Below are 132,469 nucleotides of genomic sequence, written 5' to 3'. Positions count from 1 at the left end.
ATTGATATTTTTGAATGTTTTAGACAAGTCCTGAGAGGCCAGCTACTTGAAGAAGTCCATGATCTAGAAGAATAACCTGCTAGAATTGCTAGTATAAAGATGCAAGTGATTTCTCTAGAGTTGATGTTGTAAATTCTGTAGTTTTCACTGCTGATAAGTAATGAATGTTTTCAGATAAATATAATTTTCCTCTTCCAGTCTCACAGTGCAACATCATACAGCTTACCAAGATACAAAGCAATTTCTGAAGAGAAGCTCTTTAAAATTTAATCACATCTACTAGTATGGATAGTGGACATAGGCTCATTTTCAGGAAATTCATAGCATTGTTTCCAGAATCATTTGCACACAAGAACGCTCTATGCACACAGAGCAAATTAAGGCGGTATGCTGCCAGGCGACAAAAATAGAAAGAAAACACTCAAGCTTCTGCTCCATTTGCTGTTTTTTTTATTTCTCATGATCTTTATCACAATGGGCAGTGAGGCAGCAAGGCAATAGCTAGTAATTCTTGTTGTGACTTCTCAGTCTGGGTTACTCACTGTATATGTAAATATATATATATAGAGAGAGAGAGACATTCCTTCTTTCTTTAGATTGCCTGTCAGGATGTTCTGGGTGTCAACAGAGTAAGCAAGAGAGTGAGAGAACACTTCTCGTCTCTATGATCTTGACTTTTAATTGAGCTGCTTCAAGTACTTACATTTTTGTATCTCCAGGGCTGTCTGATTCTTCAGACACTTCCACTGGGAGTGGTGCGGGCAAACAGTCTTTGGTGCATTACAGAAGATCATATTTATGACTTATTAAGCTGTGCAGAAGCTATTGTTGTAACTATATAGTTAGATCATATGCAAAGCTCATATTTGGAAAAAATACAGGGGGCCTTCCTTGTGAGTTACCAAACAGAAAGGAGAAGTATGTAAGGCATGTTTTACAGACGTCTTTATTTCCATGAAATAAAACCACATGTTCATCTTTTGTACATCTATATTCTCCATTTAGCTTACAGCATCAAGTGTTTCTCTACAAGCGCAAGACAGTTAGGGAAATAACATGACAAAACAAACGTAAGTGAGAATTTCCATGCAGAATATAAAAGCCACTTAAACATTTCTATCCAAGTCAGTTTTGGTCAGATGAAAATGGAACTTCGTTCCTACACCTAGCCAAAATAGAATTTGTATCTCCCTTCCCAGGTGCATGTTATAAGTATTCTAATATGCTGTAGGATGAACTTAGATGAGCAATAATTAACTGATTTTAGTTTTAAAAAGAAGTAGTACAGTTTCTTTTTACAGTAAGGCAAGAACTCATTTAGTCCAAGTGCATTGGCAGCAGTTTTATATGTGTTCATTTTATTTAGTCAGCTTGTCTGCCAAGAAAATTATACCACCTTAAGTAATTGAAACAGCATTTGTTGGATAGATCAAGGATGTTGTAGAGCAATATACTTCTGTGCGATCTGGTCTACACACTGTGTTGGGTGGATACTATTAGGTATGGTATCCTAATGTTATTAGATACAGTTCCACTGGTGTCCCTGATAAATGGGTACCTAACACAGCACACTGCAGCATCACCTTTTCATTCTATTTCATGCCCAGAGCAACATTAAGCTAACTTCACAACATTTGTGAGAGAAAACCAAAAGTTATCCTATTTTTACAGCCACAATGAGGTAAAGATGAAGTCATGCTAAGAGGATAGGATACTAAACACACCTTAAAGAATGAGATTTTAAGCGAGGACTACTGAAGCTTTCTGCTTCAAAGGTCAGATTTAAAAATCAATTTTCTTATTGTTTATCACATGTTGGTAACATGGAAGGGCCTCTTACACAAATCAGCCAATAAAAAATGGATGTCTTTTAAGACAACAGTGTTTCCATTTTTGTTTCAAAGCACTAGTGATCAAAACAGCTGAATAAGATAGAATCATCTTGGAGCAGCCAATATATGAGGATATTAAGGGGGTAGGAAGTTCAGTCTAAGCTGTTCATCCTACTTATTTATTAATTGCAGTTGTTTTTTTCCACAGAAAGAGCTACATTTCCTTTGAAGCCAGAGACCTGCACACACATATGACAGGTTCTGCCACTTTTATTTGGAAATGCATTCCACTAACACCACTAACATGCATTTTCCTTTTTTTTTTTTTTCCTTTTTGAGACTTTCCCTCTCTTTTCTGTCAACTACATCATCTGATCTAGTAGGCTCTGCACATATGTGTAAGCTACCATGAGACACTAGGGGTTTGTTTTATACCTGCTCTTCTGTGGTAACTGGCACTGGGTTATCATGAAGTAACTGCTGTTACAACCTAGCAAACGAAAGGCTGACTTGTGTGCCGACACAAAAAGATAGTTTTCTCACATAATTATTTACAGGCAAGGGCTTTGCTCCATTTACTTTGGGGTCTAGTTAGCTCTTTTAGGGCAGTTATTCTGCTGTGAGTGTTGCAAATCTGCAGCAGTAAGAAAAACTTATCTACACAAAGTTATTAACTTATTATTATTATCGTCCTTTACTAATGATGCGCACCGTGCGCGCCGGGGACATGGGATCCTTCCCAAAGATGTCCGCCTGCACATTGCAATCAACAAATATTTATATATTAAATCCATACGTATTCAGTCTATACAATGCATATTCATTTTCATCCTCTCAATGATTGGTTCTTCTTTTCTCACTTCTGATGCAAATTAGCGCGCAGCCTCTGTCGCAGTCTTCTATTGTTCTCTTTTGAGTAGGTGGTATAATTTGGGTAGGTGGTCCATGAGTCGGAGGTCTCGACCACTCCTCGAATTGACCATGTTTGGTCAAGGAACATGTCCTTGGCTCGTAGGCTCTTGGCTCGTACCTGCTTTGGTCATGATTCAAAGATTATACACAATGGGTATCATCATAAATCCTGTCTTGCAGACATCTTGGACTATAACACATTGTTCTTGTTTCTGACCACTAACAAATTATTGGTTAATGAATACCTTAGGTCTGGAATTTTACAGGAGTATGCTAGCAGCATTGGCAATACAGATTTTATTTTATATTTAATCATTTATTCCATTTGAGACTTATTTTTCTAATATAATCATTAGTCTCTCCTACTAATATTCACTAATTAGAATTCTTGATATTTAAATCAAGATGGAAAAAGTAAGGAGATTTCTAAGCAGTATCCTAAAATCCTAAATCTGGTGCTTTCTGCAACATGAGTGTTGTGGAAAATATTTTGCTTTGTCCATTCACAGTGGTTGCCTGAAGATGGCATTTTTCTAGCTTATTATCTTAGGCTAGCTGCTTCTTGTGAGGCTCAAGTCCTCAGGTCCATTAGTCCGACCTGTTTCCTTGTCTATGCAACTTGCAATCCCCTTCTCCCTCTGCCACTGACAGCATTTGTCGGTGGCAGATGGAGGGTTGACTGGGTGAAGCTCTTCCATTTCTGTTTTTGGGATAAATCTGTGTCCTGGTATTTCCTCAGCAGACACCAGGGCACATAACCTTTCTGGCAAAAAAGAGGATTTCTCTCTGCCCTCCAGGGTAGAGCCTTCTGTTAGCCATGATCTCAGAGCGAGTTTCACTAACAGCTTTTAGCAAGATCAGTTCTCACACCATCTCCCACATGGCCTTTCCTCTTGGAAGCAGTACAGTTCCGCTGGATGAAAGATCATTTTAGGTGTTGTCCTGGGTGTGCCAAACTTCTAATTCCAATTAGTCCAGATACATCTGGGTAATGTATGAATACTTCCCAACACTGTGTGTCAACATCCTGCCATACTGAAGAGGATGCATTTCAAGCCAACGTGTTGGGCTTTCACAAAAAACTTCGGTGTATGCTGCTACTCTTACAACTTGAGGCAGAGCCAATGTTTGAGTTTTTGTAGGTCCTTTTGACTGGGAGTAGAGATTAACTGGTAATGGGTGACACTCAGCACAACCCTTGTCACAAGGCTGTGCAAGCCTTGTTTACACAAGGAGAATAAGTCAACCTGAGTGTCCTTTTGCGGTCACAGCCTTAGCACACTAACACTACGAGATAAAATTGTCTCCTCTGTAGGCTGTTCCTTACACAACTTTATTTACTCAGTTAATCTCTGGGTCTTTGGTGTTTTTCTTCATATCAGTCTTCCCTCTGCTCATGCTAAATCAAGTGCATATCCTTTCCAAGAAACTCTCTGCTTCAGTCATTCAGATTCTTAAGGAGCTGTAGTTTTGAACGAAGTATGTGCTTAACTCTCTTACAGCAATTGCAAGTGAAGGACTGTGGTTGAACCTGCCAGTTTCAAGAAAAAGCAACCCTACCTGTCACATTCGTAGTAGACTCTAAGTAATTGTAAATTACTGCAGGACACCCTCTGCAGTTCCTCTTCACTGACATTAGATTGCTTGGCTCTCCCAGTTTCTTCATGAAAGTATCTCAAGTATTAATACATATTAAGACTCCCTCTCTCTCTCTCCTTAGCGCTCATATTTATGCTCGTATTTTTTCCCACATCTGCTGTATTGCCTGTGCGTAACAACTCACAAGGACTTCCTAGTTAATCTATAAACACCACTAAGGGAAATGGCACATTCCTTCTGCTGAAGGGGAAAAAGCGTCTCAGTGCTCAGAGGAAACAGCTGTCAGGAGTTACCTAAGATCAGAGGAGGGCAATCTTCGTGTCTTGAGTTTGCAGGCTGTGTGGAAAGCTACACAGGTATCCTGAAGCTCAGCCATTTCTTTCTTAGCACTACAATCCAGCTGGCTGCAAGAACCTTCCCTTTCAGACCCCTTTAGAGCAGGCCCAAACACTACATGGTATGCAGTATATATAACAGCAGCTCAAAGATCAATTTGAGTGCTTATCTAAAGCACGGTAATGTCCTAATTAGGACAGATATGGAAGAGAATGTACAAGAGTAGGAGGCTGCTTTGCAGGAAATTAGTTTTTCTTTCCCTGTGGAGGAAATGCCAAGATGCATATAGAGAAAAGACACAGGCATGAAATTAAGTAAAAGGTTTCATTGTCCCCATTTCAATTTTGCTGTGATAATGTAAAGCTAGTCTGCAGGGGATCAACACTGGAGAAAAAATACGCAGAGGGGAGAAAACCTAATTCTAAAGCACAGGCAGGAAAAACACAAGGACTGAAAGCTATGCTGACTTGAAGACCTGATTTGGAGTACATTTGAGTCAACAAAAAAGCTCCTTTTGGTTTCAAACATTTTGATCAAGGACTGGCTGCACTGAGAATCAGTGACTTACCAACCATTTCTTACTGAGCTAAGGGGTCTACAGCTGCAAGGAAATGCTGTGGGTGGAAAAGGCACTGGCAAATTAATTTTTTTTTTAACTAGGAGATGTCTGAATGCAACTTTTAAAAAAAATCCTCCAAGGTACACACCTTTCCAGTTCTGTTATGTTAAGTTTACTTTATGCCACAGCACTGTGCAGATACAGACTTTGACCAAGCTGGTCAATTTCTTCAGTCCAGCTGCTCTCATACTTCTTCACAAAGCTGCAGCAGCTCACTGGCTGGCCAAGCTCGTTCTGGCAGCTGCAGCAGAAAAAAAAGGGGAAGCTTTGTTTTTCCTTCAAGAACTCAGATGTTCATTCAGCCTGAAGTCTTGTAGTGTCTCCAAAAATGGCAAGAAGGATAACCCAGGAATCTATAGGCCAGTCAGCCTCACCTCCATCCCTGGAAATATGTTGGAGCAGCTTATTCTGGGGGTTATCTCAAAACATGTGGAGGAAAAGAAGGTTATCAGAAGTAGTCAACATGGATTCACCATGGGGAAATCATGCCTGACTAGTCTGATAACCTACAAGCGTGTGATTGGATTGGTAGATGAAGGGAGAGCAGTGGACGTTGTCTACCTTGACTTCAGCAAGGCTTTCGACACAGTCTCCCACAGCATCCTCACAGGCAAGCTTAGGAAGTGTGGGTTAGATGAATGGACAGTGGAGTGGATTAAAAATAGGCTGAAAGATAGAGCTGAGAGGGTTGTGATCAGTGGCACTGTGTCTAGTTGGAGGTCTATAACAAGTGGTGCTTCCCAGGGGTCAGTACTAGGTCCAGTCCTGTTCAATATGTTCACCAATGGTGTGGATGAAGGGACAGAGTGGACTCTCAGAAGAGAGGCTGAGAGAATTGGGGCTTTTTAGCCTAGAAAAGAGAAGACTTAGGGGAGATCTTATCAATGCTTACAAATACTTAAAGGGTGGATGTCGAGAGGACGGGGCCAGACTTTTCTCAGTGGTGCCCAGTGACAGGACAAGTGGTAATGGTCACAAGCTTGAATATCTAAACATGAGGAGATACTTCTTTACTTTGAGAGTGGCATAGCACTGGAACAGACTGCCCAGGGGGGTTGTGGAATCTCCTTCCCTGGATATATTCAAAACTCGCCTGGATGCAGTCCTGGGCAACCTGCTGTAGGTGATTCTGCTTTAGCAGGGGGGTTGGACTAGACGATCTCTGGAGTTCCCTTCTGACCCCTACCATTCTGTGATTGTGTATTACTAGGTTAGTCTATTGCTCTTGGACATAGCAGCCCATTAGATTGTGATTTGCAATGTGGGTGTTGTCTCACAAGTGGGGTCTGATAGCAGGTGCGCAAAACGCCAAGACACACACAAAGTCGAGGTATTTTATTTCATTGATGTGCATCAATGAGTGTCCGTCCCAAGACAGCACATTGGGCCTCAGAGTTTTCCGTAATTATACACTTAACTAATACATATTCATCATTATTCCCTTCTGTGATTGGTTCTTTTTCCTCACTTCTAATGCAAATCAGTCCGCAGTCTCTGTCTTCTGCTTCTGTTGTCCTTTTTGAGCAGGCGGTATTATTTGGGTAGGTGGCCAATGAGTCGGTGGTTGCAACCTCCCCTTGCTGGAATTACCTGTTACCTCCTCCTCCTCTAATCTTGGCAGTCCCAAGCAGTTCTTCATGGTTTGCTGGCCAAATCACCATCCGTCACCCTTTCTGACAAAGCCACATTGGCTAGTAGCTGGTTCCTAAATCTAGTCTTAAACCATGTCTAGTTACCGTTTCACCAGAATTGGATCAGAACAATACAAAGGACTCTTAGCAGCTTCCCAGTTGCTTCAATCACAGTTTACATTTCATTAATACCAATGATAACATGGGGACAATACCTTTTTTGCATTTCCCAGTGGCAACAGATGCTGTGGAGCTGGGGGGAAGAGGATCTCAGAACCTGCACAAAAAGCTTGCAGCTGCTGAAGAGATACAAATCTACTTTAAACTGATAGATAAAGCGAGAACCCTGTCAGTCTGATGATGTTTGTAGGTGACCTCATTAATGTTTATAAATACATAAAGGGCGAGTGTCAGGAGGATGAAGCCGGGCTCTTCTCGGTGGTGCCCAATGACAGGACAAGGGGCAGCAGGTGCAAGCTGGAGCACAGGAGGTTCCACATTAACATAAGGAAAATCTTTTTCCCTATGAGGGTGACAGAGCCCTGGAACAGGCTGCCCAGAGGGGTTGTGGAGTCTCCTTCTCTGGAGACATTCAAAACCCACCTGGACGCGTTCCTGTGTGATCTACTGTAGGTGGTCCTGCTCTGGGAGTGGGGTTGGACTAGATGATCTTTTGAGGTCCCTTCCAGCCCCTAACATTCTGTGATTCTGTGAGTCTGTGTTTTCATGGTTTTCTACAAAGATGATGGCAGAGATGAAGATACTAAACCTAAAATACTAAAATTTTACTTTAAGCTTGCATTACCTATTACTTCAATGTTAGCTGCAGCTAGGCCTGCGCAGTATTTGTATTTTGTATATTTTCCCTATGCAAATGCCACCCGCACTGCAAAAACTGACAAACGCTTTACGTACACCCGCGGAGCACCACCCGGGAACACAGGCAGGCGGGTGTCGGCAGAAGACACCCCCTCCGGGCGACGGGACTGCCGCCGCAGCCCTCAGAGGACGCCTGGCCCGCTCGCCGCCCCCGCCAGCAGGCCCAGCCCACGGCCTCCTCCCGGGGGCCGGAGGCGCGCGTAGCGACCCGGCACCCGTACCCGCCGCTCCCTGGGTAAGGGCGCTGGCGTCAGGCGCCTCCGCGGAACCATGGCAACGGCGGCCATGTCGAGCGAGGGCAAGCGGCAGGGCGAGGAGCGTCCATGCCGGGTGAGGGCGAAATGGCCGCCGGAAGGGGCGGCCACCGATCAGCGCCGGCCGAGGGGCGGTGCTGCGTGACGTCTGCTTAGCCACACACGGGATTGGACCGCCGGGGGTGGCAGCGACTTCCGGTGGGTTGGAGGAAAGTGGTGGTGGAAGTGGCGGCCGGTTTTGGGGCGGCTGTGGGGGTCTGTGGGGTGGCTGGGCCGGGCCGGGCCGGGCCGGGCCGGGTCGGGTCGGGTCGGGTCGGGTCGGGTCGGGTGTCTGCGGAGGAGCGGGCCGGGTCGGGACGGGAGGTGGGGTGCGGGGGAAGGGGGAGCCCGGGCGCGGAGGCACTGTACACCCGTGAAGGAAGGGGTGGTCCTAAGGGACAGTACGTGTGGGGGTGTCGTGGGGAGCAGAGGTCGGTGTGGGGCTGCCCAGCGGGTGGGGGGCTCTCGGTGCCCGGGGAGCGGTGCCGGAGTGCCCGGAGACGGGCAGCGGGAGTCTCCAGCTGCGGGCACGGGCAGTGCTTGGTGGTGTGGAAGGCTTCCGGGTGTGCGCGGGGCCGGTGGCAGGAACGTGGAGGGTCCTCGCTGGGCCTGGAAGACAGGAACGAGTGTTAGGGCGCGTCCCTGAGTGTTCGTGGCCATCAGCCAAGTGGCTCCCTGCGTATGCTGGGGGAGTCAGTGGCGGGCTGGAGTGGGTTTCTTGGCCTGAGTGGAGAGGAGTCCATTGCTGGTGGGTGATGTGGAGCTTTATGTACCCTATGTGGGGCGGTGTCTTTGTGGGACACTTCTGGGATTTGAATGTGTGGTCAAGACAGGTTTTTGGGAGGCTTCAAAGGGCTGTGGATTATATGAACAAAAAATGAAAGTGTAAAGTGGCTGGTGTGTGTAGGAAGCTGAATGGTGAGCTTTGAAAGTTTTCTTGAATAGAGGTGCCACCGGTGTGTGAAAGGGCTGAAAAGCAGCTGGGGGGGCATGGGTTGTAGGTGAGTGGCTGGCTAAGTGTTGGGGCTGGGGAAGTTCACTCTCTGCAGGTGGTTGAGGGTGGTCAGAGTTGATGACTGTTGGCTTGTGATGGGTGTGGGGAGTGCCAGGTGGAAGTGTATTTGGGTATGGTATTTTTGTATGGTTAAAAGCCTCTTACTCTCCATGTAAGAGGGTTTTAACCATAAGAGGGGGATTAAGAGGAAGCTGAGTCCCTGGCAGGGGAAGACCGACAATCTTTGATAATTCAGTGTGATCTGTTTGGGGAGAGAAGAATGTGAGTAGCCTGGGACTAGGGGTGAGGTTGGGTTCCTAAAGGAAAGAGAGGGTCTGTGATCCTGAAAACTTAGTGGGTCAGGTCCTAGCCACACCATGTGAGGAAGTGAATAGTGGGGAGAGGAGGAGCTGTAGGGGGTGGTGTCAGGAGGCAATGGAAGAAATATTTTGTCCATGGACAAAAAAATGTGAAGGGCAATAGTCACTGGTGGCTTGCTGGACAGATAGATGTTTTTGAGTGACAGCTGTTCCCCCTCTCCCACAATGGCCTAATCATTCTAGCTAAAATCAGTGCTCACTGAATTCCTTTGCTAAAAGGAGGAAGATGGTTAAATGGAAGTTGTCTTTGTTTATTTTTTAATTTTGATAGGTATTTAATACTTATGTTAAAAGGGAGGTTACAAGAACACTGTATGTGCTCTTTCAGTAACTCATTTAGAAATAATCTGTATATTTGCGTATGGTGAAAGGCAGTGCCAAGCTAAAATGCTTGTTAAATGATAAGATTTGGCAAAGCAGTGTACCACCTTAATCTAAAAATACAGTAGCCTTACTACTTTCAGTAAAACTACTCAAGTAAAGCAGACACATAAGAACTGGCAGGTTTGGTTTGTAACCCCTAGTTTAACTGTAAATGCTATTATAGATTTAAGTGGAACAATACAAATCTTAATTGTATGGTCAGCATTTTATTTACTTCTGTGTTTCATTCAGTTTAGAGCAGAGATCTGTGGATTGAGTTGGCCCAGCGTCAGTGAATACGGGAGAAGGAAGTTGCTTCTGTCTAATGAAGATCTAATTCATTTCATTTTCCATCACTAGCTGCTATGTTTGTTTTGTAAACCCTTTAAGGAGGTATTTGTTGTTTTGCTAAAAAATATTTTAGGGAACTGGAAGAACTACAAACATAAGAAAAATGGTTTTAATGTTGAGGGTCAGCAGGTGCTGGGATAGGTTCCCCAGAGACATTGCTGAGTTTCTGTCTCTGGAGATACTCAAAAGATGACTGGACAAGGCCCCCAGCAACTTGCGCTGGCTGATCCTGCTTTATTCAGGAGCGCTGAGCAGATCATCTGCAGAGATCCCTTCCAGCCTCAACTATTGTGTGATTCTGTAACTAGTAGCCCAGAGCTTTTCAGATTGCATTAACTTGGGGTAAATACTCTTCAAACTTGTCTGTGTCTCTCCTGATACATGGGAAAACTACTCAAATGGGTCTTTACAAACTGTGGCTCGGAATCGCTGTTCAGTTCCGTAGGATTTGTAAGATCCCTATGTAGGCTCTTACAGGGCTCATCTTAAAGGTGTTACTGCCTTTGGCTTTAACTGACTTTGAACGTTGATATAAGAATAATTTGGTTGGTATGAAGTGAACTGGTGCCACATATGCACAGTCTCAGTTGCTTGTTAGTCTAACCCAAGTAATCTTTGTTTATACAGAGAGAGATTAAAAAAGCAGAGACTGAACCTGCATGAAGATTTTTTGTTTCCAAAGAGCGTGATAAGGTATAGTGCTTCCATTTTAACACTACGGAACTGTTTGCTATCAACTTGATGTTTGCAGTGCTAATCCTTTTAGTCTTTTAAGACTTAATGTTTGACCAGTATTTTCCAAGACCTTTTGAGTTACATGGTCTGTACTGTCTTGAGCATCTTGTTACCATGACGGATCAGTATGTTAAAAACCCTAAACTGAGCTGATTGTGGGGGTGTCTTTGCTATTTTTTTAATAGTGTTCTTTGATGTTCAGGAAGAACTTGGAGAAGGCAGTAGTCTATATGCTTGAGCCACCATGTCTGGAATTGGCAATAAACGGACAGCTGGAGATCCTGGCCCTTCTGCACCTCCAGAGAAGAAGGCGGGGGTTGAAGATTCAGGGACCACAGTGGAGACCATTAAGCTTGGTGGTGTTTCTTCAACGGTATGTCTTCCTTGCACATCCTCACTGAACCGCTTTTTTTCATCTGGAGACAAAAATGTCTCTCTGCCTTCTCTATGAGCCAGTGATCTGGCTTGTGTGCAAAGTGCCCTGACTTGTGCCTCTGCACAGGAGGAGATGGACATCCGGACCCTACAGACCAAGAACCGGAAACTAGCAGAGATGCTGGACCAGCGGCAAGCCATTGAAGATGAGCTAAGGGAGCACATTGAGAAGCTGGAGCGTCGGCAGGCCACTGATGATGCCTCTCTGCTGATTATCAATCGATACTGGAATCAGGTTAGTAGCACGCTTTGTTATTTTATATACAGTGTTCTCTTGTCTATTCTTCTGTTCCACTGCACTCCTAATATTCACATCTGTTCTGTGTCTTGTCTTGCCTGTCCCATCATTCAGTTTGATGAAAATATCCGCATAATCCTTAAACGCTTTGACCTGGACCAAGGCCTCGGAGACCTTTTGTCTGAAAGAAAAGCACTGGTGGTGCCAGAACCTGAACCAGACTCGGACAGTAATCAGGAGCGTAAAGATGAGAGAGAACGAGGTAAGACATCTGTCTGGGGACAGTAGAAAAGATGGATTTCAGCTGTGGAAAATGTTGATGTCCCTTTCTAAAGGGTGACAGAGGCACTCTGATTGTGAAGACTAGCAATATGTTGCCTGCCAGAGCACACTTACTTTTCTGCACCTCTTTCTCTTTCCAGGTGAAGGACTGGAGCCAGCATTCTCCTTCCTAGCCACTCTAGCCAGCAGCACAAGTGAAGAGATAGAATCTCAGCTGCAGGAGCGTGTAGAGTCCTCCCGACGTGCTGTTGCCCAGATTGTGACAATGTATGACAAGCTGCAGGAGAAAGTGGATGTGCTCTCCCACAAGCTGAACAGTGGAGGTATGACCAAGGTGGCTGATCCCTGCCTGATACTCAAGAATGCTCATTACCTCCAGCTTAGATATGATTCTGCATTCTAAGCATTAAGGCCAAGTCCTTCTCGTGCTCATTTATTTTCCAAAATAAATTGGCTTAGCTTTCCAAACTTTTGATAACAAAACCCTCTAACAAAGACTAGTACTACATGCCAGAAGTGTGTTATAACAGTTTCTAAATTTGAATGCTGAGAATTGTGCCTGGTGTGTTGGGCTAAGGAAAGGCTTGTTTCTGCCAGCAGTGCACTCATGCACCTGAGAAGTTACATGTTACAGCTGAACCTTGTCACCCAGCTGTCCTCAGCCACTGTGTAAAAGGCTTTGTGCTTACAAGTGAAGAAGTGAAATTGGTAGTGCAAACTATGTTGGACTCCTTCTCGCTTACAGTTTAGTAAAAGGTGTAGAAATAACCAGCTCCTCAGTTTCCACTGAGTTTTGAGCAAAATAGTAGCCGTCTAATGTCTTGGTATGCCTAGTGTAGCTGTCAGTTTTGAACACAAAGCAGAAGAAAGCCAAATTACTAGCTTCTGTAAATTAATGTAGCAGATTGAATTTACACTCAGGTGACTCTCTGAAAAACTTCATTAGCTTAAGGCTAGAATTTTAATCTTTTGAATGAAAATTTAGGTGGACTATCAACTCATCCTTGGTTTGCCTTCTGTCCAGAGTGTTCTATATACTCTGATCAAGGAGCTCTGGCAAGTCTAGCATTGGTACAGTGAAGCATTACTGTCTTTAGTTGGCAGTCTTAAACTCCGTAGTAGCATTGGCATTGCAGCAATTGCTGTAATCATCATCTGGTATGTTAGCTCAGGCCACCTGTTGAAAGTTTACGCATGAATTTGACCTGCATTAGGGTGTCACTGGGCATATTCTGTGTTGCTGGTTACTGTCACAACTGGAATGATCGCTGACACTGGGGGATGGTAACTGACAATCAGAACTGTGTAGTATGTTAAACTGCAGAGCTTTTTGCTTAGTGAATGGAAGTCGAAGCTCTGTATGGCTGGAGATCAGAACCTTGGGAACCATCTGCTGGAGAGAGACAGTAAGCAGAAGTTAAACCAAGAAATTTCCCTTTCTCTTTTCTTCTTTTCTCTCTTTGCTGTTCAAGAATTAAAACCAACCTTCCTTGATTTCTATTTGTTTCTTTATGTATCTTTCAGATATTTCATTGATGGAAGAAGCAGTCCTGGAGCTTAATACCTACCTCTCACATGAAAATGGACGGCTGCAGGAGCTGGCTGATGTTCTTCAGGAGAAGCACCGAATCATGTCTCAGGAGGTAGAAAAAGGAGAAAGAAAGAAATCTTTGGGGTTCTGATTAGAATAATTTATGGTTACTGTAGTTTGGAAAGCAGGTTATTGCTTTGGAGAGGGACAGGAGCAACACAGTTTGAAAGTTGGCTTCTGAACAAAGGTTGTGGACAGGGTTGTTATTGTGGAGATCTGTACACAGATTTTCTGTGCCATTCAGATTGATTTGCTTGTTACATCACTGAATGAAAGAGTATAACCAAACCAGTGAGTTAAATGGATTTAATTTTAAAGGAAACAGAGCAGATTATGTGGTACAGATGATGCTAATAAGATCATTGTGTAAACATCTGAGACACTTAACATAACACCCCTGTTATTTCAAATTCCTTGGTTTCTCTACATCATCTGTGAAAGTGTAATGACATTAATAACAAGACGATCCCAGTCAGTAAGGAATTAATGTTATTGGCAGTATTTGTTTCATAGGCTTCAGTTCCTTGAAAAACTATGTTAACACTGGCCTTGGACCACCAAGCACTTCAGTGGTCTATGGAATAGATGAACATATGGATTGAAAAGACTTGGAAAAAAAAAAAGCCTTTGCTTAAGCTGAGGTGGCTGCCTCTGTACTCTGCCAGATATTACCACCTTCTTGCTCTTTCTCCATTTTCAGTTTTGTCTTACTTCCTTTACTCTTTTGGGATTCAGCCAGGGTAAAATTCAGGACAGTTCATTGAGTAGTCTTTCACCACAGCAAAAGATGGTGGAAGGCACATGAATCCAGGGTATGATGAATGAGAGAAAAATTAATAACTGAGCAGAAATTGGAAAATGTTGATTCTATTCAATACGCTGGCTGAAACTCTTGATTGCAGTTCTCCAAGTTGCAAGAGAGAGTGGAGACAGCAGAATCTCGGGTGTCTGTTCTGGAGACTATGATTGATGACCTTCAGTGGGATATTGACAAGATACGCAAGAGGGAGCAGAGGCTCAACCGGCACTTAGCAGATGTTCTGGAACGAGTAAGCACCATCCTTTTTGCCAGGAAACCAAAGAAATAGGTGTAGTTTTGAGATGTGTGACATCTTACGGTACTTTGCTGTGAGAAGTGAGAATCTGGTGTGTTATCTTTGGTCTTGAATATGCTATAGCAGCAGTTTTTGCATTTAATTTGGTATTGATGAAATCTCTTTTCTTTTTTTGCAGGTAAATTCCAAAGGCTACAAGGTGTATGGAGCTGGCAGCAGCCTCTATGGGGGCACAATTACCATTAATGCCCGCAAGGTAATGTCAGGGGCTTGGGTGGGGGCAAAGGGAAGAATAAAGTCAAGGAGAGCTTGTGTTCCATAGATTGGAACAGAATTTAGATAACTTCTTTGCCACAAATCTGGGTGACTCTGGGCAAGCCATGTTGTCTGTATACAAGTTTCCTACTTATGAAACAGACCTGATGGAAGCAGATTCTGTCTCGCTTGGTAATACTGCCTGACTGTTAAGCCTGTAACCTCTGATACTGTATAAACAGTTAACTTGATTAGTACCCTCCGTAGATATGTAAACAGTAGGGTTTACAAGCAGTTTATCCCCAACAGTTTGAGGAGATGAATGCAGAGCTGGAAGAAAATAAAGAGCTTGCTGGGAATCGCCTCAGTGAGTTGGAGGAACTACGCCAGGATCTTGAGGAAGTAACAACACAGAATGAAAAACTCAAGGTGAGACATCTGTTTGATGGATGAAGGTGTTCTGTGTGGTTGGTTGGCCTCTATCTTGCTGTGCTGTTACTCCAGAAAACCTCATTAATACTATTCTGTTCTGTGCTTACTCTTTTAGCTGGGTTCTATTTTGTACAAGGTACAATTTAGCAAGTTTGTGTGACTTAGGCTTGCCGTTCAGTGCATTGGTGACACCGTGTGGTCATAATTGGAAGTTGTAATGGTTTCTTATTTCCTGTTTTCCATTCTGATCTATTCAATACATTTTAATGATGTGTAGTTAAAACTAATTTCAACTCTTTACAAGTGTTGGCCTCTCTTTCACCTTCCCCCTGGCCCTTTGCAAGTGGAACCAGAGGACAGAAAAAATTGGGGAACTTGTGTAGGACAGCTACCCATAAATCTTTCCGAGTGTGGTAGACTGGATAGATAGGAAACAGCATGTAAGTTTCTTATGTCTTAAAGGTGGTAACACAAAAAGCTGTGACTCTGTAGTAGATAAATATATGATATAGAGAATATTGTAAATTTTATCTTGGCAATCAATGGATCTGTTAGCCTAAGAAATGTCTGAGCTGATAACCTGAGTTTCAGATTCGAGATTCCAGAAATTGTCTTGAGGCACGACTAAATTCTGTTTACCCACATGAGTTTAAGAGAAATACTATTTGTCTTAACAACTTTGTTTCTCTCTTAATTATCTGTATGTGTGTGTGTAAGTCTGTTTCACTACTGGTAGTCACAATCATTTGCTAACTTTTTTTTTAATAGAAAATTCAGACTCTGTACTCCTGCTTTCTCTCATTTTCTCTTCAGTCATTATGTCTATTACTGTAGAAAGCTAACATAATGCCTACTTGCACATGTATTTTCTCTGGATTTCTATTACACTTTTCTGTGATAGAAATAAAATAAATCTTTATTGATGTAGGTGATTATGGTTTTACAGTAAATCCTTTGAAAAAGTGTATCTTGTTTTCCAAGCTCATATCTTTGAGAGAAACTGTTGCAGAACCTGAGAATCAAACATGCTTGTCCTGTGACTATGCAAGAGAAACTGCTTAGTGCATAGAGAGAAAGCATAGACTTTTAACGTTGATACTGAAGCATATCACTTGCATCTACTTCACAGCAATGCTATTCAAGTTCTACTTTTGCCTGTGCTTGTGGCAGCTGATTCACTGTTCTCTTATCTTGCAAAATAGATACTGAAGACAAGGAGATGATTTTTTATTTCTGTGGCATTTTCTTGTGTCCTGACTAGGTTGAGCTGCGACGAGCAGTGGAAGAGGCTGTGAAGGAGACCCCAGAATATCGCTGCATGCAGTCCCAATTTTCTGTATTGTATAATGAGAGCCTTCAGCTGAAGGCACATCTTGATGAGGCCCGCACTCTGCTTCACGGCACTCGTGCCACACACCAGCGCCAGGTGGAACTAATTGAGGTAGCATCTCTGCTCCATCAGACTAGGGAATGCTGTCATCCTGTCGACCATCTCTGCTGGGTTTGGGTGGCTCTGGGAATTCTCAGGAAATCTATCTTCCTGGCAATAATTCATCTGTTCTGGTACCTCATGTTGGTGACGTGAAATACTCCAGGGTCACAGGACCAAGTTCTTTCCTCTTCTTACCCCTCAGAGGGATGAGGTCAGCCTTCACAAGAAGCTACGCACAGAGGTGATTCAGCTAGAGGACACCCTGGCACAAGTTCGCAAAGAATATGAGATGTTGAGGATAGAGTTTGAACAGACGCTTGCTGCCAATGAACAAGCAGGTATGGAGGTTTTTTGCTGTGCTTAAAAATAAACACACCACACCACACCACCCCCCCCCCCAATGCCTGTTAGAGGCTGCATTGCACTGAAACACCTGGTTTGATTCTTTGTTATTGTTAAATACTTGTTCTGGCAGGTCTCGATTTCAAAAGACAAAGGTATTCACATGTTTTTTGGGAGGCTAGTTCCATGTTATCTGACTTCCTTTCAGATGTTGCAAAATACAGACATTTTGCTAATAATGTGGTTTATGGTGGATATTTTGCATTATTAAAAATTACTTTTGGGGGGATTAATTTACAAGTCTGGAACAACAACCTAGATAGGAAACCAGTAATTTTCAAATTTAATCAGAGGAAATAAAGAAGTTACTTCTAAAGTATCATTTAAATCATAGAGATCTTTTTTGTAGTGTGACACATTTCCTGGAGGAATGTGGGGAAAAAGTAATGTTATGGGGAAATTAGGAATTTGCAAGGACTTACGGTTCCACCTAAAACTGGCATGACTCTTTTTCTGCAAATGTGTTGCATTGCTCTGTTGTGCGGCAGAATAATAATAGTCTTACTTTGGTTCTTTGTCATTGTCACTATGCTTGTTCTCCACCTCCATGAAAGTCCTTGCAGATGTGTGGTTTGTTATAGTTATGTTTCTGTTTTTGTAGGCCCAATTAATCGGGAGATGCGTCATCTCATCAGCAGCCTCCAAAATCACAACCACCAGCTGAAGGGAGAGGTGTTAAGATATAAGCGCAAACTGAGAGAGGCCCAGTCTGACTTGAGCAAGGTATCAGAGCACAAAATGCCAGAAAAGAGCTCAAAGTACTTGGGAAAAGGGGGATTGCTGTCACCATATTCTGTAATATCAGCCTTTCTGATTGGCATGCAGGTTGTGATGTAATTTTTGATGGAGCTCTAAACTGTACTGCTTTCATTTACCGAATTGCAGAATGTTAGGGGTTGTAAGGGACCTTGAAAGATCTTGTCCAATGAATGGTATTCCTTTGTAGCTGTATAGTGCTTCATGAAAAGTAGTAGCAATTATGGAGGAGGCATGCAAGCCTGGATCTGGGAAGGCGAGGGAAGGGGTTAAGGGAAATTTCTGACTAAGAACATAATGGTTTGTTTTCCTTTGCCTTCTATCTTGCTATTCCACAACAGATCCGCTCTCGCAGTGGTAGTGCTCTCTTACAGTCCCAGTCCAGCACTGAAGACACAAAGGAGGAACCTCCAGAGATCAAGCAAGAACTCGATGATCCTTCTGCCCAAGTGTCTGTCCCCAAGGCTGCTTCTGAAGATGTTAATGAAATGAAGGCCAGGCGAGATGAAGAGGAACGGGAGCGAGAGAGACGGGAGAGGGAGAGGGAACGAGAGAAGGAAAAAGAGAAAGAGAGAGAGCGAGAGAAAGAGAAAGAAAAGGAGAAGGAACGAGAGCGGGAAAAGCAGAAGCAGAAGGAATCTGAGAAGGAGAGAGAGTCCAAGGAGAAGGAGAAAGGGAAGCATGAAGATGGAAGAAAGAAGGAGGCTGAAGTGATTAAGCAACTGAAGGCTGAGCTCAAGTAAGAGTTGTTGTCCTTCCCTTTTCTGCTTGAGTAGTGCCTGAACTGGAGTGTTTGTGTGAGATGACTTGTAGCTCGCTTTTATGAGATTAGCTTTGCTGAAGTGAAGTGAGAGGTTTCTGGCACCCTCTATATCTGATTGTGATTTGGACAATGTAGTAACGTTTCTGGTATGACAGCCCAAGCGTGAATTACCAAACCAGATACTTCATAGTGTGGGTCAAGTAATCGTTATTTGTTGCTGTCTTAACAATTGAGTAAAGCTTTACAGCAGGAGGTTATTAATAAAGGGCACAGTGTTCTTCCCTGTCTTGGTTCAGTACCAAACCAGAGATGGATAGTTTGTTGCTCGCTATTAGGGCACATGTTTCCTCCCCACCCTGCTTCTCGTGGCTTTTCACCCATGTGCCTGGACATATTTCTCTTCAGCCTCCAGCCTATACTCCTTGGCTATTTTGTTACCATGGTAAGATGAGCCAAGGATGACTCCATATGCGTACAGTGTGGGAGATGGAGAGAATATTGCTCTTTTATGCTGGATTTGTAACAGCGTTGCTTTCCTCCCGTGTTCTCACAGTTGTCTATCTCCCTGTCTCCAGGAAGGCCCAGGAAAGCCAGAAGGAGATGAAGCTATTGCTAGATATGTACCGCTCTGCCCCCAAAGAGCAGAGAGACAAAGTGCAGCTGATGGCAGCTGAGAAGAAGGCAAAAGCTGAGGTAAATCTCATTTCTCTTCCATTTTTCTCTTTAGTGTGTTACTTAAAACTTCCTTTCGGGTACTCTTTACCTGAACTGTGTTGTTTTTATCTTCAAAACTGGAGATTGTTGCTGCTCTTACCTTTCACTTAGAAGAGAGATTGGAATGGTCTGGAGATGAGTGGGGAGATTTTGGGATGCCCTCCTCTGGGAAGGGATGATCCCTTTGGCCAGGCTGAGGAACGTGACTCCTGCCTGCTTTCTCAGTTGCAGATTCAACCAGTAGCGAAGCTGAGCACATGTCCCAGAGACATACACACACAGAGGACACAGTCAGACTGCCACGGACAAGGTGCTACCAACAACAGCATGTACATCTAAGACTCATAAAACATAAGCATAGAAGGATAAGTCCCCTTCCTCCTCTTCAGTTGGTAGAGACAGAACTAGTGCATGCACACACACAGCAGTCTCTAGGTTCACAAGCACATGTACATTCACAGGTACCTCAAGTACCAGCACGGCCCCTCTGTCTGTCTGGCACTTAGCGATCCCATGCCCTCTTACCTTCTTCACATACAGGTCTCACCTGTAGCTAGCACTTAACCCATGCAGCACACATACACATGGGGTAGAGTTAGATCACACAGAGGTAGCTAAAGGAATATTTAATAAAAAGGTACAAGAAGATAGGACAGGCTGTGGTGATCATGTGCAGGGCTGAGCCAAACAAGTGTGTACTCACCGCATTTTACTTGTGACTGGCTTGTTTTATACCTTTTCTGTCTAACCCAAATTTGTTGATCCTTGCTCTCCCTTCTGCTGCATGTTGTTCCTGGGTTTCTACAGCTCTATTGATTTCCACAGCCCTCCTAGTCCAGGATCCACCCCTGGTTAACAGTCTTATTGGTTGCAAAGTCCAGGTTGATCTTCCTAGAAGTGGTGCCTGTAGTTTCTCAGTAGTCTATCAGCTATTGGGGAGGTCTGTTTCTTGTCTTTGTTTCCATGTTTGTTTTGTCAGGTCTGTGTCTCTGTATATTTTATTTCTGGTTTCCTCGTTCCCTCCCCTCCTTAGTTTTACAATTGACACGGTCCCCAGTCAGATAGCCTTGCTGGAATAACTCTCACACTCTCACATGCTCTTATCAATTAGTGTGACTGACCAGGTTTAGCTCTAATCACTGTCTCCCTTATCATTTGTCTGTCAGGTTTGTATCTCTCTTTTGTTTACGGCTTCCTCCTTACTATCCCTTTTTGTATTGAAAAAGGTCCTTGACCAGATGCCCTTGAAGGAGCAGATGCTTTCTGTCCACATACCCTTACATATACAACTGCAAGAGACTAATATTCCTACACTGATAAAAGATGCTATAGAATTTTCAAAGGTTTTGAAATCAAGATCTTGGGCTTACAGCCCATCTTGATGGTCCATCTGCCCGTAATACACTGTCCTGTCAAGATGAGATGGGTTTTCTTTTCCCATGTTTTGAAGGCAGTCTCTCCAATGTTTGAAGGAATTGTGGGGAAAACAGGCTCTTAACAATGTTCAGGCCACATTCTTCTGTTTAGTGTCATTTCTGTTTTGTCCTTGCTGTAGCTGGAAGAGCTAAGGCAGAGGGTGAAAGAATTGGAAGACAAGGAGAAAAAGGAGAGTAAAAAGATGGCTGATGAGGATGCCCTCCGCAAGATCCGAGCAGTGGAAGAACAAATTGAGTATTTACAGAAGAAACTAGCTATGGCTAAACAGGTGAGAGGTTTCTGATGAGTTCAGTCTTGGCTGGAGCACCTGAGAAGGAACTGCCTTCAGGTTACAGCCAGGAAGATTACCTGAGAGAAGGAATTTCTGTCTCTCTGTGTACCAGAGATGGGAGTTTTGTCCCTGTTGATCAAAGAGGGAAAAAACCCAACCAGACAGAAAACAAACAACAATCCAAAAAACCCCACAATACCAAGGTGTCACAAAGCTCATGGCGGGTCATGGTGGGCAATGTTTAATTGTTTGTGGCCTAGGTGAAGAGCACAGAGGAGAGATGGCTGGATCAGCTTTTAGGGGAGGAGGTTATGATTTCTTTTTAAAAGTACTGTCTGCACAGTTCATATAATTCATGCATGTGATGGTACCATGACATACCTTCTTCCACAAAAAAAGGGATTTATCTAATGATAGGAGAGCAGGACCACATCAGTAGGGGAGAGGCAAGCCAATGACTTGACATGTACTTTTTTACAATTCAGATTATTTTTCCTGTAGTAAAGAACTGTTCTATCTTGTCTCTTATTCCCTTAATGTTGAAGAGGCCTAAGTAGTGTATATGACAGCTACTTAGCTAGCTGCCTGAAGTTGGGAGTTGGTTTGTGCCAAGCACTGGCAATGACTCTGTCACAGCTGATTTTTCCAGCAGGCAAGCCACAGTCTGTGAATGACCACCTCTTTTCTGCACCTTCTAATTCAGGGCATCTCTGCTGTGGTGCAGACTTCCAGTCAGCACTTTTTTTCTGGTTGTTGGACTGTCCTCTGATACTGAGACATCTTCCTTCATCTGTGCTAGCTTTGTCTCTTGAGTAAAATGTTCAGTCATTATAGGGGGTACAGGAGACAGTTGTGCCAGAGCCTGTGATTCTTTTGCAGGAGGAGGAGGCCCTGCTGTCAGAAATGGATGTTACAGGCCAAGCCTTTGAAGACATGCAGGAGCAGAACATCCGCCTGATGCAGCAGCTGCGGGAGAAGGATGATGCCAACTTCAAGCTGATGTCAGAACGCATCAAGTCCAACCAGATCCACAAGCTGCTGAAAGAGGAGAAGGAGGAGCTGGCAGACCAAGTTTTGACACTGAAGACACAGGTAACCTGGGAGAAGGAGAGAGAACAGAACTGATGGGGATGTGGAGGTGGGGGAGTGGGTTAATTCTGGTAGGCAGCTAAGCTCCACGCAGCCACTTGCTCGCTCCCCCACAGTGGGATGGGGTAGAGAATCAAAAGGGCAAAAGTGAGAAAACTGGTGGGCAGGCAGGTGTTCAGTATCTCCAGGAAAGCAGGGCTTTATCACATGTAATTTTTACTTGGGAAAACAAACATTATAACTTTTAGCATTCCCCACTTCCTCCTTTCCACCAACTTTTATTGCTGAGCACAATGTCATATGGTATGGAATATCTCTTTGGCCAGTTTGGATCAGCAGTCCCATCTGTGTCCCATCCCAGCTTCTTGTGCACCCTCAGACTACTCGCTGATGGGCAGCATGAGACACAAGGTCTTGATGCTGTGGAAGTACTGTTCAGCAATACCTAAAACAGTAGTGTGTTATTGATGCTGTTTTGGTCCCAAATCCAAAATATAGCGCTGTATGAGCTGCTATGAAGAGAATTAACTGTATCCCTGCTAAAATCAGTACAGGAGGGAATATTCCCCTAATCAACCTAGGTATGCTGCATCAGACTTCAAAGGGACCTGTCTTAGTAAGAAACAGACTGCTGTATGAATCCTACAGGTTCTTTGCTATGGAGAACAGGAGGGAGGAGTAACGTGGGAAGTCATTTTCCTGTCTTGATGGTACTTCTGTGTACATACTCTGCCAACCTTGGAACCAAGGTAGAACTGTTCAGTGTCTTTCAGCAATTCTCTAAGCCACCTTCCAAAAAATAAGACCTCTTTCTTGTGAGTATTTGACTGCAGAGTTTTAAAGTATTCACCAGAGAGGTCTAGATGCAGCTCTTAGACTGCTAGTGTGTCTGTTCAGAGGAAAAAAAAAAGGCAAGCTGAAGAGGTACTCCTTGGTGATCAGGAGACAGTGAGAGTTTTAGCATGCAGCTTTAATGACAACTCTGAGGACCTGCAGAGCACGCATTTCAGTCCTTCTGTACCTCCTCTCTCCCTTTCCAAGGTGGATGCCCAGCTGCAGGTTGTACGTAAGCTGGAGGAGAAGGAACACTTACTGCAAAGCAGTATAGGAACAGGTGAGAAGGAACTAGGTCTCCGAACACAGGCCCTGGAAATGAACAAACGCAAGGTGAGCGATTGCTTGATTTTTCTCCTGGTTGTTAAGATGGAGTTGTTGTCTTGTGGGAAGCATAGAAGGCTTCTAGCTCTTATTGGTATTATGGAACCTGATATTCCCCGATTTTGGACTAATATACCAGAAGGATGAGGAATCCCGAAGAGAGTTCTTATTAAAGTCTTTTAGAGTGATGTCTCATAAGGAGGAACAGGTCATAGGTGTTTCTCTGAAAGTCTGATTAGGGAGCTGAAATAAGGTGCCTTTAAAAGGAAACCAATTGTGAAAGGAGAGGCAGCAGCCAGATGAAGTTAACTGCCATTAAATCTTTTATAGAAAAGATGGGGCAAGTAAAAGGAAAATATGGCTGGGGAATGTTAAGACCTTTAACAAATGTCAAAGATCAATAATATAGATCTGTAACGAGTAAAATAAGACTTAAGTCTCATGGTTGATGCTGCCTTTGTTGTTAAATCTTTAGTAGAAATGCAGGAATTATGTCAAAACAGACAGAAACGAAAGCAGAAAGGTCACTGTTAAGAGGAGACGGGAATTCAGCACAATCACTTGTGCTTAATATTACAATCTCTGGTATTGAGGGAACTTGGCTAATGGATTCATTGGTGCAGGGACAGTTAGAAAGTGATAGGAGAACTGATGAAAAGAGAACATGATTAAAAACCCCACTTATCTTGCAGTTCTGTCTAGTTCAGCTATAGAACTGCCTCTAAATTTAATAGAGAAAATGTAGAAGGTGGAAGGCTTGAACAAGAAGAGAATTGTGTGGCCATTATTATTTTTCTAAGTGACATGCATTGCAGTGTGACATGGGTTGGCTCTCCTGAAGAGGAATGTTGAAGCTAAATGGTTAGAACTTGTTAATAAGATAATTTGATGTTGAAGTAATATTTAGGGGGCAATTCCAGTTATTTCATTTGGAAGTACCAAAATTAGCTTGAAAAAATATCTCTCCAGCAGCCCAAGGAATATTCTGTGAGCAGTCTTGGATTGCCAGGCAGAGGGTCTAGAAATCACTAGAGCTCTTTTTCCATGTTTGATACTTTGATAGTGGTTTTCTTTTTCCAGGCCATGGATGCAGCCCAGCTTGCAGATGATCTGAAAGCCCAGCTAGAGCTGGCTCAGAAGAAGTTACATGACTTCCAAGATGAGATCGTGGAAAACAGAGTAACTAGAGAGAAAGAGATGTTCAACTTCAAAAGGGCTGAGGTATATACCTCATGCACAGTCCTTCAGCATTTGTCTGCTTTGTTGTCTGTTTCCTTGTGCATTTTGCTTGGAGTGGGTTCCAACTACACTACTTCTTTTGGGATCCAGTTTCACTTTGATTTCAGCTTCATCAGGTCTTGGCTCTTTGAGGTTTTGTCCACTGGTAAGTGACAATATGTGTGGCACCAGATGATAATGCAATCTGTCATAATTCTGTTGGACTATTGGGCATGAAAGTATGGGTGGCATGACTTAGCCAGGTGCGCTGTTGGCCAGGTGCTAGTTCTTTTTGGTCCCTGAAGAAGCTGTGACAGAGAATATGCTGCTCATTTATTTGGTCTCTTGTTTTTATGCAGGAAGATATTTCTAGGTTACGCAGGAAGCTGGAGACCACTAAGAAGCCTGACATGGTTCCCAACTGTGATGAGATATTGATGGAAGAAATCAAGGATTACAAGGTGAGTAGCTGCCTCTGTCAGCTTTGCTCTTTAACTCTACTTTCCTCAAAAGGCTGTGTAGTCATGTTTTCAGTATTTGACATCTCTTGTCTGTACTCTGGCGTTGTAGACCATTTTGCATTGAAGAAACCACCTTCTCCTTATGAGGAATGGAAGGACCTTCCTCTTCTGTCATCTTACACACCTAGTGCAATGCAGTGGGCCCTCACTAGAATGTTTCTGTCTTGCAGGCCCGCCTGACCTGCCCATGCTGCAACATGCGCAAAAAGGATGCTGTGCTCACAAAGTGCTTTCATGTCTTCTGTTTCGAGTGTGTGAAAACACGCTATGACACCCGTCAGCGTAAGTGCCCCAAGTGCAATGCTGCCTTTGGTGCCAATGACTTCCATAGGATCTACATCGGTTGATTCTTTCCACCGCTGTGACAGAAAGTTGCCGCTTACGCTGACCACTCAGCCTCCCTCACTTTCTGTGATTGTCACCTTTGGGGTAGTCAGTGCTTCTGTCAGCTGATCAGTCTCTTCTGGGAAGTGTGGTTAGGGTATAGAAAGAAACAGGTTCTGGGTCTTGGTTCCTTTCTTGTCCCTCTTCTTTTATTCTTGCCCTCAGTTTTTGTGGATTCTTTGTGCCTGTGAGGCCATTTCCTGTCTATCACTTTCACACTGCCAAGTTGGGAACATCTAATTGAAGTCCTGCCTTGATGGGATGGAAGCTGTCTGTGGTGCAGCCAGAGACAAACGAGGCCTTTGAGGAGTTTGCTTTGGATGTTAATTGTTAAATCACATCAAGGTATGGTAGTGTTTCTGAGAGTGAATAGTTTCCCAGTTAAAGGGCCAAATAACGAATGGACAGGTACCTTGGTAGACTTCAGTGGAATGACTCCTTAGATGTGTGTCTTCCTGAGTCAGGGCAAAAATCTGAAGGCTGGTGCATTAGTAAACATCCTCCCTACCTGCAGACCAAATGCAACCTTAGCATCCAGAAGAGGAGAAAGGTAAGATATTGGGCAATCTTTGAAAATAGCATTCCCACTGATGAACCCTACTTGATGTGGACATCTTACCCCTAGGTTGAGGCATTGCTGTCATTGTCCTTAGTTTCCAGAGAATATAATTTGTAGGGGTTACTTTGTTGCAACTTTGCCACAAAGATTAATCATGTAATGCACAAAATCTAATAAAAGCTATTGTCCGCGTTACTTTTCTGTTTTTCTTGCCTCTGGTAGTATCTATCTGTGCTCCTGTCCTTTGTCCAATTACTGGAAACATTTTTCACAAGCTTTAAGCTTCTAAAGTAGATTAATTTCTTCCCTCCTCTGTTTTCAAAAAACGGTTAACTAAAATAACCTTTGTCCTTCTGGCTTTATCTTCACTATCTTATTCCTGGCACAATAGAAGGGCCAAGATGCTGGACTATTTATGCAGTCATTTTGTCATGGCCACTAGGAATTTTGTGGAAGAACATGGCATAGATCATAGTCTGTATGCTACCTGTAGTGCAAGGCTGTATTTGAAGTCTGCTCCTAAAATCAAAACGCAAAGTCATTTATTTACAGTATTCCTTCATAAGGGCATTGTGTTTTCTTGTATACTTCATTTTTTTTGGAAGATGAAGATGCAACTGTCAGAAATTTGTCTCATCTATATCCCTTCCCTGAATCATAAAATCTGTATTACCTTCCTGTATTCACTGTAGGAAGTAACAGAAACAATAGTAAAGTGAAAGCAATTAGTTGCAGATTGTCTTATAGTATGCATTATTATTTTTCATCCAGAAAATATGAATTAAAACGTGTAAATTGTTATGAATCCTGAAAAGTGAGAAGGAACACATGACCTGATCTTTGCAAGGGGAAGCTGGAATGCTGAGAGTTTGTGGTATGGCTCAAGTTCTGTTACAGCATGTGTAGAAGAAATGAAAGCAGAACCCTCTCTGCTTTCACTGGAAGTTGGTCCCTGGATTACAGCTTGTGATGTCAAACTGGAGAAAGAACGATATGTTAGGAATACTAATGCTGGTAGATCTTGAGTTCATCAAAACCAGGACCTGGGTCACTGACAAACATTGTCTGCATCTTTAAACAGCTTTGCTATAACAGCAGACTTCCTTTTACAGCTCTGAACAACAATCTGAATTAAACAGCTCTTTGAGAGATGCAAAGCCCTTTGCCCTTCCCAGTCATGAAGTCACATCACCTTTCTACTGAAAATCAAGCTTGAAATTTTCGTGTGTATACTGGCAGCATTGGGTTCACTCTGGTCATGGTAGGAAACAAATACTTGAAACAGTCTGGATTTGTTTCACAGATGAGATTTGTAAACTCCTATTTTCTCTTTCTTCACCAAGAACAATGTATTTACTTATTTTAAAATAATATTTTATTTCATGTTCAGGAAGTCCTTGAAGCTCATTTTGAAAGTGGCTTTATTTCTCTCTGTGCTTATAATTTAAACATGGAGAAACAGTGAAAATTTCAGGTGGTCTGTTTTGACTTGCCAAAATGAGTGGAAATAATTAAAACTTTATCAAGACTAGAACTATTTTGGTGTAAAAGAAGGGGAGGGGTGACAAGTATTCTTTCTGAAAAATCTGTCTTAATTCAGTGTCTGAGCCAGAGTAATTAAATGTAAACAAAGGAAAAGCCTCATTTACAGTCTCCAGTGCCTCCTGTCATAGCCAAATGTCCCCCTACTTATGTAGTCTGCAGGCATTGACAGGTGTGCGTACTCCCGATGCCATAGCAAGCGATGGCAGTCTTGTTTTCTGTCTCCTACGGGATCAGGCTGGAGCAATAAAGAAAATAACATTGCCAAAACATGTCTCTGTTGGGCAACTATAACTTGGACCTTCTCCCAAAAGGCTTCTAGTTGGTGCTGGAGTAATTTGGAGCAATCCCTCTTCTGCATTTGGCATGGGGGTAGCCCCTAAGGCACCCACGAGAAATACAGATTTTTTTGCTTAAGATTAATTATTAGGTGGTTTTAAATTAAGAGTGATTTGCTGAAAAAGATTGGGTGTCTGGACTGGAACTTTAAAACATACATTTTTGTTTAAGACATCATTAGCGTTCTCAATTACTTTAAAAATAATCTTTTTCGGGGCTCATGCATGTAGAGGTAGGGACATCACAAACTATTGATAAACATGCTGATAAAATTGGGCTGAAATACTTTCCTAGTGTTTGTCTCATAATAATGAAAAGAGCAGTGTTCATGTGTTCTAACCAAATGATGTTGGAGGTTGTAAGGTACTGGATCCTACACAAACAAAAAGCTTTTCTTAAAAAGCTAATGATCTAAAGGAGGGAGGGCAACAAAAGCAACCCAAGTGACTTGCCCACAGTCATCTAGCTTGGCAGGAGCAAGGAAAGAAGGGACATCCTAGGTCTGAAGCATCTATCTGATGTGTAGGGCTCGGAATCCCACTTGCCTGGTTTATGTCCTAATTACCCTTTCCTGTGTTACTGACTGTAGTGGATGAAGCAGACACAATTGCTGCCCAAAAGCAGAGGCCAAGGACTCAAGCAGCTAATAGAATATGAACTCGATGAAGCCAGTTAGTGTCGGTATCACAGCTATCAGCTTTTAGTGGTCCATGCAGATCTTTTAATTTGCAAGTGTTTTTCAAAGGCTGAAAGTGCAAAAAGGTAGAATGCCTTTTTGAAACACCAAAATACAATTTTGGATCTGCCTATAGCTTTTAAACCATGCCTGGTGAGAACATAACCCCTGGCAAGACTCACACAGGTGTCTGGAGATACAGAGAGGGTAAAAATGACTTTGATGGATGTGGGAGACCAGAGTTAATTCTGACTGTTAAAATGTTTTTTTCCCTGTGATACAGGATGTGTTGGGAAGTGTTGTTTAAAAATTGAAAGAAATCCTGTTCAAATAACACAGTCACTTGGGTTGATGCAGTATTTATTCAGATGCTGAACAGCTTACCCTTCCTTCCCCTCTACTCATCATCCAGGTGGGAGGGAACTCCACTCAGTACATTGCCTTTGAAACTCATTCTCCTTCACAGTGAGCCCTGGTCCACAGGGAGGCTTTGGTGACTCTCTTTGACTTTGGTGGGAGCTTGGTGTCAGAATAAATCATGGATCAGAACCCCTTTATGTCACTTTGGCTGTGAGAAAGAATCTTACTGTCAACTGAAGACAGAAAATATTAAAGGAGCGAGTAGTTTCGCAGTGATAAATACCTCACCTTCAGCGTAAGTACTGGTTTACAGTACTGCCACCCCTCCTTTCTCATCATCCTGGCTCTGTGCCACAGTGAACCCATACCCTCGCATCTCCTGGTACAGCTGTTTGCATGGCTTCTCTCTGGGTGGGAGTGGAAGCCAAGCCGAGGCTCAGAAGCAGACAGAGGTGGTGGTTTGGTTTTTGTCAAGTTATTTTGAAGGTGGGTGAGTTCCTTTATCACAGTCACAGAGCAGCCACATCTGCTTTTGTGCTGACTGAGCTGAGGGAATGCTGTGTACTGGGATTGCCACCAAGAATTTGTTTTGTGAAACCACACTCTGTGCCAGGAGGGAAGGGATTGCCAACACAGAACGAGCACCTAGTGTAATGAGGCAACCATAAGGAGCCTTAGCATGAATGGAGACTAGACCCATAGATATCACAACAAAAACATACCAACAAGGGACATGCTTCCAATGAGCAGTTTAAATTTCCTTCTATTTTTTTTTTCCTTTTTTTTTTTTTGAATTAATGCACAGAAAGGGCTAAAAAAGTGGGAACCCCACTGTACTGTCAAGTAGAGGAACCAGGAACTCTTACTGTTTGGATGCTCCTTGTTTCTCTAGTCCTTTGGGAATGGCTGATGTTTGCCAGGAGAATGAGAAACTTTTCAAGAAAGGAGGAGGACTCAGGAGGGTGGCAGTGGCTGTGGGCTGCTGCAGTTCTCCTCTCATGAAAAGCATATTGCCTGCTTTATTTTTGCACCTCTTTCTGGCATTACAAAAGTGTTTTACAAATTTTACAGAGGAAGGGGAGAAAGGAAGAAAAGGGGAGGGGGCCCAGGTATGCTGTGGCCTAGGGCTCTGCAGTCCTGTTTGTCCTCTGATACTCTTCCAGCTCTGATTTCCTCTCCATAGCGAGTTGCAGCTCCTGCTTGATGATTTCAATCTGCTTCTCCAGCTCCTTAAGCTCTTGCATCACTGAGGTCCTAGCAATATTGAGGGACTCTGCTTTCCCGTTGGTTGTTAAAGAAGCCGGAGTCTCTCTCCTCACCTGTGGCAGGGGGATGTCTTGGTGCTGTCCCACTGTCACCTCATTTTTCCCTTCATCAGTGCAGATGTATTTTTTCCCGTGACAGTTGCCCGGATTGGCTGTATTCCACACAGCATGCTGGCTGTTCCCTACATGGGACCTGAACAGAGATGTGAGAGTTAATACAAAATCAGAACCTGCTCTTGGGTGTATGCAGCCCTCCCCTCTGAGCCATTCTACTGGAAAAATATGATGCTGCTGTTACAAATTACATAGAAATATTATTCCTTTATCCTTGGAATTACTGTTTTTGAGAAGCACAAATCATTGATGTAAATGGCTGAATTTTTGTGATTAAACCATAGCACAGACTAGAACAGAATCCTAGAAGTCATCTTCCCCAAAACTTCATTTTTGTTAGTTATGAAATTACAGTCCTCTCAACTCCAGCTCAGGAAAATTTGAGTCCTCCTCCAAAGCTTCCTGAAAGCTTTTGTGGTTGCATTGTCTGAAGTAGATTATGGTGTTACTCCTTTGTGTTAATAATCTGTGCTATCTTGGGCATTTACTTCCATGGCAGAGGAAAGAGACTGCCTAGAGTTGGTGTGGGGAGACATAGGGGAAAGCATGCCCTTTGGACTTGGAAGTCTTGTTGAGCAGCTGCTTGCGCTTTGGGGGATAGACACAACAAGGTGGTGTATCCAAACCTGAAAAAAATTGGTTTTAGGAGGTTTGTTTTAGGAGGAGTCTGGACCTGACAGTCCACAGACAGTGTGGACAAAAAAGTCTGCCTAGCAAAGAGCGTAACTACTTAGAAGGGGCTGTGGTGCCCAAAGCTGTCTCCCTGCTGTGTAGCTCTGCCAAACCTGTGGTCACCAGGGTTCTGGGCAGCCAGTATGACCAACTTACCTCGAAGCAGAAGTACATGTTTCAAAGAAGCTGCAGCCCTTTGTTTTGTAGGTATTTCTCAGAGTCACATCACTAATCCATAATTTCTGATACACTTTTCTTTCCTCTCATAAAAACATAACTTTTTAATAAAGTGTTAGTACTGATACAGCTGCTGCTGCTGCTGGCGGTGCTTTTGTCTGGTCAGGTGGTTTTAATAAAGGCCAGAGTCCACAGTTAATACTCAAGTTTCATAAAGTAAATAAAACCCTTTACAATTTGGCTACTGATGCTGAGCAGCTCTCCTAGTTCTTGGAAAGTTATGACCTGAAAAAAACAGTAGATTTTCTTCCCCGAGAAGAACAGCAGTAGCATAATACAAATTCTTTCACCTCTTTGCTGTATCTTAGTACTTTTAATAATTCCACAGTTCCCAGCAGGAATAAAATAATAACATAATTGATTTGAGAGCCCGGGGTCATACCTTGCCACATCAGTGTTCATCGCAAGCTGGGCACCATTACTACTAGGTGTCTGTAGTTAAATTCACCATAATTCTGTGCAAACAGCAGCTCAGACCATAAGAAAAGCAAGGATGGTGGGTGGGTGTGTATGCACACACATGTGGGCTTGACGCTGTGTGGGCAGAAGTTTTTGGGCAGCAGCACATCTTCACCCTCAATGTTGAGAGAATACTCGTGTGGTTCTTTTTCTAAGCCACTCTCTGTGGGGCTTATGGCCATCTTCTGTTAAGAAATTTTTGCACTGCTCAATATCTGGCAAATGATATCATGAAAGACACAGAGAGCACTCTCCTCTGGAAGACTTCCTCCAGCTGAGTTAGTGTCTCAGGTTGTGGGACTGTGAACGCTATCATCCAGTGAGGAGGGTGTAAGAGGAGGAAATGCTTTGCACCAGTCAGCTCCCGGTACAGTGTTCAAAGATCAAAAGTGAGGAGTTGCTGTGTACAAGGAGATGCCACACTATGGGGTTTTGTGGGGTAGTAAGATGAAGGAATGAATGCAGGAAATTAATTGTATGTGCTTTTATGTACTTGGTATAGGCAGTCTGCAAGCTTATAATGCTTACTTAAATTTGCTGCCATTAGTGCAGGAATGACAAACTAAACACAACATACATTTACATATTGGGTTTCAGTCATGCCAAATATCTAGCAACAGCCTGGGAAACATTTTTTTTTCTATAGTTTGAGGCAGAACTTATCTGTAGAAAAGCAATACTGCTGCCTGTGTCCTTAGAAAATGCACTAATAGTTTCGAGTTACTGAGCAAAGTATAGTTGTAATAAAATGCCTTGTGTTTCTGGTAGCTATAGATAAGATTGTCCCCTCTGCAGAAGATATAGGCTATGAAAACAAGAGTTATTTGAGACAAAGGTTTCTGAAAGGACTGCATTTTCCTCTTCTCAGCTTTCTTATTTCTCATTGTAAAAAACAGGAAAGCTGAAAGTTTCTAACATATATACTGCCTGACCTCCCATTCTCTGAAGCTACGTCACAGGGCCCTTGCTTTCTGCTAGTGCTTTAGTATGTGAGTAATTACCTAAAACCAAGGGCAACAGCCTTAAAAAAATGGCAAAGCCTGTCTTTAGAATGGAGGTGCTTTTATTAGCTTGTATGCAAAATTATTAAAGAACAGAACTTCAGGATTTTGTTTCTGTTGGAAACAATTAATTTATGCCTCTCTCTTGTCGCTTCTATCTTGTTTCTTTTCTTTTTTTTTTTTTTTAATTATCTCTGGAGTGTATTACATCCATCAGTAGATATCCAAACACAACGTATGTAACGTCAAAGTATTTTTTGAAGTTTGTGTTTTAAGGCATGAAAAACTTCCTACCTTGTTTCTACATGTTTTGTCTTAGGCTGGCGTTTGTCATCAATAAATGAACTGTTCAGAGCACGATGTAATCTCTAGAGTGAAAAGAAGAAAATAAATTAGAAAAAGCAAGATTAAGAATAGCCCCATAAATAGGTAAACCATTTGAGCTTTGTGTGATGGACTTGAGCATAAATTATTTTGCACGTTCAAGGATACAAGCGATGCCTGTGCTTTGTCATTACAACAGATTTATTTTCCCATACTTTCCCAAGGAAGGGCAATCTGAAAGGTTGATAGTTTGCACACAATCCTTGGTGTCAGAATTCCTCAGAAAAAAAGTGGATCTTGGCAAACTTTGTTACTTTCTAAATATCTCTTTCACTGTGCTTCTTTAAAGGAATAGGAGCTCTTCCTTTTTTTGCCTTTGCTGCAAAGTAACCTCTTCCTTTAGAGCAAACTCCTAGAGCAATTTTCTTCCATTATTTTCCCTAGAAATTTTTCCCTAGAATGTATCTCCTGCATGCATCAAAATTTTGGGAACCTGTAACAGTGAGAGAAAATGTTCTGCTTAGCCAGTTCAGGACAATAACACTTGTTTCTTGTGTCCAAGAGTTGTAAGGTTAAGAGAGCAAATGGGGAGGTCCCTTCTGTAGGCTTCGCAATTGTAAATATTTGAACTCTGTGCTTCTCATTCCATCACAGAGTAAGCCTCTTCAAATTCCAGAAGCTGCTGTCACACTTCAAATGCCAATCATCAGTGCTCTTACAACTTTTTACACCTTGTTCTTGTCCAGGCCTTTTAAATCAGCCACATGACTTTCACAGGGTTCCTTTTGAATACGTACCTGACTTGTATGGAGCCAGTACTTCATCTTGGATTTCTTCTTGATTCGTGGTAGGACCAGTCTGTACACGATGTGTTCCCCAATGGTAGTGAGAATGGACAAGCCAAACCCAATGCACAACATCACAAAGAGCCCAGAAAAATGCTTGATTCCCATTTGCAGTGTCTGTGAATAAAACCAAAAGGGGAAGTAAATGAAGTAGGCTGTTAGTGTATTTTAACAGGTGCTTCTGTTTTCTCATCTGGAAATGTGGTCTGACTGAATACAGAGTGGTGAAATACTGCAGAATAGTCTGGACACTGTTCACAACAAAGCCTTTCTGTGCTGCAGGAAGCTTGGTGTTCAATCAGAGGAAAGGACTCATCATGGGAATGAGAATCAAAGACCAGGCAATTGTTTTCCTCATGCTGTTCCCCTAATAAGGTTAACTGTTGACCATGTACAAGAAAACAGTATTTGTGGTGTCTTTGCACTTGTAAAAGCAAATACTGCTTGACAGAATGCAGTCAATGAACTGTAGACCAAGTCCTTCATCAGCAGTGAGCCAAGACCGACTGTTCCTATTTTCTGGGAAGTGATCATTAACTTCCACTTTTTGTGCTTCATCCTTGACAGAAGGTCATGGAGAAAATGTTTTGAAGTAGTAGCACAAACACGACACTTCTCTACTCTCTACATTAACAGGACTGCAATTGTGTTTGTTAGTAACCCCGACTGCAATTATGAACACTCTCACCTTGTTCTGCCAACCCACCTTTTTCATGTAGGGTAGGAAGCCTTTAATTAAAGTCTCTCATTGGCATTAATCTTATCTGAAGACCAAGAAACCATGTACAACAGCAATCTGTACTACTAACTCCTGCACCCCAATGCGTGGGTGAGGTTTGCATGTTATGTATAATCTTAGTACCTTTATTCTCATGCCTCCATAACTCAGTTATGAGTTTATCAGCAACTAAAAACTCTTGCTAATAATTACTACCCACAGACTACTTTGGAAATACTTCCAAGAATACAAGTTCTACTTGTGCCTTTCTGTTAAAGAATGTTATTCCCCGCGTTGGAAAAAAAAAGGAGCAGAAAATTGCTTCGGTAGGGTTGTGTGCCAGGAGATAGTATCTGGGATTCTATCACCCTGGATAATGGACCTGTGTGTTCCTTCAGTTTGTTGTTAGTTTGGTGGGTGGTGGTGGGGATTGTTCTTTGTTATGACTAGAACAGTGTAATTCAGAAAAGAAAGTGGAGTTAGTCAAAAGATGTATCACAGAATGTCTGAAAAATCTTATGAGGTCATTTTAAGCCAAAGTTGATTAGTGATGAGTCCATTGAAGTTGAAGGCCTGGAAGCCCCTTTCTGTACTTTTGTTGGGTGACTGTAAGCAGTATTTCTGCCTTCTGGTTTTCATATTTGATTTCTGTTCTTTAAAACACGATGATACAAGATAGCATATCACAGATTTTTAGCAAGAACAGAACTTCAGCAATCTAGCAGAGTGAGAAATTTTGCGTGTGGCACTGGCAATGAGCTCTGTTTCGGAGGTTCTCTGCCAAAATCAACCTGCTTGCCCCGAAGCACACTGAGCAGAATTTTTGTACCAGTGAATAAACACTTCAAGGGTGTTGAAAGGTATAATGGAGGTATAAAAGCAATTTCTAAAGAAACTTGCTGTGGCCAGGAAAGGGAAGTGGAAAACCACAACAGAGTGATTCTGAAGTAGAAGGGTGTCAAGAGTCTTGGCACGAGGGTCTTCTGATGCTAAGAGTGCATCAGTTCAACCTAAAAGCAAAACGTCCCTTTGAGCATTGGAATTTTGTGTTGGCAAGAGCCTGTTGTCCCATACGTTGTCCTTCTAGTTAGGGGAACAAGAAGGCGACACATAAATCATAGGTGGTAACACCTTCAACCTCTCAAAACCCAAAGTGTTTGAGAGGAGGCCTGTGTTACCTGGCCTGCTTATTTTAATCAGCAGTGAAGCCCAACTTTTAGCCCATGTAGTGTAAAAGCAGAATGAGGCCCCACATCTGACCTTTTTCTCAGAGGTCTTTAAAGCCAAGACCTCAGTATGGACTATCTCAGAATAAGTACCTGTAAGAAGCAAAAAGACTGCGCTCTGTACTAGCTGAACATGCCAGTTAAATGTGCTTTTGCTACTTCTCCAAGAGCCACTAATGCAAATCATTTGCTTCTCAAAAAGTATGGTAAGAGGCAAGTATGAAACAGCTTCCTTAGAGATGTAGAGTTTACAGTAGATACAAAAATAAATTGAATGAGAAAAAGAATAATTGAAAAGGAATAATTTGCTCAGTCATCTGAAGAACACACCTGTGTGTGTGTATATGTATATATACACGCTCCCAAGCTACTCCTGTTTAGTGTCATGCAAAGTAGCAGTCTACGAGTGGACACTGCCACAACTGCCTCAGTGGCAGGAACCAGTCAATCAGCTATATGAAGGTCCTTTTGAGGATCTTGAGAAGTAATGCAGAAGTTCCCAAAGGCAGCAGAAATCACTAAGGAGGCCTGATCTGCTAGTGTTAGGTTGCTGTATGGTAGGGAGTATTTATATTGCTAAGAATAGGAACTAGGCTTAATGGAATATGATAAAACTCTAGCCATTCAAAGCAATAATAAGAGACACAGTGGCAATTGCAGTGAGGATTCCTGCATGTGTGAGATGTCTCCACCAGCCTGAGGACAGTGTTTGATGTCACTCCAGTAGTGCTGCAGAGAGAACACTTGGCCAGCTCCTTACATGAAAAATAACTCCCTTGTCTTCAGAAAAGCTGCTCTGATCTATGCTGATGAGGGGGTCTGGCTCGCTGTTCCGTCAGCTCTGCAAAATAGTTTTCTACCTTCCCTGGAAACAGGTGGAAGAAATTCCAGCACTGGCTTCTCGGATGCTTTTTTCACTTGTAATGGATAGCTTTTGAAATTGTCCCAAACGAGACATCTTTTCCTCGGAAAGGAAATGCCAAAACAAAGCATCAATAGTATTTCAACTAGCAATACAGAAGATAATGCATTGGAAGAGCTGCCTGATAAAGGCTGCACAGTAGAGGGAAATTTTTGAGACTAAATTAAATGGGGAAGCAAGGTAGGGGAGAAATAATTAGCACAGTGTGTCTTACAGTGTACGGAGTGATTATGTATAGCAATTTCAGCACATTTACATACCATTGGAAAAAGACAATTTATCAGCTGTTCATAATTACTGTAGACACACACATGTTAAATAATAAAGGAAACCATCTAATAGAGGCACCTCTCATCTTCATAGCTTCATACTGATTGGTATTAGAGCAACAAGCTCTACTACTGTATTTTATAGTTTGTGTATGTATTTGTAGGTGCATTTATAGAATATATTTGGAAAGAGCAGTAATAAACTGGATTCTCTGTATGACTGCTTTCCTCTCTGCTGAAGTGGTAGGGGTGAGGTGTGTGTGAGGTCTTTGCTGGCCAGCTGATAACTTTCCCTACTCCAGTATCTTTCTTTTTCTTTTTCTTTGAATAAAAGCCCTTAAGGTGGTGTATTCTCTATTAACTCAGCATAAAAATACCCTCCTTGCTCCAACTTTGTAATTATACATTTTAGGGGGTAGCTTCCTGAATTTTAGGAGAAGGAACTCAATTATACCCATGTGGTGGTTCTGAAGCAATAAGCAACTACAGTCAATCCTGTGATGATTACAGCTGATGGATGCTAAGCACTACACTGGCAATCGCCTCAAAGTTATTTGCCACTTGCAAACTGCAAAATTGGGAGCTTCTGAAAACCAACAAATACCAGAACAGAAGTGGAGGTATCTGCTTTTTTATATATGCTTGGAGAGACTTTACTGATTTATCATTCCATATCTGCAATTGCTACCTAAACATTTCCCACTGTCTCTGTAGTTACAGGCTTTTTCCTTTGGGCCCTGAATAGAAGGAAGGGCATGCACAAAAGAGAGTTTAGTATTTGCATTCTTTTTGAATTGGGGTGCAGAGACAAAAAACAGCATTCAGTGATTTCATTATTGGATTTCATGGGCAAAACTCCTGCTTTACTCCCTGCTACAGGAGATTGTAAATGCTTTACTTGCCCTATTTGTACTGACAGCAGTGAGTAAGCCATCAAATACACCTTAGTCCAGCTTTGACTAATTAGAAGCCTCTAAAGATTTTTGTGGGTTCTTTGCAGTTTGGCAGCACAGCACAGATACTGATGCTACACACTGCTGAATCCAAACACTAAATAGGGGCATCATGTGTTTATTAGCTATAATAATAAGCTATCCTTTTTGACAGCATTTTCCCTGGGAGGATTTTAAACAGCTTTGCTGATATTGGAAAGTTAAATTCTGCAGGACCTCTGTGAAGAAGGAATTATTTCCGGCTTTACTAGGGATAAACGGATATGAAGGGCAGATTCCTAAACTCATTTGGGCATCTCAGTAAGTTTGCAAAATCCTACTGATGCTGACGCTTGTATTTAAGTAACTGAACGGTATTAAAACCTGTCTCTGGATTGTGGCATTTCTTGTAGCTGCAGAGACTGATATTTATTTATTTATTATTTGTTCTTATGGCTTTTTGTGCTCTCAAAGAAGTGGCAGCATTGAAGTAGTATACATTTAATCTCTTTAGGGAGATTATCCTTAGCAAAGACAGTGACTGTGGCTTTAGGGTTTCAGTTGCCAAATTTTAAGATACTGTAAATCACTGTCTCACATTAGCAAGGTAAGTTCCCATCCCCTCTTGTTGTGAGGAGTTTTGCACAGATCTGGAAAAATACTCCCTTTTGTAATAAATCTTTTTCTTTCAACTCATCCATTATCCAAGTCCTGTCTGTAGTAGGAAGAACAACAATACACATATCATCCGAATTAAGTACTGAGAAGATGTGTGCCTCTGTGATATTAAAGGCTGGTCAATTAGGAATAACAGCTTTGTCTCCTCAGACAGTGAACAACTTTTTTTTTTTTTCTTCTCAGTTTCAACAGGTGAATCTAAATCTGTTACTCATTTCCAGGAGATTCAAAACATGCTTCTCCTGACTCTATTGTCAGACTCAATACTCACACAGTCCTTTCTTCAGGACCATTGTGGAAAGTATTTTTTTCCCCCGGGCAAGTCCAGATGCCACTGGCTCTTCCCACATTGAGACAACCCCTTTACAATGTGACATCTGTCATTTTGTGATACCCTGCCTTATAACATTCCCACTCCTCCAGCAGGCAAGGGCCAGCTCTCCTCCCCAGACAGCATACGTGCAGACTGAGCAAATTGTCCTGTCAACGAAATCTTTTTTCCGTGTTCTTTGTGTTTGTTTTTCACGCACTGGTAACAAGACACTATGAAGGTGACTGATGGGCAGCTTTTATTTATGAGCACAGGGCAGTCCATTCCCTTTGTGGAGGGATCAACATAGCCTTCCCTTGACACGTGCAGTGCACCAGAGACAAATACAAAACCACAGCTCCAAGGTAATGGCTAGAAAAATGACAAGTTGTCAGGTGACTGGTGTAACAAAAAAGGAAACTAACTTTTGACCTTTAAGGATACTAGGCAAAACTCGGAGCAGAAAGGCACAATTTGCTGGATGATAACTGGATAAAATTGTGGCAAGACGAACGAGGCACTGTCTGATGGTGCATCCCAGGTGATGCCAAGGCCAAAGATCACCAATTCAGGCACAAGACATGGCAGGTCAAGTTTCAGCAAGTTCCTTCTAAGACTCCAGAGAAGAGCTGTCAGTGGATCCCACCACTGATGAGAGAAGAGAGGATGAAAGGACTTTGTCTTCGCTTTGTGCTAATGGTGTGGATCAGATGGGAGCTCATGGTCAACGACCAATCCCCACCATTAGCAGTGTGGACCTCTGCCTCAGGCACCAGCGGGAGGTGCATGGCACTGTGTCTTCCCCAGTGTCACCACCGTGGAAAGTAGTGGGTCTACAGTAACACGGTCAGTTTGTGCTGCCATTGTTTGTGTGTTCGCACATATTGTTATTGTAAATGTCAGGTTAGGTACTATTCATGTGAAGCATCTGTAAGTTGCTATTAGTAGCTGGGATACTGTTACATAAGAATATATAATGTTTTATTCCATGTGTTGGTCGTTATCTGACTGAACTGCCAGTCTATGTGCCAATCAGCCTTTAAGAAGTCAGAAGAAAAGAAGACTACCCCTTGGTTGAGGAGGATTGGGTTAGGGATCTTTTAGGTAAACCAGGCACCCACAAATCCATGGGCCCTTATGGGATGCTCCCATGAGTGTTGAGGGAGCTGGCGGATGCCATTGCAAAGGTGCTCTCCATCATCTTTGAAAGGCCATGGAGGACAGGAGAGGTGCCCAAGGGCTAGAGGATAGCCAACGTCACTCCAATCTTCAAGAACAGCAAGAAGGAGGACATGGGAAACTACTGGCCAGTCAGCCTCACCTCCGTTCCTGGGAAGGTGGTGGAACAGCTTATTCTGGCTGTTATCTCCAAGCACATGGAGGAAAAGAAGATTATTAGGAGTAGTCAGCATGGATTCACTAAGGGGAAATCATGGCTGACCAACCTGATAGCCCTCTGTGATAAAATGACTGTCTGGGTGGACGAGGGGAGGGCAGTGGAAGTGGTCTACCTTGACCTTAGTAAGGCCTTTGACACTGTGTCCCAGCACATCCTCTTAGGTAGGCTTAGGAAGTGTGGGTTAGATGATTGGACAGTGAGGTGGGTTGAGAACTGGCTGAAGGACAGAGCTTAGAGGGTTGTGATCAGTGGTGCTGAGTCCAGCTGGAGGCCTGTGACTAGTGGTGTTCCCCAGGGGTCAGTATTAGGGCCTGTCTTATTCAATATATTCATCAGTGACCTGGATGAAGGGACAGTGTATCCTCAGCAAATTTGCTGATGATACAAAGCTGGGAGGAGTGGCAGATACAGCAGAAGGCTGCGCTGACATTCAGTGAGATCTGGACAGGCTGGAGAACTGGGTGGAGAGGAACCTAATGAAGTTTAACAGGGGCAAGTGTGGGTCCTGCACTTGGGGAGGAATAACCCATACACTAGTAAAGGTTGGGGATCGACCTGCTTGAGAGTAGCTCTGCAGAGAGGTACCTGGGAGTCCTGGTGGAAAACGGGATGACCATGAGCCAGCCACGTGCCCTTGTGGCCAAGAAGGCCAATGGTATCCTGGGCTGCATTAAGAAGAGTGTGGCCAGCAGGTCAAGGGAGGTTCTCCTCCCCCTCTAATCTGCCCTGGTGAGGCCGCATCTGGAGTGCTGTGTCCAGTTCTGGGCCCCCCAGTTCAAGAGAGACAGGGAGCTACTGGAGAGAGTCCAGCAAAGGGCTATGAAGATGATGAGGGGGCTGAAGCATCTCTCCTACGAGGAAAGGCTGAGAGACCTGGGGCTCTTTAGCCTGGAGAAGACTGAGAGGGGATCTTATCAGTGCTTATAAATATCTAAAGGGTGGGTGTCAGGAGGATGGGGCCAGGCTCTTCTCAGTGGTGCCCAGTGACAGGACAAGGGGCAATGGGCACAAACTGGAGCACAGGAAGTTCCGCTTGAACATGAGGAAAAACTTCTTTACTTGAGGGTGGCAGAGCACTGGAACAGGCTGCCCAGGGAGGTTGTGGAGTCTCCCTCTCTGGAGATATTCAAAACCCACCTGGATGCAGTCCTGTGTGACCTGCTCTAGGCTAACCTGCTTTGGCGGGGGAGTTGGACCAGATGATCTCCAGAGGTCCCTTCCAACTCCAACCACTCTGTGATTCCACGTGATTCTGTGAAATTCTAGACCTTCAGTTGTCCTGCGACAATTGCAAATAGAAAATATATAAACCTTCCAAGTGAAATAGAAGATGTAGTTTCAACAATAGCATCTTTTAAAATGTAACTTAAAAGCTATGAAACGATCTGTATGCACAGTATCCAGACTACTGCCTGGACCAGGAGGGGCCCTTCTTTTTCACACTGTTTTGAGAAACCGTGATGTGCCAGCTCATCTCCTCCACACCCTTCCCTGATCATTACTGCCTGGTCCGAACAGCCAAAACTGCTGCTAATTGACAGGCACTTGCCTGTTCAGGCCATCCACCCTGCCTGCTGTCATAGTGGCTTAGTGCCATAGCTGTTTCGCTATCATGAGCAGAAAGTTGCAAACCTGCCAACTCACTGTATTTTGGTTCCCAAAAATGCTGCAGGAAGAAAGAATCTGCAGTCTCTCCTAAACTTGGGTGGAGCTAATGTGCTGGAGTGGAAAGTCCTAGGAGCCTGGCTCCTGCTGAATTTGCATTAATGAGAGTAACAGTAGGCTAGAGGAAAGGGGAAGTGTATTGCATGCAAATTGAAACAAATGACATTGATTATGTCCAGATATAATATGTGCAAATGTAACCCTGCTAATGCACTTCTCTCCTGCACCATGCTTTGCCCTAAGTAGGGACTTAGCAAATTTACAACAGACATTCCTTTGAGACGCTTTTAAATTAAGAGCACTCAAGCGATATTGTTAGCGACTAGCAATCAGCGTGAACAGCCACTGATACCAACAACTGCTTGTGGTGGAGAGGGTAAGATGCACTGCAGCAATTCATTCCAAGTTTGAGTTAGCTGCCTTCCCCATGAATGATCCAACAGCTGCTGGCCACAGTCAGATGCCTTGGGCAAGTGCTTTTGCTGAAGAGGTTCATACAAAACAGTGGAGTCAAGCCCTATTGACTTCTGCACTTTCAAACTCATCTGTATTTGGTTTCTCAGCTTGAGGAGTCACTGCAAATTCTTCAGCCCCAGTATGGATCATGCCTTTCTGAGACAACTTTGTTTTCAGATGCAATTTAGAATGAGCAAAGTGCTGCTAAGAGAAGTGGAAAAAGCTAGCAATGAGGTCTGCCACAAGAAATATAATTTTCTCGTGTAAAATTAAAAAAAAAAAGATGAGTAGGAAGACGAATCTCAAAACAAATCTAAAGAAAAAATAACCTTGGTGGGCAGGAGTGGCAAGTGTGTAAGAATTTGGTACAGCCTAAAGAATAAAAGACACCCATTTAAAGACTATACTGATCAATATTTCACCTACGTATACTCCCATTTTGGGGGCATTACTCTTGGACAACAGGTGCAGTGTGTCACAGACCAAATTTATCAAAAAGATGCACAAAAATACAAAGCCTTACTCTAGCTATCAGAAGGCAATTGCTGGGTCTTAGTTTCGTATATAATCCATGTGAATCCATCTATCCACTTACAAGCTGAGACTTTTTTGAAAATGAATTAATCTGCTTCTGTGTTGAACATTGTCCACAATTCAGCAAATCTGTTGAATTTTACTGTGACTGACTGCATGGAGTTCAACAATGTAGATGCTTGGCTGTACAGGAGTAAAGAATACAAACTGACATAAAGATAAGACTAGGAATAATTTCCATGCTTCTTGATGTAATGATGGGGAAGCTATGCTTTAGAGAGTGTCTGCTGCTTGGGCCTGTTTAGTTTAGTAAATTTGTCTCAGCTTTGAAATTGCAAGTTCTAAATCTGCAAGTTCTTGGCCAAGAGGAATGGATGAGGAGGAGGGGATGCTCATGGGAAATGCAGTAGAAGTAGGAAAGTTCAGGAAAAGGAAGATCTGGACTTAGCACACTTACAAGAGGTCTGTTGTTTCTGCTGGCTTTTTCTGATTGCCTAACTTCCTGTTTCTAGAGACAGTCTTGAGATCCTAAGGCTTAGACCAGTGGTCTCCAAACATTTTTTGGTCATGCAACTCTATCAATATCTTTTTGAGTATGTACCCCTATATATGTATATTTATTTATAATTTTTTAATATATATACATATTACTTAAGTTCTTCCTGCAACCCAGTGGATCATCTCACAGACCCCCAAGGGCTGTACGCTCCCCACTCTAGAAACCACTGGCTTAAAGGAGCAAATACATATTCTGGGAGAAAAACAGTACTAAATAAAACCATATTTTTTTAACTGGAAAGTGTTTAGAATTGATTTTCTGGCTTAGCTATTTCTCTAAGAATACAGAGAACACAGCCCTGGATACAGCTACTGGAGTAACATTCTTATGATCACAGGAAGCTCCTTATGTCTCATCACTTGGGAATTACTAAGAGGGTGTTTGTCTCTGCTTATAAGAGCTTTCAGTTTTAAGACAGTTGTCATAATCAATACCATTACCGTCTGGTAATTTTCATGAGATTTAATTCAAAAGATTATGTTAAAATGCAGAGTAACAAGAGGGCATTGAGTAAGTGCTTGTAAGGAACAGGCATGTCAGCTGCATTAAAAAGAAAATGCCCCATATACATGTCTTGTTAGATGATAATATAATCTTCAGATAAGCTAGATCAGAAATAGCAGTGAATACACACGGTTGTTTAAATGTGCTTTCTGGTGTTGACTTAATCACAAAAAAAAGGAAAATGGAATTGAGTTCCATTTATAAAAATAAATTGAATTTTCTTCTACAAATGCCTGATGTTAAAATATCATTTATTTCATATTGACACAATCTTAATGAAAAAGTAAAAAATGTAGTAAGACATGCAGAAATACTCCAGCAATTTATGCATTAAAATAAAGATTTTCATTTTAGCTCCAAAAAATGCTAGTGATTTAGTCAGCAGTCAGAGGTTAGCAGACAAGATGCCCAGGTGACCATTGAACAGTGTGAGTCAGAGCCCTAGGAAACTGGACCTCTCTGTTAAGGGAGAATGGCCATGCTACCACTTTCTCAGGGAATATGTAGGGTTGGTTGAATTTTGGCTGAATTCTCTGAGAAGGAGATATCGTACTTCTGGCTGTGTGTTTTGTACCAGTGAGAATACGTAACCTATGTCTTTTGGAAGACCTTGAGCTAAAAGTATATACTCTAAGCTTCAGGCATGCTGGATCTTTTGATTCCAGTACTTTATCTTGTTCTACTTGACAGTCTAGGGAACCTGATGAAAAACTGCTATTCTGATAAGAGTCGTCTTTTATTATAAATAATGGCCTACATCTTCTGCTGCCACAAGCTGGCATAACTCTGATTTAATACCAGGATGTAAATCCATCGAGATTTACTTCTATTTCCTATACATCTACTTGTATGCAAGACCTGCTTCTCTTCTGAACATGGTATCTTAGTGGACTGTTTCTAGGCTGAAGTCCTATCTTTGGTACAAGTAGCTGCCACCCATGTTAGGAAGCAGTCAGGGTTATATTAGAAATTTGGGATGTACTAAATTCCCACTCTCTCTGTTTCTTTTGCTCTTGTTGGTTTCTGTATTAGCTATCTTAGCTATCGCCCCCATGTGAGATGGTCCAAAATCACTGGTGGATCTTGTAGCTGGTGATACACATAATGGAGTGGAATCAGACAGATTTGTTGTGCAGTGTGCCAGATCGCTTTTTTTAATGCTACATTACACTCCCCGTTTGCCTCCAGAAGTGCTCTCTGATGCATGCACTGCATGCCTAACTTAGCAGCACAGTCTTGCTGATGTTTTTCTTGTGCTCTGATCTGAATGCTGCTGGGCTTAGCATCTCTTGCTTTTGAACCCTAATGTTTCCCTTCAGCTGCAGCCCATTCTCTGTCATGTGTGTTGTCTACTGCACATCGTGAATAAGGGAAGATAACTGGCAACTTGAGCAAATCCTCACTTATGTGACCCAAATTCATCACTTACCTCTGTAACAGCAAAACTTCTTTTCCCACATGGAACAACCTTGTACCACTTGTCGTGCAGAACATCCATGAAACCGTGGGACTTGTACTGGCTTATCAGTTCAGAGATGTTTGAGGTGAGCGGAGAGTTGGGGGGAAGACCAATACCATATCCTAGAAGGAAAAACAGTACAATCACCTCTCTCTTACTTGTTTGCTTTTTGCTAAAGTATTTTTACTTCAGCTATCAACTACCAGCATGGCAGATCAAGCTGGCATTCTGTTTCAGCAAGCCAGTTCAAACCTGGATGCTGGCTTACTATGGACTGAGAATGCTGTGATAAGACTTTTTGCTGTGCAAAATAAAGTAGCCCAATACAAACAAGATATGCAAATTCAAAATTATTAACGCCACAAAAGTAGTATGTAAGATTGGAGGCTCAAAAACTTGAGGTACAGATAGACGAACACATCTGTCCTGTCTCTAGAAACACAGCTGTTTGCATGCCCTTGCCATGGGTTCTTCTTTTTCCTTGTTTTAGCAATGCAAAAGGGCCTTAATGTCAAGTAAACCATTCTGTAATCCTCTTACACATTTAGATCAGTGGATGTGACTGTAGTGTCAGATGTGACATTTTCTTCCTATGTATTTTCTGATGAGGAGCTGTGTGCATGTAAACGTATACGGAAGCAGTCTGAATTGTTGTCACACAATAATTTAAAGCCCCGGGGCTATGCCTTCTGTTTGTGCAGTTCTGCTCTGGCAGTGACATGGTCCTTCAGATAGTATTAAACACAGCTTTTAGCTGCTGTGTCATCTTTTAGCACGTTAAAATGCTGGTAAAGGACAGTGTAAGTGAAAATAGATTCAGTAACTCTAAATATGGTTTTTCAATTTGCAGAATCTGTTTTTTGACTTTAGAAAAACAAATATGATTAATCCCTGGAAGACATGCAGTTGCATGCAAAGATATCCTGCCAGTTTTCTGCAGAGATTCCTTTCCAGTCCACTGTGGATTTTTGTTTTTCAGTTCCCAATTCAGAATTTTAGACTGTTTCCTTTAAAAAGAAAACAGCACAGGAAGAAAGAAAAAACCCATGTATGTACATGAGTGGTAAATTTCATCACAGTAGCTTGCTTTTCAATGACGCAGAGTGATATGGTGATATGTGTACCTACAACACAATAATCTCCTGTCCTGCTGATTTTTGTACATTGTCCTTGTATTTCCACCTGAATATATTTTCTAACATTGAAGGAATGGTTTCAGAGAAGGCATAGCTAGGGTTCATGAATACCACATTTTCAGCATATTGAAGTGTTTTGTAATTAGGTGATATGAAGTCCAGTTACGCAAAAACATTTAGTTTGGGGTTTGTTTTTTCTGTATTAAAATTTGCTTTACTTGATTCAAAGTTGTGGAAGCTGCTGGTTTACTTCAGTAGAGATGACCTTTCTGAAACGGAATATTTATCAGATTGCACATGCATGGTGAAACATGCAGCTGCACACACACAAATCCTGCTACAGCCTGAGCAGCTCTCTGCGTATCCATCCTTCCTGATAACGGAAAAAAAAGAAGAAAATGGATTGCTTTCAGGTCTCTCGTGTGAATTCAAATGGGAGACACTGTTGAAGTATAGCAAAAAGGGGCGTTCTGCAAAATGCCTAGTGCTGGTGACCTGTAGCTGAAATAATTAAAACGCTCACCTTCCTCTGGCCTTCATTTAGGATACTGCCTTCCTCAATCAGATTTGAACATTTCTGAAGGAGGTTGTTTTAATGCGTGATGGGAGCGGCCAGAGTGATTGCCCTTGGAGGCGAGGAAAGAAGGAGATTCAATCATATTCACTGGCCATCTATCACAAAAGTGATACCTGAAGTCCAATAGCTGCTAATGTGCTCACCTGTGCTGGAGGCAGCTTCAGACCAGCCTTGCTTTCAGGCTGCCTTCCGATCTGTTCTTGCTAATAATAAATACATCAGGGCTGCAGGAGGCTACATACCAGGGTACGCTCCCTTCTTTAGCTTCAATTAGCTACAGAGTCAGAGGGAATCTTAAGCTGACCTTTAAAACGGAAACAGTATTTATCTGCTTCAGATGAGAGTGAAACTGTAGAACGGAATTTTGAACACTTTTCACTGGATTTTGAACATGTATAATGAAAGTGAGCCTACAAAAAGCAAGCCTCATTTCAGGAGCTACTTTACCTCATTGTGAGCAGTGAAATGCACTGTGAAACCTACTTGTTTGGAGATGGACTGTCTGACCACTTTGAATAATTCCTATATAGAGCATGGCAACAGATGGTACAAGTGACCTGAAAGCTCAAAAACCAGAAAAAAGGGTGAAACTTTTGTTCTGCTTAATCACTGAGAATTTGACCATAATCTTCAAGGGGTCCACAGTTTCATCTGCATGCCTTCACCGAGAATACCAAATCACAATAAAGCAAATGCAACACATGAGAAATAGAGCAGTATGTTATAAAACAGATTATTACCTTCAATGGCAAAGGGTTTTCCCACAGTTAGAAGCTTGCAGTCTGCATCTATTGATACTTCATAATCTAAGAGAGCTTTATCCATGATGAAGGCATCGAGTTTCTCCGGATCATGCCTGTATTCAGCATCAAAGTCAGAAACAGAATCACTTCACAGTCTAAGACTCAGTGATGCTCACTGAATATTTATCTGTGCAGTTCTCTGGAAGACTGCTGAATGAAAACAGAGACCAGAGACTGCTATTTTAAATGCAAACCTGATTTACATTTTGAAGAAGGGAATTGTGCATGAAATGTAAGCTTTGTGCATCTAGAGCAGGAAAACAGGCATAGGACTTATTTTGCTCCCGTGAAATACTGGTGATCTGAAAGATGGAAAATACTACAATATGTGAGACTTTGACTCAACTGAAAGGTAGCACAAATCTTTGTTGGAAAAGAACAAAAACTACTAAAATACTAGGGCTATCTTGGTTTCTTTGTGATGTTAAAGTTACGGTCATTAGAGCAAAAATGCAGGTGGGTAACTCATACAAAGGTGTTTCTCCTTCTTTCTCCTTGAATATGAGGTAAATTGATTTCCTTCACCCAATCAAGCTTTTCTCTATGTTCAGTCTTCATGAACACAGAGGACTGAATTTTACTAACATAATCACTTATGAATAGCATGCTTACATAAAATGCTGATATAAAAGAACAGTTCCAGTGCCTGTTCTCATCTGATCTAGGGACTGCACCCTCCACTCTTGTCACCCTAAAGCTCCAGGTGTTCTCCTGATGTGAAGTTACATTACGTCATTGATTTCGATGGATTGATTCCAGTTTAACTCAAAGTAATTGCCATGTATCTTAATTATCATTAGGATTGGTCTGGGAAAAATATGTAAACAGGAAACAACTTCTGGTGAAAAATTCTCAGGCCATCTGTTATGCAACTTCTATGTGTAAAATGGATGAATTATTTCAGGCTTATTATCACCTCTCCTGTTTCCTGGCAGAGCATGACCCCGGACTGTTAGGCATAAATGTCTCTGAAACACAGTGATATACCATGATTCCCTAAAGCAAAAAGACTTGGTGTTTATTACATTTTACCAGTCAAATGCTTCTTTTATTAATTTTAATGATAAATGCTTTAAGGTTTCCCTCTGAGAACCTTCTCTCTTCCCAGCATGCTGAAGAGGCTGATGAACCTCATTCACAGCTTTTGCTTGGACTGCCATTTTTTTTTTCTGAATGTTTCTCACTGCATGATGAAGGGCTCCCAAGCCCAGAAACCTGTCAGGATTTATACGCTGCCCATGCTTGATGGCAGCCTAGTAGTTAAGGTGAAGCGCTGCCTCTCCTGGGAACACTCCAGCTGGTGCTATGCCAGTTTGCTCTCCAAGTATTGCTCCCTCCAGGTGATTATGTGTTTTCTCCTCTATCTGCCACAGACCCTTCAATGACTGTTTTGTGGGATAAATGACACCGAAAGTGGGAAACCCATCACCATCTCACTGCCACGCATTCCGGTCAAGGGACCAGATCTGCTGTTGCATCCAGAGTCTCACTTTAGATATGCCACTCCATCTGGGGTTGCAGGAACATTGTACCGTCGCATGTACTCATGCATCTCTGGGAAGCTTTGCCTCACATAGTCTTCTGCGCTGCTTTCTCTCACGGTTCCAAACCGAAACCCTTGGGATGGGTGGTGGAGCTGAGGAGATGAAATTACAGATTAGCAGAGTCACTTGCCTCCTTCACATCTGGTATCTTGGCCTTATGTGTGAACAGCTTTTCAGAAATTCTGAGCATTCAGAGACCTGCCTCTGATGTTTTCCTGCAGTCAGCTTTCCACATCACAGAAAAAGTTTGAAAAGACTTATCAGGTGACTCATTAGCCTGTTTGTGTACTCAGGATTTTCTTCAAATGTCAAAAACTCTTCCCTTGAGACACCCTGAACCCCCAAATCCAGGTGTTTAATTGGATGTTAGTCAATATTTCAGGAAGTGTCATGAGTAGCTCTAGGCTTGCTAGGATCCACTTCAGGGACCCAGGCAGCCAGCGAAGGACCCACAGTCTGGATTTGTTTCAGCAGAATGTCTTTTATTGACTCCTGAAGGATGAGATTTAGTCTTCTGCAGCAGGGTAGCACCACCGTTTCATTTACAGAAGCCTAGACACTATACCACAGACCACTGCTCTCTTTGCTGCCACTCTCCACAGAGAAACTAGGGACTGAAGTGTTGTGGACACCAAAAAGTCTCCCTTGGCAGTGAGACGGAGGAAGAATACCCCTCAGCATAGCCCAGGCTGTAAGCTTGATTACCAGGCTATACACATACAGACGATTTTTGTAGCTCTGTGTCCTTTCCTTTCGACAACTGACTCCACCTTTGGTATTAAAGCCCTGAGTAGCCTGGATGTTCACAAGCTTCACAGACCTCTGTTTCTCAAGTACCCTGTTTGTCTTTGGAGTTTAGTGACTCGTGGGGAAATTCTCAAATTACAGTGGAGGTGTCAGGCAGTGTTCTCTACTATGCAAAACACTTCCTTGAGATGGCTGAGTGTTGCCAAGCCCACACTAATTGTAAAGCCTTCAGCAATGTACCAGCCTCTAAACGGTCAAACTTTCAGAACACAGGAAGCCAAATAAAGCTAAGGCTCAAGTAGTTATGTTCTGTCTGCTTCCCATGAAGCTCATCGTCTTCACAAAGATGATCTCACCATAGCCATGCTCTGCTTTGCAAAGACCAAGCAAAGAGGTGTTCTGCCGGTCCATCTGTCTCTCTGCATTACCATCTACGCCAAACAGAGTGTAGGGCAACACAAAGCCATACAAAAGACCTTTCCCACTCCTCTTCAGTGACCTCATGGATAAGAGTATTCCCAGCTTTTTTAAGAGTAACAGAGGTAGGATGTAAATGCACAGTCATCTAGATCAGTCTGAAAAGGAACAGAAAAAGGTCTTTTGGATGGTATTTTGATGTCCTGGAAGCTACAAATATACTTTATTTCTGGTAATTTTTATTTGGAAAGTGGGCAGGTTCTTTCCACATTGTGCTCTGCTGATCTGGTCCCTGTGTTGCAAACCAGACCTGCAGGTAAGCGCAAAGCTGTGGGCACAGAGGGTGTCTTGGCATGTTTTTCAAGGTGTTCTGGTCTGGATGACCATGGGACACGCAATGTAGGGTGTGCTTCCATCTGGAGCTGGCCATAGTGCATGCTGTGCCACAACTGTGGGCACAGAGGGAAACGTTCCTGCCTGGGAGAGTGGAAGAAGCATTCAAGTGCCAGAGACATAAATAACAGAGTTGTGCTGTGACAATACATCATGGAGACTTCCAGCACAATGCTGCCAACCTAAATCTAGGTCTAGTATCAAGACAGTGAAGATGATCTGCTTAAAGAGTGAGCTTGGAGTGGGCTCCATGCACTCTCTGTCCCAAGAAGCTCCTCACCACGGTCAGTACTATTTTTTTAGGTTTTATTTCTTGGCAATTTCAGTGAAGAGACCAAAAAACCCACTGAGTCTCAACACTGAACCATACTGCCACCTTCCAAGTCAACTCAGGTGTTTGTTGTGGTATTTGCAGCCCACCTAGTGATACCAATTGCAGTGCAACATCTGATTTGTACACAAAGACTGCTGATGCCTGACTTCACTGGAAAGTATCCCTCACTCAGACTGTCACCAGTGACTACATCTAGGTAATTATTTAAAACTTCATGAGAAAAGCTAGTACAAAACAGAGAGTAAACTACACCTCCACGAGATTTTCTGTTCCAAATACTTTATTCAGGACTGTTCGTGCTTTGCTTTGTGTTGGGCATATTGTTAAGTTTCACCAAAAACGATGACAAAATTGGAATATGTATTAGATGAAAAGTCCATCTGGCTTAATATCCTGTCTCTAGCAACACCATATGTCTGGTGGGAAGTCTTGGAAAGTCTATGTAAGGAAGTTACGTAGTGATCCTTTGCACCCTATGCTCTACCTGCTTCTGGTAATCTATGCTTTTTCTTAAGCATAATTACGTGTCTGCAACTTTGTATTTGATGATTCTTGACTCCTTTTATGGAGGATAAACATTAATAGTGTTTTAATCCTCTATGTCTTTTGGGACTTCTGTTTTCTTCTTATTGCTGCTTATCTACATGAGGAAAAGGTTTGCTTGTAGCTATATGAAGACTGAATTAACAACACAAAATTATGCCAAAACCAGATAATGGACTACCTGCCCTACCGTCACTGCTAATCTGCTAAAACTGCTAAGGGTTACTTGCTCAACAGAAGACAGGAACTTCAGGATGGAAACAAGACTTATCAGTTGTCACTGCTGCTTTCTTACTTTCTGTAGTCCTCTCCAGGGAAGATTCTGTGAAAAGATGGAAACCATAAATATCTGTGTTCCGTCAGGATATGTAAATGTCGTAGTCTTCCTGTGAGTCTTGCCTTACTAGTTGTCTCTTTTTCTACTGATCTCTTCTGTTTCTCATGCTCTGTTTCTTTTGTGTTTCTTATATACTAAGAGTCCTATATTGAAATAGTCTTTCTGTTTTATTTAAATTAACAACAGAATCCTAATGCCTAGGGCTTCAGAGAAATCATGAACTCTGAAAAATCAGCAGTTGAAAAATCAAGAATGGATTTTTTTTTTTTTTTTAACTGGTGATTTGGGGGAGATAATTACTTGCTTTTTATCAGTAACAGCAAACATGAAAGCTGTCTTACTAAGAAGAAATAGCTGTCCAGATTATAGGCATTTCTAGTACATGCAGACTACACTTCTGTGTATACTCTACTGTGTTTTTTCATTCAAAGCTCAGTCAGTGTGAAAGGTGAATAACCATCCCAAAGCAGGTAATAGGCACTAGGAACTGTTGACACTTTTTGTACCTGTAGAGTATCAGGAGATCTGCTGGTGATTCAAGCATGATTAAAAATAAATGAATGCAATAGCTGCATATCCATCTCCAGACATGAGTCTCCTTGGCACACAGCTTAGCTAACCTTACAAGGTCTCTCAAAAAGCAGACCTCTATGGCTGTAAGAAATTGAAAGAACAGGGTTTGTTTTGACCTAGAGAGAAGCTTTCAGGGAAGTCCCAGCTTGACAATTCATTGAACAAGATGTAAAGACAGTTATGTGTACAGACAATATATCCCTCTTTATCGGCCTCTTTAACTGCCAGACCTCCCTTTTGATGACCTGGGAACAAGGAAATCACTGTTTTTTAGAAAAGTCATTACTCCTAAATATAATTGCTCCTCAGCCACTAGGCTAACCCTGTAGTCCCAGGCAGCTAACAATATCATTTTTGCAGCTCAAATACTGGAGATTGGGGATTTAATATTAGTTAACTGAGTGTTGTATCTGAAGCACTGGTGTATACCATGAGTGGCTATACTACTTAGGCACATCCCAAATTGTTAGAACCATCTCCCCAGTTTACTGTGAGATAGCTATTTCACAGGAAGTTGTGAGTCCCATTTGGTGACCTCCCATTTGGATCTGGGTTAGTATGTTGGCCAAACTCAAGAGGTGGTCATGACAGCCCTCGCAGCAGATGGATGTAGTCCCAGAGGGGGCTGAACATTTGTCATCTTGAATCAGTACTCTTGACTTCACAGGTTCAGGTCTGTGGAATGCCAAGACCAGAGGATCTTGCTGCATAGGTCACGGAGAAATGGTTCAGGAAGATGACCCACCTTCTATGAAGACAGAGCTCTTGGGAGGGAGGACTAGGAAATGCTGCTGGAAGTGCATGATGAAGGTGCATGAGAAAGGCTAAAGTGCTCTGGAAGTGAGTATGCTTTCTAGAATTGGAATGCCAATTCTGTCCCTGTGACCTCTAAGGACAGTATCTACTGTGGGATGCATGGGCTGTGATAGTATTTCCAAGAACAAGTCTCACTGTTCAAGAAAACATAGCAAAGGTAAGAAAACAAACAAGGGGTAATGTTTTCTTACACTGGGTAAGAAAACAAGGGCTAATGCGAATGCTTCCAAGTGCTCAGGAGGTGAAATGGTTGTTGGGACGCTTGAGCACTGAGACAGGGAGGTCACGTAGTGTTTTAGGAAACTCAAGAGCTCTACAGAACATCCAGCTTCTCTGACAGCACCAGGAGAAGCTTTTGGACTTCTCAGAATCTTCTGTACCATGTATAGCATTGCACTACTAGACAAATGACGTTTGTGCTGCTTACTGCCCAAAGCAAATACTGTAGCTACCCGTTCCCTTGGCTTGGCACCTTACTTCTAGGTCTTCTTGGTTTCTGTTTTCTGTTGTCAAAACATCTGCTGAGTGGGAGGGGGAGAACTTATTTTATTTGGGAAGATGTTGAGAAGAATTGGGCATCTGCATACATCTATGGCTTGGGTGCCAATCATGCATGAAAATACCAATGCGATAAAACCAAAGGAGCAGAAACAGGAAAATACAATCCAGAATGCCAAGGATTTCGTATTACTTGCACATTCCAGTTTATTAATACGGTGCAATTGCATTCAGTGCCACCAGCTAGGCTGAGAACACCTAGACTCAGACTTGAAAAAACCCAGGCATAGAAATAATCCTATGCAAGCTAGGATTTAAAAGGAAAATGCATGAGATACTGCCAGCTGTTAACCTTGACATACTCCAATGTTGGGTTTATGGGTTTTGAGGTCTTTCTAGCACGTTTCGGCATCTGTATGACCTTTCAGTGCTGCAAAGCTAGGAGATTTGATCAAAGACTTTTCCCCGCTTGGTGCCCTGGTTGTTATGTCTATTGTTTTGACATTTGCATCACACTTGGTTGTTGTGTATTTTTGCAGCGCATAAGAACCCCATATACTCAGAATATAAATACAGTGAAAGATGGCCTCAGCTCCAAAAAAGCAGGCAATACAATATTGCCTTCTGATCCCATGGAGTTTGAGCTTGCTGGGAGCTGTGAAGAGACAAGGAAGGTCTAAACGGAGCAACTGTTGGGAAGTGAAATTATGGCTATTTTCTATAAGTAATGAAGTGACTGAAATCTAGGAAATGCTTTCCCAGTACTTGATTTATGGGGTGCACTTACTGCCTCACTGAATCTGATTCAGAATGATGCTGTGCATCTTGATAGCTGGCTGGAGGAAAAATGCTTCAGGAACTCTATTTCTAATCGGCATCTCAAATCATTAAAATTATTTCATCATTCATTCAGTTAGCCTCTTCTTTCCAAAATTCAACTCCATGAATTATTCTTTGAGGAAAATGAGAAAAGGGCCATGCAGCATACTGTGTAGTGCAGTGCCAGTGACTGCACCCTGCAGTGACAGATGCAGAGCTAACATGGATTCAGCTTTTACCACCATCTACAATACTGCTTTTTAATTATAATAGAGTACAGAAAGAGGGAACATGGCTGGAAACATTTTCCTAACTTTTACAACAGCTTCTGAGGAAAAAATATTATAAAAAGGTTTTGGTATCTCTGCCCCATGACAGTGCTGGTTACTTGGTACAAGTGTTATGTTTAACGGCCACCTCGTACATCAGCAGAATGGCTTTAGTGCCAGCATGATCCCTGCCAGGGAACTGCTGCAGAATCTTGAAAAACTCTTCAGTTTGAGTTGCTAATCACTGGAGAGGGGTACCATTAAGTGGTCTGCTCTGCTGTGAAGAACTGACATACTTTTAGAGATCTGCTGTTGTGCAATCAGTCTTCTGTCTTTGGCATAAGAAGCACAGCATTTCACCTTGCCTTACAAAACCAATACATTTAGGTGGTCATCTAGCTGCTAATAGATTTCTCATGACCCACTGATAAAAGAAATGCAATTCATAGTGCTAAGCAAAGTTTCAGGGGAAAAAGAACAAACCAAGCAAAAAAAACCCACCAAAAACCAATGTAGAACTCTGTTCATGGGCTTTTCCCTACTTATCTGCAAGAGTTTTTGAAAACTAACTAGTGAATATTTATGGGGTGCAGAGGGAGATGAAAGCAAATAAAATTATTCACAGTGAAGCACATGAATTTCAAATTTTAGCAGAAGAAAATTCACAGCTGAACTTCTGTAAGTGGTGATGTTGTTCAGAAACTGTCCCATGTGTTAAAGCTTGGGAAGTGAAGATGTTCCCAAGGCCTCCAGAAGATGGTGCATGCAGAATACATTTGAAAGCTCACTTTCCCTCCTCTGCTGCAAAAAGCCTGAGTGGAGCCGATTCTTGGTTTGCCAGGATAATGTCAGATTTTGTTAAAATCCTGTCACTTTGAATCCAACTCAGTTAGGTCATTAGTTGGCATAAATCTTTACAGCTGCATTGAGGTCAATAAGCAGTTTCAATCTAGAAACAAACGCACAGTCTGGTACTGACAGTTTATTCCCCTGCACTGCAACAAGAGCATACATGAAAAAGAAATGTGACTTAAGTCTGTGTTTAAAAATACAAAGCCTCTGTATTGACGCTCCATGTGTGAGTGCTAATAATTAATTATAAGATCTGCTCTGCTCCCCTGTGTGCTGCAGAAGCTGCACAGCTAAGGGATGTGACTGGGGACTCTGTTGTAGGTAGGTTAATTTCTGAAGACTGCCCAGCTGATTGAGTTGCTGGGCAGTGTTTTAGTCCAAAAAGCTCGATAAGAACCGAATTCTTGTCTGTTTATCACTGTTTCTTAATAGCACTTAAAGAGTTTTCTGTACAGAAGGATCTTTCAGCTGGGATTTATTCCGGGAGAGCTGAGAACTGTAAGACAGTATGTAAAAAATATTGTAGGAAAACTGGATAGACCAAGGAAGAAAAAGGGATGTACTTCCCAACAGGCACTGTTTCCAGTTGTACTTCAGCAGCACAAAGTAGCCGTAAAAATGCTCCAGACTGAGTCACTCCATCGACCATGTTCTTCTGCTTCCTACCTGTAAAATAGGAGTAATGCTGCTCTAAGGAAGGTGAAGTTCATTTCAAATCAGAAGCAAGGGAAGGAGAGCTGTTTGGCTGAACACATGCTCAAACTACGAAAGAGACATGCGAGACATCTGGTTAAATAATCCCTCTTGTCCTTCCATCCCGAGTCTCAGGTCTGCAGATGAAAAGCTGTCACGCCTTTAAAACAATCACCTCTCAAATCCTTTTTCTTACAAATTTCTCCTGCTCCAGCTGTTGCTGGTTGATTAGGGCAACACTGTCAGTCCTTCTGCCCCCTGGCCATACGGCAATTGTCCCCCAGGTACCAGGGCCGAACAGAATCCTCTGCGGTGACACTCTCTAAACTCGTCAGGCAAGGCTAGCACTCTGTGGGTTCCAGGAAAAGAACAAACAACAGTTTCGTGTTGCAAACGGTTCACAGTTACTGGGACAAAGAGGCTTCCAATTGCAGATTGTGGAACTGCCTACCAGCAGTCTTAATTTCTTAAATATGTTATTTGCTATTGGCTTTTGGTTCAAAAGCATCAAATGAAGCTAAGTCAGAAGGATTACTGACAGATCCAACATTGGAACTAAATGTTATTTTTTTCCTTCTTGGAATCAGTTTGGAACAGTGAGGCATGTGTTAAGCACAAAGTGTGAAAGAAAAATGATGGACTCATTTGGATGCCTTGACCTCTTGCACAGTGAAACACAGACAACAGTATTTGACTTTGCCCGGTGTTCACTAAAATCTTATTGCACTCAATGAAAACTACTTTTTTCCTAGAGGGCTTGACCCCTTGGCATCCCTGAAATCCAGGGGATCAGTATGGGAGCTAACTGAGGACTTCCATCACTAGGAAGGTGAGCCAGGCTAGTATCCAAGTCTCTGTTTATAGATTACAATGGCTGTAACTTTTGTGAACAATAATAAATACCCTCAATGCTGCTAAGTCAGCTGTATGATGACCTTCTATCTGCCAAGCGGTATATCAATGTTACACACCTTCACTGTTCCCTGCTCCTCTTTGCCAGTTACTTCTCGGTAGCATCTCCTATTTCTCTTCTTGCATCATTTCTTGCAAGGGTCTGAGCCATCTATGATGCAATTGCTATTTCTGGTGGTGGGCTTGCTTTCCTTTTCTTTAAAATGACATGACATATAGGTATACTGCAGCTTGAGAGTAAGAAACTGATGTGAATACAGCTGAGAAAATGCTAAAACACATTACTTCCTTCTGGTGTTTCCATGACCTCTACCACGTGCAATAAAGACAGCATGACTTCCTCCCTTCCACCTCTACCCCTACATTCTTTGGATCAAAGAATTAGCATGGTGAGGTAAAGAGTGGCCAAGACAGTAGGTGACAGTACAAGGCATCCTATGTAGGTGAAGACCTGGAGCAGTAGTGGTTAATACGCAAAGATACCAAAAAGATAATTGTTGTCAAGAAGGCACAGAAAACCAGGTCTCAATGGGAAAGGAAACTTGATTTGGAGAACACTGCAGTGCATTGTCTGGTAAACTGGATATCAGAACAATAAAAATCTGAACAAGACACATTCTGAACCTCCAAAGCTGTAACTTTAAGAAAGCTCTAATGAGGTGATGGAGAAGCTAAACAAGTCAAGTGTTCACCACCATAAATTGGATGGGGAAGCTAAAGAAGCCAAGATTTCACCTCCATAAACTGCAGGCATCTTTCATTCCCGTCTGAGATTGCTCTGCAATGCCTTTATTCTAACTGGAGTTTGATTCTTGATTTCTCCTTTGTCTGACATTTTTTATTTTGGTCTCTGTGACACTTTAAGTCCTCTTGAGTTCAAATTCTTCACTGACTCATTAATAACTCAGAAGAGCACCATGTATTAATTATCAGGCCATGATGCTGTGAGTTGTGACCTTCCTGTGTCCAATGACTTCCTGCACAGAAACATGCTCTATAAATTTTGCAGCCAACTTCTTTTAGTTGTAAAAAGAAAAGAAAAGAATCCTGCAGTCCTGTACAGATACTAAACTCCACGGGAGCAATAAGATTTCTGTTAACTGCACTGAGTTTGTTGCCTGGTTTTTTTTCTATACAATTTAACGCATTTAATGCATAGTTAAATACATGTTATTTCATTAGATATTTAATATATAGCGGTGCAAGTGCCACTTCTTCTTGAAATGATTGCTCTTAGGTTGCTGCAGTGAAAGACCATGGCAGTCTTCAACAGCATTTTCTTCAGTGTAATTCTTACTAGACTTCCTTTTTTTCAGGAAGAAAATTTATCAATAAACACAGAACAGTTATGGCCTCACTCTAAAGCTTGCTGAAATTGAGGAAAAAATATCATTAAATACAGGGGTATTTGAATCATGCCTCTAATGATGAAAAAGGCCAAGAAGCTGCCGGGACCTTTCCTTTGCTATGGTTTGGGATTGCTAAAGCTCATCTGCAGTTGCTTCCTAGTTGGTATTCCTGGACTGTTTTAACACACGTAGCACGGAGTTTTTAACTGCTATAATAATGGCCATAAGGCCTCTAAAAATCAGACATAAGAGATTGCATCCTCACGTTTTGTATTTTAAAACTAAAACCAAAAATCTGGGTAATTGTACATATCGAATTGCTGAGCAACAAAATCTCAGAAAGACCTTGTCTGGATTACTGAAAGTGATTAGTTTTGTAATAAAAAGATGAACAGCTCATCAGAGCAAGTGGTCAGACAATGGATTAGAAGAGAAGCAGGGATTTCTGAGGACTAATCCTGAAGCATACCAAGGCTGTTGAAACGACTTGCTCGATGGGGCTTGTCAAAGTGATTGTAGGTGTCTGCAGCACCTACCTCTCCCAACTAACGGTGAAAACATATTTGAGTAAATCACATGTAATGTCTCCACTGCAGACATGTAAAGTTAGGTGAGATAACACAATGAAATTGCTGCTGGTGGGATTCACAGGTGTAGCCCTTCTTGTTAAATGAATGTCAATAGGTTCAGTATTTTCTATCAAAATACAATGTGGAAAGGAACTTTGCCATTGTCAAAGGGTGTTTTGAAGGTAAATTGATCCAGAGAAGTCAAAATATAACGACAGTAAATTAACAGGCAAGCTACTCAAGTGTATCCTAAAGACGGCAAAGAACAGCTGACAGCTGCTGCAGCAGTGACAATGCTCACGAAGCACCTGAAAAGCTCTATATTGTTGAAAGAATTGACACTTTTAGCAGAAAGAAAGGCCAGGCATTGCATCACCTTATGGAAAATCTGTCCAGCTCTTCAGCTTCTGCTGTTGTATGCTTTTTGGTTGGCATGTTTGAAATGTTTCTTCTGTCCTCTGTCCTTCCAAATTATTTTGGCTCAGATAATCTGAACTACTCAATACGCTCCTGACTTTATGGTGTATCTCCAACATGTGCTTTTTCATTAGAAGCCTGAAAGCAAAGTCCCTGCTTCAAGTCCCCTTGCCACTAAAAACACCCACTCCCTGGGGAGATCCTGTAACACAAGACCCTATTTTGAATTTAATAATGAAGAGTTTTACTGGATCCAGGCCTTTGTTGCAGGTTCGCTAGGCAAAGGAAAGCACTGACACTATGTACTCACAGATAATTCTTTTCCTTGCGGCACTGAGACCTACATTACTCACATGCAGATAGCACCACTTTATGGAAGCCATACTGGAAACTGAAACATAAAATATCTGGACTTGTCACAAGACTGGCTAAAAGAGACATAAAGATACATGCTTCTGAAGCAGAATGGTAGCAAATTCTCTTTTTTGTGTCCAGAGCCCCTTGCTTATCAATGCACCCCTTCTTTGCTCAGCTCAGTGCCTGCAAGGCTGCGTACTCAGCTTGCTGATGTAGATCTGTAATGCAATCACCTCCTGTCAATCAGGAAATAGACAACAGTGGCCAGCTGTCCTAGACTTATCTGTCCCTATCTGCGCACTTAGCTGCTCCAGCTCTGTTTTAAGGAGTTACCTATTGCAACCTTGTCTTGCCACTGTGAAAATGCACACTGGCCCCAGTGACGGATAAAAACTTTGTGTGGTGGCTTTTCTAACTGCAACCAAGTATAATGACAACACCAAGTGGCTAAGCTATACAACAAACAAGGTGATAAGCAGGTCTGGGAGATAAGGTCAGGAATAAAGCCAGATGTCTCCAGGTAGGTAGGACAAGCACCAGACCAGCCCAAAGGCAGGCTGCTAGTCTGCATGCCTATAGGCTTACTGACCTTGTAAAGAAGTCAGCTCATACAACAGTGTACCTGGTCTACCAGGCACTCTGACAAAGCATGTTTCCTTTGTTGAGCTGGAATGAGCAACTGCTAAAACACTGTACTGCTTGGTCAATGAAACATCCCTGTTGTAACACGAATTTCTGTAGAAAGGCAGATGCTATTTATTCAGGCATTTATTCTAACTTTGTCTTTTTTTTAAGCAGAAGACAGAGCACAGATATTCGTGCCAATATTGACTTTAGATACCAGGTTTCTAATCCTGAAAAATGCGTTTTAATTTTTCCCAACCTGCCTTCCTTCCTGACTGTTCGCAGTCTCTGATGGGATTTGCTGTTTGTGGCTGCCAGCCTGAAGAAATTACATGTCTTACATCACCTCAGGAAGGTTGCTCCTCTATTTTGGGTTTGTTTTTTCAATACATTTCAAAAGCACAGTACAAGGGCACATGTAACCTGAAAGCAGCAGGAGAATGTTTAGAAGTATATTCAAATTAAAAAGATTATTTCTGCACCCTGATGCCTTCTGTTTGAAATAAGTCACCATCACTGAAAAGAAAGAGGTTAGCAGATCTGGAACCACCCCCTAAAATCGTTAAATCACATAAAAGATGCTTTAATTAACTAATTAAAAAGTGATTCATGTACCTCTGCAACTGTTGTGCCCCAAACATTTAACAAACCTAAGCTTTAAGTCTTACAGAGAACTTTGAATGGGCCCAGCTCAGGCATTGTGTGAGAAAAGGTTAAACCAGTACATTTTCTATTATAAATGCTCTTACAGACTAAGACTTTGGAGGCAAATGCATGAATGAAATACATGAAACTATTTTGTAGTTCATGTAATGGCAGGAAATCCTCTTCCATAAAATCTACCCTGTCTTATTCCCACACTGGAAACTGCTAACTACTCAGAAGCTTAGATCTAGTCCATGAAGCAGAGAAGTGCCTGTCTAGGAAAGGCCAGTAATGCCACTGATTTAATGGGACCACTAAGGCCATTCACCATGAGTCATCAGTGTTTCTGTGCAGGACTAAGACCTGTGTTTGCAGCACCTGATATGCTTCAATACTTTGCGCTCAATTTTGTAACTCAACACCCAAGCTTTACAGTGCAGCTTTAGAATAATTTAATTTTCTTGCAATTGCAGAAATTTCCCCATACCTGTCTTAGGAACTTCATGTGTGGTCACAATAATGATGCAGAAAAATAGGATGTAGTCTGATGCAATTTGATTTGATGGATTAGGTGACGCCCATGTAAAGAGTAGAGGACTAACCTCATTTTCAAGACAATATTATGGCTCACACAACAATGACTGTAACAGAGATATACCCGGAGCTGGAGAAATTCAGCCAAAAGCTCTTATTTACTTATTCAGAATGCTTTGAATAGAACAAATACATGATTCCTGGACTTATGCAGCTTAAATTGATGAAGTTATTGATGTAGCATTTATGGTACTTTTCTGGGAGGGGAAGGGCAGATTATTAGTAGCAATTTGCTTTAAGCCATCTATCAATTTTAGAGTGCCTCAGGCCAACCTTAAAAAGTATTGTTCTTCATTTAAAATACTTTTGGTAGAAATAGTATAGATATCGTTGGAAGAAGTGAGTCAGAAGTTGTACTCACCAAGTCAAAACTATGGTCATTAGTCTGAATGCAAGGTTTTACTAACATAACAGAGGGAGCTTGGCCTTTGCTGTCTGGAGGGACGTATGTAACCTTCATTTACACAATTTACAAAAGCAAAATAGATGTTCAGTTCTTGAGTTCTCAAAATGACTTTTTCCAGTGGCGCAATATTGTATCAATTCAGTCACCCGAGACAAATTAATGGGGGATGGTTTCAAAGCTATGTACCAACAGTTAGGTCATGAGTATAAAACTGTGGCAAATCCAATCACACCTTCACTGCAGAGAGTGCCAAACAAACAAGAGAAATTTGCTGTTATCACCCTGTCCCCTAGAGTGACCGTCAGGTGAAGAGGGTGCCTGTTCTTTTGTCACCTGCAGCCATGCAGTCTTTCTACAAACCATTCTGCATGCATGTTTTTCATGATCATTACTTAGCAGCAAATAAAATCAGAATTCTCTTATAAAATGACTGGACGCAAATTCCAACTGAAGACCCCTTCATCCCCTCTTGGGAGTGGAGGAGAGAGTGGGTGGAGGCAGTCCCACCTCTACATTTTTCCTTGCCTTACCAAAAAATACTAGGAAGTCTAAGCTATTTGCAGATGGGTTGTCTGCAACATAATTAATCTCTTCCCATGACAGTTCCCAGCAGAAACAACATTGCAAATCAAATGTCTGACTACTTGTAAAGTGAATTACACTGTTTTGATGCAGAAGGTAGAATTTTTCAAAAGATCTCAGTTCTGCTCCATTTGGTTTAGCATTCCTGTGGAATTTTGCCAGCAACGCCTTTGTAAGCACCGTTACGGCCTGTGAAATACTTGCAAAATCCTACCTAGAACATCAGTGGTTTTGTCTTTGTGCTGTGTGGTTGTTTTGTTCGCGTACATCTCAGATGACCCAAATCATCCAACTGATCAAAACAACTACAGCCAAAGGGACTTCAGAACTGAAATTAAATCCTTAATCTTCATGTAGAAGCCACTTTTCTTCTCTGCAGTAGGTAACACCAAAACCCTCCACCATCTTTCTCACCCTCAATCTTTGTAATACACCCCCTACATCTATGGATGTTTAAAGATCCTCTCTCACTGAACTTTCTGGCTGAAATGCCATCAGATGGTAACTAACTGTAGTGCAACTGCTGTTCTGCACATAGATTGCTTTCTGGTTTTATTAGAAACCATAAACTATGCAGCAGTGAACTTTGATTGGGAAGAAGAAAAGGCTGAGTTAACAACAGACATGCTTTACCTTTGGGTCATGTATTCCAGAAAGCTCTTCATAGATCTTCTCTCCCACCATGACAGCAGCTAGGTTGGCTGTGTATGTGGACAAACAAAACAGGCAGAAAATAGCCCAAAGATTCATTAAAAACCTTCCAGTCCAGCACTTGGGGGGTTTGATTGCAGCTGTTCTTCCAAACAAGATTGCATAGCACACATTCAGGGCAGAGGAGAAAGAGAAAACTTTGTTTCTGTTCCTCCCCTTGGGGGTCATGCCAAAAGGACTTTTCCACTCATATAAGGTGAGGAATACAGCTGTGATATGAAGAGCAACAAATATCCCCAGCCACATAGTCCAGTGAAGTGGCCACATAAAGGCTCCAATAGGAGCTGCTGTATCTTTGGTCCTTACCAAGATGCCCAAGCTGGTTGAAAAGAAAGGGCTGGTGAAATCAATCACTTGGCTGCGGGCAGTGTTAATGCTAAATGACGTCACTGCCATGTGAGCTGTGCCAGCAAGAAGGTCTCCCACCAGCCCTGTCCAGTGGCCGTTCTTCCAGGCTCCATATTTTCCATCACCAACAATGTACAAATCAAAATCAAAATTCATATCCTCAGCTAGCTTCTCCAGCAGGTCAATGCAGTAGCCATAGCAGCACTTCTTCAGCTCAATGGGAACGGTGTCATTCCCTCCTTGAAGGGTTTCAAACAAGTTATCCAGCACAGCTGAGTCATTGGTCAAAGGATCCAGGCACAGCTGCCCTGCTGGGCAAAGACCTTCATCATCTACATCTCTTGTAAAGACAAATGGATGCTCAATGAGAGTTACCACTCTGAGGTGCAGCCGGGTGGGGTGTTGCATGTGATTTTTATGTCTCTGGGCCTGTTCTGGCCATATCCCATAGTCCATGATTATCTTTCCTTCATGCCAGCTCCCCAGACGAGTCCACATTGGGTTCCCAACAGGGTCGTGCTGCAGATTCCAGATGAAGAAGTTGTTTTCTGAACTGACAACAGAGGAGCCTTTCACCTTGATGTGGCCACTGAGACCATCAAAAGTTGTGTTGGCTAAAAACCTGTTGGAAGGAGAAAGCAGAGTAATCAGCAGCAGCAAACTGAAGTTATCATGCTAAAGCATATGTGGACACCATGAATTTATGTTTAAGAGAATAGATTTTGGATGTTGTTGAACATCTGGATCATTAATAGCTTTCCTGTGGCACAATGAACAAGCTACAATTTACGACTAAAGTACTTGGGAATGCTCTCCTGTGTATCTAATGCAAATGAAAACTCTTTTGGAAAGATATTCTTTTTATTTACTAGAAAAAATGAATGAGAGAACACCATTTTTTTCAGTTTCTTTTGCCTTACAAATTAATGAAACATAGGTTAGTTCTAAGCTGAACTCACCAGATCTGTACTCAGTTTCCTAGATAAAAATATATATGAAAATGCAAGAGTGGAAATTATGTATGAAATGTCCTTCCAAGAAAAATCCAATAATCTCAGTAAGATCCAGCTTACAAAACAGAGGCTACTGAAGTGCTGTCAATGGCTTTCAAGCACTCTGAAGTGAACAAATCTGGATTTGAAAATGCAAATTTGGCATTGGTAAATCACTGTTAGCCAGTTCAGAATAAAGAACGAGACTCAGTGAAAGATGGTTGCCCTAGGACAGTCAGTTTAAAAAAAAAAAAAAATTCTTAAAATATCTGCAAAAGTAATGTTCTTAAAAGTGCAATTTTGGCATTGTAGCAGATCTCATGAAGTTTGGTACTGCGTATTCTGGACTGAGATTTTTGGACTTTTACCGTTCCAGATATTCACAATAAAGTAAAGTATTTCCTTTGTATCGGTTGGCAATGTTTGCTAGCAGTTGTCCTCCTTGTATGCTGAATTCAGCTTCTGGTAAGTTGTTATCAGAGAGACTAAAATGACATGGATAAAGGAGCAGTGAATTGAGCAGGAAATAAGTGTTATAAGGAGAAAATCCTTTTCAGTATAAACACCATGACCAGCTGAACCGCACTCTGTTAATAAGAAAGCTGCTAAGCATTTTGCAGGGGCTGTAGTGGGACCATACTAAGAGTGCGTAAGTCTTAGAATAGTGATTCCATTAAAAAACAAATGAGTTAAATTGCTGCTAAATGGTGTAAGGTAAGTCAGGCATGTATTCTCCAGCAAGGGGCATTCAGAAGACAATTTAGCTTTCACAGTAGAATGTAACACCCCACATTAGTTTTGGGAATCGGGTGACAGCAAGTATGAAAGAAGTATAAAGGCTATAGCTGTCATTCCAGCCTCAACATCAACACACAAACTTTAAGTAGTGTGAATTGTTTATCAATAGTTAGAGCAGATAGAAAATAACCTTAAATTGATTTGAAAAGGATAAATCCACAGCAAGTGTGTGTGCGTGCATACTTCTGCCCAGTCTCTACCCTTTGTTTTGATGACTTTTGATGGAGTTTCAGCAGTTAAAACTCTAGACTGTGTTCATCTCAAGATCATATCAGCTTTTGTCCTCAGCAAAGGGTAAATTTACAAAACGAAATAATACAGTTTTGAGTGTGCTTGTGTGTGTGACAGCCTCCTCTGAGATGGCTTAAAAACTCTTCTTATGCAGTCTACTTTGAGTAGGTTGAGTTTGGAGAAAGATGATATAGCCAATACTGTCAAAAGCAATTGATCTGTGCATGTGTTAACTTGGTCTTGAAAATTATGCCTAAAAATACACATAGGTGTCTATAATTGGGACAGGTGCATCAATGTGATTCTCATTTTTAAAATCCTTTGCCACTTAGTCTAGTGTTAGCTAAATGATACAGTACCTTCATTAATCAGTGGTGTCTACCACTGTTTGACTAGTCCTTTCCTCCTACCCTGTGTTTCCTATCTGATGGTCTTCTTGAATATTTGTGTATGTAAACACTATCACGACAAAGTTTACAGGGGAAGGCAATCTTAAGCACTAAAGAAAGGTTTATGTGCCCAGAAACTTATTTGTTTTTATCTCTCCTCCTCAGTCTTTGTAAAAAATTGTGCAACTTCTTCCTTACAAGCCTTGCTGATCTTACATGCTGAAGCCATCACTATGACACTAACAGTAAAACCACTGCATGTGTAGATAGGTCTGTATGTAACATTTGGGAAAAAAAAAAAGTTTAAGTGTAGAAAATAGTGTTAACAGTTCACAAAATGCCAAAATTGAAGAAGACCAGTCCTTGGATGGAATAAGCTAGCAAAGTTCTGATGAATTGGACCCATGTTGTTACTACAGCATGACTTGGATATCAGAATGCTGCAGACCAGGTGCTTTGGGAATAGATGAAGCTATGGAACAATGCATTAGATTTAATTTCTGCAGGTAGAATGAGAACAGCGGAATTTATGCACTGTGTTCTCTGACTTTCACTGTACAAATAAATGTGCCCATGAGGATGAATCAAGCCCTCTGTACCTGTCCTGTGGTTGAATTGTGTTAAAGTGGTTACCTGAGAGATTTACTAGCACTTAAATGCATGACTTTGCTACCTTATCGAGTTAGTGGCTTACTTTTGCAGCCGATTTGCATGTTCTATATTTTTGGTAGGGACAGGACACTAATCAATATAAAAGAGGGGACCCATGTGGGAGACCATTTTAACAACACTTTGTTTTATACATGAGTGGCTATGACTGCTAATCATTTGCATATGCTGTACGCAGCACTAGTGAAACTCATGCCAGGGACTTCATGTAAAAACTCCCTCATTCAATAACTTCAGGAAATAGCTAAGAGGATCTGACTACATTATTTAACATAGCGATCTCTACCATAATTCTTTGGGAATGACAAGTGCTGAGTATTGCACAGGCAATTTGGCAATATCTGCATAGTATCTTTTCAGTAGGGCAACCGAGATTTGTATGGAAAGACAATGTGTACAAATTTCAGAATGTGAAGGGCCAGATCCTCAGGTCTGAGAGCTCAATGAGTTTCCTTGATGCCATGTCAATATGTGTGAGCTGATGATCACACCAATAGGCTGTGATAGCTGTATCAAAGCTTTACAAGCGTCACTTCATCAGTTTGACCAATGAGTCCAAGGTGGGTTATTTGCTCATTTCAGCTTTACTTGTTTTTCATGTGCTTTGTTGTAAGAACTGCTCATTAGAGCTTTAGCAGTGCTACCATACTCCAGCAGTGGTATCTTTGCAGTACCTTTAAGAATGATTTAATTAAATAATTTCATTTTCTTTCAAGCTTGATAGCTTCATTATTCCACATCTTTCTTGGAAGGTTTACTGGAGGCAAGAACTGGAATGAGCAACCAAATAGAAGGCTGCTGAAATTACCCAAGAAGCAGAGTTAAAGCTGTAAGCCTAATTAAAGCTATAAGACAAGAAGAGGCTTTGTAATTTTAATGCCTTGTTCCGTCAACAAGGATGCTCCCATGAGCAGGCAGGAATAGATCAGGGAATTGATGTCATCATAAGAGGAATGAAGGATGAGGACTTACAACAGTAAAATCTGCAGGGGTTTGTACATCTATATCCATATCAATATCCATACCCATATAGATAAAAGCATGCTTTGCCATGGACCAGATCTTGGTCTTGTTCACAATCATTATTCTGTTCCTGGGTGGCATTTAAATGTCTGCACAGCCAATGTATGAGTGCAGTGCTGGCAATGAAAGCTCAGGTGTCAGCTGTGCCAGCCTGTGGGGCTGCTGTTTAACTACACATTGCAGTCAGGGGAGGCAAAGGTCTGTGCCACTGTGCCTCCTCCATCCCTGCCCACCATAGCTCCAAGGGTACACGTCAAAACAGATGGGTTCATTCAAACAGAAAACTGCCCACAACTGTCAATTAAGCACCAGACAGAAGTTTCATCTGTGGAGGTGCACCACTTGCCTAAAAGCACTCGTGCCATGGACAAGGTTGGTCACAGTCAAGCTACCCATCAGTGCTTCATGCCTGAGCAATTATTGGTACCACTCAGAGTTAGTAGTTATGCTGCAAACTCAAATACATCACTACTGGCCATCAGGTATCTGTCTCACTTACACACTACAGAAACAGCTGTAGTAATTCAGGACAAGGGTTTATCTAATCTGTTATTTTGTCTTTCTTAGGGTCTACAAGCAGATGCCTAGGGAAGAAGCATATGATCCTTTTTTTCTATTCCACAATACCTTTACTGAGGTAAAGGGACAAGAAATTTCATAGATGTGAAATTGCATAGTCTCCCAAAATACAACAAAAGTTACTGCAGTCACTGGTCATGAAAGGGCTAAAAGCTTTCTGCAGAAAGCAATGATGAAGAAATATTTTGCAGTAATACTTTTAAGAGCTTTAATTCTGCTCTCCTTTTTCTTTGTCCCCTCCTTAACCCTGAAAAAGTCTCTTCATAAAACTACTGTTCTCAAAATTTGTTACTTTAAGAAGTCTCTTGCTGAGTTTTACTTTTCAGGGACTTAGGTATCATAATAGATATTTGTCCAGAATAATGGACAAAATTAAAATCACAAGTCAGTGGGGATATTGCAGGCCAGTATTTATCCCCAAGCCCTGTTTCACTCTTTGGAAACAGAGGGGTTTTGACCCGTAAGTTATGGATTAGTGGTGACTAAGTAACTGTTAGCATCTCAAATAGTTATGTTTTGAGTAGTGCTGTTACCGCATTATTGTGAAGACACATCTCAGATATAATTTCAAAAAAGTTGTGAACATACAAAAAGCTTCAAGAACTTTTTATCTTAACTCCATCCAACAAAACCTGTAGGCTGAAAACCAAATGCAATGTGGGGAAAATATGCCACAGTCACTGGATGTAAACTAGCCGACGAATACACACACTTAGCAAAGACCTTTTTGTTTGTTCTCAAAAAGAACCATGCAATTTTTCCTCTCATATGTTAAAACCCAGAATATTTCTAGACATAAGTCCCCAAGCAGTTTTGAGAATAACTTCAGTATAGGTATGAGCAGTAGTCTACAGGAATAGTTTTAGCAGAAGCTGAAAGAGGAGCCTCCCACACCAAGCAACAGAGAAGACTGTAGTTTTGAGTGCTCTCACCAGCAGCAGTGGCCTCTGAGGTGGTCAAGGTGCATCTTTTTTGTTTCTTTTCCATGGAAGCATACTAGCAAAGGCTACACATCTGCTTTTATAGTCTCTGATTGCTTTGGTAGTGCAAAGATTCTTACTGTGTTTTTCTATTCTCTCAGGTATCTCAAAACCTGAGAGAATTTGACGCTAGCCCTGACTTTTCCCTCTTATGTGCATAAGTATAGACAGAAGACTTTCAGAGCATAGTCTGTAACCTAGCCTATTTTTTTCTATGTGATCTCTGCTTCTGTGGAACACTGTCATCTTCTACAACTGGCTCAACCTCCCTCTGTGGCTAAGTTTAAGTTTCATGATTTTCCCAGAAACAATGAAGCAGTAGGAAATACTGAAACAAATGTGTGTATTACAGAGGGTTAATCGCATGATAGTTAAGCCACTGAGAATGGTGGAGAGGTGGAGGAAAATTACTTTTCTTGTATACCACAAATATTAGCTACAAGAAAAAAAAAAAGGAAAAACTTACTTTGACAAATACTGCCCTGAAGTGATATTCCTTTCATCTGTGTCCATGCAATTCATTGTACTCGGAATAAGAGCTAGTTCAGGTTGAACCATGGTGGCTGCTGCTACAGCTCTCGCTACCAGCTCCATTGCATCCTGTACATAATGCTCAAAGACTGACTGTGTTGTCTTGCCATGAGCGATGAGACCAAGTGGCAAACCTTCTGTCCTCAGTTCTTCCACATTCTGTGAATCCCCAATAATCCAATGAAGTTCTGGAGGCATCACACCAAACTGGGTGGTTATTTCAAAAATCCTCTGTGTTTTTTCCATGTCACATCCAAACATCACCATGGTAGATGTTGTGTCTTTGATGCTCTCCAGGTAAAACTGTAAGTAGTTCAGAAGGTCACTGGTTGAAGAGAGGTTTGCTGTGATGTTTATAATGGATCCCAGGTGGAACCTGGAGCTCTGTTGTGTGAGGAAGAGAAAATCTGTGATGTTCCACTCCTCCTGGCAGAGCATCAGGCTGAAATTATACCAGTTGTTCATCGCAAGGATCGAGAAAGTGACATCAGCATCAGAACTCAGTGAGTTTTCTAAACTCATCTGCAGGTGAAGGGGATTCTGCAGTTAAAAATATGAAAGACAACTGATCAGAAATATGCTGGACCCAAAGTTAATCAGTTTGCTTACTTTTTATTCACTCATTTAGTTCAAAGTAATCACAGCAAGAGAACTGTGTGAGAAACCTGGAAACTTATACCCACCCAGCTTAAACGGCCTGTGATTCATGGGCTTCCCCAGACAGAGTTTGAGTCAAATGCAGTAGTCACCAATAGGTCTCTTTCCAACCCATTTGTACTTTTGGATTTCTTGGCATTCAAAAGAAAAGATTTCCCTGCTCTCTTACCAGGGGTATGAGAAGGTATGCCTTTACTTCTCAGGTTCAGCCTTGGTGTTAATATTCATCCAAATTCAATGGATGCTGCCAAGTTTTTTGGTAAACAATAAGAAAATAAAGAAAAGCCCTCAGTCCTTTCTATTATCTGTGGGTTTGTTTTTTTTTTGTAGTTGGGGCCTCTTTTTACACAGATACATAAGTAACCTAATTAAACAGATCACAGTCTACAATCAGTGCACATCACGTACTGCCAATAAAACACAAGAAGAGTGATTCTTTGGTAAAGGACGAGTTACTGAATGCACAAGAGGCTAAGATATGCAGACAGTGATTTCTGAGCTAGAAAATATTTGATAAATAAGCATTCCATACTCATTTTTTCCACATCATTGATGATACAAAAGGACTTAACCTGTTGTGTTTCCCAACACCATTGCCCTTGGCTTTATCTTTTCCAGAAAAGGAGGAAGGCCGTGAGGCCAATTCATCTGTTCTCTTAAGGTAAATATTTCTTCCTTTCTTATTATCTGATCTATAAGTACTTTTCTCTTACTTTTCTTCCTCCCTTGGTTCCAAAAATAAAGTTAAATGTTATCTACAGATTTAGTAATGAATAAAAAAATTAAAGTATCCAAGTAATTTCTGGAATTTTGCTCTAAAATAATTCTCTGCTCTACCAAAACGTTTCGATCAGGCCTTCAGTTAGCACATTATATACTGTTGCAACTTTTGGTTTCAGCTAAGAACCTGACAGTCTTCAGTGTAGCTTTGCTAAAAAAATTATTTTACTTTATATTGGCATTTGATTCCAGCCACAAGACTGTTCAAAAACTGTGAATTATGATGCCTGTTTCAGTGCATCTTTTGGTTGTGACTTTATGTGAACATTTGTCTGTGTTCATGCCCCCTCAAATTGTATCTTATCCTACACAGGTATCTGAATTTTATCTTTCTATCCATGAAGTTACTAAACACTTAAGGTCTGTTCTTCATTCTCTTACATTTTCAGTAGTTAGTATGTATTATATGTAAGAGGCATCAAACCTTAACAGTCTTTAAAGTTGGTATAAAATGCTGTCATTTTGATTTTAATAGTATTTTACTGTTCATTATAGGTTCCAGTTTGTATGGATCTTAGAAATGTCATTATGAATTCGGAATAATACAATATTTGCTCAATTTAGACTACCAAAGAAAACCCTGGGCTCTCCAGTACAAATGTAAGGGGTGGAATGAGAAAAAAAAACCTGAAGAGCTAAACACCATTATAAGCAGCAACCTTTCATTGTGTTAATTTGCAGTTACATGAACTCATAATCTGATTTCCAGAGCAGATAATTTAAATTCAGAGCTTATAAAAAGAATACCGTAATTGAAGAGTCTATCAGCTCTTTTTGTTATCTCTGGCTTTGGTACCTGTGGCCATTTTTCACACTGACACATGAACAAGCTATTTACATAGATCACTGTCCACAATCGATGCACATCGTGTACTGTCAATAAGACACAAGAGGATTGACTCTTGATAAGGGACAAGCTACAGAACACACAAGAAGCTAAGCTGTGCAGGCTCTGTGAATTCTATGCTGGAAAACTTTGCCTACTAATTAAAATACATGATTAATTCAGGAAAAAAAAAGCACTGTGCATAATATATGGGTTTGAGAAGCTGATTTGAATAATGCAAACAGAATCGCAACTAACTTTTTTTCTGAGGTTATGAGATGATCAGGTAAATTAACTCTAGTTTGTCTCTCACTACAAAGAGAAGACAGTAGAAAGGATTTCCCATGTGTCCTCTCTGTCCAAGATCACACAAAAGTATGAACACTTTTACAAGATGATCCGCCTCCAATCAGCAAAACTTTGCAAGCCTACTGGCTTAGTTAATTTGAGTGTTAGAGAAGAAGCAAGTTATTCAGTATACATAGAACATTTTGCATGTATCAATGACAGCACACAACCTGACCATACCTACACAAGGAAAAGCAAATTTCTTCAGTATATTCAGAAGCATAACATCCCAAGCATAGTGCTATAGCTGTTAGTGGTATAGGTGCAGGTACATAATGCAGAAAAACAACTGTGCGCTGATGAGTGATAGAAGTTAGCAATAACAGCTGTGTCCATACTCTTGAACAGAACTGCCCCAGGAAACAAACCTGAGCATTTGTACTGCTTAGTTTGTCACTGGTTTGGTTTTGGCACATGCCAATTAGCTTTCTCATACCATGCACTCGCTTTTGGGGATCATTCCCAGTAGGCAGTATGGATGAGACTGCAAGAGAACTGGCTCTCCATCTTATCCAGCAGGTTTAAGTCTTCATCTCTATGTCCTCATCCTAAACCCAGTGCATATGCAGTTTCACATATGCAAGAGGGCTTCTGCTTGTCTGTGGCACAGTTTTTCCAGCATTAAAACTCTTTGAACTGATAAAGATACACAGAAGGCAAAGATCACACCTTAGGGTCACTGGGCATTACACTGGGCTCAGAACAAACATAGCATCAAGCACACATAGTCCAGAGCAATTGAAACTCTGCCTCAGGGCCAGAAAACCGGACATAATTCTACTCAGCAGTGTAGGTGAAGGCAGTTTCCATCTGACTTGCTATTCTCAAGTGCAGGGCTGGACTCTTCTATAGCACTGCAGCTACATGCTTAGTCCTCAGGAGCTCTAGTGTTGGTCCCTGTCTTATGTGCAACATACTTGGATGAGTCAGTGTGGTCCAACAGCCTGTTCCTGTATTGAGACACTGCACCTCACTGAATAGACATGGATTTGGGATAACCTGCTTTAGACTGAGCCTGCGTTTAAAAGTGCTTCTTGGTGTGAAACCATCTGTGCTTCAGCTGTCACTTTGAACACTTATCATAACTGTGATTTATTAGTTGCTGAATTCCCTGTTAATGTGCTTGAAAGGTGAATGTTCAGCCCTGAAAAAGTAGCAAACACATACTCTTTATTAAGTGTATTGAGACTGCAAAGCTGTCTTCAGAATTTTTCTGAAAATATACATAAAATTCAGCCACTAGGCAACTGTCTTCTGCTTAACGTTCAGCTAATTCTCAGCCCACCATACAACACCCCTATAGACACTGCAGGAATAGCAATTAAGGTTTGCTTTGTACTGTGAGTAAGGGAAGTGGATGCTGATGGGCCACATTGTTTCACATCTCAACCTGGAAGAACTCCCTCTGGCCTCATCTAGTGAGCAATTGGTTGAATTCACTGGTTTTATATGCAAAAGAAGATCCTTTTAGGGAAGGATGTGGAGATGTTTGGATTTAATATCTTCTTAACTTTATTTTGAAAGGTTTATTTGTCATTTGTAGGATGCAGTTGAACATATAGGCCCTGAAAAAAAAATTACACATAAGTCACACGTCAGTATAGAGCCTTTGATATTACACTGTTCTTAATGCTTTTAGATATATTTATTGATTTGTCTTTCTTTAAAATAAACAATTACTGCTTTTTAATGAGGAACTTCCAAAAACTGGTTATTCATTCATTCAGTAGCAATCACTGAGACAGCATAATTTCACAGCAAAGGCTTTTGACATCTTAAATGATAGTTTAGATCTGAGTAACTTTGTACTTGTCATGGAACAGAAGATTTATGAGATAGAATCAGTGAACTGAACTGTGCCCATCCATCCTTATTAAAGTTCTTAGGCAAAATCCTTCATTACCTCACTTTGGAAAGTAGTAAAGTTTGACTATTTCAGTTAAACTGTCAATCAAAGCTCATAAGGAAATTCAGTTTCTTTGTTTAAATTTGACTCCTAGCTGTCATTAAAGTTTACATGACTTGTGTAAGTTTTTCTTCAAACTACACACACAATTAAACCTCATCTGAATAAAGTTAATTGTGATCTATTTTTAATAATGTGTTCGCATTTACATAGTGTCAGTACCAAAAACATTTTCTATGTATATGAGAGCTTTATTTTTTATTGCATGCCATTAGCTCCTGTTTTATAAACCAGCAATGATGAACTGACCTAAGTGTTTACTGGGTAAAGAATAGGCCTAGAATCCTTAATTTCTGATTAATTGCCTTTGGCTTAGATACCAGCAGACTTTCCACTGACTTTCAGTGGGCTTTGGACCAAGCCATTCATGGACTATTAAGCTTTACATGGTCTGATGTGTTTCACTCCCATACACCAGCAGAGACGGTAACGACTGACTTACTTTTTGTATCCCAACCAGAGCAGTTTTACAGTTTCATTGCGTGAGACACCTGAGATAGCAGGTTCATTTAACAACTGAAACATGATTGGCATTTTTAATGCAATTTTTTTCAAGCCTCCATTTCAGTAGTCTGTAGACCCATCTTTAGCCCTTGTAAATCTTGTGAGCATGAATGCCTGGAGCTGGACTGACTTACAACCTGAAGGATCTGGCCATTTATCTCTTCAACCAAATTTGTAATGCTAATTAGGCATGGCCACAGTGACATTTTATTTGACATTATGATAGCTTCAATAGCAGAGTTAAAAGCATATATGTGAATATACTTTTGCTAACTGTTCAAAAGTAAATAATACACAGAAAATATTATTCCCCTCTGACTCTTGGGGGCAAAGATAGTGCTCAAATACATATTCATGACAAGAAATACAAAAGAGAAAACAGGCTATATATATTTTATAATTATATATATATAATTACATCAAAGAAAGCTCCACTGAAGGAAAAAAAAAGTCTTCTGGCTTACAGTGAAACTACGGGGACTCATAGCTTTACAAACAGAGGTAAATGGCAGCTGTGAGCAAGCTTCAAAAACTGGGAAGCTCTTTCTTCCATGGTTGAAATTACAAAATTTAGGCTTAAAACACAGTTCCCTAGAGGCTACAGGCACACCTATTGCTTCTTCCTTTCATGCCATGAGAAAACATGCTATGAAATGTGGTTTTGGGGTTGTTTTTTTTTTTTAGTAACTGCCTTACTGCTGAAACTGCAATACTTCAAGGAGAATTTTGTGCTGGCAGCTCACAGACCATGGGACAGACTTCGGATGGAGAGGTCCTGCCAGCCTGTCTGAGCAGCTGCTGAGCTGCCCACCATACCACATCCCAGTCGCTGCACGGTCCGCCCAGAAGCTATAGAGGGAAGGTGTGCACCAGCATGCACACCTACAGAGAGTGAAGAACCTGCTGGGGAGACTGTGGCCAAAAGGCCATACCCCGACAGGTTCCCACAGTGGAGTGTGAAGCATCCAGGTTTTCTTCTCAAAATCCATTCTGCAGCTTCTGCAGAGACAGAAGTGGTGTGCAGGGCAGGCACACATCCCTCCACTCCCCTGTGAAGAGCACTGCGAGCTTGGCCTGGGTGTTGCACTGCTCCTGGGCTCTCTCCCGGTCCCAGTTAAACCCCCAGCGCCTTCTCACGGACGTCAGTAAGTGTTAGATTTGGCTCTCAGGCTTTCACCCAGCAAAACACTTAAGCATCTGTTTAAGGAGCAGCATCAGTATGATTAAAAATACCAGTAGTACACTTCTTCTGCTATTTAGACTTTTGGTTCTCTGGGGAAGAATATCCCAGACCTGCTTTGGCCCAGAAAGAGAAGGACGACTTCACGAATTCCTCTTTTTCTGCATATCTGTCTCCACATATACACCTGTTTGACTAAGATGGTGATTTGAAACTAAAGGCTATTTATATAAAGGCTATGTAGTCCCCACACTAAAGGCTATTTTTGCGGATGGTTTAAAAGCTTCTGAGAGAGAAAAGCTAGCTTAGACTAGCCAGAGCTATTCTGATTCCTGCAGCAAAAGAAGCCTGGCATCCATCCAAGCAACACTTATAAGCAGATCCTAAAAAAGCACTGACTGTTGATTTTAAAAACCACAAATCCTCAGGAGTTAGATTAAGTTAACTTTTGACTTAGTTTGTCCTGAAAATGATCTCTCTCATTAGACCAGACAGTCATGTCTTGAGGTTGCTTAGCATCTTTAATGTCTACATACAAGTACTCCAAACTACTCTGAATATGTACAGCTCTCTACAAGGTCAGAGAGGCAATATAAAATACAAACTTTTAGCTGTTCTTGGAAAGCTATCTTCATAGACACTTATAAATTATCATAAGTAATACTACTTCAAAAACTTCAACATGCTTTTTTCTCCAGGAGGAAAAAAAAATAAAAATCCAACATTTAAAGTTTGACAAAGAATGTTTCTAACAGATACCAGGAGCCAAAATAGTTTTTTCTTCCCTAGAATTTTTCATTATAGTTAAAAAAAGGCAGATGGTTGCTAATACAAATAGATCAGAGGGAGCTGCACTAGTCTCCATGACAGGCTTTCCTCCATCATTAAAATGTCAATGCAAAACTCCAGAGAATCACCTTTGCTCCATAGTACACTTCAAATGGAAGAAAGATGTGGCCAGGTCCATGTCTGTGACACTTGCTCCAAAGTGCAAGTATTCATCACAGTATTGTAATCAATGTCTGCAAAGTCCTTGCAAGTGTTTGGGTAAAAGATGCCAGGAGATAAGAGTGTGAATATTAGACACAATGGACAATTTGTTACTGCATGGTATTTTTTCCTAGAAGGTCACGACTGTTATGGAATCACATTTTCACAAGTAACTGAGCACCTGCCAGCAAGAACAAGGAGATCTTGGCTAGTTCTACCCCAGTCTTTCTAGCGCCATCTCCCAGTAACACATTTCCTTACAGCTGGCCTCATCTAGACTATCATGTTTGTGAGCAGGATTTCTCATTTGCCATTCATGCTGCAGCTACCCCATTACAGTTCCTCCCACACTTGTAAAGGATGCAAAATACATCTGGCTGTTCCACGGAGGTGTATCTTTTTGGGGTTCTTCTGAATGCCACTATAAGCCTGAATGGTTGGAAAACAGCATTTAGCAGAATTTAATTCTTCCCTTAAGAAGACAAGGCATTCAACCACCTCAAAGCTCTTCAGCAGACTGTCTAGGGGCATTTGTGTGCTTTTCTGTTGAGAAGCACCTCACAAACATTGGTGCTTTCCACATCCTGGCCATCAGTCAAAAGGTCTCTGTTTTGAAGTGTCTCCAAAGCAGGCAGTCTGAATTTTCCCATGCTTGTTATTCAGGCAATGCACAGAGGAAAGGTTTTTTTCGTCCAGTTTTTGGTACATGAGGGCAGGTAGTAATTCAACTTTTGATAGCAGCAGACCCAAAACCGTGGCAGCACCTGGGAGCTGACTGTGCATGCACTTTGAGCTTGCTGAGATCTGCCTCCTTGGACCTGGCACTCCTAATCTCGAAGGTGCGATGCAGGAAGATCCTCTTGTTGTAAAGAAATTCTGATAACACATCAGTGGTGCAGCTTTAACTTGAAGAAGTAGCTACCAGAGCACTCTGGTGTGAGTCTGCTAATGGAAGAACTCTTACTAGTCTTTTAGAGTGATTACTAATGACCCTAGATCAGGGATTCAGGTGTGATCAGGCTGCAGTAATAAAATGTTACTTGGATAATCAAGAAATCACAGTTCAAAGGCTGCTGAAAAGGACAAACAGAGTTGTATCAAGGATCCCCAGAAGTGCTATCACAAGATGACAGCAGAAGCCTTACCACCAGAGGTGCCAGGGCTAAAAATCATGACCCACCAATGGTCAGCTACTGGCCACTAGGTGATTGCAACCTTGGGAGCTGAGTAAAATTAGGTTTAGGGAGAGCAAAGAATAAGTATCAACTACATAATATGTACGAGATACCACAAATGTGGATATAAGGTGGAACTGCAAACAAATGAGGAATGGACAGACGTGCACACAGCACACGTGCACACGATATTACCAAACATATAAAAGTGACCAAAAGCAAATCCAGAGGAGGAAGAAGCTCCTGCCATCTACATAATACTCCTCCCTTTAGAGATCTTGGGACATAGACAAGGCACTTGCCACGAACAACCCCTACCCCCTGAAAACACACACACACTTGCTCTGTTTCCCTAAAGATTTGTGATGCTGACCTCAGGACCCAGAGGTATACAGAAGGGTGAGCCCAACATCTGAGAACAGAGATACAGGAACTGCATGTATGACAATTTGAACTGTATCATTACTGAGAATCAGCTGTAGTACTTGCATAATTTGCCTTGTAAGCGTTAGCATCGTTGGGACCAATAATACTGGTTTGATAAGACTGCTAGGACTTTAATCAGACTAACAATAAATTCTTGTCTTCATATATAGAAAGTGTTTCTAAAGCTCACATTAATTGCACACAGTGTCTGCTCTGATGCCTCACTCTTGAGGACTACTGTTAACACAGTGCAAAGGTTGACAGAAAATTTGGCAACCAAGGCTATAATTACAATGCACATTGCCAAGCACTGCTCCACACTGGGCTCCTTGGCATGCATTCCTGCCAGGCTCCTCAGCTTTATGGGCTCTTGCAATGGCATTCCCATCCTTGCCCTGTTAACAACAGCTTCCACGTTCCCATCAGCAAGGTGGACGTGTTGTAGTATATCACCAGAAAATGCTGCTTTTTCACAAGCACAGCAAGCTATGAGTACACTTTCTGTATCACCTAGCTTTTTAGGCATAACCAAAATTCTGGCCAACCAGACAGAAATTAATTCTGGGAGAAAATGTAGCATATAAGGAGAGGGGTTATGGAGAAGACTGATTCATGGTATGTAGGTAAAAGAAGTTTGATCCCATTTTACAAAAGCAGCTGTTGTCCTTTCTGATATGCACCCAGTGTATCCATGCAGCATTTAATCCAATTAGATTTCATTCACCATTAACACCTGCAGCAAGGAATAAAATCTGGAGCCCCATTTTCACTCACAAGTCCTATTCCAACATGGCTTGAAAGCGTCTTCAACTCCTCCTGAGTATTTGCATTCCTCATACCCTCAGTAGCTGTGCCCCCATGTCTCATTATTTTTAAAAATGACTATGTGCCTGCCAATAGGCTGTGCAACCCTATCTGGTGTTTGCAGCTCAGCAGAGTGAAACTAGACTATTTGATCTCAGAGACAAATGGGTAAGGAGGTGGCAATTCAACAAAGACACCTTCCCCGTTCATCCTAAGCCAATGCTGTAAAAAGATGTTGAGGACATGGTGTGCAGGGCTGTTCTGCTGCAGGCAGCACTTCCAGGCACAGGACAGACCTGGCTGCTGTGCGACTCCCTTGCAGGGCACTGGATGCTGCTCCTCAAGGTCAATGACTAGTGACCAAGTTAGCTTCTTTGCCTCTATGGGACCCTGCCTGTTGGAAGAATACCCACGGGCTGTGCTGCATGAAGTTATGCATGCAGCAGTCACTGAAATGATAGCTGCATGTGGCAATATACAGTGTGAGAAATTAATGCCAACATGTGTCCTGTTCCTCAGAAAGCCAGCACCAGTTCATCATCGCATCCTTTTCTGCTGGGCCTTGCTCCAGGCATATTCCACAGGATTAATTCTACCTACAGGTGCATTTTGCTCTATATTGATTTTTCATATGAAAGAAAGCCGAGAATTAAGCTTGCAAAGACTGATCTCTTAATGCTACTAAATGAGGCCAGGGTAGATTAAGTTAGTAGTTCATCTTTCTGAGGCTAGACATTTAAATCATGGCTCTAAGGTGAATTCTTGTGTGTCCTGGCTTGGCTTAAAATCAGAAACAGAATTCAAACATCTCCACTTGAGGTTTCTTATTTCATACACCAAGACTTAATTAGAAAGATGAGAAATTGGAAAGAAGAGTTACAACTGGCTCTCAGGTGAGCAGGTTAAAAAAAGTTAAAAAAATCAAACACCTCTTTTTAACAACAAATACACTCTGCACGTGGTGGGGCAGGGAGCTGACAAGGGGGACCCGACACCAGGTCATGCAATCCCGAGTGCCCATGAAGTTCCAGTTGCTCCCTACTCAAAGTCCACGATGCTGCACCCCCACCTGCCGGGATAGGAGCTAGTATCTATAGTCTCATCCTGTATTAGCATTCTCGCCTTGCTGGGCACCTTTCACTAATTGTGCCAGGCAGTAAAGCTTTCCTCAGCAGAAGGCAGCTTGTTTGCATAAGAAACAGATCAAGGATAAGTGCCGCTCAACACCAGCAGCTGCTGCAGAAGGGAAAAATAAATAAAACTAGGAGGTGTGATGTTTGTTAGCTCCTTGGCTGCAGATCTACTATCTTTCAACAGAAGACAAGAATATGAATCTTGAAAATGCAGCAAAGCCCAGTGGCTTATATTCACTGAAAATGTTTTAATCACTGCTCCCCATTTTTCCTTCCGAATCCTGAATTACTAGATTGTCATTAAAAACACAAACAACAACAAAAAAACAAAAGCAAAGACATCTGTACAATTTACAACTTTTGTGGCAGTGTTTGCAAATTGCATGCAAAACACAAATTAAGGCATGATCCTGTAATGAGGAGGCACCTATCCCCCAGTTTCCAATGAAGTGTATAGCAACTACCCACAAAACTGTGTGACTGCACAGAGCCTGTTACCAAGGCACAGAGGGAGAAGGAAGAGGAGGAAGAGGAGGAGGAGTAGTAGGAGGCAGCCCTGGCTAGCTGTCAAACATAGAAACAGAGTGATCCAGTTTGAAATCCTTGCTTGTCTTGTGTACCCTCTGCAAGCAAACCCCCCTCTGTAAAATGGGGATAACCCCTTCCACAGTGCCCTGGGCAGGTACAGATCACCACCGCAGCAGGGCCAGGCTTCTCGCTCCTTTGTGAAATGGCTCTCTGTCCATCTTATGACTTACAGCAAGATAAATATTTCACACCCTTTTACACAGGCTGGGATCAGAGGGGGAAAAAAAAAAAAAAAAAAGAGGTTAAGTCACACGTATTGGAGAACATACCAAGATTTTGCCAGAAGCAGAATCTAGGGCTCAAATCTCCTGTTCTTTCCCATGCTAGACATAGCTGCCTCAATAGATAAAGCAATGTGGAAAGTAAAAAACAGCCATTTATTTTATGCGTTATTGTTAAATAATTTGGACATTTGTACCATTACACTACTCACAATGCACTGGTCTGTCCTTCCAGGCCAATGTCACCCATCCCACTGGTAACCTGCCTCACCAGGACCCCACGGCGGGAAGCATTTGGATACTGTGATTTTCTCATTGGTTTTATGTGGATAAGCCACTTACTGATTATTCATTGTATTCCAAAAGTCCTGGGTAGAGAGTCATGAGATGAAACCTTACTGTAGTAGGTACTTCACAGAGCAGAAAGTGGTTTACAGCAAGTATTATGGTGAGGCTTGGCAGAATGTATCAAAAATCACCACCCATGCTGGTTTCACCCTTTGATTTACAATGTGCAAGATCATTGGGTGAACATTTATAGCTCCTAGTTGTGACTCAGTCTTCCGCTCTCATCTGAATGTTTGACAGAAAACACACAATACCACCACCTCTTTACTATGCAAAAACATTTGCACAGATTACGGCTACCAGGTTTTCTTTTACTCTGCGCCTAGCATGGACATTTAGACCAACAATTAAGTGATTGTACAGAACTTGTAAATCACTATGAAATATGAATTATACTTATTGAACTCTCGTTCGTACTGCATTTGGACTTGGTGGAGCAGTGGTTACTGATACTTCATAGGCTTTAAGCAATGTGTCCATCCATATGTATGTAGTAGGTGATAGTGGGCACAGATCGAAAATGGGTATGTGACCATGCACACTGGGAAAAACAGCATGCCACGCTTGATGGGACCAACTGGCTGTACTGAAGATTTGTATTGCTGTCTGACTGGCCAAATAAATGTAATTCCCTTTTCCTTCGGCTCTGCCTATGGCAAGTGCAGTTGGCCTCAGTATCACACCAACAGGAGAAGCTAGTCAGCCGTCCCTTGTAGATCCCTTTCCTCGTGAAATTGCATAAAAGCACCACACAGACAAATCACTGCTGGTGGCAATGGACCCCAACAACTGCCCAGGTGCATCAGCTCTACCATAAAGAGCGAGCTTTTTGTTTTACAGCCTTCCCTCCCTTTTCATTGGGCCACTGGAGCTTAACGCACAACCCAGGGAAAAACTCTGCAGCAGAGGCCAGCACTGCACCGCTGGTGAGGCTGGAGAGCTGCATAAGCCACATAGAGTTGAAAAAAATTTGGAAATCCATACTGCATCAAAGAAATACAAGATCTTTCCTTGTTAATGAGAAACTCAATAGCATATGGACAAAAACAACTCAGCATACTGCTCTTACCAGCAACACCTTTGGTTCAATATGCCTTTTACCCTTGCAGAAAAAAAACTAGTGAGGAGTAGCTGGACAAACTGTTGTGATGGAAGTACATATTCACTGTAAATGAAGTTCTTTATCCTACCTATTTATGCAAAAACTTACTTGCATTGCTAACTTATGTTTCTTGAGGTGAAAAGGGAAAAATCTTGTGACAGGTTAACAGGGGTCAGCTTAGTTTATGAGAAAGTAATGAAAGTAACAACAACAATTTAACAGGCTGGATGTTATTGATGGGAAGAATGCTTTGCAGCATGGAAATGAGGGGAAAGGCCTTTACAAATCTAGTTTTCTTTTTGATGCTGTCTACCTTTCTGCTGCAACTCCTTTAAATTTCCACTGCCTCTGTATTCCCCTCTTATAAACCAATGCATCTCCTCCTTAAAGTTATGTAGGGTTTGCACAATTCTGTGACAGCTGAAAACCACTACACTCATTGCAAGGCACCAATTACTCAAGTATGGTGGGTATTTAATTTATTTTTTAAGAGCTTTGTGCTTTAGGATCTGCTAGGACTGCATATTTCTGTCAGTCAAAATGCTCTCAAATTCTCTGAACCAAACGAATCAATAAACAAGTTGTCTGTGATTGAGCTTCCTACAGACATGAGGCATTTTTTTCTTCCACACAGCTCAGCTCTTCCTGCCCCGGCCCATGTGATGTTGCTTACGAATGCTATGCTCTCTCTAGGTCAGCCCTTTGGCTGTGATGTCAGCAGATGACTGATGAGTGACCACAACAGATCAAGAAGCCTTCAGCTCCTGATAATGAACTCCACGAGCATTTTGACACAGTTGGACAGCCAAACCAAGCTCTCTGTGGGTAGGCTGGGTGCAGCTGGGGAAAACCACCTTTATTTGCATAGCTGAAAATCCAAAAGCAACAGATGTATTAATGGATCTGCATGCATACGACTGCCCTCCTCTGCAATTCGTGGCTTACAAACTCTTAAAGCACAGCAGCTGTAAATCATTTTGAGCGACACCTCGTTCATCAGAGCCACCATACTTCCTACAGCCTTCACCAGTCCAGTGTTACAGACCAATATCACAGTCAAGTCTAGCACTACCAGTTCCACGGACTAGAAGAAATAATGACATTTATCAACTTAACAAACAAGACAGAAGTTATGAATTTAATGATCCGGGAGCCAGTCTTGAGTTATGCAAAATACACTGAGTTAGGTATTCACAAAATTGCTTCAGCATAATTGTTGGCACGTGGATTGTCTGCAAACAGCTAGCACAAACTACTTAAGTGTTAATCATTTGTTCCGTGACATAGTTAGTCATGCACTATTTCTGCTTCTTGAGTGGGTGATTGTATCCTCCTAAAGGAGAGGGTAAGAACCAGCAAAAATCCAGCATGCCCTGGGAGTTTAACATGGATAAGCGCTTGTAATAAAATACAAAAGCATGGTCTCTCACTAATCTCAGGAAGATATTTGCATCTATCCATCTCCATGCAAATAATCTGCTATGACTTGCAGAGTCTGGTGAACCAAGCCTGGGGACGAGAAATTCACATCGACTATTTCTAGTGCCGTGATTCTCTTTAACTCCCTGAACAACAGCAAGTGTTGCAGAGGAGTATCTAATTCCCTCAGACAACCTGAAAGGAAGGGATGACAGACCACCGCTCCTACGAGTTTGGCAAGAACATACATGATCAAAGCTGCTTCCTCTGTCTGCAGGAAGCAGTACTGCTTCAGGGACAGAGAACCTGTAACAAAAAATCACAAAAAACATATATTCACTGAAGAAGTAAGAATAGATGTTTTTTCTTTCCCCATTTCAGTTTTCTCTATTTACATGATGCTAGCACTTGAATGCAAGTCTTGATCAGTTTTTCAAAAGATAAATTATACTTCTACACATTTCAGTGACCTGGGATGGAACTAAGGAAGGTGAAAAACCATAAGCTTTGAGTTTTGTTGTGATACTGCTTTGGTATTTTGCATCAACATGCAGGCTGCACTGCTCTGCCTAAGCAAGGGAACGGAAATATTCTGTAAAATTCCCTGCTTAAAACCCTTTACCAGATACCAGGCAGAACACCAGGATGCATTATTAATAAACTGGAGTGAAACAGCCAGCCAGCTGTGAGAATAAAAGGGAGAGAGACACTGGTAGAAAGCAGGATCTTCTGTGAAAGGTTTGCTGTTCTTTTCTGAAAGGTAAACAACGTTTGGAGACCACTCTTAAAATGACTGAAGCTTTTATACATGCTTAGGCATACTGATGACACACATGCAGATGGTGAACCTGTGGATGGTGGTGGGACACCAGGCAAAGAGGTGCGAAGGCTGCTGGAAAAACACCCTCTAAGCTCACGGTGAAGGCAAGGGGAATTACCCACCAGGAGGGCAGCACTAGTCTCCTGGCCCATGCTGTGTGACTGGAAGCACCCCTCAGGTCAAATGAAGACCTCTGTAAAAAAGTATTTTGTGCACAGCAGGCAACTTGCTCTCTGAGTTTGCTGTTTCCTTCTCTCACCGCTAGTACTCCTAAAAAGGACAGATGCCACAGCACCACACAACAGCTCCAATGGCGCCCATATCGTTGTTACATTGGGCAGTGGTCAAACTGCACGCAGACTCAGCACTTCACTTACAGATAGGTGACAGGTTCCTGCTGATTTTGACAGCCTTGGACAACTTCTAACCTTCCAGAGGAAACTTCTGACAAAGCAAGGGAATTCAGCTGAACTTCCCCATGGAAGTGTATTTTCCCGTAACAGTGTTGAAGACTGATCTTCCCATTTGAGTCCCTTGTTCAATGGTCAGACTGTGTACTCATTCCTCCCTCTCTTACTGACAATAATAAGCTATTTTGCTGCTTATTATTCTCTAACAAGATTGTAATAATTTCGTATGACTCTCTGAAGACATGCATTTGCTCTTATAGTGCTGGCATAATACGGATTTTAGTCAGTGAACGACTTTCTATAGATTTTTAAGTAAAGGGAACTCTCTGGTTAAAATAAAGCAAAGTCAGGTAAAATTAAAGGCTAAAGTTGACAGAAGCGTTAAGTTCAATTATGACTATCGTTTTAATATTGCAGCAACAAGCCACAGATCCTGTTGGACTAGTTCCTCATCCATGCAAAGCCATACCATGCTTAAATGAACAGGAAGTCTTAATATATTAGTTTGGTTTTTTTTTTAATGATGGTAATTGCATCAGAAACAACACATAGATATTCACATGAATGAAATGATTCGCTTCAGCTGTTCTTGTTCTCCTCAACATATGCTTTTCATGAACATTCCAGTAATCAAATTACACTAGGACAAATGCTCATAGAAAATGAACAGCAAACCAAACACTTGCAGTACTTGCAAGTTCCAGCTTCCACATATATCTCCAATTCCTGTGTTTCTCAGATTGGAAGAAAAAAAAAAAATCATGCGGCTTAGCCAAATGACCAAAAACATATCTTAAGCTGGTCCCTATTCAAAGCCAGCAAAGTAAAAGGAAGCACTTTCATAATTTTTTTGGAAGGGTATGGAATACAGTTATTCTTAATGCTTATATTGTTCATGCTTGTTCCAGAAATTTCAGGAAGAAAATAATGTCTGTGATTACCAGATATATTATTCGCTGTGAATTCTCACTTGGTTTTCCTCTTAAAGTATACTTCTGGTGAGGAATACAAAAGCAGTATGATTCTGGGCAACAAGATCTCATTCTCTATCAAGTGAACCATCTTTCTTATGCTAAACTTGTGGCACGTTGCAGCCCACCACAGGTCTCAATTTGCAAATTATTCTTTTGCTGTAAACCTGTAAGGGCTGTGAATGCCCAAGGAGGACATTGCAGCACAGATAACTTCCACATAACTACATGTTACATATTTATATGCACTGTCAAAATGGTGGGAAGATACGAAATTGAGTTTAACTGGAATCTAGCAGGCTGAGCTATTTATAAATAAGTGTCTTATTTTTGGTACTCTTCAGAGAATGTGATGAACAGCGAGTGATGAGCAATTTATGTTGCTGATCATTTGTATCACAATAGAGCCTTGCGGTCTTTTTCTGGAGTCAAGACTCTGTTAATTTAGGATCTGTATTATCCTACAGTGGAAGACAGGACCTCAGAACAAAGACCGATCGGCAAGACCAAGAAAGGGTGAAATGAGCATGCCACAACTGAAAACGGAAGAGGACATAGAAAATGGTGTAGCTGAAAAAAAATTGAGGGTTCCTGGTGATTTTGGCCATCAATATTCAAAACAGACCAATCAGCCACCTCTCTCATAAGAAATTTTCAGGGTGAAGGGATCCTTTCCCACAGGTATATTGCATTGAAGGATTTTCTATTTATACAATGAAAGATAACATTAAACAAAATATGGCATAATGAATGTGAAATAAATGTCTTTAGAAGGATTACAGGCTCTAAAGAGATCTTAGGGGTATAACTGAATGAAAAAAAGAGCAGGTTTTAATTAACAAGTGCGTAAGTACCCTGTACTAGGTAAATAATTCATGTGTATAAAAAGATGATCATAAGGGTGACTGAATAATCATCATTTTGGCTTCCCTGTGTTGACTGCTGATGCAAGATTCCTAATCAGAGGCCACAAGAGTATTGTTAACTGTACCAACCTAACCAGCCTATTTCTATACTGATATGTTGAGATATGAACTTTTGAAGAGGCGATTAATAGGTGGGCTTTTTTCCTCCTGAATCTCTGAGGAACAAACACTGATGCCATGTTTTATCATTTTTCCCTCATTAGCTTTGCAGCAGACAATTTTATAGACACCAATGGGAGTCTGGCATGAGATGCCCCTCTGTGTGGTTGGAAGGTAGCTGGTAACAGCAGAAGATCGTTTGCCTGCCCACCAGGCAGTATAATTGGTTTTGCAGAACTGGCACCTCAGCACCTCCTTCTGCGGTCCTGGCGCAAGGAAACATCACTAAATGTTACTACTGGTGCAGGCTGCATGCTTGCTGGATCACTGGGGAAAGACAGATGGCAGAAAAGCAGAGACTTCCTTTAAAGGGTTGCTTGATCTTGTACTCTGGAAATAAGAATGAGCTCCTGGAAACTCCTGTTTGGCAAGAGCAACATGGTGCAATGACGTCTGAAGATTTCAGGTCTCAAAGGTTAAACCAAAAATAATCAATGCTTTTTGCTTTAACTATTTAGCTACGTTTGCCTCAAGGCTGTTATGGAATATTGTCCACTCGGAGCTCTACAGTTTATCACCTACCACACGTAGTTTCAACAGAGCAAACCCAAGCACATTTACCTTGTTGCCTTTCCAATGTAGGAGTAAAATAAACTCCACAGTATTATCGTACCAAGAAAATGTAAATCACAGCTAAAACAGTTCCAGTACACTCGAAGAAGGGAAGCTATCAGCTCCAAGTAAAGGTTAGATCTATTTTTGCCACGTTCTGATGCTTACATTGAGTACAGTAAATTCTTAAAAAACACTGTTCTCATACAGAGAGCTGTTTAACTGATACATATGAGTGAGTTTTACATGCTGAGAAAGTGATAAATAATTAGGCTTTCATCTAAAATAGCACCGGAAAATTATCAAACTGTGAACTTACAATACTGACTTTTCATCTGATCTGCAAATTAAAGTTCTTTTTAAGCCAGTCTCAGTGAGTACGCTATTACAATGAATGTAATATAACTGCTTTATCAGTAGCATCATTGAGAGAGCCTGGTGTATAATACAGCCGTTCTTTCTGGCTATTAATTGCTATGTCTAATACTTGCTTCCTTGCAACAAATGCAAAACTTAATTTTTAAAATCTCAGTTTGTCCTTAAAGATCTATCTTGTCTTTTAACTCTGTCTTAAGTTAGAAAGCCTTGCAAAAAACGTCTTATGAACAGCATGGCTATCATTTCCTTCACAGTCTTAAAAAAGCTGGAAGTGGAATAGCACGCCTTTAAGGAAATACTAAGAGTTTAAAATATGCCTGTGCAGCATATTCATAGATTTTTATAACACATTTCAAATACTTTCCGCACTGTAAAACAGGTTTTGGAAACTATCATCACAGATCAAAGCTGGTGAAGTAATAAAAATACTGTAGCAAGAAAAGGAAAAAATGATGCCTGCATCTGAATTCCCCAGCATTTGATTTCTCCTATATAATAACACAATGAAACACTCACAGTAATTTCCCCGTTTACTGCGCTTTAGTGGAAGCTGAGGGTGCACTTGCATTCACGTTCACTCTTTTCCCCCTCATTCTCCACCTCCCTCTGCTGTCTGCAGCCATGCAGATTCAGGTGACTGAAACATTTCAGAAAAAAAGTTAATTAGCCAGCATGCTGCACACCAGATCTTTTCAAACCAGTGCCAAGTGGAAACCTTCCAGTGAGCTCCTGAGGGCTCTCCCAGCTCACCACTCCTACAAGGGTGCAGTCAGTTGCAAGGGAGACTCCGTGCAGCAGGGCACACCCGAGAGGTTCAGCATCATCTCTCAACTGGCTGATCATGCACGCACGTACCTCGCAGGGACAGGGATGGCTGCTTAGCATGGCAGCGGCACACACATGCCCTCTGCTTATATCAACACAATAGCAAGATGCTCGTGAATGGCTGTATTGTACTATGCTGTGGGGAAATGATACAGTAAGCTCAGGACTGAGGTCGACCATCAAGCCTGAAGAGAGGTTTTGAAACCCTGTCTACAGCCAAAACCCAGTCCTAAGGCCAGCTGCACATAAACATTCGGTTGCAATGCCCTGCAAAGGTGGCACGTAACAACTACTGTGCTTTACTGTGGTTTGTGGTATGCCATGCAGTCAAGTCCATCCTCGGTTCTTCATGTAGCTGTTCCATAATTACTAAGAGCAATGTCAGTAGATTGATGTGACTAAGTGAAGCTTTGAAGCACTTGTGGCCAGATTGTGAACTTCTTAGTCACACTCACGAGGAGTCCCTTGCACAAATGACTTTGCTCGAGTGTGACTCCCTTAATAAATGAATCATCTGTCCCTGCTGCCTGCTCAAGCTTAAATCTTTCTCCCAGTTCTGCTGTTACTTCCATCATCCGCACATCCTCTCCTCATGGTGGTGAGAACCAATTTGGCTGACTGACAGGGTACTTGGGAAAATGTGGAGACCTTCAGGGCCAGACCAGAAGTAAGTAACAGTTGCTGATGTCCAAAGCTGCAATCCTAAAGCCACTGTGCGTGAACTTGCCCCCATTTATTAGGAAATCCCTTTTGGGTACCTATTGGTATGATGCCACGTGTGTTCAAGTGACCTTGGTCTGTCTGCTGGTGCTCTGAAATGCTGATCAGATGTCTGACCCCAGGTGGGACACTGTCCAGGGGATGCCCAGGTGCATCTCTCTTCCTGCAATTCTCAGCATCAAGGAAGAAAAGAGGCTTCCACTAATTACACCTGCCCACACCAAGTCCTCACATCCTTAGCAAGAAGCCCCTCCGGCAGCAGCAATAAACTGCTATCTACCTTTGATCTACTCCCTGTTCCTTTCACAGCTTCCTAGACATTGGCTTAGCAGTTTCCCAAGAGGTCTGCACTATTTTTTGGGAAGCACTACTCACTACAAGTAACCGTCCTTAGCCAGGGCTCAAGACAGCCCTGCTAATTCAACCCTGACTCGGGCAAGCTGCTTTGCCCTGTGCTTGGTGATCCCAGCTCTCTGTACAGTGCTTTCATATAAAAATCAGTTCTATTGTTTTTATGCTTCTGGAATCACAAAAAATAATGAGGCAGAGAAGGGCTCTGCTTATTTTTTTTTTTTTTCTCAATTCAGTTTATTTTCTCCTTCTTACTCTCTGTGTCACTGACATTTACGTTTTTAATTTCCTTTCTTCCTTTTCTTGTTTTCTTGCCTCTCTGTTCTCTGGCCTGTTTGGGCTATTCAAAACAAACTGCAACGGATAGCTACTGGTATCGTAGTGAGATCCGGAGTATGCTCTTGCTCAATAAAACTGAAAAGATCATCCTTCCCATCTTTAAAAGCCCTTCAGTAAGACCTACAGAAACATGGATTTACAGCCTGATTCTTCTTTGAAAGACAAACCTAAGTTTTAAAATGAAATTGTGCTTTTTCCAGTTTTCTGCTAATTACAATACGTAATTTCTAGCCATGCTATGCCCAGTTTTCTACTAATTACAATACGTAACTTCTAGCCATGCTATGCCTGGATTTCTTTCACACTAAAAAAATCACAACATCATAGATTCTTTAGGTTGGAAAAGACCTTTAAGATCATTGAGCCCAACCATTAACCTAACACTGCCAAGTCCACCACCAAGTGCCAACCTAACACTAAACCATGTCCCTAAGCACCACATCTACACATCTTTTAAATATCTCCAGGGATGGTGACTCAACCACTTCCCTGGGCAGCCTGTTCCAATGTTTGATCACTCTTTCGGTGAAGAAATTTTTCCTAATGTCCAATCTAAACCTCCCCTGCCACAACCTGAGGCCATTTCCTCTTGTCCTATCACTTGCCCCTTGGGAGAAGAGATTGACCCCCGCCTCACTACAACCTCCTTTCAGGTAGTTGTAGAGATCGATAAGGTCTCCCCTCAGCCTCCTCTTCTCCAGGCTAAACAACTCCAGCTCCCTTAGCCACAAAGAGAACACAAGATAAACATTTTACTTGATGGCTTAAGCCTCTAACTAAATCCAATATAGCCTAAAGTTCTAATACTGTGAGTTTCCAGTATTTAATGGGTTTAAATAGTAAACAACTCATTAACTATACCCTAGATGAGAACATTTGTAAGTAAGTCTTTGAATTTCATTGTGAGCATTGAATTGAATAACATACAGCATGACAAGATCCTTGGCTGTTTTGTAATATCCATAGCTCTGCTTCTGTTTTAGTAGAAAGATGAGCTGCTTTCTTTGAATCTGTGGACAAATTCTTGGGGGAAGTTATACTGAACACCTCAACTGACATTTCTAGAGAGTGTTTTCTTTGTTAATAATCTGTTTGGTACCATAACTTTTGTATTTATATAGTGTCCGCTAGTGAATTGTCTTTAAATTTGTCTTTTTTGGCCAAATTTTAATTTTTTACTTAGTGAATAAAGTTAAGTGTTCTTTGTCGTTTCTTTTGATAATGCATGTCATCCACTAAAGCAATAATCAACAATTTAACCCTGTCATAGTTTAATTGCTCATTATCAACATGAGTTTGTGCAGTCTATGATGACAGACCTCGTCTAGGCTATTCAGTGAGGAAGACATTGTTTTGTGAACACCCAGAACAGCAAAAAACACAGAAAACATCACGTATGGTACTGAGTTCAATGTTAACTCCTAAGAGCAACAGCACAGGATAAGGAACAAGAAAATTTAGTTACTAGCAAGCTCAGTTATTTTCCCCAGAATCTTGTATGATATCATAAGTACAGCAATGTAGGAGACTAATAAACAAATGCACATCAAACTAGAAAGCACGTATCTTTGCTTTTGAGTTTTCATATCAATTCAATATAGATACTTGATTTCCATTTAGGTGGGAAATATCTACTGGTATAGTATTTAACTACATGAATCACCTTCTCTCCACCCCCTTCCCAAACCTTAATTCTTCACCACCCTTTTCAAATGGAACTGATACAACTGAAAATACAATAGAATTTATAAAGTTGACTAAGTGATTTGATAGAACTTGATAGAACTGGATGTACTTCAAGAACAAAGGGATCACTGGCATAATTTTATATAACGATTCCCAAAGTTGGATACCTTAAATAATTATAGACCGTGCACATTCTAAAGCTGGGCCACAACCCCTTGCTGTATTTTAGGTAGATTGCTCACTGTTGACTTCAGGCCACTCAAACTAAGAATCTCTAGTGTATGTATTTCAAATAATGCTGCACTATCCAGTTTCAAAAGTTGGCAGTACTTTTATCCGCCTAACTTTGAAATAAGCAGACATTCAAACTGTGGCATGTCCAACTCTCCTTAAACAATAATTGCCAGGAAAAAAAAAATGTACAGAAAATTATGAACGGTGAATAACGCTGTGAATGGTGGTTGTGCAAACCAAGCTGCAAAAGCAAATTGCAAAGACTATAAAATAGGAACACCTTAATGCTATTGAAGCTAACTGTTGAAGAAACTTAGGGTAGCTGAAGAAAGAAGCCTGCTGTATGATTTCACTGAGACTTGGGTGGTAAGTAATACTAAATAACATTTTATAATTACAAACAACTTCCAAGTCTTCAACTAATATGCTTGAAACCATTTTTTCATCTCAAAAATTTGCCCCTCCATAAGCAACAAAACACCTGGGAAAAGAATACATTCTCATACCTCAAAGTGTCATATATATTTACCATACACCATGCTAAAATATTCTAAGCTGCAAGGCCCCTTAATTTCAATAGCCCAGTGACAGGACAGCAAATTCAATGAGTTTCTGAGAGGTTTTCTTCCAAAGGAGGGGAGTTAGAGATAGCACTGAAAGATGCTACTTGGAAAAGTTCACCCCAGCAGAGTTCTGGCTCCTTCTGTTTCAATGGGATGTTAAAACTAAGGATCCAGAGGAGAGAACTGAGAGTAAAAACACTCTCACCACTTTCCTGCATTCTGAAAAAGGATCTTTTGCAGACATGATGAACTGAATCCTCCGTAAACACTAACTGGAATAAAGAGACAGGTTCTTTTTTTCTTGTCATTGTCCCATGCTTGAGTATGCAAAGCTTGCTGACAGAGGAACTATCCTTAAAGAAGTCCCCATGGGTAGGCACGCTACATGTTCTGTTTTACATGATCAGATGGCTTTAGCCATCTTTTAGATAGTGTTTATTACGACTCTGACAGCTTCGGGGACAAAGATGACATTGTATTATCCAGCACGCAACACACAGGGAAAACAGACCCTGAGCATTAACCAAGGTGAAAAACTGCAGAAATACAGAAGGTGCCAATACAACTCCCAAATGTGATGCCAACATCACTTTCACAAAACTTGAGGGCTTTCTGACTACGGACAGGAACATAAACAAGGATTCCTTTCCCTTCAACACACATCATTTATCAGCTTAAAGGTAACAGATACATTATCTTCAGCTGACAACACAAGTGAACTATGAAAACCATGGTACTCTCACAGTCGACAATGTCCAACACAGCACAGGACCACAAGTAAAACCATTCTCAAAGTAACAACCTGAAGACAATGTATGATATTGGGGAAAAGCATGTGAGCTGTAGGAGACTGGATTAGTTAGTAAATACTGCATAATTGCTTTTTAACAGAGGACTCTTACAACGAGGAGACCTCTCACATGACGCTAGGACCACAATGCTGCCAGTAAAAGATCAGCTATGCCTCTGAAATCTGTATTTGAAAGAATTAATGACTCTACAGGATACCCGGCTGCAGAGAAAAACTGTCAGTTACACAAAGCTTTTTTACATTATCTGGCAAGGCAAAAGGACTCTCACTTTATAGCAGATCAGTGGCCTAAATTGTGTGAGTTTCAAAAGCTCACTATGAGCAAAACTGCACAGGGACCTTTAGCTGAAAGAGAAGCAGTTGAACACTTGTTTGCACCTCCTTTCAATTTCCATCCTTTCTTCCCTCAGGGCACCTCTCACAAACCCTCTTGAAGTGCACAAAAGGTATGTGCCATACTACTTATGCAGTGTGAGGTGCGGAGGGTTGGTGATCACAGGGAAAGATTGAATACATATTCTTAATCTACACAGTAGCTATTACAAACTTCAGCACTTGGACTCAGAGAGATTAGCAGGGACAGTCTCAACTACCAGAGCCTGCAGCTGAGCATGTATTTTGCAGTCTCTCCTGGAAAATCAGATTTTTCTGAATTTTTTTTTTTTTTTGGCTGATCAAAACTGCTTTCCTGCAAAAATACAATTCTGGCGTAAAGGAGGGGAAAAAAAGTGTCTTTGGGCATTTAGTTAGACAGCAGCTTTTCCACATCTCCATTGCCTTGCTGTAATTTCTGCCTGCCCTCATTGGCGCTCTGTATAGCTAGTGTCTTGCAGGTCAGTTATGACTTCTGAGGATACCATACACATAGTGGTATTCCTGGCTACTTCCAAAAGGGAAAGATGTGTAATTCCTCACCCAGGGTGGTTTGATATATATAAACTATAAAGCTGTTTTCAAAAGAAAGCTTAATTCTCTGAAATTTAAATGTTAACTGTCAGTTTCTTTTTACAGCACCTGTTCTGAGGCTGAGCTTGCTACTTCACCAGGAAACTTACTGTTTAACCTAAAACTAACTGATTTATTCTTTTGACCCTCTCTGAAGTCATAGCAGTAATCAGTGGTGCTGCAACTCCAGTTCCTCAGGAAACCATATAAACCATGGACTGGCTATGCAGGGACTGATGATTCAGATTTACTTTATTCTCTTTTGTTGTTCTGAGAAGATTCCTTTTCATGTTAAAAGACTTCAAAGCTACTGATTAATCTGAAACCCACTGAAAATACTCCCTAAGTTCTGAACTTCAGAGAATGCTGCTGCAAACATAATCTCCCCTGTGTTTCTGATAGTACCACCTATAAAATGGATATTATGGACTATTCTTCCCAGACTCTCAGCTCTGAACTATAGTACTAGAAGTGATATCACTGTATTTATTTATGGTTCATGCTCCCTGGATCTTATCCCTGTTCAATCCCTGGGAAAATTATTAACGACATTGGCAGTCTTGGAATGAAAATAAAGTGGTTTTCTTCATATAAACATACCTAATGTGACAAGCCTTGCCTCAATGGCAACAGTGCCCATGAGCAGCTGTCTCCACAATAATGAGCTGTCAAAGCTTCAGTGCAATTTGCATTTGTGTGAGTTGTAAAGATATCCAGTGTTTTCTGCTTGCCGAACGACAGTGTTAAATTGATTACGAAAGTGTGAAAATTTACAGGAGCAACAGTAAACTCTGAAAGTAATCAGCTTTTTGCAGGGCACAACGTCATCTGGATTTATATATATTGGTCAGTATACGTCAGTCATTAAATCACATATACAAGTGAAAATCAAGAAAGTATGTCACATTTCACTCTGTGTAGCACCCCTTGAAGCCACGTGTGTGTTTTGCCACACACAATCCTGAACCTCTGGCAAATGCTGTTGCTTGTGAGACAACAAATGCTGTACCACACTTTGTGATGGCTGTTGTCTTGTGATTGTTAATTGTCATGGGGGAAGAGTGTTTGCTTTTTTTTTTTTTTAACTTATGGAGAGTACAACTTCATGAGAAACAGACTTTTAGATGCTTGAACAACCCCAGAACTTTTGAAAACACTCTAGGTATCCAACTGACTGTAGCTGCCCAGCTGTATAACTCGTGGATTTCCTCTTAATGTTACACGTTTGAAGTGTATCATCAAACCTCACAGAGGCAACAGCCAGCATTATTGAAACATACTTCAGTTCTGGATCCTTATCTTCCTGTTCATGTTAAGGACTGCTCTTTGCAATGTTAGGAAAGATTTGCTCAAAGATCCACATGCTTTTCAATTACAGTGAATATCTGTTTATTATAAACTTCTGTATGAAGTAATAATGTTGACGTTCAGCAGTGGTACAAGTTTTGTATATGTACATTCCTATCCTGGAGTAATGTGGAAAATTAGTACCTTAAAACCATCCTAACAAAAATTCTGAATGCTGAGGAAAAGCAGCTTGAGACAGCATCTAGCAAATGTCAAGTTTGTTAGTATGTTTCCCGTGCTCCTCATATGGCAGACAGTGGGAAACGCTCTTCACGGGCAAACAGGTTTTGGATCTGCCTCTGTTCCTGCCCCCCTAAGGTGTGCTGCAGTGGTGTTTTGGATAGAGGGAGGATCGCTCTGCCAAAGTATCAGTGGGAAGGGTGACCCCAGGGAGGCCAATGCTTCACACTTCAGAAAGCAGGGTTAGGTCTCAGTCTTTTCTTCCTGACTTTTCTTCTCTGAAAAACGGCATGCTGTGCCTACCAGCAAAATCTGATTCTCCTACAAAGACGTCATTTACACTTGCTTCCTTTAAAACTGCCAGTCACTAGAAGCGGCCAGTCTGCAGCTCTACAGCCATTAAGCTGAGAGGTCCATGGTATGTTCATTTCATGCCCCTGCTGGCATGGCTCTGTCAGTGACACAAAATCCCTGGTTGGAGCAGATAGTAAGACACCAGAGGCTGCTGAGGCCAACATCTCTGGGGCTCCCAAAAAGCTTCTGGAAATCCTGTCACACCAGTTAAGTGTGCAAGGTAATGCTGCTGGAGCACTGACTCCAGTGTTAGCCTTAAAATGGTGTTTATTATGTGGAGGTATGAAAAAAGAGTCTTCAGAAAGATGTCAGGCCCTCCAAGCCAATCTTAAGAGACTAATATATTACCTGCTGGCCTTTCAGTAAGGTTGAGATTTTTTTTAAATCCACAGAGATTTGAAGAGTAATTTTTTTAGCTCAGCTGAAAAAAACCCAACTCTATTCAGCACAGGTTCAACGTCAGGCATTGGTTTCACTGTCACTGAAGTCAATGACACTTAAATATCTGCTTAAGAACAAAGTACTGATTTGGACAGATTGATCCAGTTGGCTTGCCACTGAGAACAATGTGAAAGTTAAGCAGGAGCTGTGAAATCTGTGGAAAGGAGCAATGACTTCAGCCCTCTGCTACATGCGTTTAAGGCATCTTATGTCCTCAGGCAGCTTTGGATGAACTTAGACCCATCTGGCACAGAAGAGAAAATAATTCTGATTTTAACAGACAGAGCAAGGAGATGCTGGGTTCAGGATGTGGTCTTCAGGGAGCTTTGGCTGCTGACTCCAGCACAACTGCAAGTGTAGCTGCAAGGCTAGTAGATGTAACTGAGCAAACTTGGATGCTATTGGCACCAAACGCACATCAATAGCAGCACTGGGTGGCATCAGTTACCCCTGAGTTTCTGCATAAATATGCAGAAACGTGAGTTACAAGAGTTTTGCTGAGGTAGAGAAAAGTAGCTGAGTTCTGACCAGCATACAGCAGTCACACTTTCAATTACAGACTAGGAGCTGCCTAGCACAGACTTTCTTTTCCTTCATTTTCTGTCACAATCTAAACCAAAAAATTATAGAAGTCTAGCAGTGATCCAGGCTGGGTTTTGTATTTGCTTCTGCAAAGCAAATTTGGTTGGTAATCTTTTTTCTTTTCTTATTACATTTTCAGAGCAAAGCTGAGCCATCTCTTTTTATACAAAACAACTATTTCTCCTGGGTACTTAAATGGCAGCTTCTGCCATTTTACTCACATCCCTTACATGGGCCACAGTGAAGAGAGCATTTTCTTCCAGCTCTTTTGCCTGAAGATGACTACTGGCATCAAACACATGTTTGCAAAACATTGAACTATCACCTTTTTCCAGAGTGTGTAACGCTAAGTTGCCATCTCTGTAGGTTATAAAGTTTAGCTCCCCATGGATACTACTACCATTTGTGCCTACGACAGTCAAACACACTGAATTTAGTTTCTACTATTTTAGCTACACAGACACAGATTTTAGTTAGGCAGTTTGATTTAGCAAAAGTCTGGTTTAGGAGCGATACGTGAACTACAAGTAAAGAAAATCCTAATGCTTTAGATAGCTCAATGCAAAGCCAAGTTACAGTGAACAACTTCCCTGAGAAGCATCATCTGGTGAGCAATCTGCCGTGCCCACACACAAACAGTGCACAACATTAAGACCAGTAATAATAAATGAACACCCTGAATGCTGGTTTTAGCCCTTTTTTTCCCCTTTGTTCTAACAACCTTTTTTTTTGGTCTGCAAAGCGTGTCCTCCTCCAAAAGCAAAGGTAAGGACCCTCAGAAAAGCAGCTTCTCACCCGTCCTAGACTGCCTTTCTCCTCTCAACTCTACAATTTAACGTGGCATATGACTCCGGGTTCACAATTAGCTTTGCGCCGAGATCTACCCTGCCACGGAGAGGATGCTCGTCCCCCTCCACGTCTGGGGTGGGATCAAGGGCCAACACGGGAGAGGATGCAAGAAGAAGGAAAGACCAAAACCACCGATTCCGGCGGCCCCGGAGACAGAGCGCTTCCCTCCGGGCAGCACTCGGGCAGTGTCCTTCCCCATCCCGACCGCCGGCCGGCTCCTACGGCCGTTCCCCGCCGGAAGCCGGCCGGACCCCGATCCTTCCCCGCAGGGTACCCGGGGGGTGCGGGGCGGGTGCCGCCTGCGCGGGGGGCACCGCGCTGCCCTGCCGCTGTGCGGGGGAAGCCCTGCCCGCTGCCCCTCGTCCCCCCTGGCGCCTTACCGGGCTCCGCCGGGGGAACTCGCCCAGCACGATGCTGACCACGGGGATGCGCAGCGCCGCCGAGATGAAGTCCAGCTCCAGCATCTCACCGCGGCTCTGCGGGAAGGCGAGGATGGCGGAGACCCCCTGCACCACCACGGTGTGGCAGAGGCTCTGCAGGAAGGAGACGGGGTCGTTGCTCCAGGAGGCGCTGGGGGAAGAGAAGGGGAAGAGGGGCAGGTCGCCCAGCCCCGCCTCGATCGCCATCACCACCTCCAGGGACAGGTTGTAGGGCAGCAGCCCGGTCACGCCGTTGAGGTTCGCCACGGCCAGCAGCAGCGCGTCCCGCGGCGACGGGGGCGGCCGCCGCTCCCCGCCGCTCCCCGGCCGCCGGCCCCGCGGCCCCGCGGCGCTCACCCCCTCGCGGCTGCCCCCTGCCCGCCGCCCGCCCGCCGCCTCCCCAGGCCAGGCGGCGGCGCGGGGCTGCAGGTGGGTGGCCCCCACCCTGACGGTGTGCCCGATGCGCCGTAGGATCTGGCAGGGCTGCGGGTGGGACGCGGAGCCGGGCACCGCCGCCAGCACTAGGGCGCAGGGCGGCAGCAGTAGCAGGCACGCCCGGCCCAGGAGCCCGCGCACCCCCGGCCGCCACATGGCCGGGAGACGCCCGCCGCCTCCCCCGGCCCCCGCCTCAGCCGCCCCGCGGGCGATCGGCACTGGCATCAGCCGCGGCGTGCGGCTCCCGCGCAGAGCCGCCCCCTCCACCGCCCATGGGGCCGTCGCGCCCACGTCCCGGGGCTGGAGGGGGGGGTGCTCGGCCCCCGGCCCGCCCCCCAGGGGCCCGCGGGGCTGGAGCGGTCCGGCCGCGGGGCGGCACCCCGCGCCGCCCCCCCGCAGCCGCCGCCGGCGGCGCCCCTGCCCGGCTCCTCCAGCCGGCTGCCCTGGGCGGAGCGAGAGGCACCCCTGCGAGGCTGCCCTGCCCGGCTCGCCTCCGCAGCCCGGGTCTTTGCAAGGCTGCCCTCCCGGCTCCCCTGTCCCAGCCCACCGCACGCTCCCCTGCCCGGCTCCCCTCCGCAGCCTCTGCTGCAGCCGACTCGCGTCCCCGGCTCCCTCGCAAGGCCCCCTGCCCGGCTCCGCTGCAAGGTTCCCTTTTCCAGCTCGGCTCCCCTCCGCAGCCCTCGGTGCACTCCGCTGCCCGGCTCCGGAGGCGAGAAAAGTTGCCGGGCGGTCGCTGCCGGCAGGGCTGCGGGCGGTCGCTGGGCTGCGCTGCGCTCCCACCGGGAAGGACGGCGAGCGGCAGCCCCGCATCGGCTCCTCCCCGGGCAGCCGGGACTTGTAGTCGCTGCCGCCCCCGCGGGCCGCCCGGGGGAGGAAGGAGGATTTTCGGGGGATCGTCCGCTCCCTCCATGCCGCCTGCTTGTTACCCCGCGGAAGGGTCCCAGGACAGCCCCGACAGAAACCTCTGCGGGGGTACTGTTGCGGGGCTCTCTCCCAGCCCAGCGCCGGAGAAAAACAGTTTTCCGGCGACCAGAAGAGACCCCAGGCTGCTCCATAGCCAGAGGGGATGCAGGCCGCGACGGGGGGCTCCCCGCGCCCTCTCGGCTGGGGGAAAGCGAGTCTCTCCTCTGCGCCGCAGCGTGCTCGTCGGGACAGCCAGCGCTGGGAGCGCTCGATGCCTGTCTTACGAGCTGCTGCTTCAAACGGAGTCGGTTTTCGACATGTGGGACCCGAGATCCCTACTCAGCAAGCCATGGTCGCTTCCTAAAATGGCTTTAATGATAGAACACTCTTATCCTAAGAGAAAACAGGGCAGAGCAGAGATGGGCGCTGGTGTGCATGTCTGCAAGGGGCTGTGGAAAGTCCCGTCCTTGTAATTGGCTTTAATACTGGGCAGTCGGAAGCCGCGCTAACCTTACGTCTGAGACGCTAATACTCCGACTGGGGCACCGACGTGCTGAGAGTTGTGTCTTTGCTCCGTGATCGATCTCCAGGAGCTCCTGGAGGATCGAGCTCGCGCAGTCATGTTGTCCATCAGAGGGGAAATAATCTCACGGCTCTCCCCAGCTGCCAGGTGCAGGCTGCCTACTCACACGGGGGACGCCCAGAGGCTTCAATGTATTTTCTGCCTGTGGGACTCCTGTCCCTTTCTTTTTCTTCATTTGGTATGTACAAAAATCTGTGTAGAAGGTAACACTTTTCATCATGCTGTAAAAAAGAGGTGTTCACTACCCTCCAACAGGTCTGAACTGCCTGTTCTCTGATTTAAATTCATCTCTCTTGAGGGGAAGTCACTAGAGGTGTACAGAGGCTTCAAAGTAAGGTCTTGTTGTGCAGCTGTGCTGATATTTCTTTGTCTCTTGTATCCTTATCTCCATCATGTTAGCACCTTATCACACTCACCTGCCCACTGTCTTCCAAATGATCTGCAAAGCTAGTGTTTCTCTCCTAGTTCTCTCTCTAAATTGATATGTGGTTGCAAAATTGATTCCTAGGTCGAGAACTACAAATGGCAGGATGGTGGTCTGTAGGCCAAGACTGACTATACCACCTGCTACATGTAAAGGTGAGCTAATACTACGTTTAAGGGTTAATAACAATTTCCTATTTCCCCTTTTCTTCTACCTTTTTCTTCTAGTCTTATCACAGTTTATTTCTTGGTATCTCCTTCTCTGATCAACCCAGGTTCCTCCTGTCCCTTTTCCTCATTTTTTTTTTTTTTTGGATGGAATGGATGAATTAACACAGGTATTCAAAGTCTTCTCTGACAGGACTAAGAAATTGTGGTCTGGGAGAACTGACACTGAATACGGTAAATTTCACACAGTGCAGAGAAAAATGTTTTGTGGGTTATTTTTTTTTTTTTTTTTTTTTTTTTTTTTTTCTGGCGAAACCACAGAAGTTAGCTTTCAGGTTGTAAGAATGAGCTCACTTCAGATCTGTACAGCTCTAGAGGTGTTGCTGTATTTGCATCTTTTTTGTCAGGTTTGGAGAAACCTGGTAAGCATTAACTTCTTTGCTGTGCAGTCAAGTAATTACTAGTTTTCATGTGGGAATTATTTTTATAAGAAATGATTACTCTTCCATGTCTTAACAGACAGCCCTAAATTGTCATTCATTTGAAGCTTCATTATACGAGTGGATCTTTCTCTGGTTTTAGGGCATAGATGACACTAGTTTGAAAAAAGCAAGTGTTTCAGAAAATGTGATCAAACTTATCATTGAGACAGCTCTGAAAATTACACAAGAAATTAGTCAATAAAGGGAAATAATTTCGTGTCTCAATCTTTTGTTTTTTTCATTTGTGGACAGTCTATGACCAGATTGCAATCTCTGCTCTTTTTGGTGATCATGCACTGCCACTCTTGGGACTGCTGCTGTAAATAATTCCTGGTCTGGAGCTCAATTTTGAGCAAGTCATAGTGAGTGGTCGTAGTTAGAAACCTGAACTGTACACAGCAGGCAAACTACCCAGGCGATGTAATAATTTTGCCTCGAATGGCTCTAGCTCTTTAAACTGTCTTTTCAGCTTTATTATTTATAACAACAAATTATAAATTTGTCTTCTTTGCAATTTGTGTTTACTTTTAGTCTTTGCTCAAATATTCCTGTTAATAAAGTTCCCTACAACACCCCTGATATACTAAAATGCTTAAACACTGTTCTTTTTTAAGAAGAAATTTAAATCACTAAGAGCTGCTCTGAGAGAGGCTGGAGTGTTTTTAGAAAATTATCTGAAAAAGGATATAAACCACAGTGAAGCGTATACATGTAACAATTGGGAAATTGTGTTATTAATTTCTCTGCTTTATTTGAATATATATGCATGTGGAAAACAGCACAGTTGGTTTAGTGTAACAAAAGAATTGCAGACTGCTGTGTGTCCATTGCACCCTGCTTTTTAGCAACACTGCAAACCCTTTGCCACAGCTGCTGGCAGAATAAACTCTTTGAGAGATTCTTGGCTTTTTTCCATCTTCAACCAAAGGACTGGATGCTTTCTACTCTCCTCCCCCGCCTTTTCCCTTTCTCATGGTGGTTGCTGCGGTAGTAATGTCCACTCTGCTCCTCTCCTGTGTTAAATATTCAACTGAAGTAAGACCAGTCAGATCCAGGCAAGTGGGTGGACGTCTTCTGCATTGGTTGTCACCTTGGGTAACCATGAGTACAGCAATGCTGGTGGCATTGATTACTGGGGAATGGTGACCACAGAAACTGTTCATCCTTGATCGGAGGCTGAGCATCACAGTTAAAGGTAGTGAAAACCCTTCAGAAACGAAAAATGCAGTAGGGAAATGTGGTTAAAATCACCGCCTGTATTTCTCTTACTGCTCTTTCCACTTGCTTGGCTCGTTGTCATTTCTTTGAAGTAGGGTTGATTTGTTTGCTTCCTGAGCTGCAGAAATCTTGTCCTGTGTGTATCACAGAGACTTTCTGCAAGGCTTGTTCTCTCTGAGCAACTTAGCGTGTTTGGAAGTTGGTTATTGCTGTCCTCCCATTCGTGTCTGTGTTGCTCTGCTCTCTTTGCTCTGAGAGAGAAGCTCTTTGGGCTTTCTAGAGCGTGGTAGCCAGATTGCTTAAATTCACGCTCATCTGCTTCTTTTTTAGCCGTTCACATTTTCCAAAATGCCTGAGTCACTAGCTGAAATGCTGGGTACCACTCACTCTTTAGCCTTGGAGAGCATGAGGGATTTATTTTGGGTCAGCCTGGAATCAATTTTTTTTTTTGCCTTTCATAATCATCACTGAAAAATGAGGGTTAGGGAAAAATAAAGCGTTCAGGTAGAATTAATTCTTTCATTCACTAGAAATAAAATATTTTGTTTCTATTTACATGCCCCAATTTGTCTAAATGCAGTTTCAAACATTTCAAATTGCTTTTCATTTGAATTGCCATTTCAAGGAAAAAAAAAAAAGGTTGTCTGGATGTTCCTTACTTTTTGTCCTCCACACTCTTTTTCCAGCCAGAATACATTTGCAAATGCTCTCAGATATCTCAAACTGCATTAAGAATGTTAAGCTGGGTATTATGTTTGAAAAATTTCACGTCGCTGTAGTACTGTTTGGTGTGATTCAACAGTGCACTGGCTACTCCAGACCTGTGCCTACAAATATCGTACTGTGGGCAGGCCTGGTGTCGAATCTGAACAACAGCTTTGAAGTCAAATTGATTTTCACCTGTGAGAGCTATGTGCTACTTTACTGCCTCAGAAAAGAGGCTGAGACAGTTCTTGCTCCCTAAGCAAAACTCTTGCTTCTGGCAGTATAAATCCAAACAAACTCTGATACTGTCAGAGGATGCTCAAAGAGTCAATGAGGAAAACATACAGAGAACAACTTGATATCTTTGGTCCCTTTTGGATAGAAGAGCAGGTAGGACATCTTGTAACACTGCCAGACAGTGGTACACAGCCCCTCTGATTTTAGTGGTCTCCTCTTTGGAACTGATGCTACCAAAGGAAGATCTCTTGACATTCCAGCTACCTATAAATGGAAAAAAAAAAAAAGTGGCTCATATTCAGTCACAGCTTCTTTCCACCACTGGAACTGTGTAATGCTGTCTGTATACTCTCACTGTGAGACCTGTTTCCATTGCCAGAATGAGGAAGGAAGAGTTTAGTTCCGGGTGAAAGCACTGTTCTCTATGTTAATGTGAGCACCCTGATCCATTGTTTTTATTGCTCCTTGTGTGAGGTGGTGGTGTATATCTTCCTAAACAAGTAGCCGTAAGACCTTTATGAGATCCCCGCTTGCCACATGTTTTGTTCATGCCATATATTTTGAATTTGAAACTTAGTCATGTTTTTCTCATTGCTGGTCCTTTTATAATGCTCCCCATTGTTCTCACCTTTGAGATACATTAATTCTGGGCAGAGCTACAACTAACAGAGAAGCACCGTAATTACTCAGTTGAGTACTAAGCCTCTGGCTATAACTACCTGCCTGTAGGTTTTTTTTGAGTTGTCTTTGTTGTCACATCTCCTGTGTTGCTCGTTCATAGTTAATATGATGGTGATGAAAGCAACTCCTGTAGATAGGAATGGCCTCAGTGCTGCTTACAGCGTCATGGTAGGTGGCACAGAAAGCCTTTAGAAGACCCTCAGTTTAGGCAGATGGTTATCTGTGAATCCGGGGGTTGGCTGAATGTAGTCTCCCTCTTGAGTCTTGGAGTCAAACTCGGCTGGAGCCAGCTGCACAGGAAAGAGCTGTCTGGCTACTCCAAACCTGAAGGTACAGGAAAGATCTGTCCAGGGGCCTTTAATCTCTACCCAAAAAGCACCAGCTGTATGCCAGTTATGTGTTTTCCCAGTATCCATAGGGAGCTATTGAGCAAGAAGAGTCATCCCTACTGCACACCAGCTTCTCTGAGCTGGCAAGCCCTAAGCAGAGAAGTGGAATGGTTCCTAGGGTGATGTGTGCCTGTGTTTGTATGTCATTACTGTGAGGACATTGATTTTTTATCTGACTTTCTGTCAGCAGGCTGGCAGGTACTCCCTTACCCAATTTTTCAATATTCAATCAATTCAATAATCAAATTACCAATATCAATGTAATTTGAGTAGTGAGGTCAGACAAGCACCTTCTCAGAGAGCAAACCCATAGTTTTGAAAAAAAAAAATAATCAATACTGCTTTGCTGGCATTGTGGTGCCCTCTGCATTATATCATTTCCCCCATGCCTCTGCGGCAAATATAAAATTATCATTGACTGTGTGCAACCTTTGCACTGTTTTGGTTGGCTTCAAAAGGCCACTTGGTGTAAATGCTCAATAAAGATGAATAAAGACTCTTCAACTTTCAGGCAGTCTTCAATTTCCACAAGGTTAGGAGGGCACCCCCACACCACCTCACCCTGGCAAGATCCTATGCTTTTTACTGTTTATTCCCTCCTGCTCCCTCTGACTTAGAGATGGGGGCAAAAGGGGAGGGGGAAGAGTGAGAAATCAATGGTGCTTATCAAAGTTAAATTATAAGGATTGTGTGAAAAACAGGAAAAGACTGAATAAGTGAAGTAAGGAAAGGCCACAACAGCATCTGTGTAAGAGATAATTCACCCAATTTGTCCAGCTAAACAATTCTGTCAAGTTTACTGAGGGCTGCAGAACTGGCAAACTGCCTCATCTCCTCTGAGAAGTGCAGAAGCAGCGTGGGCTTAACCCTTCTGTTCACTGTTTAAAGAACTGATTGTGCAAACCCTTACTCAAAGCAGCTGGGATGACCTTATTCAAATTATTTGCTTTAATTAGGATTTCTGGTACAAGTTGGCTTGCCAGTGGCAGTCATGACAACTGTGTTCCTGAAAGTCCATGGGCTTGTGCATGCCTCTGGGCACTGCTTGAAGCTTCACAGCAGAAGGTGCAAATTGGCAGAGATGCACTTGAGGGATGCCACCCCAAAAGAGATGTGAGCCCCTCTGAGGATCCAAACCTCATGCAGAGCTCCCTCCCTGTGCTATCCAATCCACCTTTCTGAGTCAAACACCCTGAGAAGGGCATGTACGTGAATGGAGATAAGATTCGTCTGTATCAAGGAAGTATTCATCAGTTTGTTCCTATGCATCTGAGCTTGAGAATAGGCTACGCAGCAGGGGTATAAACTGCAATATAATCTAAATCACAACTAAGCCCCCTTCAAAATGATATCAGAAAAAATATGTGATACAAGTAAATGTCTTAGAAGGCTGAATAGTGCTGAAATTTGGCAGGATTAGGCTCACATAAGAGATTATGTTGGCAGAAGGGAAATGCCTGTAAAATGCTGACACATGAGATGAAGTACAAGTGAGAATGGCATTCACCCAAGGTTGTGGTTTTAGAAGGAAACAGATGAACTGGATGTGTGGCTTTTGTTCCAGGGAGCCTTTAAATAATGTGATGCTGGATGCTCATCTGCTAAAGTGGTATAGAAGAAGCAACAGTTAAATCAGACATGTACATATGACAAATGTTTTTTGTCATACTGCAGAAGCAACCTAAGAACTAAAGAATTTACACATCTGCTGAATAAGAATGAAACCTGATATTTATAGAGGCTATTTTTAAAAACACAAGTTCGCTTTAATAACACACTCATGAAATCACCAAGCGCTAATGCCAGTGTCAGATTATTCCCATTGTACAAATGGGCTGTCTTGGAGCAAGTTCAAGTATTTTTACATGGTGCTGGATAGCAATGGATAGGTATATCCTAAGAAAAGAAAGAGTAAAGATAGCTTAGGGTTTATGATGTAATATTTTCTTGAACTCTTCATTAATTTACTAGTTCTTTGCTATGTTTAGCTGGTTAAATGTTCTTTTGCTGTTGACAAACTCATTAATCTTTTGCTTCTCTGCACACAACCTTCTCATTGTGTCTTACTGATAAAGGCTGCTCTCTTCTCGTTAGCATTTATATCAGTTCTTTCGGCAGACTATTCTATAATTGCCTTATTACCTATAAGGAAATGTTGCGTACTGCAGTGTCCTTTGGCATTCACAGATACTGTGACTGAATCGAAGTATTTCACAGCATTGCAAAGGATGTGTCGTTTTGGAGCACTTTTCCGTGTTCGGACAGCAGTGTTTTTACCGTGGGCCTTCACGAAGGAGAGTTCAGAAGTCAGTGCTAATCTCCCGTATAACAATCTAAATCAAATAAAGAAAAACGTGGTGAATAGCTCTGGTTATGCTGCAAAAAGTGTTTGTCTAAGAGCAAAGTAACTGGAAACTAAAGGAAAGAGAAACTGGAGAGAAATACTGGGAAAGATCAAAAATGGAAAGGGAGGCTGTGACATATGCTGGCCTATCACGTCATAGCTTTTGTGGCACACGGCACCAGATGCGTACAGTCCTGCTGTCCTTAACCTAATTATTCTGTGCGCTTCGTTATGGCCCGCTTAGGAAAGCCGAATCGACCGTAGGTGGCTGATGTGAGAAGCGAGTGCCACGGATTGGAGATGCGACAGGAGCGTGTGCGGATCAGAGGGCAATGCGTGGGGAGGAAGGGAGTGGAGGCACCGGGACGTGGTGTGCCGGAGCTCTGATGCCGTTCAGGGAAGTTTGTTACCCGAATGTTCTGGGTCTGACTAGAGTGCCGTTCGCTCACGATACTGGGACTGTGTCTCTCTTGGGTTTTTCTGTGTGGCCTTGGATAGGTGTGAATTGTGATGAGCGTGGAAAATGCAGGAAGGCAATGCAAATTTTGGAGGAGCATGATTCCAGATTTGGGGAAAATTGTACACCAAAATGTTGCTGTGTGGTAAAGATTTCCACATATTTAGATTGGACATTAGGAAAAAATTCTTTACTGAAAGGTGGTCAAACATTGGAACAGGCTGCCCAGGGAAGTGGTGGAGTCACCATCAAAAAATGTGTAGATGTGGCACATTGGGACATGGTTTAGTGGGCATAGTGGTATTAGGTTGACGGTTGGACTTGATGATCTTTCCCGACCTAATGATGCGATGATTCTACGATTAACAGCTTTTCAAAGCTTGGCCTAACTTTGCAAATCCAATAATCCTTTTCAAACCCATCTTTTTTAAAAAAGAAATTTTCTTCTGTGCTTTGTGCTAAACTCTCTTATAAACAGCTTTGAAACTTCCACGTTGTCTAGCATAGCTTGCCCTGAAGCCCTGTTCCATCCGAGACTGTGTTTCTCACAGGTTCTTCTGGAGATTGTAGTGTTTTAATGATCGCTATCTCAAGTCTTACTGCCCATGTGTGTTTATTACCAAATCGATGAATCCCAGTCAAACGGAATGTTCTGCTGCACTGCTATGTAAATGTAATGTAAACTGTATATGATGACTAGGAAAAGAAACTCAGAGAAAACTTTTTTGGGCATCAGCTTCCTGTAGCAAAGAACTCTCTGCGTATCTCTGAAGTGAGATTTGTGCTTCTGCCGTATGCAGGGCATTTTCTGTGCAAACTCTGCCTTCGCTTTTGAGCTTCCTAACACGGCTTCTTAGGCAGTAAAGATTATGGATGGCTTCTTCTCATCTGTCGTGCTTCAGCTGTGTCACCTCTAGACAACTTGCGCTTGCAATCAAACCTGTTCAAGCCATAGAAGAGTGGCTAGTTTCTAAGTTCAAGGAACATGGGAGTGATTACATTTTTCGTCTGCCTGACTGCCAGTGCCAGTCAGAGCACTACCTGTGCGAGCACTGTAAGGCAGACAGCCTACTGTGATGTCACTGAGTGGTGGACAGTGATGTCACTGAACAGTAGATGGTGACCTCACAGAGCTTGCTCCTTATATTTGGGCGCCGGCAGAGCCTGGGCCAGTCTGGCTCGTGCCTGGACTCCTGCCGAGCGTGCCTGCGAGGTCTGGAGGGTCGAGAGAGGCCCATTGCGGTGCTGGGTGGTGCTTTGGGGGCTGCCGTTGGCAGCTCTCGATGCCCGTCCTGGAGCCATCGCCTGTGTTTCCCCGGCCCTGCCTGGTTCAGGCAGCCGGGCACCGCGGGGTGCGCTTGCAGCAGCAGAGGTGAGCTGTGTGGGGAAATGTCCTCCTGGGGCAGCCGTGGGGCTTGGGGAGCTGGGAGGTTGTCCTTCTCGAGGGGCCTGCGCATTTCTTCCTTCCCTCGCCTCCCCTCCTGGGGACAGCGAGTGACTGTGGCCTCTCTTGGTTTTGCAGCTCCTGACAGCCTTTGGCAGCGCCGTCACCAGCGATGGGGAGCTGGTTCTCATCCTCAGCTCTCCCCAACCCACCGCAGACCGCAGACATAGACTCAGCGACAGACTGGGTCTGCCCCGTCTGCCATGATGCACAAAATGATGTCGCTTACGTGACCCCCTCTCTCCACAAGTTCTGCCTGGGCCGCATTATGCAATATGTGAAGAGGCACACGTCGTGCCCCCTTTGCAGGTGTACCATTGACACCATTGTTTACTCAGTGCGGTCAGAGGAAGATTTTTTGGAGATCTTTCTTAAAGAGCTCTCAGGTCAGCCGGTTGCTGACCACCAGGGCAAGCAGGGGGCTGTGGAGCCAGTGCCCAGGGCTTACGTGGCTGGCTTCCCGCCCGAGGTCTGGGCAGGCCTTTTCGGCGACTCCTCGGACTTCCGCGAGCCCCTGCTGCCCTGGCTCAACCAGGAGCTGTCAGTGCTGTGCAGGATCCGTTGGTGGGAGGTGGTGCAGCACAGGGCATCATCGTCTTAAATCTGTGCCGCCACGGGCTGGACCAGGAGGCCTTGGTACGGGACCTGCAGCCACTGCTGCAAGACCAGACAGTGACTTTTGTGCGCCGGTTCATCACTGTCGCCGCAGACCTGTGCAGTGAGGTGATCCAGCGGCACATGGACCTCCCGGGCTCCCGGGCTGCCGAGGAGCAGGACAGGCCCATGGCCATCCCTGGCCCTGCCGCCTCTCTGAGGGGAACTCCTGCCCCCAACCCCAGAGCACAGAAGGAGCCCCACGAGGACCTGCGGGAGGTGGTGACAGGTCACTTCGCTCCTGGCCGGAACAGGCGCTGCTCTCCTGGGGAGCCCCGGCGCCCTCTGAAGAGGAGGGCGAGCGGCTCCCAGGGCTCTTCGTCCCGCAAGAGGCCACGCTGCTGCCAACACTAGGGTGCCTCAGAAGCCGGTGAAAGCAGGGCCTGGCCAGCAGCTGGGGCATGTGCAGGCCCCCAAGGGGACTTGGAGGTGCTCGTTAGTGAGCAAATTAAGAAAGAAGAAAATGAAACTATGAAATCCGCAGGAAATTTCTTAGTCTCTCATTACAAGCAGTGCAGCTGGCATTGCTATCACTGCCACCTGTAATGCTTTCTCCTCCTTCTTCTGGTGCTGTACACACCTTTCCCCTCAAGTGTCTGCTGCAGCATCCACATCATTTATCATAGCTTGCCCCGAGGCTGAGGCCCTGATTCATCAGTCAGCATATTTCTCACAGATTCTTCTGGATATTATAATATTTTAACTATTGCCATCTCAAGTCTTACTTCCAATATGTCTCAGTTTATTATCATAGGATTATAGAATGGATTGCATTGTAGGAGACCTTAACGATCATCTAGTTCCAACCCCCCTGCCATGGGCAGAGACACCTTCCACTAGACCAGTTTGCTCAAAGCTCCGTCCAGCCTGCCCTTGAACACTGCCAGGGAGGGGGCATCCACAACTTTTCTGGGTAACCTATTCCAGTGTCTCACCACCCTCACAGGAAAGAATTTCTTCCTAAAATCTAATCTAAATCTACCCTCTTTCTGTTTGAAACTGTTACCCCTCGTCCTGTCACTACACTCCCTGATAAATAGTCCATCCTCATCTTTCCTGTAGGCCCCTTTGAAGTACTGGAAAGCCACTATAAGGTTTCCCGAGAGCCTTCTCTTCCCCAGGCTGGATAAGGCCATCTTTCAATCTATCCTCATAGGCGAGGTGCTCCAGCCCCATGATCATCTTCATGGTCCTCTTCTGGACCCGCTCAAGCAGGTCCATGTCTTTCTTGTGCTGAGGGCCCCAGAGCTGGATGCAATACTGCGGGTGGGGTCTCAACAGAGCAGAGTAAAGGAGGAGAATCATCTCCCTCGACCTGCTGGCCACACTTCTCTTGATGCAGGCCAGGACATGGTTGGCTTCTGGGCTGCAAGTGCACATTGCTGGCTCATATTCAGTTTTTCATCCACCTCCTCACCCCGCCAAGTCCTTCTCTGCAGGGCTGCTCACTATCCACTGATCATGCAGCCTGTGTCTGTGCTTGGGATTGCCCCACCCCAGGTACAGGACCTTGCACTTGGCCTTGTTGAACTTCATGAGGTTTGCACGGCCTCACCTCTCCAGCCTGTCAAGGTCCCTCTGGATGGTGTCCCTTCCCTCCAGTGTGTTGATTGCAGCACGCGGCTTGGTGCTGTTGGCAGATTTGCTGAGGGCGCACTCAATTCCACTGTCCATGTCGTCAGCAAAGATGTTAAACAACACTGTTCCCACAGAAGAAAGCAGTTGTCTTGTCCTGGTTACTTCTGTAGTGGAGCAGCTTCTGTAATTCAGCTGGTGGAAACAGAGAGGGAATCTGCTATAGACAACACATACCTCTAGGAATAGAGAAGAAATTGAAGAGTGTACTGGCACCCTGAGATTATGTGCTTCTCTCGCTTCCAGAGAAGTGAAATTATGCTCTTTATTTAGTGTTCATAATAAGATTCAGACCGACCACTGAGGGCCAAATGCTGCCACTATTGAACTTGTACACTGCTTGTCCTCAGCAAATTGGCCTCAGTGAGAGTACTGGTGGAGTTGGTCCCTACGCAACCAAAGGAAGCAGGGCATTTTTGATAGTATGTCAGTGACGTTAACAGCTGGCAACCTGTGCATTGGCTGCTCCTAATTTTAATGGAAGAAGTATTTTTGTGGCTGACAAAGGCTGATGAAAAACGAAAATTTTGGAGGCTGTTTGGAGTGCAGATCACGTTTAAAGTGCTGAGTGTCTCCTACCTCAGACTTTTTCTGCAGACAACAGGAACCTCCTTGGGAACATCACTTGGGAAGATATATTTTGTCTGATGAATTTCAATATAAACAGGAAAGGTATTCTAGAGTCTCAGAGTAATTTTTGCCATGGAGAGGTCATCTTCAATAGCAAACTGAATTGTTTGCCACATGCACACAAAACGTTCATGAACTAAACCTCAATAAATATGCAGGGAGGAAAGCAGAGGTGTAGCTTAGCCACATGCATTACTTAAATGTCCCAAAGCATTACCGAGCCACGGGGGATATCTCATGTGGAACTGTACATTGGGAGTACATAACTACTTGGTTTGGCTAGGAGTGGAACAAAAGGAGGACACAAAACCAGAAATGCACCCACTGAACAACAACAAAAAAGTATCTGATGTGATGTAGAGAAAATTTCTCTCTAATAAGGGAGAGAAGGAAGTCTTCTCAAAAGTGAGAGAAGGAAGTCCAATATTGAACAGTCTTGTGGCAACCTGATATGAGCTGAGTCTACCAAAAATAGTAGGTGGTTTCTGCAGATAGTATTTTGAAGAACGCTTTCTGGTTTTGATTTAAGACATGGATTTGTTTACAGCAATGGATTCAGTGTTGTGCCTAAGTTCAGCTACTCCACTGAGTGAATTCTGCATCTTTTGTCCCCTAAAATTATTTGCACATATAAATTTTATAGTTTTGTCCTGGGTTTGCTTTGTTTCTGCAGAAATCCTAACAAATTAGGAGAAATAATTTCCATGAGGACAATGGCCACCTTTGAATGCATTTGTAAAAAATAAATATTTCATCAGTTCAGGGCTCATAAGAGTCCTAAACTATATTGATTGGTTGGAAGCTGCATGATTGCATCATGTGTTGTTAAAGTGGGAAGAAGAAAGAAGCTAACAGTCCCTTAGCCCCTCAAATAAATCCCTACCTGATTAGTTAAATGAATGAGTTCTAACTCAAATCTGTGTCTTACAGTTACAGTTTTGCAATTATTAGAATAAGTAAGTTGTTCTGAGCCCCTTGTGCCTGATTAAACCTATTGTGCATTTAAATTTTGTCTATCAACTACTTGCAGGAAGCTGCTTTTGATAAATCTACAGGCTGAGGCTGCATTTGACAAATAATTTGGGGAGCAACAAATATTCCAGAAAGAAGCATAGGCTGATTGCAGGACAGAAAAAGAAACGAGATTCACTAAGGTTGCTATGAATTGTTCACTGATGACTACTACTAATAAAAAACCCCCCTCAAAATTATTGGGCTAGATGTGCTATCCCTGCCTTGTTAACAATCCACAGCTGATATGGAGCACTGGAAATTTCTCAAGGGGCTAAACCTGTCTACAGGAAGAATTTGAATTTCTTTAGCCTAATATAGCAACTGGTTTAGTTACAGTGGTGCCAAACAGCCAGGGAAACAATCTTAATCTAAAATAAGCACTATTCAGACTGAAATATGAGTGCTTTTATGCAGTTCTGCAGACTGGTTTAAGTAAGTCATTTAAAAAACCCACGTTTTTATCTAAAACAGTGCTATTCATTTCTTACTCAATCCTTCTATTTTTCTGTAAAACTTGTAGTAAATTTGGAACAGGAACTAATCCACAAAATTTGAGATTGAGATGTCTGTGTTATTACTCTTGTGATAAAGAGTAGAACCATAATAATCATGTGCGAATAGCGAAAACAGTGTACACTTCGACAGTATTTGAAACAAAAGAAGACCCACATTTGTAGAACAACTTGCATGTTGCATTTTGTGTGTTGAGAAAGATCAAATTCTAGACTGGTCAGGAGGCAGAGATTGCAGTTAATGGCATTACTGGAAGGAAACCGGGAGAAGAGTATGACCATGCGCCTTTGTGACCAGCAAATTGAAGAAACTGAAGAGTCATAAAAGGAAAGAGTGTGACTGATCTGATTATCCCAGGTCAACTGAAAAAGCTTATTAAGGCCATGGTGATTTAGCAAGCTTTCTGACAATATCTGCTGAGAGCTTTTCGGGGTAGACACTTTGGTTAAGTTCACTAACCTGTGTTAGAAGTTAGCTTGGCTACAGATAAATCATACTTTGATATAATATTAGACCTAAATGAGTTTATGAGTTTAAAACCAATCAGCATTCAGTAGAAACTGGACTCCCTTTGACTGTTCCTGCAAGAAATCATCAGCTGTGGGAGGAATAAGAGCATAGTGTAGTAATGGTTTAATCCCACCAAACACATCATATTATCTCAGAAGAAGGCATGATCAAACAAATTGACTAGTAATAACAGCAGGGTCCTGGTAGAATGGTAAGCAAAGTGGGGAAAGTCCATGACATGTTATTTGCTTTTGCTCCACTGAGGTCAATGTAGTTGAACAAATTAACAGCACCTGCTGAGTACCGTGTAATTTAAAAGATTACCAAAAAGATAATTATACACTGAGCTAAACTGCTGGAAGAGCAAACATTGAGTTCTGCTGACACCATGCCACAGAAGCATATACTGCTAAAAATTCTGCAGAGGACTGCCAGAATCAGCAAGCATTTGCAGTTAAAAGTTGTCAAAATACTCATGTAAAAATAGACTTACTGCGAATAATGAAAAATACAGGTGAAAAGTGTGTACAGCTAATGAGTGAACAGAAAGACAAATGAGATAGAAATGCTTTAAAAGCCTTTTTTCTTTGTGTTAAAGGGCAGCTTTCTAGTTAAGTCAACAGTTATATATAAAGCGGGGATATATTTTATGTCCGTATGAAGTTCAGAAGTTTAGAAAAGATAATAATCTTTTGTTAGGGATTCAGAAGATTCTTAAAAACTTTAGAAGCAAACTGTTTCTACTGCAGGTTTTCTTAGAGCAAACATTAACATTATAGGTCGTAGATGGTACTTTGGGGGAAGGCAGGGCTCTTGCAGTTGATGATGAGCTGAGTGCTCACTGTGTCTTCTCCACCTGAAGAAACCCTGGCACAAGGGAAGGAGAGGACCCAAGGTGGGCAAAGGGAGGCAGCCTGGCCTGGGTGATGGTGGGAAGCAGGAGTACGGAGAGCTTCCATGCCTTTTTGTTGGCATGCAGGGTTAAATGTTCATTGACTGCTGAAGAGTGCTATCTCATTTGAAGATTCACACTGATGTGGATTAAGATTTTAAAAGACAAGAGTTTGGGAATGGTGTACACTCTGATGACCTGGAACCAAGCCTATTATGACAGTTAAAAGAAAAGTTGTTCTTAGACCAGTAGTTTTCTAATTGGAATGGCTTCCTTAAAGGAGTCCCATGGAATAGCTGGTGTTGACTCCCTGGTGAACACAGAGTTGTCTGACTGAATCAGTCTGGTGTCTTGGTATGTGCTCATGTGTCCCAGAAAAAGGTTATGTTAATCCCACAAATATGTCTAAAGCCACTTTTATAGATGTAGTTTAATTTCCATAGAATCTTTTTGGTTTTATTAAGTTCCATAGAGGAAGGCATGACAAAAATCTGAAAGAATAAAAATCTTACTCATTCCCTGATCCATACGTTTTTGTACATTTCACATAGAAATACAATAGATTGGTTTTGCTCTCTGCTGGTGGTTATGCTTTTACTTTCTGCTGCTAAGGTCTTCCTCTGGCTTCACAGAGTTCTTTCCATCTAGTGCCTGAACATGACATGTAGATTTTGGAGTTCAGTGACGGAAATAAAATAAGTGGTATAACCTATGTCAGTCAGACAGTCAGTCATCAATCAATCAATCAACCAATCAATCACAGTACACCAGTTTCATAGGCATTTCAGAGTATCACCTTACTTCTACCTCAGATCTGATGAACTCAGTAGCACCTTGGGGGGTGGTGGTAGTCAAATATTTTCTCAGTTAAGAGAAAGTATGTATTTATGTATTTTTAAAACACAATAGAGGCTTCCTGTAGCTGATCTTGTCAGAGTGCTGTTTCCTTCTCTTCTGTTTCTCTTTCTGCACTTGTTCTGTTATTGTCAGCATCTCCACAGCCTGAGATCTTTTAGCATTTTGCCTTTAAATCTTCTGCCGCCTCCAAGGACCATCAGTAGTCACCTCTCAGACACTAATGTTTCTTTTTCTATCTTGTCTGGAACTCATGTATGTACTTTCTGCCACTCTGCAAACCTTAAGCAAGTTAGTAATTCTACTTCAAGTGACATCACAGCGAAGTTGTACAGATGAGTTCGTGCTCACTGAATTTTTGCAGCTGTGTGAAGTATGCCTGAAAAGTTCTGGGGTTTCTAGGGGTTTTTTTGTATCTGTAGTAAACCATACAAAATATATTTTGGGTCTACTAACACATTGTGTTGAACATGAAAGACACATAAGCAAAATCAGTTCCAAGCCGACTGACTTACAAAATGGCAAAAGAACGGATTCCTGATGTAAATATTTCTTTCTAGTCTATCCTGGGACATGTTTAGGCTTATCTAGACAATTTTCCCCATGCTATCTCAGAGTCTTCTTTAAGACTCCAGTAGTTTTCCTTTTTTCTCATTGCCTCCCTGCTTCTGTTTTTATTTAATGATCTTCACATCATAGCAGCCTTTTCTGCAATGGAAAAATTTCATGGGTTGAATGTGTTTCTCCCATTCGTTGTTTTTGAAGAGGGACTGCTAGTGGGAGTATTCCTTGTGTTGGGTCATTCAAGGGGCTGAAGATCAAATTCCCAAAAGTGCCTGAGGTGCTTGTGCAGCTCTTACATCCTCAGTGACTACTACCTATGCATGATTACAAGGACTGAACTAGGATTCTGCTTAACAGCTTTCCAGTATCACAAGTAGATTTTTTTCTCCTTAAGTTTCATGACACTGACCAATGCCAGACATGTTTTAGTATTAGCATTACCAAGATATTCTCCCTCATTTCAGAGAGGCAACAATGGATATTGGGTTGTTTAATCTGGGCAGGCCTGTTTAACAGACTAATTAATTAGAGGAATGATGACTCTGCAGTAGTAAGATTTGTAACAACAATGCTTTAGTAGCAACAGAAGACCTGCAAATGCTAACATTACACTGATCTACACATTGCACTTTTTGTGTTTAGGGTTTGTCATAAGACCGGGAAAACTTAAGTGTAGAGGTTAGAATCAAAATTTTTGCACCTGGGACTGTGAAGAGGCAGCACTTTGAATTTACTGTTGAGTACCTTACATCTTTCCACAACGACTTCTGAAAGTGTAGAATCCCTTCCAACAGTTAAGAGTTTATTACTTAAAAGCTGACTTTCAGACATCCACAAGAATTAATATTAACTTCTGGAATTTCATAACAGATGAATATTTTAAAACATCAGAGATTCTGGGACTTACTACTGTGTATTTTGAGGGCTAGAAAGAACTTGCTTTTTAATTTTGTTGTTGTTGTTTTTGTTTTACAGAAATGTTTCCTGTTTAATTTCTGTCACTTTAGGGAGGGAGCTCCCAGTTACAAAAGGTCTGTAATGATCTTATATTAGAAGACTTTTTTACCTTTTTATTTTCCAAACCTGAACATTTCACTTTTAAAGCACAGCTGTCCATTCTCTCTTTGAGTTACCTTCAGTGTAGCTGAGAGATGGCATTCAGCACCCAGTCTAGAAATGGAATTCCCCACATAAGTTCAAAAATCGAAGTAAAATACTGAGAGAAGACACTGGCTTATAATCACAAAGGAAATGAAACACAAAGAAATGAGAAAAAAAAGGCAAGGTCATTACCATCAAAGAAAGCTGCAATACTCCCCCAAGTATGATATTGTCCTCCAAGCATGATATTCTCCCCCAAGCTTGAGGACAGCAAATACTTGTGGGCAACAGGAAGTTTGGATATACAAAGCAAATAATGCTGGATCACCGTGACAGCCTTTTTTATTGAAGTGTTTAGCTCTGATGACAAGGAAAGAGCAGTGGATGTTGTATTCTTTGACTTAACAAGGCTAGGAAGTACTGGTGGAGAGCAGCCTTGGTCACAGTGACCATGAGAAGACCAGGGTTTTTAGCTCCTGGGGAAGGAAAGCAAAACTAAGAGATGAATGACTACCCTGGCCCATGGGAGAAGAAGGATACATCCAAAGGCACCGAGGTAGTTGGCCGATATCCTTGTGCAGTTGCTCTCTGATGGTTTGGGAAGGCCCTGGTAGCTGGAGGGAGGTTCCTGGGAAGTGATGGGCAGATGTTACCTATCTGATTCTCTTGACAGTGGTTCTGGTTCCACGTCCAAGAAAAAAGACAAAACCTAAAAACAAAGGCATGTTTTTCACATGTCACCTATGTATTTTTTTAATGTTCTCTTTCTGTCCAACCTATATGAAATTGCTTAATGCTTTAGTCCTTTTCTAGCCAGATAGTTCTGCACAGTTACTGTTTGACAGGTGGATTAGACTTGCTTAATACAGGCTGAGGGTAGACCTGCTGGAGAGCAGCTCTGTGGAGAAAAACCTGGGAGTCCTGGTGGACAGCAAGTTGACCAGGAGCCACCCATGTGCCCTTGTGGCTGAGAAGGCCAATGTTGTCCTGGGGTGCATTAAGAAGAGTGTGGCTAGCAGGTCGAGGCAGGATCTCCTCCCCCTCTAATCTGCCCTGGTGAGGCCACATCTGGAGTACTGTGTCCAGTTCTGGCCCCCCAGTTCAAGAAGGACAGGGAACTACTGGAGAGAGTCCAAGGAACGGCTACAAAGGTGATTAGGGGACTGAAGCAACTCTTTTATGAGGAAAGGCTGAGAGACCTGGGGCTGTTTAGGCTGGAGAAGACTGACAGGGGATTGTATCAACGCTTATAAATATCTAAAGGGTGGGTGTCAAGAGGATAGGGCCAGGCTCTTTTCAGTGGTGCCCAGTGACAGGACAAGAGGCAACAGTCACAAGCTGGAGCACAGGAAGTTCCACCTCAACATGAGGAAAAACTTCTTTACATTGAGGGTGACAGAGCACTGGAACAGGCTGCCCAGGGAGGCTGTGGAGTCTCCTTCCCTGGAGATATTCAAAACCTGCCTGGATGCAGTCCTGTGCAACCTGCTTTAGGTGAACCTGCTTTAGCAGGGAGGTTGGACTAGATGATCTCCAGAGGTCCCTTCCAACCCCTGGCATTCAGTAATTTTGTGATAATGGGGTTAGAAGTCTCCTAAACATATACATTGTATAAGTTTCCCTTTTTTTGAAAGTTAGGTTCCCCTTCATTGTTTGAGTAAATTTAGCTTTTACAGGACCAGAGCAAATCAGAGCTGATTTCATCATGGCTAGACTGTGGAGTCTCATTTCACACATGTGCATAGCCATGTGCATAAACGGGAAAATGAATAGTGCTGTTGACTTCAATCCAACCATCGTTTTATCCTACTCACTGTGAGGAGATGTTTAGAGGAAGAGTCTTCCACAGCCTTGAGTTGTGGCCTGTTTCTGTTCCTCTATACAGGGCATAGGAGTTTGGCATCTTTTAAAAGTCTTTTAGTTAATTTAACCATCATGATAATGAAATATGAAGTGAGATTTCTTTTCCAGTCTGAGGTGAACTTTTGAAGAGCCACTTGTGTAGTTTGTGTATGTAGATTTTTATTTCCTTTCTGATTTTATGCAAAGATTCCTCATTTTTTCTCTTCTAAACAATAAAACAAGGGAGTCTGGAAATTTAGTATGTTTTAATTTGCATTGACCCTTGACTAACTGCTTAGCCTTTATTTTATGATCTGAGCTCAGTTATTTTGGGAATAGTGAATGAATAGGATATGGATTCCTAATTCCTCCCTTTAACAGGGATGATGAATCCTTCTCAGTAGAAATTTCATCCATCTGTAGGTATGGAAATCATTGTAATGCTCTATTTGCCTTCTGCTAGTTCAGTATTATAAAGACATCGGGTGAGGGAAACTAATAAACTAATTTTATTTATATATAATATAATACATATAACAGGTTCTTAACATAACTTCCTTCTGAATATAACTTTCTGAATAAGAGAAACTTTTATGCTTCTGTGCATAAAGTCTTTGTTGAGGCAGATATTTTTTGTGGGAAGAACTGAACTTCTTGTAAAGATGGAGTTTTCTTGTCATGGTCTATGATAATTACTTGAAGATCTAATTCTGTCGAGGTCTTCTGATACTAAGATGCAAATAAAATGTTGTAGGGGCCCTTTAGTTGTACTGTACCTGGATGCCAGAAGCTCATTTAGAAGAATGTTTATGATTGGCATTAACTTTTTGAAGAACTGTGTTAATGAAGGTAGCTGAGAGAGACTAGGTCCATCAAAAAGAATCATGAAGTGTCTTAAGAGTATATTACTCACCATGAGTTTTTGTCTGTAAGCTTTTACAGTGCCTTCACAGATAATCACTATCATTTTCTTTCTTGAAAATTTTGAAGAAAGTTCATTCCGTTGTTCATAGAATTATAGAATGGTTTGGGTTGGAAGGGACCTTAATGATCATCTAGTCCAACCCCCCTGCCATGGGCAGGGTCACCTTCCACTAGACCAGGTTGCTCAAAGCCCCATCCAACCTGGCCTTGAACACTGCCAGGGAGGGGGCAGCCACAGCTTCTCTGGGCAACCTGTTCCAGTGTCTCACCACCCTCACAGGAAAGAATTTCTTCCTAAAATCTAATCTAAACCTACGCTCTGTCAGTTTGAAAACATTATCCCTCATCCTATCACCACACTCTCTGATAGAGTCCCTCCCCATCTTTCCTGTAGGCCCCTTTGAAGTACTGGAAGGCCGCTATAAGGTTTCCCCGGAGCCTTTCCTTCTCCGGGCTGAACAGCCCCAACTCTCTCAGCCTGTCCTCATAGGCGAGGTGCTCCAGTCCCATGATCATCTTCATGGTCCTCTTCTGGACCCGCTCAAGCAGGTCCATGTCTTTCTTGTGCTGAGGGCCCCAGAGCTGGATGCAATACTGCGGGTGGGGTCTCAACAGAGCAGAGTAAAGGAGGAGAATCATCTCCCTCGACCTGCTGGCCACACTTCTCTTGATGCAGGCCGGGACATGGTTGGCTTCTGGGCTGCAAGCGCACATTGCTGGCTCATATTCAGTTTTTCATCCACCTCCCCCCGCCCCAACCCCCCCCGTCCTCCACCCCCCACTCCCACCCCCCCACCCCACCCCACCCCCCGCCAAGTCCTTCTGTGCAGGGCTGCTCACTATCTACTGATCATGCAGCCTGTGTCTGTGCTTGGGATTGCCCCAACCCAGGTGCAGGACCTTGCACTTGGCCTTGTTGAACTTCATGAGGTTTGCACAGGCTCACCTCTTCAGCCTGTCAAGGTCCCTCTGGATGGTGTCCCTTCCCTCCAGTGTGTCGATCGCACCACACAGCTTGGTGTTGTTGGCAAACTTCTCCAGCTTGCAGGACAAACCCCAAATCTCTTCCACTTCTCTGTATTTTCCATTTCCTTCATAGGCCCTTTGCTCTCCATACCCTGCCCTCTTCTGAAAAGGTCTCATCTGAGTTTCTTCTGGGCACCCTTGTTTCCTCCACATTGTGTCCTTATTTGACATCTGCAAATAGGACTCTGTCTATTAATACTCAGAATGTCTGCTTCAAAACACACTCAGCTTCCTACTAATTCTTCCGGAGATGATCTGCCAGTTGGTGATTTCCCAGGTCTCTTTGTTGGGATTGAAATACTCCCGGCTATTGCACAGAATTTTTCTAATATCCATGTCTCTCATGGCATCTATTTTCCTCCCTGATATTTTGCATTGTGGAACATTTGCAAATGGAGGGGAAGGATGGTGATCTCTGATTATCAGCTCTTCCTTGGAGGTCAGACTGAGGCAGACACTCTTGCTTTTCCTGATGGTTGATACTCCAGCCTCTCCAGTGTACAGACCCAGACATAGAAAATGCTCTGCAGGTTATTTTTGAAAAGGTACAGTCTACATTAGTTTAATTTGCCTAAATAATGCAATATAGACAGTAATTTTTAAAGATCTTTGATGAAAAAGGTGTATCTTAGAGTCCTAAACAGATGTTGTCAAGGACATTTCCATTCTTTTCATTAATTCAAAGCAAGAGAAAGTAAGATCATCCTGCAAATACACAGCCAATGTTGATTTATTAAAACCTTGTGACTCATCAACTTCTCCTTCTCAAACCCGAATTTTGGATTGAAATCCTTTTAGAAAAATTCCTGTAGGCAATAATGAGGGTGTTCTTCATCAATCTGTGATGGATTAGATTTAGTAGAGCCCCAATTCCAGACAGTCATTCCTCGTAGGCTCAGTGTAAGTCTGACTCATGGTTCATTCCTGCTACTTGCTTTTTTTCTTCTGTCTTGATTAATCTTTTTTTTTTTTTTCTTTAATGAGTAAATGAATATGTCATTAAAGAAACAAATCCAGTCTCTCTCTCTCTCTCTTCTCTCTCTGAATAAGAGATTTGTGGCTGAGGGGCTAGGAATAAAATAAGAACTGAAGATTAGTGACTGGTTATCGTAAAGGTCCAGTTTTCCAAGACTGAATACTGTGCTCTTTCAGAATATTAGGTAGTATTGATGTATCTGATGTAGGAAGCACTAAAATGTAAGAGTCCCAAATTATTAATTGATTTTGAAGAACTGGACCTTTGCTGAAGGGCCAACGTTTTAAGAAAGAAAAGAAAAAAAAAATAATCGAACAATCAAAAGATTAACATCTTCGAGGTATATAGCACATTGGTAAATCGAGATTTTTGCTAACAGGACAGCAGTCAAATGGCTGCACTCAAAAATTCAGAATAAGCATGGTGACTTTTTGTAGCCAGAGATGGAGTTTATGGATGTCGCGTGGTAACAGTACAAATGAGGGAAAAGTAATGGATATTGGAGGAATGACATGCTCTACAATTAGAGAGGGAGGAAGAACATTTATACATTTTGTTTAAAAGCCTGGACACTAAGAATCGCATTGTCTGTTGTAATTAATTGACTGAAATAAGTGATTCTATTGCAAAGAGGAATTGCTCTGGGCAGTGCTATGGTTTGCCCTGTGTCATAGGTGATCTTGAATGCGTGACAGGGCAGATGAAAAATGTCTTGCAGATAATTTAGGTGATAATGAGTTCTATTCACCATGCTAAAAACTGCATGTGAATCAGATTGCACCTACAGTGTATTTAAAGGCTGCCATGTGCCGATGGAATGGAATAAGCAGTTGAGATGGAGCACTGGATCTGCTCCTGGGTCTCTGCTGCTGACATGCTGTGTCTCTTCAGAATTAGCAAGGGGATCATGAACTCCGACAAGGCTCTGGGCTTTGTTATTTCAACTTCCAACAAGGCTAGTAGATGTCCAGGTGGGGGGTCACACATTGGTCTCCTTCACACCTGCATGCACTACTGCTGAAAGCGAAGGCTCTGCAGGTACTTTGCTGAATATCTCTGCACATGAAAGGTTTTATGAAAGTCAGCTAAGTCTGGCATCCTAGTCTCCATTCTCAGTCTTGTGTCCTTTACTGTGTTGCCAAGATTCAAGCAAATAGGAGCACATTTGTGAGAAAGGCATTGCAGATATCGAGTGTTCCCCAAACAATTACTTCTTACAAGAGAAGTATGTTCCCTTGCATGACTTAAGTCTCTAGAAATGATACTGAGTGTGCTGAGTACAAGCCTGGTGGTAAAATGATGGAAAAGCATTGTACATCTGTGATTTTTCATTATTAACTATTCATGGATGTTACTTAAGTCACAAATGGGAAACTTGTATGTATAAAGTTAGCTAAACACATTCATTCATTTACAAAGAGAACTCAGTCACGTAAAGGTTTACCATATGCACCCCACTAGTAGAAGCAGATATCCAGAGCCCTATTTTGTGCTGGTGTACACAGGCATAGATCCATTGACTTTAATGAACCTGCAGTTTACATTACATGAAGATTTGGTTGTTCTTGTTTCTCTACCGACCCATTTATTTTTCTATGTTGGTTAGAATGTGGTTATAAATCCAGGTTTATAATATCTCCTTAACAGTTATTTAGTTTTTTTTTGTCAATTCTAACCCATAACATGAATATTTCAGGAGGGAAACTGGGTATTTTATGCAAAGCAGACAAATATTAGCACATATAAGAAAAATCTCTGCTGTCTTCCAGTGCACTGTTTTAATGCCAGACTTTTGTGTTTCGTTAGCTCTTAACAAGCAGTGGGCTTGCTGACAAGGTTTAAGTATATGACTGACGTCAGTCATAAGATACTTTCTCGGCAGCACACCAAGGAATGAAAGAATGAAGGATTTTTGAAATGAGAAAGGCATAACCACATGCAAACACAAGGCCTTGTTAATGCTGCAGCCTTGCACCCTGCTGAGTATAGAAATAGGCTGCAGGTGAGAAGATTGAAGAGCTAAGCTGCGTAAACCCCATCTCTGATGCTGGTACCTGGAGAACGAGTCTGTGGTCTGCATCACACCCACCTTGCAAGTACCTGTCACAAGGCAAAGACATCTTACTTTGTCACATCTTCTTGAAAGTCAACAGGGGTGCTGCAACTGAGTGTTGGTCTTCACTGCCGCAGGGAAGAACAAGAAGTCTGCATGTTGGAGAGAAAACTCACACTGGTGGTAGAGCTTCCCTGAGTCCTGGGGCATCAGTGGAACTGGACAGCCAAGTAACAGCATTCAGAAACAAAAGGGACAAAACTGGCATTAGTGGGGAACTGTCAAAGACTACTCCTAGGAGCTCCATACAGATCCTGGAAGGGGAAAGCAAGGAGAGAGTTCAGATTTTGTAACCAAGTCAACACCAGCAGTGTGGTAAAGAAAACATGAAATACCAGACCACTAGGTAACTGCAATACCACTCTGGTTTAACTGGTGTATCATACAACTGGCACACCATTCACGCCAGGAAAAGCCTGACTTCTTAAGTTGATGACATTCTGCAGTATTAAAACAACAGTTATTTTGAAATTTTTTCTATACTTCTAGTTTTACTTTTCTTGTTTCTTTCTCATTGAATAATATAGCTGACTTAATAATTTCATTTTATCATGAAGAAAAAGTGTATATTTGGTCCCACAATAAATCAATATTGTTTGCATCTTGCACAATTCCAGGGACAAACCAGCTTTATTATTAAAATAAAACAAATGTATTTCTTTTCCTCCTGCCTGAATTATGTTCCTTGCTTGAATAGCACACTATTGTGCTGATTAGATTTTGTAAAATCTAAACAAGTGGGGTCTGAAATACCTGTCAAATATTTGTTTCTGATGTCTTTAGTAGATGAGAACTTCATGGTTAGTAAATAAGTGAATTTCTCACAGTTATGCAGTAGATCTACAGGAGCCAAGCCCTCAATGTGAAATCCAGCTCCTACCCAAGTCTTCAACCACAGAGGTCTGATCCAGGGCTGGTAGGAAAGGGGGCTGTGCCACTCCCCTTGCCTTGGGATTGTGCCACTGCGAGTCAAACATCTCCCTTTGTGGAGGCAGGTGAATACAGGACATATGTTCAAATGTAAATGAAATACAATTTGTTCGAAGTTCCACAGCAGCCTCTAAACTGGATGATTTGCTATGTGTCATACATGTGTGGGTAATTCTGAATCCAGCCTGGGATAAGCGATTGGACACATGGTGACAGCACTTGAGACAGAGTTTTACTTAGAAATCAGAAATCAAAGCAAAAGTTGACTAGGAACCAATCTTAATTCACATCCAGCTATGGACTCAGATTTTGTGTATCCTTTTTCCCCCCCTTTTTCTTTATGGTGAGCCCAGTAAAACACAGCAGCAACAATAACAAATCCTGGTTCCCTGGGACATCTGTTCTTAGGATCAAATGCTTTTCTTACACTTCAAAATATCTTCCTACACCCAGTCTATCCATGTGGACTAGGACTGAAGAAGACTTTTCTGTGTTCATTACAAATCTAATGGGAAAACAGCAACTCAGTATACTCAGTTACAATCAAGTGTGATGACAGTACATGTTAGAGTACAACAGAAAACATAAAATTCTGCCATTCAAAGAGAAACTAGCAAAAGCTATGTTTACATTTTCAATGTTGTGAAAGGTCAAATTCTAGAGTGGTCACAACCCAGAGATTGTAGTCAATGGCACTACTTGAAGGAAACCAAGAGGAGAGTATGACCATGTCTATTGTGACAAGCAAATAGAAGACACTGTGAAGAATTAAGGAAAACAGAGAATGTGATTGACCTACTCTTCCCAGGTCAACCGAAAAAGCTTCTTAAGGCCATGGTGATTTAGCAAGCTTTCTGACCATATCTGCTGGGAGATTTTCAGGGCAGAAGCTTTGGTTAAGTTTACTAACTTCTGACTGCTGATGTGCCAGTTCATTCAGATTTCATGCTGAGGCAAAGAGACAGTAGAAGAATATCAGGTTTTGGAGTCTACTTTAAATAAAAGCCCCCCACATGCCTGACTCAAGTGGAAAAGTTGGACTGTGAATTTACAACACAGCTTTTCATGCAAGTTTGAATTTCATGTATTCTTTCAACCTGATTCTTAAACCAGGAATTTCAGACAAAACAAGGATTAAAAAATATGGTACAGCTCGTTTCCCTTGTTTTGGAGCAGCTTGAATCTTGAATGAAATTATAACTCAATACATAGGTTCATTGAATCTATTTTCTAACCTATCTGGCTATAGACACAAAAAATGGCAGAATGTTCATTTCTGGTGCGTTTTTGTAAATCTCATCTAGTTCTGCATTTCTTTGGGCTTGTTCTGGATTAAAGTAGGAGAGAAAAACCTCCACGAGAAAAACCGTCCTGTAATTCCTGTGATTTTCATGAAGCTGAAATGAGATGTGAGACTGTTAACCAGAAGAGTCAGACAAAGATTTGTTTGCAGAAATGCACTAGGAATGGGAGCATATATTTTCATGTGGCTAATATGTCAAGAGCTGAGACAGCTAGAGGCCAATAGCCTGAGCAAATGAGCAGTGACTCATGGATGTTCACTGACATTTGTTATAATGTGAACAGACTTCTTAGGAATCCTTATGGTAAAAAGTCATCCAGTTTAAAGAAAATGAAGATGAAACTAACACCTGATATAACCCATGCCGTTGGCTAAAACCAGTCCTGTAAAGACATGTTGCAGAGCTATGACAAGGAACCAAAAAAATGTACTCCTAAGAAAGATAAAGTATGTCTCCTTGTCTTACTGCTTTTGTCAGCCCAGGAAACAAAGATAACATCTGAAATCATACCAGAAAAGGTATCTCTTATCACTTCTACTTCGCTTGTCATTTTTCAGAGTCTCATAATACTTGCCTGTCATAGTATTAAGATGTAATGATTGATCAGTTAAGATGAATAAATACTCAGATCTCAGGATGGAAAGAACCCTTACAGAATAATAATCCTGAAACCCAGCAAACTCACAGGCAGAGCAGTGGTCCAATGGTTCTGGTTTTCTTTCCCTCTCATACCTAGAAGGTATTTGTCTCATAAATGTGATTTCGATAACACAAGTCGGCTCTTGCTTTTTTTGCAGGTGCCAGGTTGTGAAAGTCACATATTTGGGCTCAGCAAACCGCCAAACCTTTGCAAGAAAGCCTTTCTGAGGAGCTCTGCTCCCTATTTAGATAAGGTGACCAAGCTTTTAAGTGCTTTGAAGAAAAGCTGCAGGAGTTACCTATTCGTTGTGATTTTTTTAATATCTGGGCTCCTTCCTTTAGGGGAAGAGGTTGAGAGCTCTGAAAATCACGAATTTTCTGAAGCTTATCTACCTTTTTTTTTATTGACCTGAAAAGGATATGAAAATAACCTATCTTGTGAGCTTTCTAGTGTTGAGTCCTTTTGCTTATTGAGAAAAGCTTTTAATTGTGGATTTTGAGAGGTTTTTGGGTTTGCTTTTTTTGGAGAGGGTTCTGTTCCTGAAGCCTGAAAATTCAGACCATAAGAAATATTCTCTTTTTTTTTCCTCTTACATTTCACCAAACCTGAAATTACTTTCAGGTATGGCTAGCATGAGAAAAGTGTTCTAGTTTCTGATTTTCAGAAATGACTCTGTCTTGAACTGGCAGGCCCAGAAACCCACAGGTAACGTGAAGTGGGACAGCCAGTACTGAAGCCAGCCTGAAGTCATGAATGTTTCTTCTTTCATTTACATCTCTTGTGTATCCTTGTGCATCCAAGGATGTCACCTCCATGTTTTCCATATGGCAATGAACTGATTAAAACAGAGATGAAGCTTTGCTCTTCATAAAGATAAAATCTTACATGATTGAAGGTGGCTGGCACATGACATGTCATTTTTCCACTCACCTTGCACTCCTCTTTCCTTTCTCATGGTTTTTATGAGTGCTTTATTAAAGAATTTAATAGCTTGAAGAGTGGCAGGCAGCTGGGAGGTTGAGGAGCTGTGCTGAGCAACCTTGTGCATGTCTCCTCCTGTCCTCCTGAATCTCCCCGTCTTGTTGTTTTCCTTGTGTTTAGAATTTGTGAGCTCTTTTGAAGGTCCTGTTTTGTTGTTTGCCTTGTGCAGTGCCCTCGAATAGTGAGCTGCTGCCTCATGACTCAGGTCTATAGGAAGGAGGTGCTGATACTATGTACCATCAGGCTCGCTGAATAGGCAGGTAACCAGAAGCAATAACTGCGCAAGGCAACAATTGCCATGTTCACTTCAGGAAGGTTTTGTTCTGAATGTGATCAATTAAAGAGTGGCATATCCAGGACCTGCTGTAATATAGAGGCTCTAATCACCTTTGGCATAATTTGTAGATTTCTGGAGTTTGAAAACATCCCATCATGACATATCTTTTCTCATTGCTTTAGGATATGACCTTTTTGGTCGGTGAGGTCTCTGATAATGCCATCAATCCTGCCATCCTCAAAACAGTTGTTTTGATGAACATAAATAAAATCTTGTCTATTAGAATTCTTTGTCTTTGTCTATGTGCATGTTTTATTAAGAGGGGAAAAAATAATAAAACCCCCTGTGATCATACAGTATCTGAATGTCTTATACAGTCATTATATGATTAAAATTTTTCCAGAATATCTGTCTGCATTTCTGACTTGCGCAATGCAACCTTAATGGCTGGTAAGTGCCATCTTGTCACAGATGAAAAGAAAACAAAAAGTCCAAACCTTGTTAACATGAGCCAAGCCTGTCATTTATCTGTTATTTTCAGCACACTGAATGTATTTAAGCAGTTTTGCTGCCATTATGGAACTTATCTTAGACATATCAAGTGCCAACTTGCTTTCAGATCATAAAGAAAGACAAGACAACAGGAATTTAGTTGTTGATCATCATAAAAAAGAATTGCAATAAAGCAAGGCTGCTTGGTGTACACAATGCAACAAATAGCAGTTCTGTTACAAGTGACAGAATTAGAAGCCAATTCCTGCTGATACTTCTTATCCTTGCACCAAAGTGTAATTGAATCAAAATGATGGGAGCCACAGAGAAGCACAGAAACACACTTCTGTGACAGATGTGTTTTTGTGCTCTGAGGCTACTGAAGGTAAGGGCTGTGCTAAAGTGACTGAAATGAAGAGGACTGGGAGGAAAGGGGACAGGGATGAACAGAAAATTTCCTCTTGAGCAGGTGTGGGATACAGACCAAGTATCTTTATGTTCCTGTAATACAGGAGCACTCACTCTGTCAAAGAGCACTGATTCATACTAGTCACTGGATTGGACATTTTTTTACCTTTTTGTCCTGCACTTTCAGCAACATAAAGAGGCTGCAAGATGAGTGTTTGACTACCTGTCTCTGAAAGTGGTCACATCAACTTATCCAATGTACTCCAGACACTTTACTTCTTTTGCTGACCTTGATGGTGGAAGATCGGGATGTTATTACTCAGGTACTGTGGATTTTTAAATTTTGGTCCTAGGAGAATTACTAGGAGAACTTACAAGCCAAAGGGTGTTTAGGACACAATAGTCAGACACTTGCAAGGTAGTTTTTACTCTCAGTGGTAATTCAGGAAGCCATACTAGTTAACGATACCTTTGATAATTTTCTCTCTTGCTCTACTTTGTCTTTACTTTCTGATTTTACATGCACGGCTGCGTGTACACTCACATGATAATATGGATTTACATTACTAGCTGAGTGGGAAGGATGTGCAACCAAAAGGTGGAAAGGTACTAGTTGAACTTGGTGCACTAGTTGAACTTGGTGTACTAGTAGCAACATGAACTACAGGTTGCTACTGACAACAAGACAGAAAGATTTTGCAGAGGTAGGAGGAAGAGAGTGTTCCATAAGGACTGAAATTCCTGCTCCTGGGGACCTATCTGTAGTTTTATCTTGAGCTTTCCTTTTGAGTCCCAGGAGAGGTGAATGTTTCAGTTTTCTGAATTCAATAGCAGAAGAATATGAGTTGGTCATACATGAATCATAACCAAACTAACAAACAGACCAAAACCACTCCAGCAAACAAACCAGTAACAGAATTACCTGGTAATAGTCTCACTCCAAAACTCTCTGCAGACATCCATGGGGTATGGCTGAAGCCCTTGAATTATCCCACTAATTACAACATCCGGTCTAATCTAATTCTTTTTCCTGATAGGGTACCCAGTTTGCTGGGCATGAGAGAAACAAAGATGTGGTTGATTCCTGACACGGGATTATGAGACATTGACATAAACTGCATAGTAGAACATGATACAGACTTATGGCTTGTGGACCTATTTCCTGCCTTATATTGAGAAGATGTTGCAAGTGATGTCCTGAGGGTTATTTGTAGCAGAGACATGATGTCTTCTTTAATGACTTAAATGATAAAATGGAAATGTGGTGCTAATCCAGATGGTGTGGACCTGGAAAGGGCTGAGAGCATGATGGGTAATGGATTTAAAATTAAATATGATTTTGATAAATTGGAGAAAGTGCCCAATATCAGCAAAATGAAATCTAGTAGGTGAAATGCAATGTACTATGTTTAAGGGGAAAAAAAAAATCAAGTGAACAAGGAAAAGGCAGGTAACAGAGATGTAGCAGATCACAGACTGAATCTGCAGCGGCTGTGCTGTTGGGGAGGAAGGAGGAGGGGAAGGCACTTATAATATCTATTAAAAGGAACATCAAATGTCAGATGTGGGAGGAAATGATGCCCCACTCCTGGACACTGGTGAGGCTGGGGTGGGGCACTGTGTCCCAGCATAAGCAGAGGACTGGAGGAATGTTGGTTAGAAACTGGAGAGAGTGCAGGAGGGGACAGCAGGAATGGTAACAGATTTATGAAACAGGGCCTATGAGGGAAGGTTGAATGAATTAGCTGTGTTCATCTTAGAAATATAAGGCTGAAGGGAGATGAACAGTAGCTCTTTTCCAGAACTAAAATACTTGCATAAGGGATGACAGTAAACCATTCTGCGTGACCTCTGCATAGAGAAAGCTAAAAGTAACTTCCAGCTAAAGAGAAGTAAAAAGACCTGGTGAGATATTGGATAACACTTTTACACTAAGGATGGATGATCAATAA

At 42.3% G+C, this 132,469-nt stretch overlaps 2 protein-coding genes across 2 annotated transcripts; one reads left to right on the top strand and one right to left on the bottom strand.

Annotated features, from left to right (window-relative positions):
* The first annotated feature begins 10,854 nt into the window (after positions 1 to 10,854).
* RNF20 (ring finger protein 20) lies at positions 10,855 to 26,490 on the top strand. The gene is made up of 20 exons (XM_086478952.1): positions 10,855 to 10,882; positions 11,127 to 11,297; positions 11,427 to 11,594; positions 11,712 to 11,859; positions 12,020 to 12,202; positions 13,404 to 13,522; positions 14,373 to 14,519; positions 14,704 to 14,781; positions 15,090 to 15,209; positions 16,474 to 16,653; positions 16,847 to 16,982; positions 17,648 to 17,769; positions 18,144 to 18,541; positions 19,141 to 19,258; positions 20,835 to 20,984; positions 21,867 to 22,079; positions 23,118 to 23,243; positions 24,315 to 24,455; positions 24,812 to 24,913; positions 25,144 to 26,490. Exons 2-20 carry the CDS (start codon positions 11,169 to 11,171, stop codon positions 25,318 to 25,320), a joined length of 2,955 nt encoding a protein of 984 aa, XP_086335078.1. The 5' UTR covers positions 10,855 to 10,882; positions 11,127 to 11,168; the 3' UTR covers positions 25,321 to 26,490.
* Positions 26,491 to 29,954: 3,464 nt separating this feature from the next.
* On the bottom strand, positions 29,955 to 100,427 carry GRIN3A (glutamate ionotropic receptor NMDA type subunit 3A). The gene is made up of 9 exons (XM_009949482.2): positions 99,729 to 100,427; positions 70,374 to 70,978; positions 63,821 to 64,868; positions 49,388 to 49,533; positions 47,835 to 47,950; positions 45,352 to 45,503; positions 33,703 to 33,867; positions 32,876 to 32,949; positions 29,955 to 30,291 (listed from the first exon to the last, which is right to left on the bottom strand). Exons 1-9 carry the CDS (start codon positions 100,425 to 100,427, stop codon positions 29,955 to 29,957), a joined length of 3,342 nt encoding a protein of 1,113 aa, XP_009947784.2.
* Positions 100,428 to 132,469: the final 32,042 nt, after the last annotated feature.

This window comes from Leptosomus discolor, chromosome Z (assembly GCF_034619465.1).
Source record: "Leptosomus discolor isolate bLepDis1 chromosome Z, bLepDis1.hap2, whole genome shotgun sequence".
Lineage (NCBI taxonomy): Eukaryota > Metazoa > Chordata > Aves > Leptosomiformes > Leptosomidae > Leptosomus > Leptosomus discolor.
The sequence above is the reverse complement of the archived record's forward strand: the minus strand, read 5'-3'. Positions and strand labels throughout refer to the sequence as shown.

Excerpts from the sequence above, each read along its gene's own strand:
- GRIN3A (XM_009949482.2), bottom strand. The coding sequence starts at position 100,427 with ATGCCAGTGCCGATCGCCCGCGGGGCGGCTGAGGCGGGGGCCGGGGGA. Across the intron at positions 33,868-45,351 it reads GAAGTTTTGCTGTTACAGAG|ACACTGCAAATGGGAATCAA; the intron begins GTAAGTGATGAA and ends TTTTATTCACAG. Across the intron at positions 30,292-32,875 it reads ACAAAACATGTAGAAACAAG|GTCCCATGTAGGGAACAGCC; the intron begins GTAGGAAGTTTT and ends ATCTCTGTTCAG.
- RNF20 (XM_086478952.1), top strand. The coding sequence starts at position 11,169 with ATGTCTGGAATTGGCAATAAACGGACAGCTGGAGATCCTGGCCCTTCT. Across the intron at positions 13,523-14,372 it reads ACCGAATCATGTCTCAGGAG|TTCTCCAAGTTGCAAGAGAG; the intron begins GTAGAAAAAGGA and ends TCTTGATTGCAG. Across the intron at positions 19,259-20,834 it reads AGAAGAAGGCAAAAGCTGAG|CTGGAAGAGCTAAGGCAGAG; the intron begins GTAAATCTCATT and ends TCCTTGCTGTAG.